The sequence below is a fragment of the Brassica rapa genome, chromosome A02 (genome assembly GCF_000309985.2).
Source record: "Brassica rapa cultivar Chiifu-401-42 chromosome A02, CAAS_Brap_v3.01, whole genome shotgun sequence".
Taxonomy (NCBI): domain Eukaryota; kingdom Viridiplantae; phylum Streptophyta; class Magnoliopsida; order Brassicales; family Brassicaceae; genus Brassica; species Brassica rapa.
Window position 1 is genome coordinate 24,533,236 of NC_024796.2, and position 107,047 is coordinate 24,640,282.

General features: G+C 33.4%; 9 protein-coding genes, 2 long non-coding RNA genes and 1 other non-coding gene across 21 annotated transcripts; 6 read left to right on the forward strand and 6 right to left on the reverse strand.

Annotated features, from left to right (window-relative positions):
• Positions 1-11,685: 11,685 nt before the first annotated feature.
• On the reverse strand, positions 11,686-22,268 carry LOC103854019 (protein indeterminate-domain 4, chloroplastic-like). 5 transcript variants are annotated; one of them, XM_009130923.3, is made up of 5 exons: positions 19,865-22,268; positions 19,604-19,662; positions 19,290-19,510; positions 18,579-18,975; positions 11,686-12,764 (listed from the first exon to the last, which is right to left on the reverse strand). In XM_009130923.3, the coding sequence occupies exons 3-5, from the start codon at positions 19,474-19,476 to the stop codon at positions 11,870-11,872; spliced, it is 1,479 nt and encodes a 492-aa protein (XP_009129171.2). In that variant the 5' UTR covers positions 19,477-19,510; positions 19,604-19,662; positions 19,865-22,268; the 3' UTR covers positions 11,686-11,869. The 5 variants fall into 5 exon arrangements, with proteins under 5 accessions (XP_009129171.2, XP_009129174.2, XP_009129169.2 ...); XM_009130926.3 differs by having other exon boundaries at positions 19,741-19,876; XM_009130921.3 differs by lacking the exon at positions 19,604-19,662 and having other exon boundaries at positions 19,663-22,268.
• Positions 12,772-18,551, forward strand: LOC117131679. The gene is made up of 2 exons (XR_004454851.1): positions 12,772-13,287; positions 18,110-18,551. It is a non-coding gene; the product is annotated as an uncharacterized LOC117131679 (long non-coding RNA).
• A 15,681-nt stretch (positions 22,269-37,949) lies between the features above and the next one.
• Positions 37,950-38,802, forward strand: LOC103854018 (defensin-like protein 1). The gene is made up of 2 exons (XM_009130920.3): positions 37,950-38,103; positions 38,400-38,802. Exons 1-2 carry the CDS (start codon positions 38,040-38,042, stop codon positions 38,567-38,569), a joined length of 234 nt encoding a protein of 77 aa, XP_009129168.1. The 5' UTR covers positions 37,950-38,039; the 3' UTR covers positions 38,570-38,802.
• A 5,223-nt stretch (positions 38,803-44,025) lies between these two features.
• LOC103854016 lies at positions 44,026-54,004 on the forward strand. Its single transcript, XR_630414.3, has 4 exons — positions 44,026-44,172; positions 44,408-52,374; positions 52,464-52,543; positions 52,657-54,004. It is a non-coding gene; the product is annotated as an uncharacterized LOC103854016 (long non-coding RNA).
• Positions 54,005-55,937: 1,933 nt separating this feature from the next.
• On the reverse strand, positions 55,938-58,635 carry LOC103854015 (zinc finger CCCH domain-containing protein 17). Its single transcript, XM_009130919.3, has 3 exons — positions 58,212-58,635; positions 57,922-58,032; positions 55,938-57,856 (listed from the first exon to the last, which is right to left on the reverse strand). Exons 1-3 carry the CDS (start codon positions 58,341-58,343, stop codon positions 56,228-56,230), a joined length of 1,872 nt encoding a protein of 623 aa, XP_009129167.1. The 5' UTR covers positions 58,344-58,635; the 3' UTR covers positions 55,938-56,227.
• Positions 58,636-59,082: 447 nt separating this feature from the next.
• Positions 59,083-68,589, reverse strand: LOC103854014 (remorin 1.4). 3 transcript variants are annotated; one of them, XM_033283780.1, is made up of 8 exons: positions 68,578-68,589; positions 61,136-61,370; positions 60,780-60,888; positions 60,513-60,572; positions 60,111-60,446; positions 59,619-60,030; positions 59,478-59,559; positions 59,083-59,404 (listed from the first exon to the last, which is right to left on the reverse strand). In XM_033283780.1, the coding sequence occupies exons 2-8, from the start codon at positions 61,163-61,165 to the stop codon at positions 59,198-59,200; spliced, it is 1,236 nt and encodes a 411-aa protein (XP_033139671.1). In that variant the 5' UTR covers positions 61,166-61,370; positions 68,578-68,589; the 3' UTR covers positions 59,083-59,197. The 3 variants fall into 3 exon arrangements, with proteins under 3 accessions (XP_033139671.1, XP_009129165.1, XP_033139672.1); XM_009130917.2 differs by having other exon boundaries at positions 60,111-60,572; XM_033283781.1 differs by lacking the exons at positions 60,780-60,888; positions 68,578-68,589 and having other exon boundaries at positions 61,136-61,345.
• On the forward strand, positions 66,655-68,994 carry LOC103854013 (tobamovirus multiplication protein 3). The gene is made up of 11 exons (XM_009130916.3): positions 66,655-67,002; positions 67,077-67,167; positions 67,244-67,296; positions 67,362-67,454; positions 67,538-67,609; positions 67,712-67,784; positions 67,876-67,921; positions 68,173-68,236; positions 68,314-68,367; positions 68,495-68,572; positions 68,705-68,994. Exons 1-11 carry the CDS (start codon positions 66,808-66,810, stop codon positions 68,795-68,797), a joined length of 912 nt encoding a protein of 303 aa, XP_009129164.1. The 5' UTR covers positions 66,655-66,807; the 3' UTR covers positions 68,798-68,994.
• A 2,073-nt stretch (positions 68,995-71,067) lies between these two features.
• Positions 71,068-78,022, reverse strand: LOC103854012 (phytosulfokine receptor 1). Its single transcript, XM_009130915.3, has one exon. It carries the CDS (start codon positions 74,119-74,121, stop codon positions 71,290-71,292), a length of 2,832 nt encoding a protein of 943 aa, XP_009129163.1. The 5' UTR covers positions 74,122-78,022; the 3' UTR covers positions 71,068-71,289.
• Positions 78,023-78,253: 231 nt separating this feature from the next.
• Positions 78,254-79,666, reverse strand: LOC103854011 (F-box protein PP2-B1). Its single transcript, XM_009130914.3, has 3 exons — positions 79,254-79,666; positions 79,068-79,186; positions 78,254-78,995 (listed from the first exon to the last, which is right to left on the reverse strand). The coding sequence occupies exons 1-3, from the start codon at positions 79,587-79,589 to the stop codon at positions 78,446-78,448; spliced, it is 1,005 nt and encodes a 334-aa protein (XP_009129162.1). The 5' UTR covers positions 79,590-79,666; the 3' UTR covers positions 78,254-78,445.
• An 8,434-nt stretch (positions 79,667-88,100) lies between these two features.
• Positions 88,101-88,207, forward strand: LOC117132220. Its single transcript, XR_004455780.1, has one exon. It is a non-coding gene; the product is annotated as a small nucleolar RNA R71 (small nucleolar RNA).
• A 3,258-nt stretch (positions 88,208-91,465) lies between these two features.
• Positions 91,466-96,774, reverse strand: LOC103854010 (F-box protein At2g02240-like). Its single transcript, XM_009130911.3, has 3 exons — positions 94,124-96,774; positions 93,515-93,633; positions 91,466-93,426 (listed from the first exon to the last, which is right to left on the reverse strand). The coding sequence occupies exons 1-3, from the start codon at positions 94,427-94,429 to the stop codon at positions 93,015-93,017; spliced, it is 837 nt and encodes a 278-aa protein (XP_009129159.1). The 5' UTR covers positions 94,430-96,774; the 3' UTR covers positions 91,466-93,014.
• A 4,414-nt stretch (positions 96,775-101,188) lies between these two features.
• Positions 101,189-105,534, forward strand: LOC103854009 (ATP-dependent DNA helicase DDX11). 4 transcript variants are annotated; one of them, XM_009130910.3, is made up of 11 exons: positions 101,194-101,435; positions 101,567-101,734; positions 101,819-102,382; positions 102,450-102,541; positions 102,819-103,175; positions 103,266-103,562; positions 103,632-103,859; positions 103,928-104,149; positions 104,236-104,773; positions 104,855-105,147; positions 105,306-105,534. In XM_009130910.3, exons 2-10 carry the CDS (start codon positions 101,581-101,583, stop codon positions 105,064-105,066), a joined length of 2,664 nt encoding a protein of 887 aa, XP_009129158.1. In that variant the 5' UTR covers positions 101,194-101,435; positions 101,567-101,580; the 3' UTR covers positions 105,067-105,147; positions 105,306-105,534. The 4 variants fall into 4 exon arrangements, with proteins under 4 accessions (XP_018511671.1, XP_009129157.1, XP_009129158.1 ...); XM_033285127.1 differs by having other exon boundaries at positions 101,291-101,435; positions 101,570-101,734; XM_009130909.3 differs by having other exon boundaries at positions 101,192-101,734.
• Positions 105,535-107,047: the final 1,513 nt, after the last annotated feature.

The window sequence follows — 107,047 nt, forward strand, 5'->3', positions numbered from 1 at the left end:
AGTAATTATTCTTCTCTTTCAAATTCTGATTTGAAAACTAATGTGTTGTCTTCTGATAAAAGCAAGGCTGTGAAAACCACAAGCAAGGCTCTTTCTACCAGGTGCTTCAAATGTCATAGGATCGGTCATTATGCCAACAAGTGCCAAAAACAGAAACCGTTGGTGACTTTGGAGAAAGTTGAAACCGAGCCAGAAAAGGAAGACCCTTTGCCAATTTTCAATGACTATGCACATGAACCAAAAGAAGGGTCAGGTGGAGAGCAAAACTGTGGCCATCAAGAAGAACCATCTTCCATTCACAAGCCGGACCAAACTCAAGGTGAGCAATGTTCAGATTATGATTCCTTTGCTTATAACCCTTTTCCTTTTAATATTACAGATTTGAGGACAAATCTTTTTGAAGAGAGAGGGAATGATGTGTCCTGGATCGTAGACCCGGGCCAGGATGATGCACAACTCGAGCCAACCAAGGTTTCCCCATCGGATGAAGCAACCATGGTCGAGCCAGAAGCTAACTTTGGACGAGCTGGACGAAGTGACACTTATTTGGGCGAGCTGGTCGAGCTGAATCGAAGTGACACTTACATATCTGAGCTGGATGAGCTGAGTGAGCTAAGTGACACTAGCTTGGAGCTGAATGAGCTAAGTGACACTGAAGAAGGAGCTTGTTTAGTTTTTGGGCGAAATGAGCCTTTTTCAGCCCAAGGAAAAATTCATAACAAATTCAATTTGGGTCGGTTTTACACCAAATTCGACCAGGCCTTTGCTGATGGTCTTATGCCCATTTGCATCAAGAAATATCAACAAAAGGAGTCAAAGTCGTGGTCATATCAAGGGGCATTCAACAACACACTTATTTCTAGTCAAAAGTCTTAGTCTATGTTTTTGAGTTTATTTCGTTTCTTCTCTGAGTGAGAGAGAGAGTTCTTTAGCTAGTTCATCGGTTTGAACTGGCTTGTTGATTTGGTGGTCAGCCAATCATCTTTGTGTGTCGTTTGGTGGTTAGCCAACACACTACATTCGTTCTTAGATGGTTAGCCTTAGATCGTGGGTATATCAAGAGCCATTCCGCATCTCTTGACGATCCTTTCAATCCATCTCAGTTCCAGAAGTGCCGTTTGCCTTCTCGGATCATATCCAACACCCAGCTAAAGTGATCCTTCCTTATTTTGGTTCTATCAAGTGGTATCAGAGCCACTTTGGCTGGTTTGTTTTCTTTCATCTTTCATCTTCTCATCTCTCCACGTTTTTCTTTTCTTATTTCTTGGATCCGGGCTGTTCCTTTACTCCCTTGTGATCGCCTATTATATAAAAAAAAAAACGATAAAAAGAAAAAAAAAGTTTTGGCTTGAATCACCTTCTGAAGAGAAATCCAGGGGGAGTGGTGGAAGAGAAACCCTGCTGGCTGAAGAGAAACCTAGCCTTAGGACAGTTAAGGCGGATCCATTTCAAAAATCTCTTCATCTTTCTTTCTCTTTTCTTTTTCCCACAAAAGTTTGTTTTGGGTTTTGATTGCTGAATTTTGACTGTCTATCATCCTTTGAACCAGTGGAAAGAAATCTGAGTGCTCACCTAAAAATCGTGAGCTAAACACTTTGAGAGTGTGAGGATTTTTATTTGCTAACTCTTTTGTTAAGTGTTTTCAGGATGTTTGGACTTCTCAAGAATTCAAAACCACAACAAGACGTTTACTTTCCTTTTAAAACCGTGTTAGAAAAAGAGAAAATGATTTTTGGAAATAAGAAACAGTTTGCTTCTAATGGGTTTGATTTTGTGCAGAAGCAAAGAAATGAAAGGAAGAGACAAAACAGGTTCGATGATGATGAGAAGTGGGTCAGAAGTGGTGATCGTCTCTTCACCAAAGCCAAGAGAAGCAACTGTGATGTGCCTGATCAGAACGAGCTTCAGACTTATGCCAGCTTGGAAAAGATGTTGCATAAGGCGATTCATGTTGTCCGGCAACTCAAAAAGAAGGGAAACAACAACACTTCTTCTGCACCAAAACAACAAAGTAATTATTCTTCTCTTTCAAATTCTGATTTGAAAACTAATGTGTTGTCTTCTGATAAAAGCAAGGCTGTGAAAACCACAAGCAAGGCTCTTTCTACCAGGTGCTTCAAATGTCATAGGATCGGTCATTATGCCAACAAGTGCCAAAAACAGAAACCGTTGGTGACTTTGGAGAAAGTTGAAACCGAGCCAGAAAAGGAAGACCCTTTGCCAATTTTCAATGACTATGCACATGAACCAAAAGAAGGGTCAGGTGGAGAGCAAAACTGTGGCCATCAAGAAGAACCATCTTCCATTCACAAGCCGGACCAAACTCAAGGTGAGCAATGTTCAGATTATGATTCCTTTGCTTATAACCCTTTTCCTTTTAATATTACAGATTTGAGGACAAATCTTTTTGAAGAGAGAGGGAATGATGTGCCCTAGATCGTAGACCCGGGCCAGGATGATGCACAACTCGAGCCAACCAAGGTTTCCCCATCGGATGAAGCAACCATGGTCGAGCCAGAAGCTAACTTTGGACGAGCTGGACGAAGTGACACTTATTTGGGCGAGCTGGTCGAGCTGAATCGAAGTGACACTTACATATCTGAGCTGGATGAGCTGAGTGAGCTAAGTGACACTAGCTTGGAGCTGAATGAGCTAAGTGACACTGAAGAAGGAGCTTGTTTAGTTTTTGGGCGAAATGAGCCTTTTTCAGCCCAAGGAAAAATTCATAACAAATTCAATTTGGATCGGTTTTACACCAAATTCGACCAGGCCTTTGCTGATGGTCTTATGCCCATTTGCATCAAGAAATATCAACAAAAGGAGTCAAAGTCGTGGTCATATCAAGGGGCATTCAACAACACACTTATTTCTAGTCAAAAGTCTTAGTCTATGTTTTTGAGTTTATTTCGTTTCTTCTCTGAGTGAGAGAGAGAGTTCTTTAGCTAGTTCATCGGTTTGAACTGGCTTGTTGATTTGGTGGTCAGCCAATCATCTTTGTGTGTCGTTTGGTGGTTAGCCAACACACTACATTCGTTCTTAGGTGGTTAGCCTTAGATCGTGGGTATATCAAGAGCCATTCCGCATCTCTTGACGATCCTTTCAATCCATCTCAATTCCAGAAGTGCCGTTTGCCTTCTCGGATCATATCCAACACCCAGCTAAAGTGATCCTTCCTTATTTTGGTTCTATCACATGGTCTAAGAGGTTAGACGTGGTTTCTATGGAAGAAGATTGTCTCCACGATAGAGATATGAGCGATAAAAAGTATGACTCCAGGTTTTGGACATAATTGAATAGAAGAGAGAAAATGAATTTCAGTATAATTTCTCCTTAGATTAAATGTTGTTATAAGCTTTTCTAACTACAAATACTTATTTAATAAATAAGATTATCCTGTAATTTGGTTTTCAACAACATAAGATGTTAATGCACTGTTATAAATGTATTGAAGTTAAATTAAATATATACATAAATTAAGTTTAAAAAAAATTATCATTCAGTTTATCCAACTGTAGAAAAAACTTTCAGAATTTTTAATTTTGCTTATATATTAAATCATTTATGACTCTATCTATAACTTTTCTCATCTGGTCAGCAAAGATACCCCTGTTGTTCCTTCTTAGATCTCGGCATTGTATGTGGAGTTAAATCTTGTGAGGTGTAAACTCGTTTCCACGAATTGATTAATGAAAATTTGATGTTTGAGCAAAAACAAATTAAATAAAAAAGTTCATGCCAACGGTGTGATAGATTGTAACCTGAAATACCAATTGAAGCAATAAAGTATCAGAGAGTTCCTGCATATCATCCATGATTGTCCTGGCCGTGTAAGTCCAGTCCAGCGTGTCTTGAGGATAAAGCATACGGCCAGCAGCACGAAGTTATTCCCATGTCATTGTTTGTATTCCGTCATCCATGTCATTGATAAATGAATTAACATTGGTTTTAGTTCAAATTCATTTTTTGCTTCCCTCTGCATCTCATTTTTTAACTCTTCATTTAATTTATTAGCTATAAGACTTTCCTGTACCAGCTGGTATATTTTTATATAAACTTTCAAAACCTTTGGATTGTTAAGAAATATGGATACCTCCTGACCAGTCTTGTCCAAAGAAGATTAATGAGGCTAATATAGCAATATAAAGGGCTTTCGTTCCGAGCCACTACCTAGGCTTTAACTAATTTCATGGGACTATTAGACCAATCGAATGCTTGTCAAGTCTATCGAGGCTAATCAGAGGGTTTATTCGTGGTAACTTTTTTTATCGAAAAATTTAAGATCTTGTGACCCTTTCTGAACTAAAGAGGTGGCTACTAGAAAGCATACATGATTCCACCCTAAAAATGGAATCACCATCCGCTTTCCATAAGTTCATCCATAGGCTGTGGGAATGGATTCATGTACCATAGTTTGATTGATTATCCAAAATGTTCCTCCAATATTCTTACCCTTATTTTGTAGAGATGTTAAAAGTGATGTCACTCGATTCAAGTAACTGATTGATCAAATATAATAAATATGCATATATTATGCATGTATTAGCTGGTGTATGTATGGCCCAATTTAAGATTTCCCATAATGAAGTGGACCAAACATAATCAGAAGAGATCTGAAGAACTTTGTAGTATTCATAAACTTTCTCCCGACAATCTCTCCATGGGCCAAATTTTTTTTTCCTTCTAACTTTCACATGAACGAAATCTGTGCCATCACATGCTTTCCGTTTTAATTTTTTCTTATCCATTTCAATTTAATATAAATCCACTCCTATATTTTTTTCTTATATTTCAACATGAATTTCATGCGTCGTCTCTTTTTCTTCCAAATTTTGTAATAGTACATATATTATATTGAATTAAATAAAAATTTTAAAAGGTACATGAACCCTCAAATTTGTGTATATATACCGTCAAAAAAGTTAGTCAATCATTAATTTATCAAAACGAAAACCACTAGACCAAACTAATTTTTTCAATTAATTGTGTAAATATTAACTTATATATACATTTAAGTTTACAGATCCTTGTCTTATAAATTTAAATTAATTATTAATAATTTAAATATTTAATTTATAATATGACTGAATATTGAAATATATTGTATAATTTAGAAATTTGTGTTGTGTTATATATATAAACTTACATTTAAAAATAAAATAATTTTTCAAAAAAAAAGATATTTCAATTTTATTAATATTAATAAAGTAATAATTTAAATTAATAATTTTTTTTTAAAAAAAATTACCTTTATTTTTAAATTTAACTTTATACACATAAAACAAATTCTAAACTTTACAATATATTTCAACTTTTGGTAATATTATAAAGTAGATATTTAAACTAATAATAATTCATTTAAATTTATCAAGCAAGGATTTTTAAAGTTAAATTTTGAAATATAAATAATTATAGATTTATTTGATAAGAATAAAACACTAAAATTTGTTAACATTTCTTTGATAAAACTAAAAATTATATATAACTTTATGTTTACACGATTAATACAAAAAGTTGTTTTGGTTCAGCGGTTAAGATGCTCTTCCAATCGAGTTTGAGCCTCTCAAATAACCAGTTTTTAATTTTACATATTATATATATATATATATATATATATATATATATATATATATATATATATATATAATACAGTTGACTTTGTGATGAACTTATAAGAAGAGAACATAAAAATGAGAAAATAAATTCTAATATGAGAGGACAAAATGGGCATTACGGACATTACGGTATGACAAATTTTAAAGTTATGCTAAATCCAATATTTTACCATTTAAATTTGAAATTAGACTTTAATATTTTAGATAAAATATCTTGAATCAAATCACATGATTTCGGATTATATACTCATACCTAGTAATGATGTGTAGTCAACAAATAAAAACATCAGTAAGACAAAGCAGTTCCCTTATATAATATTTGTTGGATTTTGAATTTTTCTATAAAAGTTCACTCGCAATCAATAACTAAATATGGATGAATAGGTAGGACGACCGTATTGAAAAAATATATTAAGTAGAGTTTTTAATGTGACATGAATATGGACCACTTTCTTTTCCGCCAGGCGTGAACGTCTGACAAATGAATTATATTAATTATAATTTACTATATTTATTAGATATTTTGTATGAAACAATATATTCATGCATTTTCATTATTCTTTCGTCTCTTTCGATTCGTCGTTTTAGAAATTATTCTTTCATTATTAGAACTAATTTTACTCGCTGCGAAAAAAAACATATATAGAGAGTTTGAGAGTTAGCACCAAAAAACACATGCACGAGGAGTGGTAGAGTTGGCTCCAGAGGATGAGAAAAAAAAGGAAGAAGAAGAAGAGGAAGAGGAGAAAGAAAAGGAGGAGATATGATTTATAGAAGACTTAGAGAAATTGTTACCAAAATTGATGAAAAAAAAAGAAGAAGGAGGAACATTTTTATTTTATGTTTTCTAGATATAATAAAATACACTAAAATATTTTATTTCAATGTGAATTGCTCATTTTTTTTTAGAAAATCATGAGGAAAAAGGAGGGGATATGATTGGTAGAAGAGTTGGTGGAGTTATCACCAGAATTGTTAAAAGAGAAAGAAAATGAAGTAACATTTCTATTCTATATTTCCAAATAGAATAGAATACAACAAAATAGTATAATTTAACCTAAAATGTTCATCTTATCCAAAACTGAAAAATAAGAATCAGGAACAGAAAAAAATATACGATTTGCGGAAGAGTTGGTGGAATTGTAATAAAAACGATGGAAATGAAGTAAAAACCACTACGTAAGCTGAAAAAAAAGAAACAGTAAGAGAAGGTGAAGAGACGATACGAATGGTGATGGTAGTTGAAGAGAAAACAAATGAGTGATCGGAGGTAGAGTCATATATGTTTGATCACCTTGTTGATTACTTTAAAATTTATGCAATGATATTTTGATCAGATTTTCAATTATATATATCATATTCTATATTTGTCCAAAAAAAAAAATCATATTCTATCATTTCACTTGCTATGGTTACGTAGCTAATTATAATTTCTTCTAGGTTATACGACCAAATTTCCTTTTAAATATCTCAGCCAGCTTATGGGTTTTGTAATAATCAACCAAAATAGATGGATAAACCAGTTCAAAAATATCAATCTATTTTATACGCATAAAATTTATTAGTTATTATATAGTACTAGAGCCGGTGTCCGCGCTCCGCGCGGATTACATATTTAATTAAAGTATATTAATATTTGTGTTAATAGATTTCTACGCGTTTTCCTGGGATTAAAACAATGGTGAAGAGGTGCCGCATGTTTGTATAGAAAACGATCATTATCTAAGAATCTTCATCACAAAAATGTTTTTTTTTTTGCCAAAGTATTTAATTATTCCTATATGTGTCTTCTAGGGGTGAATGACGAATCTGTTGATACAGTTGGGAGCATGATTTTTTTATTAAGAACTAATTGTGGTTTCTTTCATAATTTGTATTTTTAAATAAAAAACATATTTTACTAATAATGTTTATATTTGTTTTATTAGAGTTTTGTAACTATAAAATGAATAAAAATATCTTTATTTAGTACTTATATAAAATTATATAGAGATAGATTATTAATTTATGATTATGATGAGACTATATATTAATTTGGAACAAATATTAAGCAACTCAATTAGATTCTTGCAAACCGGGCGAAAAGGAGTGGCCGGTCATGTCGTCTGTATTTTTACCTTTTCCCAAATTTTTAAAACGTTTCGTAGCAATAAACAAAAATCAAAACGTAGCATTTCATTTACATATTTGGAATCTTATCAAATAAGATGTAACTTTTCTTTTTTTTGTGCACTTCAAATTTAATAAGATGTAAATAGTCAAAAAAAATATATATATATATATATATATATATATAACATAATTTGTATTTTATATTTGTTTTATTAAAGTTTTGGATTAAAGTATTAAATTAATATATCAATACTAATAATGTTTTTGATTCAAAAATGTACTTGTAAATTCAAAATACCTCCCATAAGCGGAGGATCTTTGGCGGTTGGTTTGACCATGGTATTGAGGAACAATCAATCCTTAAACAAAGGAAAGAATATTTAAATGTTAGGCAAAGTGAAATGGTTTGATAATAAAACATAGTGAAAAAGGTCTCAATGGATAAAATTGAACCATGGATTAATTACAAACTAAAATCTTATAAAGCCAAAAAAAAACTAAATATTTTATATGACCGATAGATGTGAACTACAATTGTAGTAGCTTAGCAGGCAGGAACTATTATATTAAATCAATTTTTTTTGGCGGAGACCAATAGCTAAAGACGGAAGATTGTCGGTCTATGTTTAATCTTAACCAACTAAAATCTTATACGTTTGTTCGCACAGATTATCAATATGAATCTATTATTAAAACAATTGAAAATAAACAGTGGAAGGTGAGCCAAACCCCACGTCCCCAACCGCATACGGACTTAACTATCCAACTCTTAAACATATCACTTATGCCAAGAAATTGACAAAATTGTGATTTTCAAATATTGACTTACACAAAATCTTGAACGGTTGGCGGTGGTGTATTTTTCAGAGTGAGAGGGGATGAATATATGGTCTTCAGATTAGAGTTCTTGATCCTAATGGTAGAATATATGTTATTTAATTTTCAATGAATACAGTAGGCATTTTTGGCATGAAATATAACGATTTCCTAAATTAAATTGTTCACCAGCTATAAGAATATTAAGTATGGGGCAAGTTAAAGTTGTAAAAATCGATTTTGATTTAGGATGGCAAAGATGTGGTAGCTAGAAGACTAATAATCAACAATCAATGCATGCATTGTTTTATTATGATGTAACTGGAGTTGAACCGGGTTAAACCGTGACTCTTTGCATATTTTAATGGTTGGTTTTTTTTTAAAGTCCAGTCCAGAATGACATGGCATAATGGTTGGTTCTGATTATTTTATTCATGTGGCAAGGCTTAGGAAGCTAGGATTTAGCTCCTTTTATATAGTAGGATGTATACTCACCTACGACGTAAGGTTTAATAATAACTAGATTTTGAACCGCGCTTTTAAAATGCGAGATTATTTCTGTATTTTTAAGTTTTATATATATGTTTAGATTTATGTATCTGATTTTCAAGTTGTTTTTTAAAAAAAAAAATTTAGGTTTCGCGAGGATTTTTGACCAATGTTTTGCCTACTTTCTTTTCAATTATTTAAATTCTAAATATTTTTTATTAAAGGAGTTTCTTATTGTGCATATATATGTTTATTTCATCTAAAATTTATGAATATTAATATTATTTTAAGGTACCAAATATTATAAGTATTTGGATTATGAAAATAACTTTTAATAAAAATACATATATATATATACACGATCTTGCTATGTTATGTTTAAATCCTTGTTATAACATATTAAAAAGGGTCCACTAATTAAATATAAATTGTGCTGGATTATGTTGAGATATTTTGATATGTTTTAAGAAAATGTGAGTATTAGAAGTAAATGTGAATTTTTTTTATTATAATTAGATAATTTGAATTTTAAAAATATGTTAGTCAATGTAAAACTAAGCATGCAACACGGGTTTTGATTAAAGTGGTTTGAGCAAATAACTATATCTTGTAATGAACACGTTAGTCTGGTTTAACTAAAGAAGTAAATATAATTTTTGCTAACAAAATCGGAAATTAGAGCTAAATATGATCACAACGCATCTTAACAAAATCACAATGTATAGCATATTTGAATAACATGCTAAAACTGAACGTAAATAATTGGAGTAAATAATTGGAAAATCTTTTTTGTTCAGTTAGTTTTAAATGATTAAGTTATATAGTAAAATAATTAAATTGTTATTCATAAAAGAGAATGGCATTGCATGTAAATATCAAAGAAAATCAATGGTAAAATCTTATTTGTACTTCAGTTTTAATAGAATAGATATGGCGATATCAGATGCTTCTGTTTGGAGTTTGAACTATGCTTATTAGAATATTTACGATACGATAGACCTGTTATTACCTTCAGATATGCTCGTGTAGATGCATGTGAAACCGGGGATGTGTAACCTAGTTTCTGCATTAAATTCTGACAAAAAAATACAATAAATTAAAAAAGTAGAATATATAATCAAAATTATTTTCAGCGATTTTATATATCAGCGTGGCAACTTTGACAGTACAAAAAGTATACTGTAAGCATCTTATAATCTGGAATATTTCTGTATTTTATTTTAAAAGTTATATTTTCGTCTATATATATAATCAATTTTTTTAATGAACTTATGAATGATACAGAAACAACAAAAAAGTTTATTTAAATATATGCTTATGAATGATACAAAATTAATTTATTATATTGCTTGTTTTCCCTAATCAATTTCTAGCTTTTTAATTTAGCAAACATTGTTAGTAACGTTTGGTTGATTAATAATTTAAATTTTCAAAAAATAAAAGATATTAGATTTCTGGCTGCAATATCTTTTGTTGATGATTGTACCAACTTTTAACCATTTAACTGTAAAATCTAGATATTGGATAGCACATAATTTACTGAGAGATGATGAGAAAACGAAGGTCTTGAAACTTAGTATAACATAACTTCAAGTCTTTGCTTGGAAAATAAAAATAACTTAGAAGATATGCTATCTTATATGGCAACTGATAACATGACACATGGCGGTAAAGAGAAACCTGACACGTCGTAATATGAGATGCGATAACTATTGCCCAAGATGTGGTGAACCTGAAGAATCTGTTATTCATGCCATCTTTGAATATCCACCAGCCCTTCAAATTTAGTTTCTTTCAGAGACACCATCAAGCTCTAACATCTTCTCGCTTCTAAGTATCTATGCCAACATGGATTATCTTTTTCGGAGAAAGAATAACATTATTGAACCAAAATTATACAGAGATCCTTATCCCTGGATAATCTGGTATATTTGGAAGGCTCAAAATGATAAACTTTTCACGGAGATAGGCATGGATCCTTTGGAGCTAGTTTATTATGCGGAGAGTGAGTGTCAAGCCTTGTTCGATGCAAACGAGATGGTAGCATCAATTCCACAAGGAAATAGTAGCGAGGAACCCCAAGTCTATGCTTGGGTAATGTCTCCATGGTGGACGGGTCATGGACTCCGACAGCTTCGTTCAGCGGCTGTGGATGAGTTTGGAAGGATAACTTGGGGAAGATTCAACTTATGGAGACGCGAATCTATAGATGGCGAGACACTGCCTTGCATTTGGAAGTGGAAGCACTGCGATGGGAGATAGAGAGTATGCTTCAGCATTCGACATGCTAGAATTTCGAGATAGACTGCAAGGATTTAATTGCGATGATAAAGGAGCCTAAAGATTGACCAAGTTTTGTAATAGAATTGGAGATGATACAAACTCTGCTGATATGCTTTTCGGAATTGAAGATTTCTCATTTCCCAAAGACGCAAAATGGAATCCCAGATTCTTTAGCTAAGACTGCGAGGTCTTTTCATAGAGAATTGTGTTACATTGGTTATTCTATTCCGGTTACCCAGATCATCTCAAGTTTGGGTAATAAAATAGCCATTCGTTAAAAAAAACTGCATTATATACTCTTTATACATTTCTTTTAATCTGCCTTCTACATTTGTTTTTGCTAGGAATGTGAATATCACTACTGAGTTATATATAAGTGAATATCAGCAACCGAATATTAACTATACATAACAAAGAAGGTACTTCATATTCGGTTCTAAACAACAAAGTAGCAACCTTACATTGTTTTTATTATATAACAGCATAACAAAAGGCAGACTTCAATCAAAATCAAACCTAAAGAGTTCAGTAAAGATCTATAGTAATGGATGATTTTATCAAGGTCTTCCAAATGTATGGTTTTGCTCCGGAACGTCGCCATGACCACCACCACGATTTACATTTCTCACCAATCCTCCAACTCCAAGAAAATCCAACGTTAACTTGTCCGAGCCGCTCATATTTTCAATGTTTCCAAAATGAACGTCGAAGATATTGCCACCGGATCCGCCAGCACCACCGCCATTTACGGCCACTAGTGAGCTCACTAGACCTTGAAGGCTACCGTTATTATTGTTCCCCATAATCTGCCCTCCCCCAAAGTCATTACCAACCACACTTGACGAATTAGACGAAGAAGCTAAGCCTCTGAAGAACGCAGAAGGGTCGTTGCTTGTAACGGAGCCCATTTGAGTAGCTTTCTGAAGCAGCGCCGTGGCTGACACATTAGAAGAACGTGTATGAACGTCGGTGCTGTATAGAGAAGGAAGACTCGTCTCTGAGTTCTTGGTGTTTTCGTGAAAGAATCCGAGGTTGAAGAAGCTGTTGTTGGTGTTACTCTTTAGGTTAGTGTTGTTGACTGGATCAAACTGGATCATACCATGTTCGTTCATGAAACTCTGATCGTTGTTGTTCGGTACAGTCAGCATCCGTTGGCTCGATGAGATTTGGATTAAGAAGTTAGGGTCTGACGTTTGCTGCACGTAGTCTCTGCTATTTTCAGAAGATGCAATGTTTAGATTGTAACCTGGAATAGTTGAAAATCCGGAGTTATGATGGTCGTTCAAATTGCGGTGGGCGAGAGCGTTGCCACCGTCGAGTCTCCTGTAAAATCCACCGGAGACAGCCCCGCTACTAGCACTTGCCATAGACGTGAAGCTCACGGTAGAGTTTCTAGCAGTCTCTTGTATCAATGCATCACAGAAAGCCCTGTGTGTAATATAACTATCGCGTCTGCAAAACAAAAGTCCCAACTATAAAAAGCATAAATAAAAATAATCAGGAGAACGGCGGATGTAAAACTATTGGATTCTATGTGTACATGTTTTGCATATATTGACGTGAATCAATCATTAATGAATGCTAGTTATAATGGATGCCATTTACAGGAGAGAATGATATGTAGAAGAATATAGAGGTCGAGTCAAATGCTAATTTAGTGAAACACCTTCTTCATTTAATGCAGAACCCATGAATGTTAAGTCGGTCACACTTTACAACGAAGTATTTAAGTCAAACCATGAAAATAAGGAAAGAAACCCTAGAACAGCGTTAAAGTGTTCAAAAAAGCACTGTAGAAATAAGTAACGCACTCTTATATATATGCATCTATGTATGTATATATGTCTAGAGAGAGAAAGAGATGAAACGGGTCCACAAAATAAGAGGAGTTTCATAAAAAAGGGGAACCTGCAAAGTCAAGAAGAAGAAGAAAACAAAAGTGGAAAATCCAACTCATACATGTGACCAAATTTATGTTAATCTTTTACCAACCGCTTGTGTTACACAACGATCACAGTGTGTTACACACGAGTTCGAGAGAAAGAATAAGATAGACGTTTCAGGCTTATAAACTTTTCTGAAAATACTTTTGTATTATTGAGATTCGGTAATTAAGTTTACAACAGATGATTGATCTTTATATAGAGATCGAATCAATACAAGTATAAGAGACACAACTCTTTATACTAAAGGACACAACTTGAAGAGTTACAACTCTTTGTGTAATAACATAAATAACTAACTTATGTAAATGTATCAAGGAGAGATTAGATTATATAGTTTAACACTCCTCCTTAATCATATCTCGACTTGACTCCAAGCTGCTTCCTTAGATCTTCAAATCTTGAACCACCCAATGCCTTTGTGAGAATGTCTGCGAGTTGATCATCCCCTTTGCAATACTTCAGTTCAATGATTCCCTTTTGCTCAGCTTCCCTCACGAAATGGTACTTGATCTCTATGTGCTTCGTCCTTCTGTGTTGCACCGGATTCTTCCCAATTGCTATTGCTGATTTGTTGTCACATAAGATCGGAATGCCTCCTTCAAACTTCTGACCAAAGTCTTCAAATAGTCTTTGTAACCACACTGCTTGATTTGCTGCTGCACACACGGCTATGTACTCCGCTTCAGCTGTTGATTGCGCCACTGTTTGTTGCTTGCTTGACTGCCAACAAACATGGCTGATCCAAGAGTAAACACATAACCTGAAGTGCTTTTCTTGTCTTCCTTAGAACCACCCCAATCGCTGTCTGTGTAGCCTAGAAGTCTTGGTTCTTTCACGCTTGTGAAGTACACTCCAAAGTTTGATGTTCCTTTGACATATCTTAACACCCTCTTGGCTTCTTGGTAGTGCTTCATGCGAGGTGATGACATGTATCTTGAGAGATATGCGCTTGCATACATCACATCAGGTCTTGATGCACACAAGTACAAAAGCCCTCCAATGATGCTTCTATACTTAGTCGGATCTCCATACTCCTTGTCATCCTCAACTCCTTTTCCTTGTGGTGTAAGTGGGTTGCTTACACTCTTGCTGTCTCGCATCCCAAACTTGTCTACAAGTTTGTTTGCATACTTTTCTTGTGAAAGAAATATGCCTCCATTGTCTTGAATTACTTCCATTCCAAGAAAGTAGTTCAACAATCCAAGATCCACCATCTCGAATTCTTTCTTCATGTTCTCCTTGAATGTGTTGATGCTCTGAATGTTGCTTCCTGTGATGATTATATCATCCACATATAGACTCACGATCAACACATCTCCTCCTTGCTTCTTGATGTATAAGGCCGCATCATTCATACTCCTCTCAAAACCGTTTTGAAGAAAGTATGAATCTATCCTTCCATACCATGCCCTTGGGGCTTGCTTTAAACCATATAAAGCTTTGTGTAGCCTTAACACTTTGTGTTCCTTCCCGTGTGTCACATACCCAGGCGGTTGTGTGACATACACTTCTTCCTTGAGGTCGCCATTGAGAAAGGCTGACTTCACATCCATCTGATACAATTGCCACTTCATCTGAGCCGCATAGGCAAGTATGGCTCGTATTGTATCATGCCTTGAGACAGGAGCAAACGTCTCAAGGTAGTCAACACCATACTCTTGAGAGAACCCTCTTGCAACTAGCCGCGCCTTGTGCTTGATGTGATTGCCGTTTGCATCGGTCTTGATCTTGTAGATCCACTTCACACTTATCACATTCTTCTTCTTTGGCTTGTCCACTAGTTCCCACGTCTTGTTCTTCTCAATCATGGCTATCTCCTCATTCATTGCTTCTCTCCATTCCTTGGTACCACACGCTTCATCATAAGTGTATGGTTCTTCATTTGCATGAAGACAAGCTTCTATAGCTTGAGCCGCTTCATCAAGCTCTACTCTCGGTGCCCTTTCCATGATATCAACCATGGACTTGAACTTCCTTGGTGCCTCAGAAGTTTCTTCATCTCCACTACTAGTATCATGATCATCATTTTGAAAAAGAACAGGACTGAAAGTACCTCCAAATTGTTCCTCAGGACTGGATGCACCTTCGGTTTGTTCCTCAGGACTGGATGCACCTTCGGTTTGTTCTTCAGGCGAGTGAGAGTCTTCCATAGACAACTCCAATGTCTTCCTCACTTCTTCTTGCCTTTTCCAATCCCACTTCTTTCCTTCTTCAAACTCGACATCTCTTGATACTTCAATCTTCTCATTCTCCAAAATGAGAACTCTATAGCCTTTGGATTGGTTGCTATATCCAACAAAGACTCCACGTTTGCCTTGACGTCTAGCTTCCTCCTCTTTTGATCTGGGATATGTATGTAGCATATGCTACCAAACATTCTCATGTGTGACACATCTGGCTTGTGTCCACACCACTTCTCTATAGGAGTGACATCTTCTTCTATTGCCTTTGATGGCAGACGGTTTTGAAGATATGAGGCAGTGTATACCGCTTCTGCCCATAACTTGAGCGGTAAGTCTTGTTCTGCCAACATAGATCTAGCCATCTCCACCAAGGTCCTATTCATGCGCTCCGCTGCACCATTTTGTTGTGGTGAATAAGGCAAGGTGACTTGCTTATTGATTCCTTCTTCTTCACAGAACCGGTTGAATTCTCGTGAAGTGAACTCACCACCTCCATCTGATCTCAGTGTCTTGATGGTACAATCCGACTGCTTCTCCACCATTGCTTTGAACTTCTTGAACAGTGAGAATGTCTCTGACTTTTGCTTCATGAAGTATACCCAACACATGTGAGTATGATCATCCAAGAATAGCAAAAAGTATCGGCTTCCATCAACAGACTGGTGCTGCATCGGCCCACATACATCCGTATGTACAATCTCAAGCTTCTCCTTGTCTTAGTTTGAGATTCCTTTGGGAAGCTTTTGCGTGATTGCTTTCCAAGTCTACACGCCTCACATGCTTCCTTCTTGACTTTAAACTTTGGTAATCCCTTTACCAAGTCTTTGTCTTGCATTTGTTGCAACCTTTTGTCGCCTACATGACCAAGTCTCTTGTGCCATGTCTCCATCTTTCCTTGCTCACTAGCGCTCAAGGCCTCTTCTACCTGAGCCGAACTCATCCTGATTCGATAGCTTTTGTGAGTCATTGGGATATCCATTATCCTCCTTCCTTTTGCATCATCTATGATGCATCTCTTCTCTTGGAAACTCACCCGGTATCCGCTTGAAACAATTTGTGGAACACTCAACAAATTTTTTGCCAAACCCGGAACCAAGAATACATTTCTGATGGTCTTCTTGCCACCTTTAGTCATGACGGTAATGTCTCCTTTACCGGCTGTCATGACTGTGCTTCCATTTCCAATCTTTATTGGAACCTTGATACTCCTATCAAGCTTTGAGAAGTAACTCTCCTCCTTTGTCATATGATTAGTTGCTCCACTGTCTACTAACCAGACATCTTCCATCACTGTTGTTGCTGCTTCGCTCGCACTGAACAACATGTGATCTTCATTTGAATCTTCTTCGAGACTCACATGTGCCTTCTCTTTCTTCTTTGAGTAGCACTGATTTGCAAAGTGGCCTAACTTGCCACAATTGTAACACTCCTTGTTACTTCTGTGATCCTTCTTTGGATCTTCCTTCTTCTGTTTCCTCCAACACTCGCTCTCATTGTGGTTGTTTCTCTTGCAGAAACCGCACCACTTCTTGCCTCCTTGGCGCTTTGAGTTGTCTTGTGTAACACCAGAATTTTTGTGTTTAACACGAGCATCGAATGCTCCTTCACTGGTGCTTTCTTCTCTTGCAGCCAGCCTTGCTTCATGAGCCTTCAAGATCCCGATCAACTCTGTCATCTTTGTTGAAGTCAAATCGCTTGTTTGCTCCAACACACTGACTATGCTATCGAACTTGGCTGGGAGAGAGATGAGTATCTTCTGTATGAGTTGAACATCTGACTTCTGTTCACCATGATAAGTTAATTGATTTGCCAATTCAACTATCTTATCTGTGAAGACCTTAATGTCTTCATTCTCATACATCTTCAGATTCTCATACTCCCTTCGCAATGTTTGAAGTTTAATCAAACGAACTTGAGGAGAGCCTTCATACTCCTCCTTCAATGCATCCCACGCCTCTTTGGATGTTGATGCTGCTGCAATCCGTGAGAATATATGATCCGATACAGCAGTTTGCAAGATTTGCAAAGCCAATGTATCGTTCATCATCGCTTCTTCTCTAAGCGATCTTGCCCTTGCTGTTTCAGGGGTTTCATCCACTTGTGCTGGTGGGGCTGCTACGCCTTCTTCAACCACAGACCATAACTTCCTGGTCTTGAGAATGGTTGTCATCTTGATGCTCCAGAAGTCGTACTTCTCTCCATCAAATATGGGGATTACTTGATTCTTCATCGTTTCGAATGATTCCGAAATCGTATGACAAAATCCTCTAGCCTCCTTTTCTCCACGCCAAGTGTTTCTCTTACTAGTGCTTTTTCCTTTGTCCTCTCAAACGTAAAGCTCTGATACCATGTTAATCTTTTACCAACCGCTTGTGTTACACAACGATCACAGTGTGTTACACACGAGTTCGAGAGAAAGAATAAGATAGACGTTTCAGGCTTATAAACTTTTCTGAAAATACTTTTGTATTATTGAGATTCGGTAATTAAGTTTACAACAGATGATTGATCTTTATATAGAGATCGAATCAATACAAGTATAAGAGACACAACTCTTTATACTAAAGGACACAACTTGAAGAGTTACAACTCTTTGTGTAATAACATAAATAACTAACTTATGTAAATGTATCAAGGAGAGATTAGATTATATAGTTTAACAATTTAGCATCTTTTTTTTTCAGTTTCTCTTCACTGTCTTTCTCTATACACCACTCATCGACACCCAAACAAATACAGTGATAGATCCTGTGTACATTTGCTCCAAAAAAAAAAGAAGATCATATTTTCTGTACATAGTGCTCATATACATTTTATGGGTGGTGTACTCTAGGTTGAGATTCCGTGGCCATACATATATAAGAGTTTCAGTTACAAATCATACTATATATTTGATATTTTCAAGTAAATTAGTAAATAAGCTACGTTTAACATGCAGTTTGGAGGTAAGCATTTACTTAAGAAATTTCAATGCAATACAAAAGAAATGATGGTCCATTGTTATACTTTACCTAGATAAGATCAGCCTCTATATACTATTCACATGTATAGTATACACATGTATATTATACGTTTCATCACTTACCTAGCGCAGATACCAACAAATTACTTAAAAGAAATGGATAGGGATTAGTTACCTAGAGAAGATGGTACCACAGTCACATCGATACTCTTTAGTACCACAAGTCTTAGAGTGAGCTTTCCAATCCGATTGAACAGCGTAACGCTTTGAACATTTCTCGCATTTCCACTTCTTTTCTCCGTGTTTACGGTAATAGTGCTTCTTAATTCCGGTGAGGTCTCCGAGAGCACGTGAGTGGTCATGGTGGACGCACGTGGGTTCCGGACAAAGATACACTTTCCTCTTCACGTCTTTGGTTGACTTCTGTTTGAGCTTCCATGGGAGATTATGTCCTCTTCGGTGAAGCTGTAGATTCTGTTCTCTTTGAAACCCTTTCTTGCATACATCGCATATGAACCTGTTCGTAGCCATTAGAGTCTTTGGAGATAACGCTACCACTTCCGCATCAGGATCTGTTTGATCAATCAAATTTAGCCACCAGTAGGATCCTGAATGTTTATCTATGAGGACTAATTAAGAAAAATGATATAAACATTATTTAGAAAGAAAACCAAATATCACATCTATATAATATATTAATGACCGGTCGAAAATAATGAAATCTTGATACGAGTTTACCAAAAAAAAAAAAAAAAACTAGGGTTCATGTTTATTTGTTTTTTTTCAACTTTTAAGCTTTATCCTAAAAGGGTTTTTTCTTCTTTCCTCAAACCTTCTAGTGATAATATAGAAATTAATATCTAATATATGTGTAAGAGGTACTTACTTGGGTTTCCGGGCTGGTTTCTTCGTTTCTTGGGTGGTTGAGCTGAGGAGTTAGGTTCTTGTATCATTGATATAAAAGTATCTTTCCGGTCAAATTCGTTATCTCCGACGCCGGAACCAGTGAGGAAGAACGGCTCAGCTGAGGATGATGATGGAGCAACACTTGCGTTATATGATGATGACGACATCTTAGATCTTCTTCTTTGCGTGTAAGATTATAAACTGCAAGAGAACAATCCACATTAAAAAGTTAAAAAGGATTGAGAAACTCATTAAAAGACATGAAAGAACAAAGAAAACAAATTAAGGCTTTACTTTTTGTAAGCTTTTGAAAGAATTAAGAAGAAAGGTTTCTAAGTTGTTATTTTTGGTACCTGAGATCAAGAGAAAACAACCAAGAATAAGAAGAAAAAAATAGTCAAAAAGCTATAAATCGGAGGTTAAGAAAGAACCAAGAAGAGGATGATGTATGATGATGATAAAGAAGATGATGAAGAAGACACACTTTTGAACAAAAAAAAAAGAAGAAGAAGAAGACACTATTATGTATGTGTGTGTTATAATACAAAGACAAACCTCAAAGCCCTCGCTTTCTCTCTCCTGTTTTGTGTTCTTCTTCTTCTTCTTCTTTTTAATAAGGCATATATGACCTTGAGGTCCATCTCTGTCATACTCTATTTCAAAATAAATAAAAACTTGTTTAAAACTTATTTTTTTACAATTAAGAAGAAGGATGGTCTGTTTGACCAAGAAAAAAAAAGAAAAAAGAAGGATGTTCTTGCACAGAAAAAAAAGAAAGAAGAAGGCTGGTTTCGGTTTGGGTGTCACTGTTAACACGATGAAATGTGTCCACATGCGGGGTGTGATGTGGGGACTACATTTTTCTAGTTCGTATCTTTCTCGTGGGCTTTAAGACAAAACCCTCGCTTTCCCTTCATTAAACTGATTAGGTTTTGTTGTAATAACTCTTTTGCTTATCTAAAAATGTTAATAATTATTAAACATATTATATTTGTATGTACATTTCTACACCCCATCATATAGATTGTTGAAAAGAACGTTAGATTCTTGTACGAAAATCAATGTATTACTTTGTCTTTGTTAAATAGCGATTAAATAAAATGACAACATTTACAACCTTAAAAAAAAAATCCAATTTTGAAAGCCAGAAAACCTAACAATTGTCTTAACAATTTAACTTAATCTTGAACTAGTAATCTCATCCCCACCCGAACTTAAACATCCCAAAGTCGGCATCTTCCTGTAATTGTATCTGCCGTTGTGTCGTCGAGATGACACATAGAGACACCCGACTCCGGAAGCACCTGTCAAATTTGAGCTTGATTTTTTGAATACTTGAAGGGTTCTAAGCTAGTTGCGTTTATTATTTAAAATATTTGTCAAAAAGGATATAATATTATACATCTTCCACACCAGTGGCGGATCTAGATAGATCATTTGACGGAGGTATAAATTTTAATTAAAATATATAATAATTAAAATAATTATAAGCTGTAAATATAAAACTATTAATTTTATTCGACTCATAATATTATATTTATAAAATATACATATTTTATTATTTTTACTAATATTATTAATTGTAATATTACATTCTTATTAAACTTAATTTTTAAAATCTATAGGAAAATATTATATATAATATTATGTCAATTCATACTATATAACTTTTTGTTATCATATCATAAGTAAATAAATCCTAAAATGTTAAATAAAGGTGAAGAGATTGTTTACTATTTAATATTAGTTGATGTTTTATTTACTAGCAATTGAGAATATGGATTTTTAAAGATAATAGATATAAACTTTGTTTGGAAAAGAAAAACAATCTGAAGATAAAACTATAATGGAAAGAAGTAAAGAGAGATGGCTATAAAAAAAATAAGTATGTCAATTAAGAAAACATGTAGAAAAAGATGAAAATGAACATATCAATTGTCACACAGACATTAAATCTATACTAATAAAAAGACCTTCGAGGATCCACATAGCGTACACATCAACAAAAAATCATTCAACCGAAAGAAGCTACGAGACTTTTTTTTTGGTAAATGTCCTTAATGTAATATTACCATTTTATATAAATGGTTAAATAAATATATTCGAAAATATACAATATAAAAAATATACAATATTACATTTTTTACATTTATTTTTACGAAAAGGTTAAATAAATAAACTTGAAAATTAAAATAAGAAAATAACAATATAAGAAATGATAATATTGAGTTAAATAATTAAACATATATCTGAAAAATGTATTGCAAAATAAGTGATAAGTAAATATACAATATAAAAAAAAAGAAATATTACATAAGCATCAATTATATTAAAATAAATAAATAGAGAAAAATCATTCTCTGGAAAAAAGCCACGTGGCATTTTGTTTTGGTAACTGTCATTAATGTAATATTACCATTTCATATAAATGGTTAAATAAATATATTCGAAAATGTACAGTATAAGAAAATATACAATATAAAATATACAATATAACATTTTTTACATTTAGTTTTACAAAAAGGCTAAATAAATAAACTTGAAAATTAAAATAAGAAAACTAGATTTGGATCCGCACAACCGTGCGGGTATTAATTTTTATGTTTATATATATTTTACATAAGTAGAATATATTCTTAAAGTTATATATTTAAATGGTTATATATAATTATTTTAAATATAACAATTTGATAGTTTTCATGTTGTAAGTTAATTGATTATATAAAAGTTTAAGATAAGTTAGTTTTATAAGTGAATTATCTAATTTACTAATGTTAACCTATTCTACCAACATATTATATTTCTAGCCTAAATTTTAAATGTTTTTGAATGTAAAATATATTAATTTATCAGTTTAAAATAATTTTATCGCATTTAGTTAAATACAATGTTTTATTTTAAAATGATAGATATTATAAAATAGTAAAATTTGATATAATTTTTTTTCATTTTATAAAATACAATTGAATATATATATATATATATATATATATATATTAATGTATAATAACATTAATTTCATTACTAATTACAAAATTAATGAAAATATTTATATACAATTTTTGATAATTAAGATGTTGTTATAATGTTTTTCAACACATTTGTTAAGAAAATTATATATATATATATATATATATATGTATATATATATATTTACATTTTAAATTAAAATATATGAAATTATATTATGATTTAAGTAGTTAAAAGATTATATATTAGCATTAAGGAAATACATTTAATAAAAAATTTAAATGATGATCCAAATAAAAATATCACACATGAATCAAGGTGAGTTTGTTAACCAATCTGGATATTTAGGAATCGATGTTATATTAGGAATGATATATTATTAATCCATATTATTAGTAATAAATGAATGATAATTGATTTCTAGTGAGAATTCATTTTAAAATAAATCACACATGAATCAAGGTTGTGGCTTCTGTTTTAATATATAAGATACATGAATTATCTAATTTACTAATGTTAACCCGTTCTACCAACATATTATATTTCTAGCATAAATTTTTAATGTTTGTGAAAGTAAAATATATTAATTTATATGTTTAAAATAATTTTATCATATTTAGTTAAATGCAATGTTTTATTCTAAAATGATAGATATAACTATAAAATAGTAAAATTTGATATAATTTTTTTTCATTTTATAAAAGATAACTGACTATATATATATATATATATATATATATATATATAATGTATAACAACATTAATTTCATTACTAATTACAAAATTAGTGAAAATATTTATATACAATTTTGATAATTAAGATATTGTTATAATGTTTTTCAACACATTTGTTAAGAAAATTAAATATATATATATATATATATATATCTATATTTTAAAAAAAATTAGATATCAAATTATATTATGATTTAAGTAGTTAAAAGATTATATATTAGCATTCAGGAAATACACTTAACAAAAAAATTAAATGATGATCCAAATAAAAATATCACACATAAATCAATGTGAGTTTATTAACCAATCCGAGTTTTTAGGAGTCGATGTTATATTAGGAATGATATATTATTAATTATTAATCAATATTATTAGTAATAAATGAATGATAACTGATTTCTATTGAAGATCCATTTTTAGAAAAATCACACATGAATCAAGGTTATGACTTCTGTTTTAATATATAAGATATACAAAATAAGAAATGATAATATTGAGCTAAATTATTAAATATCTATCTGAAAAATGTATTGCAAAATAAGTGATAAGTAAATATACAATATAAAAAAATAAAAAATTACATAAGCATCAATTATATTAGAATAAATAAATATAAAATAAAATAATTAATAAATAACAAATATAAGAAATAGAAAAACTACATTAACATCTGTCTATAAAATGTATAATAAAAATACTAAATAAATATACAATATAAAAATTAAAATATTCCATTAAACATCTATAGTAGTATTACAATTTGATAGAAAAAAATAGAATAAATAAATATACAGTATAAAAAACTAAGTATAAAATATACAAAATAGAAAACTAATTAAAAATTTATAGAAAAAATGTATAGTTTTTCATTTTAATTATTTCCAAATATTTCTATAAGTAGATATACAACATATGAAAAACAAGCATGTGATATAAGATTAAAAGATGAAAAAATAAAATTAAACATCTCTCTGAAAATGTATAATAAAATAAATAATAAGCAAATATACAAAATAATAAATAGAAATATTATATTAAACATTTATCGTTATATTGGAATAAGTAAATATACAATATAAGAAAAACTAAACAATAAGTAAATATATAATATAACAAATATAAATATTTATTAAACATCTAATGTAATATTAACATTTGATAAAAAGCAAAAAAATAGAATAACTAAATATACAATATAAAAAAAATAAACAGTAAGTAAATATACAATATCAGAAATGAAAAAACTAAATAAAACATATATCTGAAAAATGTATAGTAAAATTAATAATAAGTAAATATAGAATATAACCAATATTTACATTAAACATCTATCATAATATTATAATAAAAATAAATAATAAGTAAATATACAAGATAAGAAATATAAAAAATACATTAAATATCTATATGAAAATGTATAGTAAAATAAATAATAAGTAAATATTCAACATAACAAATCAAAATAATACGTTAAACATCTATTGTAATATTACCACTTGATACGGGCAAAATAATTAGAATAATTAAATATACAATATTAGAAAAATAATAATAAGTAACTATATAATATAAAAATGGAACAACTAATATACAATATATGAAAAATAAAAATAAAAATAAATAGACAATAAGAAATAAAAATATTATATTAAACATCTATCATAATTCGGATTTGATAGAAGTAAGGGAGTTTGATTGATAAGGAGATATAGATTTAGAGTCCGAGAAGAAAGTAGAAATAACAAATTCAAAAGCCATGGAAGCTAAGCTAACAAAATTGAAGAATATATGTTTCATTCCTTATCTTTAATCAGATCAAAGAGGCGTGGAACATCATCATATGCCTTCACTTTCTCCTGCACACAAAAAAATCTCTTTCTCTTACAAAGAATTGTAGGAAGAATATACATTTTTAATTTTTAGTATAAGTAATTAGGCGGAACAATATGATGCTTTAGTATATAATCAAAAAAAATATCTTATAAAATCAGTTTGAAAATTTAATAAGATATAATAAATAAAAAGTACATTTTGTAAATAATACAATATTAAATAACTTGAATTTGGTAAAAAATAATTTCCAAATATAGTTTATTTAAAAATTTACATGGTCTAATCAAAAATACAAAACTAGAGAAAAACTAAAAAATATTTGTAAGAGCTAAAAATAGAAAATTCATCTACAATATTATTTTTGACATTTCATTAATATATTTTTCCACAATCTAAAACATAATATATAATTACTATAATCTTTTGCAGCACTAAATATTAATATAATAATTTATAAAACAGTTATATATAAAAAGCTATATTCAAATATATACTAAAATTTAAATTATTTTTAGCTTTTTTTGAAATTTTTCACCGACCGTAGGGCGGCTTTAACCCTAGTTTATACTAATAAAATGGACATTTTGAGGCTCTATAGAGTGTCCACATTAGAAAAAAAAATCTTCTGTAATATGACACGTGGCATTATTACTACAAAAATAAAAAATAATATAAAGTAAATATACTTGTAAGGAAAAATAAATAACAAGTAAATACACAATATAAGAAATATAAATATTACATTAAACAATAATTAATAAATATACAATATAAAGAAAAATAAATAATAAGTAAATATACAATATAAGAAATATAAATATTACATTAAACATCTATCATAATATTATCATTTGATATAAAAAAATAGAATAAGTAAATATACAATTAAGAAATAAAAAAAATTAAATTACATATATCTGAAAAATGTATAGTAAAATAAATAATAACTAAATACAAAGTATAAGAAATAAAAATATTACATTAAACATCTATCATAAAATTATTATTTGATAACCACTGATGACGGATTCTCTGACGTAGCCACTGATGAATCCCAACAAACACCACCTTGATGACATCAAACATGATCCACTACTTAGGTTAATCAAACTCGTGTTTTACCAGGCGATGCCGAATGCTCCTCAGTGTTTGGACATCCCAAGGAAGTCCACCGCTTCCTCAAACTGCTTAACCGGAACAACCTTGGTTAATATATCAGCAGGATTCTTAGAAGTACATATCTTCTTCACACTTACATCACCTTGAGCGATAATATCCCTGATAAAGTGCATCTTTCTGCTGATGTGCTTAGTCCTCTCATGATACACATTGTTCTTGGCTATACACAATGCACTTTGAGAGTCATACGATATCTCCATCGTGTCTTGCTTGAATCCAAGCTCCTCCGCTAAGCCCCTTAACCACATTCCTTCTTTGACCGCTTCAACCAGCACCATATACTCTGCTTTTCAGTCGTTGACAGAGCCACTACACTTTGTAGACTTGATCTCCAGCTGATTGTATTACCACAAGCCATGAAAACATAACCTGAGATCAACCTTCTCTTGTCCAGATCTGAAGCAAAATCAGATTCACAGAAACCTTCAACCTTAAATACCTCATTCTTCCTGAAGCACAGTTTCAGATCTTGTGTTCCCATCAGGTACTTTAATACCCACTTAACCACAGTCCAATGAACCATCCCATGCTTACTCATAAACCTGCTAACCAACCCTAATGCATATCCCAGATCACACCTCGTGCCTATCATAACATACATTATGCTTCCGATAGCATTAGCATATGGAATATCCTTCATACTTGTCTCTGCTTCATCATCGTCTAAGGCAGACAATTTGAAATGTGCACCAACCGGTGTTGACACACTCTTTGACTCCTCCATGTTGAATACCTTGAGAACCTTCCTGATATAACCAGATTGAGATAGTATCAGAATCTCCTTCACACGATCTATCTCAATATCCATTCCCAAAATTCGTCTTGCTGGACCCAAGTCCTCATCTCAAATCTACTGCTGAGTAGCTGCTTCACCTTCATGATTTGCGCTGCATCCTTTGATGCAACCAACATATCATCCACATATAACAGTAGATAGATGTGCGTACCATTGGTTAACTTCTTGATGTAGACATAGTGATCATATTCACAAATCCATGACTAACCACAAACTGATCAAGACACTTATTCCATTGTCTTGGTGCCTGCTTTAGTCCATAAAGAGCCTTCTAAAGTAGACAAACGTGATCATCTTTCCCTTTAACCTGAAATCCCTCTGGTTGCTCCATGTAAATCTCTTCTTCGAGTGTACCATGAAGAAACACAGTCTTTACATCAAGTTACTCAAGCTCCAAATTCTGATTCACTAGAATTGACAACATGAACCTTATGGACACATGTTTCACAATGGGTGAAAACACATCTTGATAGTCAATACTCTCCCTCTGAGAGTATCCCTTAGCAACTAATCGAGCCTTAAATCTAGGCTTCTCAACACCAGGTATACCAGACTTTAATTTAAAAACCCACTTGCAGCCTATCACCTTGCGCTTACTAGGCCTTTTCACAAGCTTCCAGGTTTGGTTCTTATCCAGTGAAGTCATCTCTTCACTACATGCTTCATCCTACTACGTTATCTCTTTGTTGTTCATCGCTCCATGATAGTCTTAAGGTTCCTCGGCACATACGTCATCATCTACATATAGTAAAAACGCTGTTATATCCTCCGAGTCAGGGTACCGTGCAGGTGTCATTATTTTTCTCCGAACTCTATCCCTTACTAGCTGATATCCTTCAAGACTTTCACCTTGTTCATCATATGCGTCAACAGGTACTTCAGCTGTTTCGTCAACAGCTCCACCTGAAGGTTCAACTTCTGGTCCTGACGCAGATCCTGCTGTTTCTCCCAGCATAGTCTGATTTCTTAGCGTCGCTGTGACATCTGCTTTAACCTCATAGACACTCAAATCCTTGTAGACTTTATCTTCTGCAAATAACACATTCCTACTTATAACACACTTCGTCTCTTCAAGAAGCCAAACTTTGTATCCTTTCACACCTGATGGATAGCTGACGAAGATTCCTTTTTTAGCTCTGGCCTTGAGCTTTCCTTGATCTGCATGGATGTAAACCACAAATCCAAATTTTCTTAGGTGCAGATAATCGGGCTTCTTGCCCAACCAAAGTTCCTCCGGAATGTTTCCATCTATTGCAGAAGATGGACTCATGTTTGTCACATACGCTGACGTAGACACCGCTTCAGCCCAGAATTGTTCCTCTAGACCCAACTCAACCAGAAGGCACTTCACCTTCTCCATCAGAGTCTTGTTCATAAGTTCAGCTACACCGTTTTGTTGTGGTGTATATGCACAAGTCTTATGTCTCTGAATTCCATGGTGCTTACAGAAGCTGTCAAATTTTGTGTTAAAGAATTCAAGTCCATTGTATGTTCTAAGACAACACACCTTCTTCTTGACTTGATTCTCCACCAACTTCTTCCATTCACAGAATTTACAAAAGGCTTCTCCTTTAGTAGCTAGGAAGTATACCCAGACCTTCCTTGTGTAATCATCGATAATAGATATGAAATATTGCTTCCCTGACAGACTTGGCGTCACATTTGGAGATCCCCATAAATCAGCATGTACATATCTGAGAGCTTCACATGTATCATGTCTTCTGATGTTGAAGCTCAACCTCTTCTGCTTCCTCATCACACAGCTCCCACAGAACTCTAAAACTCCAATCTTTATCTTATCGATCACCCCTCTCCGGGCAAGAATTTGTAGATTATTCATACTCATGTGCCCAAAACGTCTATGCCACAAGACTATCTCATCCATAGATGGTTTCTTCCTGACGCTGCTGTTTACTTCACCTGACCCAATCTCACCATCTAACAAGTACAATGACCCAGACAAGGTTCCCTGAAGAGCTAGTTTACCATGCTTGTAAAACCTAGTCTTCCCATGTCCAGCACTATGCACAAAGCATAACACATCCAAGGTTCCAGTAGATATCAAGGTTCTTCTTAGTTCCGGAATATACCTGACATTCGTGAGCATCTTGACATAACCACCATAAGCTTTGATGTTGATTGTACCAATCCCTTGCACTCCAATCATGCAATCATTACCAAGAAGAACATGTCCTGAAGCCAACTCTTCAAACGTGTGAAACCAATCTCTCCTACACGTCATTTGGTAGGAGCATCCAGAATCAATCACCCACTTATCATGATGACATGTATCTTCTACCGACAATGCATCATCCGCTGATTCACGATATATCACAATGGTTGCTTCAGCTTCTTCTTCTCCTCCGTCATACTTCTTCTTGTAGGCGTAGCACTCCCTCTTGGTGTTTCCCTGCTTCTTGCAGAACCATCAAGTTATCCTAGACCCTGAGATCGATCTAGACTGCCTTTTTCTTTCCTCACAGGATCCCTCTTCTCAGTCCTTCCTCTAGCATAATATCCTTCACCACTATCATGTGAAGCCGTAGAGGACTTCAGATCTTGATCTTTAGACATTTCTGCACCTGTCACCTCTTCCAACGATAATGTATCCTTACCGTACTCAATCATTTCCTTGAGAGAGTTGAACCGTGAAGGAAGTGAATTCAGGAGCAGAATCGCTTGTACCTCCTCTGACACAGTTACATTCACGCTTGACATGTTAGAGACAATCTTTAAGAAGTCATCGATATTCTCATCCATATTTCGTGTATCGACCATCTTGAAGGTGTAGAATTTGTGCTGCAAGTGAATTCAATTCGGTAGAGTTTTCGAAAGATATAACCTCTTCAGTGTAGACCATGTAGAAGCAGCTGACGTACACAACTCGATCTTCCTTAGCACATGATCTCCAACACTGAGAATGATCAGATTCATCGCCTTCTCTGATCTTTCAAGTCTTTCGGCTTCCTCTTTCACCAACCTCTCCCTGAATACATCTTCGTCTTCATCCTTCCTCATCACTGACGCAGAAGGTGACGTAGACTCTTCTAACACATCCTTTAAACCAAGAACAGACAGATGCGCAAGCATCCTCTTCTTCCACAATGAGAAGTCACCCTTCCCATCAAAACATTTCACCTCAATTCTTGATTTCACCATTGACAACGACACCAACCAAGGCTCTTATACCACTTTGTTGAAACCACAACGACAAAGCTGTTTGACTCAAGAACCATAATTAAACACACAAACTCGCTGATACACTCTCTGACGAACTCGACGACGTAAGTAAGAAAGTTGAGTTTGTAGAATAATAGAGATAGGAAGAAGAATGCGAAAAAGATAGAAGATGGACACAAGAAATTGTTTACCCAGTGGTTCACATAGAATGGTTTACGTCCACCGGGACCTGGCAAGAGGCAATTCACTATAATCTCAAGTACAAAGAATATAAAACCTCTCTTTCTCTCACAACCAAAGCTCACAAACCAAGCTAGGTCTTTTCTTGGACAAAAGGGAAGAGTACACACGAGCTCCTCTTATATAGTAGGAGTCTATTAGGTTAACCTAGTCGGATTAGGGCATTCGCCCCTTTCCATAAACCTATTTGGAAATATTCCAAAATACTTGCAACTTCTATAACTCCATAAAAGTAATATTTCTAGGATCCTGCCGACTTCCATATCTCCATAAAAGTGACATTTCCTTTTCCTAACATGACGTCCTTGTCTTACTTTAAATTACTCAATCCTGTTTGATTTCTATCACCAAATCCTGACTCAGTTCATGACGGATTCTCTGACGTGGCCATTGATGAATTCCAACAGATTCTTTTTATTTCTTCTTCTTCAGGATTGGGATTATTTAAAATGGTTGAAACAATTAACATCCATCTCATACCCGACATTAATCCTTATCTTTTGTAAGTTGACCTAATATTAAGCTAAATTCTGTGAACGAAAGTGGTAAAGGATGTATGTATAAGTGGGTTCATTTTCGTTGTATTTTTTAATGGACTTTTTATTTCCTAAATAAAATGATCCCAAAAAACTTGCCTAAAAGAAGAAGGAATAAACAACGTCTTGGTTTTATTATAAAAACAGTTTAACTTTTTCAATGAATGCATTTTGAGCCCATTTTAAAGTCCATATTTTTTACTCAGGCTATTCTTCCGAATTCAAGTAATAAATTAAAAAACAGAATCCTTTTCTCCCTGAAAAATAAATTTCTTAAAAATATATTTACTTTTACCACCAACTATAATTGACCTAAATAATAATTACGGCCCAATATAAGTAGACATGTTAATTAGGACTGAAACTCGTAGTCCGAACTCGCACAAGCCCTATAAATTACCAGGCTTAATTATATAACCAGAAAAATTAGGCATTTTAAACTTAGTCTATTTGGGATTTAACTGTTTTGGAATTAAGTCTGTTTGGGTTATGATTAGTCCGAAAACCCAAAACTTATATTTTTATTTATTTAATTAGCCATGGTAACGTCTTAAAAAATATAGAATAAGTGTTAATATCTTAAAAATATAGAAGCCCGATAACTATATTAACATCAAAATCTAGTTTTAGCATTGGTGCTCATGTCTTACACAAGCACGTGTCACCTACCAAGACATGTTGAAGCGCTGATTTGTACGCATACTTAGTTGGAAGGATTTACGTTTTGTGATCCATATATTTTTAAATTTTTATTTTGTATTGATATGTGTGTCAACGTTAAATGTTTTTTTTATATGTAGTTTTTGATGATGATGTGAATGTGGAAGTTATTGAAGAACATCCTAATCTTGATGCTATAATTTCTAGTGCCCAGAGTTGAAAGGATTTTGTTATATTTGGTTTTTAGGGTAAGATATTTATTTTAGCTTTGATTTTATTAAACATATATGAATGATTATTTAAATTTAGAATTAATTAATTTTAGTTTATGTATTCAATTTTTGTTTATTGTTTAATAAGTCCAAAAAGCTCAATCGTCCTTTTAGGATCATATCGGGCTTTGAAATATAGGTCCAACTTTTTGCGGGTCGGACCAAGCTTAGATAGAAATGGACTTTGCTGGTTTTTTGCCAGCCAGGCCAGTCCGATTGACACCCAGAAAGATAAGTCGATAACACAAAGACATCATCCACCTGTTTAAATTTTTAGTGATGTTTTATCATAGTCCACACATTCATAGCGATAACACAAAATCTATGGTTTTTAGCGATTGACACCCAGAAAGATAAGTCGATAACACAAAGACATCATCCACCTGTTTAACTTGTTGACAACTCGAGCAGCCAGGCAAGGTCTGAATCTATAACCATAGATTGATCGGGAAGCTGAAGATTAATGCTATTGTATATGTCAAACAAAACCAGTAAGTATCTTCAGGTTTATATTCGAATTTCCTAAATCAAGTGAAAATGATATAACTAAACCGGTAACCACTTTGTTTGGTTAGGATAGTTTGGTTCTGATATGTTACTATTGGAATATAAACGTATTATTGTTTGGTTTTGGGTTAAGAAGTTTGATTCGGGTCAGTTTAGATATCAGTGTCTATATTCATTTTTCTCTCACTAATAATAGTAACTTTGGCAATGTTGGTGGTACATAATGGTGACGAAATCGAAGGTCTATGAGATACAAGATTTCGAAGAGGAAATATGTTCTTGATGTGGCGGTCCTACAGTATGGAGTTCATGTAGATGACGACAGAGACTAGCCTGAGAAAACAATGGGAGAGATTATCGCTTCTCTTCACGTGGGATAACATTTTTTAAGTCAGCTTAGCCATTAAACAAAACCACCGATAGCTGATACATAACTTTCCTTCTTTTCCTAATCTTTTTTTTATCTATGTAGCGGTCATTTTTTTTTAAATCTCTTGTTCCTTATCTTCGGAAAGTAAATTCTCTTTAAAGTTTCTTCATCTTTCTCTCGTATTTTGTCTGTACTAATCACGGATCCTCTTCTCTTTGAATTTTTTCGTCATAATCTTTACAAGAGAATTGCATTTCTATTTGATGACGATTAGAATGTGGAAGTTACTGAAGAACATCCTGATCTTGATGCTACCGTAATTCTAGTATCTTCTAGAGTTGAAAGGGTTTTGTTTTATTTGGTTTTTAGTTAAGATATTTATTTTGGTTTTGATTTTATTAAACATATATGAATGATTATTTAAATTTGGAATTAAATTAATTTTAGTTTATGTATTAAATTATAATTTTTTTTTAAAAGTCCAAAAAGATCAATAGTCCTTTCGGACCAGACATGGCATTGAAATATAGGCCCAAAATTTTTACGGGCCAAACCAGCCTTAGATAGCAATGAACTTTGCGAGTTTTTTGTCGGTCCTGGTCAGTCCGATTGACACCCCTAAATATAAGTCGGTAACACAAAGACATCGTCCACGCGTTTAGCTTTACAGTGATGTTTAACTATAGTCCACACATTCAACAATGATAAGTCCATTTTGTTGACAACTCGAGCAGGCGGACAAGGTCTGAATCTATAACCATAGATTGATCGGGAAGCTGAAGATTGATGCCATTATACTGGTCAAACAAAACCAGTTAGTATCTTCAGGTTTAAATTATATATTCCTAAATCAAAGTTAAAATGAGATAACTAAACTGGTAACCACTTGGTTTGGTTATGATAGTTTGGTTTTGATATGTTACAATTGGAATGTAAACGTATTATTGTTTGGTTTTCGGTTAGGAAGTTTGATTCTGTTCAGTTTAGATGTCAGTGTATATATTCATCTTGCTCTCACTAATAATAGTAACTTTGGCAAATGTTGGTGGTACAGAATGGTGAAAAAATCGAAGGCTGATAAGATACAATATTCCAAAGAGGAAACATGTTCTTAATAAAGCGGTTATACAGTATGGAGTTCATGTAGATGACGACAAAGATTAGCCTCAGAAAACCATGGGAGAGATTTTTTTTTTGGTAGGATGCAAGGGACGAATGTCCCCTACTTTTTATTAAGAAAACTTCAAAACTACTACAGGCAAAACTGCCGAGTTCTAGCTATCCCATGAAAATCCTCCGACAGCATAGAGGTAACATGCTCCGGATTCAACTCAAAGTAATGTAAACCAAAAGATAAAGAAAACGCATAGTTAGCCAATCCATCAGCTAGATGATTAGCCTCCCTATACACATGAGATATTTTGACTATCCAGTCTCTTGATATGAAGCCATAGCACAAGCGTACTGGGAACGACAAGGGATGAGCATCGTGTATCCCTGTCTTAAGAAAACCCACCACACTCTCAGAATCCACCTCCACTTCGAGCCTTCGAATACCATTGTCCCATGCTATGCACAGTCCATACACTACAAAAAAAGGATCATATTACATCACTTAAATAGAATCACAAAAATAAATGATACTATTTAGAATTACTTATTAGGAAATGATACAAACGATGCGGTTATTAACTTGTTTGGCATCGATTGAATGAAATTGATGCAAATCTTTATTAGTTTACATCACTTTTTGAAAAATGATAGAAAATATGAGTTTACATCACTTATTAAATGATTCAAAAGTAAAATCATTTTAATAAATGTTGCAAATTTGACATCAATGATAAAAATGATACTAACATAATTTTCATTAGTTACTAATATGTACGTAGATCATTTCTGCTTATAAACGATTTTTTATGCTTTGATAAACTATTTCGAATTGATTTAATAAGTAAGCTACATTAATTGATATTTTTAATATTAAAAATATAACATATATATTAACTAAATAAAGAATCTGAAAATCTATATTAAAAAAAAACATTTTTATACTCACTAGAATACATATTTAATTAAAAGAAAGAAATTATTCTATTTTTTTACAACTAATATTTTAAATTTTCGACCTAATTAATAAATGTTAATAGTTAATCTTATATATGTACTGCGTTAAATTGTTTTGTAAAGAAAATTGTAAACCATTAAAAATCTATATGTTTGTTACCAAAAATATAGCAATATCTCCTATTTTATCTCACCACTAGTTCACGTTTCCTTCTAATAAGAAATCAACTGAATAAAAGCAACGATCCTTTACATCTTTTTTGCAAAGTCTTTTCTTCCACACACAATTCTTTAACACAGTTTAAGAGAGGTTGAATCTGCAGATCTGAAATAATATTCTTGGAACCTTCGTGAAGTCTATTATTGTTTACCTCAGGAACCATTGGTTAAGGTTAGTCAATAGTGACAATCTGATGCAAACTTTTCTTTATATTGTTTTTGTCTATGAATCGGTATTTTCTTATATGAGTGATGATGATTATGGTTTTATTTGTAGAAGAAACTATTAGCTTAAAACCCTACAACCAACAGCAAAAGATACAGAGAATTGGAAGAAGAAGAAACTTGATCGAAGAACTCTTACGGCGAACTATGTTTATCTGTTTTTTTAATTGTGTTCTTTTGTTTTCTTGTTTTTGTAATTTTCTTATTTTTAATTGTAACATCAATGAAAAGAATATTTTACATCAATTATTTTTAATTGTAACATTAATATCAGTTATTGTAATTGATATATATTTTACATCATTTATAATAGTTGATGTAAATATTTAGCATTTTTACATCAATTATTAACAAAACGATGTGAATTATTTGCATCACCACTTTCAGAGTCATTTATATAAATGATGCAAAATTATTTTACATCATTTATAACTAATGCAAAAATACAAAATAAATGATGCTAAACAACAATTTTTTTGTAGTGATAATAAACACCCCACAACTCCGCTAAAGGGGCCGAACAAATGCCATTGTTAATAGCAAAGCCCCCTTTCCACCTTCCATATTCATCTCTCATCACCCCACCTGCTGCCGCCAGTCCAGGGTTTCCTTTAGAAGCTCCGTCAGTGTTCAATTTGCACCATCCAGACATTGGTCGTGACCATGCAATCTGTCTCTTCACTCGTGCCCCAATCACCGGGTGCTGCCTCAGTTTGTTATTCGCATGTATCACCTCCTGAGTCTTATCCTTAACAAATTGCACTCTGTCTCTACACTTCCCTGTTTGACCGAACACATACCCACATCTCCACTTCCAGCACCACCACACAGTCAAGGCGAAAAGCATAGGCCATTTTTCTCCATTAGCCGTTGAATCTTGCGCTAAATTTTCATATAACCATGGGAGAGATTATTACTTCTCTTCTCATGGGATAACATTTTTCAAGTCAATTTAGCCAATAAAAAAAATATTTTTATTAGATGGAAAAATGTGCAACATTTATTTACAGTCTTAGTTTAAAAGATAAATCTATAGTTATTTTGTCCAAAACCTATTTATAGTTATATATCTTTTACATATGTAAATTGAAACCTATGACCTAAAATTGTGGAAGCTGGGACTTTAAGCGTCAAAATACGTTAAATATTTAAGAGCATCAAAATTGTTAAAAGTTACAATTCAGTGGTTGTATTTCTAATTTGTTAGGTCAAAGGTGCATGGTTCAAAACCTGGGAGGAGAAAATATTTATTTTTCTTTAGGATGTACTTTTTATTGGGATCGACATGTTTCCAACCGACTTCATTTTACTCTTTAGAACAGGTTTGAAAATAGTTTTACTTTATGAATATAACAATGTATTTATTTTTTGTTTATTACACTATTTTCTACTACAAAATAGAATAGGATTAGAGCAAAACTTATTATATTATAGAGATATCCTATTTTAAAAGAAAAATAGAATTTATATTGAAATTGCTCTCAAATTTTCCAAAAAGAAAAGACTATCTTCTCAGATTGATATACACCTTTTACGCGAGAGAAGAGATATGAATCTGAGTAGAATTTGTATTAAATTTTCACAAAAAAAATTGTAACCAATTTTATTTTGTCAACACTTTAAAATTGACAATGGAACCCGGTAAAAGCTTATTAGTTATGTGAAATCAAAAGAGTAAATGAAAATCTTGGGGCTTAAACCTTTTTTAAATTTTAAATTTCTTAAGGTTTGAATTTTTATTTTAAGTATTATGCGATTTTCCCTGAAAATCTTGTACATGATAAAGAGAAAATAAATCAGGTTTTTGTCTGCCACTTCCCCATAAGAAAAAAATAAAAGTAAGTGCACTACTTTCTTCTAGTTTAACCAAATGCATTTCTATTATTTCATAGATTTTTTTTTTTGAATTCTTAATCCTGTTTATCGTTCATATAACTAGTTTTATTTACAAATTCACACAAATAGTAACAAGGATAAACATTTAATATAATACTAAATAATTGGGTTTTAGCTAAACAGAGTGTGTAAAATACCAAAATTTACGTTTACACCACCTGTAATTTTTTTTTATTTTGGTACGAAAATAGATACATTGTTTTACTAATTCACTTAATGGTTTTACAATTAACGGACTCTTGGTTTATTTACGTTTTTCATGTGGCGACTCTCATATTTGTGGACCATACATTATCTGAATAGCTCAATTTTTTACTTAATTAATTCTGAAATAAATACTTGTTTTATTGATTTCGAAAATGACTTCTCCAAACGTTTAGATATCTCTGCGTGTCTTGTCAATTCCAATAAGGAGCAATTTTTTATTTATTACAGTGTCGGCAAAGCAAATAAATCGACAAAATTACAAAACGAAGAAAATGTGAATAAAGCAGGAAAAGAGAAAGGAAAAAAACGTCAAATCGTCGTCACACCACTGTGGCAGAAATCAATAGGAATATCGAAATTTAATAATGTCCTTCAAAAAGATACTTTAAAAAAATTATTCAAAAAAAATCTCTTAGATATTAAAAAGTTCAACAATGAGATATAATAATCAATAATTTTGATGGTTCTATAGCATTATATATCTATATTTTCCTTGAAAATAGAAAACTTTATTATAAAGAAGATTTTATTTTAAAGTAATTAAGCCTCTGTCATAGAGGATTTCCATGTTTAGGAACAGATATAGAAAATGTTTTTCATCTCGAAATATAGAGACATAAATAATGTTTTCTATATTTTTTTTTCAAATATAAACATTATTTGAACATATCTACTTTTATAATAGAAGTTTTCTATTTAAAAAAACGTAGATATAGGTTAGAAATATTGTTATACTGCTTTGTCCTTTATATAGTGCCATCTCCTTCATTAGCTGCCTACACACTTAACATTTGTTGCCTTCCAATCTACCTCTGAAATTTTCTTTCTCACTCTCAAAATGAAGCTTTCGATGCGTTTGATCTCAGCTGTTCTCCTCTTGTTCATGATATTCGTTGCTACAGGTTCATTACTTTCATAATTTAATATCTAACTATAAACATATGTATGAAAATATACAACCATTTACAATATATCAATAACATAACATACTTTTGTATATATTTGGATCTATATAATATATATATATATATATATATATATTTCATGTTTCAAGCGAATGTTCTTGTGAATGCTCATAGAAAAAGTTGGTTTGTGTCGCTTATCCTTCCTACATGATTTCAATTATTAAAAACTATTTAGCAAAATTAAATACTTATGGTCTAAACAAAGTGTTTGTATTGGTGTTGATTTTGTCTAGGGATGGGTCCAGTATCAGTGGAGGCACGCACATGTGAGTCACAGAGCCATAGGTTCAAGGGTCCATGCGTGAGCGAAAATAACTGCGCAAACGTGTGCCACAACGAAGGTTTTGGCGGAGGCAAATGCCGTGGACTTCGTCGTCGGTGCTTCTGCACCAGACATTGCTGATTCATTGAACCTCATAAATCATCAAAATCATCGATCCATTGTCTTGTGTTTGCTTCTTTCTTATCTAAATCTTCAGTAAAGTACCATGTCGTACGGTACGCGTGTGTTTGTCTTTAGTTTGTTCTCGAATAAGTCGTTTGTGTCTTTACAGTTGTAAGGTAATGTTATATTCTAAATGATGGTAACTGGGGATTTGATAATATAAACATGACTAAAATTAAAATGTGGTACTATATAACTGCAATTTATGTGTGTTTGTGGGATAAATGATAGTTTCCATTGAATAAGTGGTGTGAAAATCATATTTGATTAAGGAAAAATATTTTGGGAATTCACTAGATAAATATTAAAAATCTCGGTTTCTATTTTTCTGAACCTGAAAAATCATAGATCAAACCAGAAAAAGTATATTAAACACAAAAAGTTAAATATCCCAGTCAACGTTAACTTTATTGTATGCATGTACTCAATCCATGTCTATGTATAGTCATAGTCTATGCTCTTTAGAAAGGAAGAAATTTGAGATCACACTCTTCAATTTCCACTAGCCAGTGCATGTTATTGTGAAGGAGATTCAACTTCTTTTAAGAGCAAAGTTCTTGGAACTCGATAAGAAAACTTATAAAATGCTGACTATCTACCTCAAGCAACTATAATTATGAAAACTATCTCTCAAATTAGTTTTGACGCCGGGGGAAGTTCCCTAGTGGATAAATTGAAGGTTTGTGGTTGGATTCTATTGTTGGTTTCTTAAGGATCGTCTTGAGGAAGCTGTAGGAGCAGAGATAGTAAGGTTTGAGGGTGGCCCAAACATCGGCAGCTTGGATATAGACGAGCCAAACGCCGTCATCCTCACCACTAAAACAATATAAACTATAACTTCAGGAGATCAGAAAGGTTTTCTGACTTTTACTTATATTTATACATCATTGGTTTTTGGTTTCAATTAAAATGTTTACTCGAATGGAGGAAGTCTCTTTTGCAGGTAGTTTGTATTACTGTTTTGGACTCTAAGACTTATTACAGTTATTAGTTTTAGCTGAAGAAGATGAGCATAGCTGTTCTTAACCTCATGGTTATAGTGTAAAACTAACTTCAAACTGAAATTCGTATATCCATTGCAATTCGCTTCACCTATCTTACGAAATTAGTTGACATTACCACTCCACCTATTGCAGTTTTCGCAGAGCTCTTTAGGTTCCAAACTTCGGACATCTGACGTCATTGGCAAATACTAATACTCAGTTTCCAGGTGAGTCTTTCCAGGTGAGTCTGTAATCTTTCATTTAATCATCATCACCAGTATTCTGCAATAAAACTAAGTGATGTCTAACTTTCTCTTCGCAGACATCAGCCTCATCAAGACAACCTTCAACGACGATGCCCAGACAACTCCCTTATAGCCATTTATTCTCCTTCGAGGAAGGTTCACAATCTTTTGCTACTGTGGCATAATCCAGGTGCTTTAAATTATATGATTATATTGTCAATGCAACTGTTTGATTCTATGTATTCTTTCAATTTGGAATGACATACCGTCTTACTATGTGTTAGATTTGAAAGTCTGGTTGTTAGGTAATGTATACTTTTTCCAGTGTTATCTGCGTGCTCAGGAATATTTTCTACAGGGCCGTGAGTGTATGGTTGGACGTAACGTATATATATGTCATCAGCTTGTCTTTGTTGATCATGGTTGTGGAAGTTCCGTTTATACTTTTTTTTGGTCAATTTTTTCATTAAAAACATTAAAACTTCCAAGATACAACATAGTTTTTCTTATGTAACCTAGCTTGTTTAGCAAGGGAGTCTACAACATTAAGATTATCTCTAGATATGTAACGAAAAGTGTAATCTCTATGTCTTGATATCTCAAAGATATCCTGTGGCACAAAGACAGCCTCTGTGATACGGACGTTTCTGTTGGTTTGTTCAGTTTTGAACTGATTTAACTCATCAAATAAACTCTTATAATTTCCCATGAAGGCAACTTTAGAGTAGTTTAGTCGGACCATTTGCTGTGTTGCCATCAGGAGGGCTATTGCTTCAGCCTCTAAAGTAGAATTCATAGGCGCTTCTGTTGAGGATCCATGCATGATTTGGTTGCCTTCTCTTCTGTGTAAGTACCAGCCAAACCCATCTCCTTTCTAGAAGACTTCCATTTAGCATCCACTAGGCAGTAGTATTCAGAATTAGGAGGAAGCTTATCTTTTATCGAAACCTTGCTCAGACTTTTATTTTGTCTGTTTTGTTCTTCATCCCCTGTATTTTTGTTTGCCCCCCTCCACTGATCTAGATCTCTTAAAGCTCTATTGATCATGTTAATGATATGATCCCTTTTGTTGTTGAAAATAATGTTGTTTCTCATTTTCCAGAGTCTCCACCCCACAAGGAAATTTAAAATCTCTGCTTGGTCTCTCTGCACCAATCTAATCATTTCATTGATGTTCTGTATAACTCAATTGCTACTCTGGTCCAAGACCGTAAAAGAAGTGGTGCTGAGCTCCCAAACCTCCCTGCCCACTCTGCATTGAAAAAACGTATGGTTTAGCGTTTCCATCTGTTCTTCACACACCAGACATGTATTGTCCATTTTTACTCCTCTCCTCCGAAGATTATCCAACAGAGCTATTCCCCCATGTGCAATTCTCCACCAGAAAGTCTTTATTTTTTGAGGAATATTAAGAGACCAGATCGATGAACAACACTTCCTGACTTCTTCAGATATAACAGCACTTGTTTCCTGGTTCCCTGCTTCCATTGTTGAGAAGTTTCTCTGAAGATAGTACCCAGTCTTAACACTATTCCCATGTTCTTGTGTAGTTCCATACTAGCACATCTGGTCTCCTTGAAATTGGTGGCCTAATATTTAGGATATATTTTGTATCCTCTTGTCTCACCAGATCATTGATTAACTGGACATTCCATTCTTTGGTACCTGGATGAAAGAGATCCTTAACTCTTATATGAGGATGAGTTTCAGTACCTCTTCCTTGGGCCGGAGATGGTGGTTGAGAATGTAGCCAATTGTCTTTCCGCACATTAATATGCTCTCCATCCCCCACAATCTATTTCATTCCTCTTTTAATCAGATCCTGCGTTTGCACTATACTTTTCCAAGCGTAGCTTGATGATGAATAACATTGTGAATGAAGTAGCCTTAAAAACCCTTGCTAAGAGAGATGTTGGGTTCTTTAGAATTCTCCATCCTGTTTTGCCAGCAAAGCCTTATTGAAATGCTCCATATCTCTTATACCTAACCCCCCCCCCCATCCCTTTTTGAGGCTGTAATTTTATTCCACCATATCCAATGGATTCTATGTCTATCATTCATCGATGACCACCAAAATTTTCTCACTGCCTTTGTAATCTCTTTAAATATAACCTTTGGTAACATAAAAGAAGACATAGTATATGTCGGTAGTGCAGAAATTACAGCTTTTAGCATGATTTCTTTTCCCGCTTGAGAAAGAAACCAATTATACCAACTGTCTATCTTATTCATGATTCTCTGCTTGATATATTCAAAAGCATCTTTTCTTTTGCGTCCTATTTTTTTCTGGCAAAACCCAAATATTTCCCAAAACCTCCTACTCTAGTTATTCTTGTTTTCTATTTCAAAGCATCTTGGAGTGGTAGAGGAATATCTTTTGAAAATGTGATTGCTGACTTCGTATAGTTCACTTCTTGTCCAGATGCATCTTGGTATGTTTTCAAGACTTCCATTAACTTGTTACACTCCTCCTCTGTTTCTCTACAAAATACCAAGGAATCATCAGCAAACAATAAGTGAGATATCGGGGGTCCTCCTCTAGATGTTCTATATCCGTGTATTTGATTTCTTTGGATGCATTACCTTATTACACTTGTCAAACCCTCTATACATATAATATACAGATATGGAGATATAGGATCACCCTGACTAATTCCTCTATGAGGGAAAATTGTTTTTGTAGGTTCACCATTTAGTAGCACTAAATAAGATACAGTTGATATGCATTTTTGAATCCATCCACACCACTTATCACTGAAGCCCATTCTCCTCATCACTATGTATAAAATCTGCCATTCCACCTTATCAAAAGTTTTGGCTATGTCCAACTTTAAAGCCATAAACTCTGTTTAGATTCTTAGTATGGAGAGAATGCATAAGCTCATGAGCTATAAGCACATTATCAGCGATAAGTCTATCAGGACTGGTTCTCTGAAATAACTCTGTCTAACCAGAGATTTAGTCTTTTAGCTAAAATTTTAGAAATTATTTTATAAGCCACATTTGAAAGACTAATAGGCCTGTAGTCTTTAATTGAGCTCGGAGAATCCGTTTTCGGGATTAAGCAGATGTGGGTGTGGTTTATGGCAGGGTCTAAATGGTTCCAGTGATGCCTAAAAAAGCCTGCGTTCATGCCTAAATTAATTGTAGTTTGTTGTATCGAGGTGTTTTAAAAGTTGCACAGTGACAAAGAATAAAAAGAGACTAATGCTTTTTGATAAAGAAAAAGTTATTTTAATCATTTTAATATTACATATATAAAGTTTGAAATAAATTTATTAGTTTCATATCAGTACCATATACTATGTAATAAACCACACCCTACGTGGAGCGAGATATTAACTAAATATTTGGTAATGGAAATAGTTTGGTAAAAAATACCTTTTCAAAAATAGTAACAAAATATATTTAACTATATTTTAATAATCTGATATAACTAAAATTGTACAAATATTTTTTTTAAATTCAATTTAAGTATCATGCATATTTCTTAAATTTCAAAATTAATATATTTATATATGTTATCTGGTATATAGTTTAATTTAGAAGATGTTAAAATAAAATATTTTATATGAATATCTATTAAATGAATTTTTTTATTCATATGGTTTTATGATCATTTGTATCTTACTATAGAATTTGTTTTTTAAATCATTGATCATTAAGTTTTCAATGTGGATTTTAAACTGTTTTAGTAATATATAGATGGTTTTTAAAATTAAAATATAACAATTACCAAAAATCTAAATTTTTATTATGTGGTTAATGTGATTTATTTATTTTAATTGTATAAATAAAAAATGATAGAGGATACACAAATTGTTATCAAATTTGTATTGTTATAAATCATTTGTTTCATATATATTTTAATCACATTGGATGACTCAGTAGCTTTTATTTAAGAAAGTAAGAAAAAATCTCTTTTGTAGATTACTAAATTAATTTTATGGTCAGTTATAAAAATATTTAGATTGACTAACATATTTCTTTAAAGATACTTTCTTTAAAAATTATTCTAGTAACAACACATGGTATATCTCATATATTGTAATGATTTTCTATTAATATATAAGAGATTACTACGTCAGTTTAGTCAAGTTTCCCTTAAAAGATTCTTTGCAAAACAAAACTAATCGGTCAACATTATCTTATTATATGTATATGATAAGTCGCGGTATATATATAAAATCCCTCTTCTTCCATCATAACCCTTAACTCTCTGTCTTTCTCTGGAATATATAGTAATATTTATTAGTCTCTTGAAAAATGAAATACGCTTTGTGTTTCGTCTCATCCCTTCTCGTGATTTCTTTCATACTTCTCCTTGCCACAGGTTCATTAGTAATTCAAAATTTATATGCATAATCTATACACATCCATTTCACAATAACATATAGTATCCGTACGGCTTTTGATATTTACAAATATTAAGTACTAGTACTTTATATATATATATATATGTCTGTGAGTGTGTGTGTGTGTGTAAACACATATCATATGTCACATTATTCTACATGTGAAGTTTCAGAACATACACAGACATATAACCAAATGTTTTTATTTTCTAGAGATGAATCTGGTGGAAGCAAGAGTTAATGGGGAAATAAGCAAAACTTACGTTATTTGTGGAAACGAAAGAGTATGCAACTGGACCTGCATCTTTAACGAGCATTTCACAAGAGGTCGATGCCGACACTTATATTGTTACTGCTTCCGCTAGCATTTTTAAGATGTGATCTTCATAATGTTAATTACCTTAAAAACATATTATATTCTATCTTATCCCTTCTATCCTTGTTAACTAATTATATATTCATCAGTTACAAAAAAAAAAAAAAACTAATTATATATTCAGTTAATAACATACTTTAAATATTTTATCTAAACTATTTCATAATTAAAAATAATTAATGTATTTTAATAAGATCTTAAATTTGACTCTACTTTTTTGTTTTTATATATTTTTCCATTGCGACATCGCAAACGGAAAATTTGGATACTGTAGCTAATTTTCGCCCAACAGAATTTTTTAATATGTGAATAAATAAGTCATTTTATAATATCTCATTGTATATTTACACAACAATGCAAAGAAGTAATAAGCTAATAGTTAAAAACATAATATAAAATTCAAAACTAAGCTTTCTTAGTAAATTACGTCTTAACTTAATTGTTCTGATCGTGTATGAATGAATACTTAGACGGTTGAATCATTTGCCACGTAGCAAATTATGGGGGATGATTGATTGAATAAAATGTTTCAATGAGATGAGGAAGAGAAGGTAATGTTGTATAGGCTAGATTAGGCACATAGACTGATGAAGTTCCAGAAATTTCTTGAGTAACGAGAAGAAGACCAAGTCGACGAAGAAATGATACGGGTGTCTACTTCTCGACAAATTACCTACAATCCTTATTAAAGTTCACTTTAAATTATCTGTAAGTTATCTAAAGAGTGCATTACCGTTTAGGACATTTTTTTACTTTTTTGACAGAATAAGGCACATGTTGCTGGATGAACACTTTTCTTCTAGAGAGAGACTTCGTTCGGACGGAATTACCCTTCGCTGAGTAATCTGAAGTATGAAGCAAGATTATGTGGATTTATGTCTAGTTGGTGGAGACCCCATTTAGTTACGTTTGCGTTTCATGGTAAGAGTTATCAAGATTGGTTTATAGGTAAGTGAGACACATTGCAACCATTGGATGTGATCTAATCCAACAGTAATGGATATCTAACAGGTTTGAGTTTCACAGCAATAGATTTTAAGCCATCAGATTGGAGAGGGGGAAAAACTAGATCGTAGGATTGGATTTTTTTTGAATTTTATGAAATTACTATTATCAACTCCCCTCTATTTCGTTATGTGATTTATTTTGACATATTAAAGTATATCAATAAATAAATTGAACATAATAAATTATAACTTTTTGTTGTCAACATTTTAAGATCTATTTTAGTATATTTTAGAAATTTGAATATGAAAAACATATCATGACAAATCTTTTTTTTGTAGATTAAATGTTTATGGACAAATAAAATGTGGACATATATATTGTGGATATTGAAAAAAAATGACCACAGACATAATAAATGTATAAAAACCAATTCAGTATAGAAAATGGTCTTTTAAGCTATTAGATGTGGCAACTTGAACTATATTGTAGGATTATAATTTTTTAATTTTCTTATATTACTATTATCAATTTTCCTATATTTCTTTATGTGATTATTTTAACATATTAAAGTATATAAATAAGTAGATTAAATATAATAAATTATAAATTTTTCTTCTACATTTTAAAATTCGTTTTAGTATATTTTAAAATTTTGAATATAAAAAATCATATCCACAAAAAAAATTGTCCATTAAATGTTTGTGAACAAATAAAATGTGGACATATATATTCTGGATAAAAAAAATCATAGAGTTGGACACATATATTGTCCATTTTGTTGAAACTAGATCGTAGGGTTGGATTTATTTGATTTTTTTGAAATTACTATTATAAATTTCCCTCTATTTCTTTATATGATTTATTTTGACATATTAAAGTATATCAATAAATAAATTAGACATAATAAATTATAACTTTTTGTTGTCAATATTTTAATATCCATTTTAGTATATTTTAGAAATTTGGATATGAAAAACATATCATGACAAAATATTTTTTGTTGATTAAGTGTTTATGGACAAAGAAAATGTGGATATATATATATATATATATATATATATATATATATATATATTGTGGATATAAAAATATATGGACATATATGTTGTAATGTTCAAAAAATGTGGACAAATAAAATGTGGACATATATGTTGTGGACATAAAACTCAGCAATGAAAGAAGAAGAAGATCCCAACCAAGATAAAAAGTTTTAGCATATCAGCACACACTTGAACACATCGATCACAAGCTTCAGCTAACAAACTCAAACTCCCAGGACGAACAATATCTTGGGGTTTCTTCACATCAAGTTTAGGAGAAGTAGGTGTAAGCTGTGGACATGGATACAATTAATGTATATAAGAAAATGTGGACAAGGACTAATGTTGATTTGAGAAACGTGGTTTCACATTACCAAGTAGATTGTAGTCTTTAGGTCCTTCACTTGCGTATGATCGAGCTCCTGCAAGACATTGAAACAACTAAACTGTGAATAGAGCCATTAATAACCAAACACAAAAGAGTATTGACACGACATACAAACAATCAATTAAAATGCTAAACATGTAATACTAGATCAAAAATGTCATTCTTGTTAACTAATGTATGTCTAATTATAAATCATTTTCCCAAAAAAAAAAAAGATCGCTGGCTTCAAAAAAGAGCTGGGAATAAATAAAAATCCCTCAGCTTTGAGCAGAGTTACACAAACATAATCCTTCAGCTTTAACTTCAATTAAAATTACAGAAAAAAAATTGATGCATCGAAGAACCAACCTTTTGGATATGATAGAGAACAGAGTCTGCGATGAACATCTTCAACAGCTTTTACTGGACAGAGAGTGGTTTGAGGAGCTTCAAATCGAAAGGTGACAGAGACGACGGCTTGATTCTGATAGTTATAAGCACTTTCGATCATAACTGCCAAAAATCTCCGGTAAAGAGTAGATGTTCAGACACTTGATGGGGAATCTATCAGTCGTAAATAATCTCGGCGGGAGTCGGAGGTCTGGTGGAATTGTTTGCGGTGGGTTTTGTTGCTCAGTAATCTTCGCTTTCTTCTTCAACTTCGATTTCGTCATGGCTCGTTACAGATGATGAAGAGGAGCGACGAAAAACAAAGGAAATAGAGTAGTTCACGAAAAGAGGAAAGTAGATCTGAGATTAGCAAGTGGGAGAGAGAATATAGGTCGTTTGCGAAATTCAAAAATTGATTTATGATATTGCAATTTAGAAATTATTATTTTATCAATAAAAGTTGAATGGGATTGACTCGTTAAAGGAGAACTAGAATTAGAGGAGAGTATAGTTGAAGGGCATGTAAAACATTGCACATAGATAAAGTGTGCCTCCAGCTAAAAGTGTCTTAATGTGTTATTGGAAAGACATAATATGTCTTAAAGAGTAAAAATTTCTTGTCTAAAACGCTTAACAAGATTTTTGTTTTGATTTGTCTATAATAACTATAATAATTTGGACAGAAGTTAGGTTCACCCTATAGGGTGAATCTTTAAATTCACCTCACTCTTTATAACTAATCAAATTTTGCACATAGATTATTAATTATAAAATATTAAATTAAATAAAAAATAGCTACAAAAAATAAAAACGCCAATTTTAACAACGCTAACGCTTCCACCTAAACCATAAATCTTAAATTCTAAACGCTGTACCCTAAATCCCAAATCCAAATCCAAACCCTCAAACCCAAACCTTATACCATAAACCCTAATCTTAGACCCTAAATCCAAACATGTACCCTAAACCCTAATCCTAGACCCTAAACCCAAATTATATACCTTAAACCCAAAAATAGGCTATAAACCTAAATCATATACCCTAAACCCAAATCTTAGACCCTAAACCGTAAACCTTAACTCAAACCCTATAGCATCTAAGTTTTGGATTTGGGTTTAGGGTTTACCGTTTGGGTTTCAGGTCTAGGATTTGGGTTTAGGGTATAAGTTTTGGGTTTAGGATTTACGGTTTGGGTTTAGGATTTACCGTTTGGACTTGTGGTTAAAGTTTTGGGTTTAGGGTATATAATTTGGGTTTAAGGTTTACGGTTTGGGTTTCGGGTCTAGGACTTAGGTTTAGGGTATAAAGTTTAGGTTTATAGTATAGTTTTTTTGTTTAGGGTATATAATTTGGATTTAGGGTCTATGATTAGGGTTTAGGGTATAGGGTTTGGGTTTATGAGTTTGGATTTGGATTTAGAATTTAGGATATAGGGTTTAGAATTTAAAATTTAGGATTTAGGGTTTCGTTGGAAGCGTTAGCGTCGTTAAAATTAGCGGTTTTATTTTTTGTAGTTATTTTTCATTTAATTTAATGTTTTTTAATTAATAGTCTATGTGAAAATTTGATTGTTCTTAAAGGAAGGGGTGAATATAAAGATTCACCTTAGGGAGTGAACCTAAGTTGTGTCCTAATAATTTTAGATCTCGACTCATAAAAAAAAAACAAATGCCCCAAAAAGGTGATCGAAACCAATATATCAAGTGATCCTACACATTCGCTTCAGCTTTTGAATTCCTAAACCATTGTACTTCATATATGTAGGACAAATTTCTTAAGTAGCATAAAAGAGTTTTTACCACAAAATATTACACAATAAGGAAAAAGATCGAAACAGCATTCACGAAAAAATAAAAAGGTTAAATTACTCTTAATAAACAATACATTTAATATAGAAAAATTTCCTAGAATAGGTTTTTTCGTTGATTTTCACAAAATAGTCCTTGAAAAACATAATCAAAATAAATTTTATTATAAGGTAAAAATATATTTTTACTTTACGGTTAACTAATCTAAATTGATGATTCTATATTTAGAATTAAGGGGCAGTGTTTTGGGATATGGTTTCAAATTTAAAAAAAAATATTTAAATTTTCAAAATAAAAAGACTATTTTGGTCATTCTCTTTTTTGAAAGCTATTTTTGTGAAAAAAACTTAGATATTGCTATTTGAGAGAATTGCCTTTTAATATAAATCAGTATTTTTAAACTTATCAAATTTCTATTTGAAAATATAAAAATATTAATATTCTAAGTTTTATATCCTAAACTCTAATCATAGTCTTTAAATTCTTACTTCTAATACATAAAGTACTATTCTCAAAATTTAAAGGAAAAATTAGAAAAATACTTTGCAAAGAGATTTTATTTTGAAAACTGCTATGTATTTTATTTCTTTTGAAGATTACACTTTCTCATAAGCTAAATGACTTTTTTTTTTTTTTTTTTTTGGTCAAAAAGCTAAATGACTTATTTATCCTAATTAAAATGTATATACAGCAAGAAAATAAATTTATTATTTTAAATATAACTATAATTTAAGTGACAAGTAATAAAAAATATATAAAATAATCATCGTTGAAAACATAATATTTTACGTGAAGAAATATCACAGTTGTATGAAACTTGTCAATTTTTGATCTAGTGTCTTTGTGTTTTATAATTTTTTGCATATTTTTCTAGAAGTTTCTGGGCATAGTCTTGACCAATCCAAATTAACAAGCACATCGACAATGTTTTGTCCCTAGTTCTATAATTATTCAGCGGAGAGAAAAAAATTTGAAGTTGCTGTTTCGGTGAGATGATGATTCTTAACATGTAAAGTTTTATATTATGTATCAAATTAATATTTGTTATATATATATATATATATATCTCTATTATTAAAAGAGAAGTACCCTTTAAAAAATACCTCTTAGTTTTTAAAGTTAATTACACTTCCATGCCACTAAGAATTAAATTAAATTTTTTATTTTAATGCTTGTCTTTTTGATTAATGTGTTTTCTTTATTCAAATATAAATTTAATGTCATTAAATGAATCTATATATTTTAATGTTTGTCTTTTTCGGTTAAATTAATGAGTTTTTTTTAATCAAATTTAAACTTAATGTCATTAAATAAACCTAAAAATACATCATATTAAACGTAGCTTATTACGGATGAGTACAACCCAATAATGAACTTGAATTTTATTTTTACGAAAACGTGAATCACTTGACATATATAATATTTAAAAATATTAACTACAATATAACAAATGCATATAACCTAACTATACTTTAGTTTGAAATGATCATGCTCAAATAATATATAGTCAACTTACATCATGCATCTATCGATGTACAATATTCAAACCACCTATAGTTTTCGTTTTCTTTATAAGATATATCAACCAACCAATCATCCTATTGATTTTCTAAGCTTTATAAAAAAACAAATCAATAAATACAAACTCAAAATCCAATATCTTTTATTAATCAAAACATAATATCTTCAATGTCGTATCTTTAATGTACCTATTAAATAAAGAAACTGTAACCATAATTACATTAACTATAGGAATAGATTTGATTCCAACCAATTGATCTATTACTTTGGTAATTGATTTGCTTGCAGAAGAGGAAACAATAAATTTAAAATTTGTAAGAATATAAAGATATAGGATTCCAACTAATTGCCTATATTTGCGTATGATTTTCGCATAATAAGCTTCAAATTGAACATTAAAAAAGATAGAGAGATTTTTTAATCTTTTACCGACACATAACTTAAACAAAACGAAGAGTTAAAGGTATTTTTTTGTTACACTTCCCGGAAAAAAACGGTTACAACATGGGCTTTCATAATACGGCATTTTAACATAATAATGTTATGGACATTTAATAATTATCTTAACAAAAAACAAAGACTATAAATAATTTATTATTAATAAAATTATGAAATTATTTACAATTTAATGACTAATTCATCGCCCTTTTTATATGTTAAATTTTTCATAAAAGTTTAAAAATCATTGTATTTACTTTAAACATTATAACTGATTTATAATTTTTTATGCCATACTAAGTCATAATATAATATTTCTTCATATTTTACATTAATGACCATTATTTTTATATATCGTCTACAATTCTCTAATTACGTCTATTTGTTCAATTTTTTATATGATATTGAATATTCGTCGTAAATAGATGGTTTAAGATGCCAAAAAAATATTTAGTTAGTGAATGTAATACATCAAATATTATAAATATATCATTTAGTTAAATAAATAACCAAAAATAGAAAATTCAGATCCGTGCTGGCACGTGGATCTGGGTCTAGTATACACTTATTGGACAAGTGTGATTTTCAAAAAACTAATTATTAAATAGTGTATTTTCCTAATTATCCCTTGATCCCTAGTCCCTACTGCTGGACAAAAAAAGTCTCTTAATATCTATTTCATAACTTTTTAATCTTATATATATCTATCCTTTAGTGATAATATTTTAAATTCTACTTTTGTGTTATTTTTGGGATATAAACATATTTAAATATTTATTAGTATTTTTTTCTCTGATATCTACTAATATAAAATAGAGCTTTATTTTCTTCTCCTTTTGCCACCTAATCAAATAGGCTCACCAGAACCTGACACCTTTCGCACCTATTAGCCGATGAGAACGATGAGCTTAATACACGTATGAAACCGACGACGGCTCTGCTTCTTCCGCAGTTAGTTGTTCGAGTTAATCCTAGCAATAATGAATGTTAATCAATCATTCCCCTCACTACCTTCTCTTCGGTTCAGCTTCTCCACCTTCTCAAATAATCAGAGTTGCTCTATATATATATGGTGCTCATCCTCAAGATGGAACGCTACATTTTGGTTACTATTTCTACTGTCGGGATCAACCGAAGCTTGAGCTTTATATCATTGTGAATTCCCAGATCCACTTCTCCGATTCGAAGGCCATCGGTTGCAAACAAGTTGTCGTGACACGCCTGCTACGCTTTTGTAAGTGCTGGAACCTAAAAAGGAGGAGAGCTAATTGGAGTTGATATGGTGTTAGACTGTGAGTCGTGATGTCTTATCTCTGTTTTAGATGTATCGTAAATCTTTTTAAATATCCTAGCTGATTGACTGCGTTTCTTTTTATTTCAGTCGACTTTGATTCAGAGACTTTCAGCGTGTGATGAAAACCTGTCCATTCAGAATTTTATGGTAACAATACAATTGGACAGGTATACAATTTTATGGTAACAATACAATTCAGAATTTTGTGATGAGTTGTTCCTTTTTTTTTTGTAAATGTGATTTAAGACTGATAAATGAAAAACCGTATACACCTATGCAGGCCTCTGATATGATCATGAGTAGCTGATGACCTGAGAAGAAAGAAGTGAAGTAGGAGCTTGCACCAGCTTAAGGGAAATACTCCATTTCATTTAGAGTCTTTGAAGTTAGAGACTTCAGATGACAAATAAATAAGAAAGTCGAGAGTTAGAAGTTTCTGTATGCATTTTCTGATTTGTAAACTGGGTTGATTGAGCTGGGCTCTTCAATGGCGACGATCTGATGATCGTCGAGCTCCGATTATCTAGAGATAATCGGTAGCGAGTTGTAATCATTTCTGGAGATTCGATTACGTTATCGATAAAGTACTTCGTTGATCTTGAGTTCGAGTTTAGATCATAACAGGCTCAGACTGTCTGTGTTAGTGTGTTTGGTAATGTTGCAAACTTAGATGAGAAGCTACACTCTTGGACAACACGTAATAATATCTTAGCTGTTAATATCAGTTGTTGCTGTCTGTGTTATGGGACGATTCATTGGCCTTTTATGCATTAACCTACACATGGTAGCCCCTCTTACAATCAAAATGCTCAAGAGCATGATGATGGAGATGGGTTTATGAGTAACGCTACGACAAACCTTAGCATGTCAAGAGGTAGAAGGTCAATAAAATCACCTCAAAAATATCAAGATATGGAGACCACGGTACGAGGGAAGAGTAAACAGGGAAGAGTAAATGGGGTCGTCGAGGCCGTGGATATCGTCCAACTCCCTAGTATCTTTCCTTTCTTTCTATGATTTAATAAACATATGTACCATAAGTTTCTCTTGTTCTAAGCTATTGCTTGGCTGAATATGAGGTTTGTCTCATCATAATTTCTCAAATTTTATGGTTGTGATATTTGTTTCATATTAAGTGTCATTTTATCATTTTTGTGACATAAAAATTGTCATTCTATAATTTCAATGCAATTTATATTTACTTTTAACTCAATATTAATTGTAAAATGTATTGATTTTATAAATAAATGTATTTGTCTGAAATGATATTAGTTAAATAGATGATATTAATAAAAACTTAAATGTATTTCAATCAGTTTCTTGATATGTATGAAAAATGTCTAAGTGACATTCTTTGTGAAACAGAATAAGTATGTTTTTAATTTTGAATGCCTTTTTCAAAAAAAAAATATGGTAGTAAATGTATAGAAGCAGAAAGACATTGAAGTAATAAATATCTAAGTGTTTAGTTTTGGAATAGGTCCGACTCGTGTTTTTATTGAACTTTGTGCAAAGCTTTATTTTTATAAAGCAATACAAATAATTTGTATAAATAGGCCCTAATTTTTTAGTAAAAATTTTAAAGTTTTACTAAAAGTTTGCAAAAAAAAAAAACAAATTTGGACCATGTGCAAATGTACTTTGAACACATGTCTAGAGATTTATATATTATGCAAATTAATATTGAAATCAATTAATCAACTGCAAATATGTAAACTTTTTTAAAAAACCAACAAAATGTTGTAATATATATATTACTCATTTACTCTATTTTGTGCTAATTCCACATATTTTACTCTATTTATCCATGTCTTGTTTTCATGCAACACGTTGTAATAACAAACAGTTTATATTAAATAAAATTAGTTGGCGAAAATTTATACTAAAATAATATTTATTTTATTTGATGTGGGACTTGCTGTTGTTTCTTTCAAAAAAATTATATACATAGTAACAGTAAAAGAAGTTCTGAAGTTGTCTATGATTTTACTGTAGTTAGATATTTTAACTAGGACCAAGCAAAGAATCTAAATCGGTCCAGCCCTATAAACTATTGTGTAATTGAGCTTAGTTATATAAGCTTAATTAGGTGTTTTGGACATATATAAACTGTATATTTTAGTTTAGATAGCATTGGACGTGCACTCCTTTTTCTCATGTAGAACATGAAAAATGTGCATTACTATATGATCATTACAAGATTCACATTATAAATTTGACAAATGTGCATTCTTTTTCATGTAAAACATGTTTTTTCTCCAAAATATAAAGTGTAGAACGTTTATCTATGTTTAGTATAATTATGGTTCCTTTTGTAGTAAATTTTAATTTACATTTGATTATATAAATCTACAATTAAATTTAGTTTGCTTATAATAGGATTTAAAGCTTATGAAAAACAATCTTGCTAAACAAATTTTTTTTTATTGATTTTATATTTGAAAACGAAAAATTGAAACTAGTTTTTTTATGAAAATTTAGATGTCTTAAAGAATCTCCAAAAGAAATTCTATAACTTCAAATATAAAGTTTTTTGCTCTCTAAAAAAAAACTTCAAATTTCAAATTTCAAATTTAGAGTTTTATGAAGTTTCACTACTCAAAACTCTAAATTAGAAGTTTCATCTTTTTATTTGCATCTTGGTCCTTATATTTAATTATACATCACATTTATGATTAAGTATTTTCTCATTGATAGTTTTAATCTTTAAAATTGTTATATATTTTAAATATTTTAAATTTTATTTTTATAAATTAAAATTTTACACATTAAAGTTTATTTTAAATCAAAACAAGATTTATAATATTTAAAAGTAGAATTAGACAACAAGAATATTACAAAAGAAACTTAATAACAAAATTTTAAGAATATTATACATGAAGACATAATTATTACACAAATTTAAATATTACAACAACACTAATAGTCTAGTAAAACTTCTCTGGAACTTCTAAAATATTAACCAAACAAATTTTGTATAACCAAAAATGGAACATTAATAAAATAATTTTATTTAATAATTAATGTGGTATTTTTTGTAGTTTGATATTTAATTATGTATTTCTATTAATAATTTTATATTTTAATGCAAGATTTTATTAATTAATATTACTATAATATTTTTTATATATGTGATAGTTATCTACAAAATTTTTATGGATTTATATTAATTATGACAAATATAAAGAGCATAATGTAAATTACAAATAATTTTAAAATTAAATTTGAAGTATTGTTTTTGGAAAAGAACACTTTAAAATTTTAATAGAAAATAATTTTGGAAGTACAAACATAATATTATAATAAATTATTTCACAGAAGTATAAAAAGGAAAAACTCTAAAAACCTTTTAGGACTGGGTTGGGTTTTAGAATATAGATCTAATATATTTTAGATCGCTCGGGTTTAAATATTTACGGACTTCAAATTTTTGGCCAGGCCGGACCAGCTTAATAAACATGTCTAACTGTAGTAAAGAGAATCTTTACAAAATATATACTTACGTAGTAATTTAGATATTTTATCGTTTAGTTACTTATCATATTACTCAGTGAAAAGCTATTTAATATGAAACTATGAATAGCTTTTAAAATAAGAAACAAAAATTTAGAATTTGTGGGTTGTACTTGTACTATTGTTTCTTTTCTTTCTTCTACAGTTACACTTTAAGAAATCACAACGGAAAAACATGGCGAATTAAAACTCACTGTCAAGCCAAAGAAGATAAAAGCGACTTAGCATTATTTGCTCTCATGATTTGCATTTAGCAGAAGCCAGAAGGAGCGAAGCTTTTTTGTCACACACCATCAATGAAATCATTTCGTCATTTCCTCCTTCAAAAGCTTCTTTTTCTACGACAACATCCCAGCAGTCTTCTTCTCAATGTCTTCCTCACCATCCGCTTCACCTCCTTCTGTTGCTTCTTCTCCTTCCTCAGCCTCGTAAACAACTTCTTCGCCTTCTTCATAGGCGTATTCTCCATCTTCTTCGTAGTAGTACTCTCCGTTTAGCTCATCGCCTTCATAAGCTTGCTCCTCCTCTTCATACACTTGCTCCTCTTCTCCATTCACTTCTTCTCCTTCCTCCATAATCGTTCCTTCTTCTAGTCCAGCTTCGTGGGTTGGATTGGGTTCAGTCACAACCTCAGTTTTCTCTTCTGCTATGAGTTTGGTCTCATCTCCAGCTTCTTCTTTCGATACAGTTTCTTCAGGAGTCTGGTCCTTGTTCTTGATGCTACCACCAGATGCAGCCGCTCTTTTTCTCTTGAGAATCTCACTGAAAGGCAATGGAGCTGCAAATGAATCTCCTGATCGCTTACGAGGATGGTCATCCTCCTCCAAGCTTTTTCTCTTCCCAAGAGATGTCTCTGTCTTACTTTCCTCTTTCTTGCTGCCTTTAGAAACTGAAAAGCCCTCTTCCATCTCTCTTCTTCTCACCCAAGGAGCTCGGAGATCTCTTTCCTGATGACCACTGTGGTTTTCCTCTGACCTACCATTAATTCTATCTCGGAGTCTGCTTTGAGATAAGTCGCTTTTGTCCCTTCCTCTCTCAACCCTCCTACCAAAGTGAGCTTCGTCGTCAATGCTTCTCTCACGAAGCTTAATTCTACCCTGAAGACGGCTGCTGCTAATGGAGCTTTCCCTCGGTGTATTCCTACGAGAGTCTCTATTTCCTCTTTCCATTGAAGACTCAGGAGCAGTATAGTCATTACCTTTCCTCTTAGCCAAGCGATATCTCAGGTCTGATGCAAGTATGTTCTCTGATCCTTCCTTTTCCACGTAAGCCCTCCTTTCCGAACGATCTCCTCTCTCAGAAGAACGACGGTGGCCCCACGCGTGCCTGTCTTCCCTCCGCTCATATGAATCAAAACGCTGATCAGCAATTGCACTAAAATCAGGGTCATACTCATTCAAAGAGTTCCGTCCCTCCTGACTTCTCCTTCCATATCCATCGCCAACATGATAATACTCAGAATCCGTAGCCTCGTTATCGACAAAAACATCAAACCCAGGAGACGACTCCCTCAAGACGTCATCTGCGTCCTTACCATTGTGGAAACTGTTACTATCATCAGATCCATATTTGTGATGGCTTCCATCAGTTAAAGGAGGAACACCCACGACATGCTTCGAAGTATATCCCTCTACACCTCTACTATCCCTTATAGCAGGTGTGACTCTGGGTGCAACCGACATGTCAACAGCCTTTGGGAGACTAGCATGAGTCAGTTTCTTCTCCCCAGTAGAAAACTGAGGATCAGCAGCAGCAGCAGCAGGCTTAGCTTCTACAGGATGTTGCTTCTTATAACCAGCAGCATTCGGGGTGTGCATGAATGAACACATATCTCCTTTCGCACACATGCCCTTTTGAAAGAAAACACACGGAAACGGCTGTTTCACAGCACCGGGGTGAGCAGCAGCAGCAGCAGCATGTGAAGGCGGTACAGAACCAGCAGGAAGACCTCCAAGATTTCCCAAAGCCTGCAAGAAAACACAAACATAAGCATGTGATAAAACAAGCTCAAGCTCAAGAAAGCAAAACTCACAGGATGGCGAAAGCCACACTTGGGATTCAAGCAGTTGCCACTCATCCAATAATAGCAATCCCTTGGGTTGACACGCGCATACTCACTGTGGCGATACTCACACTCAGCTCCCTATTTAAAAGAAAAAGAAACCATTAGAGTCCTGTGACTAATCAGATCATCAGATCGTATGAATACTTTGAATCAACCAGTCCAGATCTAAAATTAGCAACGAATCAATCAGATCGAAACAAAAACGCAAAATCGAGATCTCAAATCTAAAACCCTAATTGAAGGGATCAAATCAATACCTTCTTGCAGGTCGAAGGAGACGCGAGAAAGTAAACGCAATCGGTGTTCTTCTTCAACGCGTCTTCTCCAGGTTCCGATTGCTTCTTCTTCTGCTGCTCGTGTTGTTGAGGTTGGGTCGCCGTCGCAGACATTATTCTGAAAATTCGTGAAAAATCCCTTTCTCGCGTAGATCCGGAGGTTTCAGATCGAAACCCTAGAAATCAAAACCCTAAGCGTGAGAATCGCCGATCAGATCAGAGAGTCGCGTGGAAGAAGAAACGGAGCCGCCACAGAGAGAAACTGCGACTGTGTTTTAAAAGCTAAGCCTAAAAGTTTTTTTTTTTTTTTTCTTTTGCGATGAGATATTAATAGATGAAAGTTCGGTTCGTATTGCTTTATCAATCAAGTTTGGACACGTGGTTGTGTATTATTGGAGGTACGTTAGCCGAATTATGTTTCCTTTACTTCTAGTGGAAACAGCGTGTTTGGAATGTTGCGTAGACGGGTGATATAAGATGTTTAAACCGACCTAAATCAGAACTGAGTTTGAACCAAACAAAGTTATAAACCGATTGGTAGATATCTTTTGGATTAACCGAGGATCGTCTTTTCATCTAACCAGACCACGCTGAACCAAACAAACCAATTTAAATAAGTTTTTATTTCAAATTAAATATATCTTTTACACCAAATAATTTTGTATTCCAAGTGAAATATATCTTTTGACACCAGATAAGTTTGTATTCCAAGTGAAATATACTTTTATATTTAAAAGAACAACATTTTGAAAATTACTTTCCTTACACCCAAACCAAACCAAAAAAAATCAAATTTTGCCGAACCAAATAGAAATTGAACCGAATAATTTGAGTAAATTTTGACCGTACAAAGCAAAAAGCAACTAAGATGAATAGATGGCAATAAAAAAAGGTACTTTTACAAAGATTTTATTGTACAAAAACTGAGAGAAAGACATCAATGGTTCTTGTTTGATTTTTTATGGTTACTAAGAACAAAAGCTAGAACAAGAGAATAACAATGAAGGTACTTTGCCTGTTCTTCGAATTTGTTCAGCTTGTTTCTCTGTTTTAGCTGCTTCACGATTCTTCTTTGCTTCAGCCGCTGCTCGTTTCTCCTCTGCTTTCCTCTCAATCTCAGCTAGTTTGTTCATCAAACGGTCTTGCGCTCGTCCCTTTATCCTCTCAACCTCCACCTGCAATACCAAGAGCCATCACTTACACAGACTTATAACCACAGGGATGTTTTTCAATTTTCAAGCAACTGACCTCCATTTTCCTCATCTCAGCTTCAGATTTCGCCTTTTGATGATTCTCCCACGCTTGTATCTTCATCTCCTCGCGTCTGAACCTGAAGATTACACTAGTCAAAACCTTTCCAAGAGCACACAAAACAAGTGTTCGAGTTACCTAGCCATGTGCTTAGCCTTCTCCGCCTCCTCCCACGCGGACGCACGAGCTTCAGAAACACTCTTAGAAGTTTGTGACGTGGAAGCATCTTCCTCTTTACTAGCCCAAGCAGCGATGTTCAACTTCCCAAGCTGTGTTCCCAACACCATTATCTCCCTCCTAGTTTTCATCTGCATCTCTTTCTCCGACAACTCCTCGTTACTCAACGCTCCTCTCCCTGGACTCGAAGGTGCAGAAGTTACAGGGCTTCGTATCGGCGTCGTCGCCCTGATCGGTGTCCCGTTTCTAGAAGGCTCTTGGCTCGCTATTGGAGTCATCTCGGTTCCCATGTCTCTCATCGAGACAGATCTCGCTGTCGAAGGCGGTTGAGCAAATGCAGTTGCCATCGACGAGTCATGTCGGCTGAGATTAACTGCAAAGCAAAGATAAAACAGAAACATAAAAAACAATTGAACTAACTCAAAAGAAGATGATTCGTTAGGACACACACACCTTCAGTTGCTGATGTTACAACAGGTTTGAGATACGAATCAACTTCCCAGCTAACAAACTTGTGTCCTCCTGTCTCCTTCTTCACTTGGCTTACATCTACTCGCTTTGTATCAGGCTCTTCATCAACGATCTTGATAGAAGACTGCCGACCGAAGCTAGGCCCTTTCTTTGAGGCATGAGCCTGAACCTGTCCTGTCTTTGGTCGGTTAGATGTCGGACTAGCGATCCACTTCTGTGCATCGTCCCATTTAGACGGAGCCGGTTTAGAGAATGATCTAACGGACATTCTTGGAGTGACCTTGTCCTTTTGAAACTCAAACACTGATGCAGTAGAAAGGCTCTTAATCTCATTCACATTGTCGTAATCATGAAGATCTCCAAGAACCGTAGCAGAAGTAGAATAATCAGTAATCTCAGTCACAACAACATCAACGTCTTTGCAATCATCAGATCCACTAGCAGCTGTATTGTTTAGAAGAACTGATCAGTTTTAAGTGTAATGGGACACAACGAGGAGATACCATTTGCAAGTTCTTGAAATAAATAAATATTTAAAGATTTTCCATTAAGCAAATGGGGACAAAGACGTTTTAAAAAGGGTATTAAGAAAATGATTAAGGGGCTCCACCATAAACCCTAGATTAACACAAAAAGGGGAAAAAGTGTTACCAAGGTCATGAATTTGATTTGACCCAGGTTCTTGTTTATTCTTTCTATCAACACCGAGAAGCATAGTTCTTAACTTCCCCGGAGAAAAGCCGCCGTCGCCGCTAGTAACCTATAACAAAACTCAATAGGAGAAGAAAGAGTTTAATAAAGAACTGGTAAAGTAGAGAAAGATTAATGAAGTGCGATTTTGAAAAGGACGTTTTTTTTTCAAGTCCCATATAATGGAAACGAAATCAAAAAGAGTAGCTGGCAAGTAGAAGAAAACGCCAAATCTTGCTTTTTGTTCTCCCTAATCTCACGCAAAACCCTATTTCAAGAATCGAGTAAAGCGTGAAGCTGAAGCATTTAAGGCTCACCTGGGTCTTTCCGATTCGCTCGTAATCCATCGAAAGGGTAGTAGACTCTACTCAAATCTTGAGAGAAAGAAACCTCTCAGTCACAAGAGAGTCCTTTGGTGATAATGATTGGGTATGAAGTGATGGAAAAGAAAATAATATTCTAAAAGATTTGGAAGAGTGCAGTGATGGAGCTTGGAAGCTTGTGAAAGTACAGAGACTCATACACTGTATATTGGTTCTTCTTCTTCTCTAACTGACATCGAAAGAAGGGACATTCACAGTTATTATAGAGAGCCTTTAGTTGAGCAAACTCTACTCTCTCCCAATAATAAATAAACTCTGTATTATTGGCATCATTAATAAATCTTGATCTCTAGTTAATGAATCCTACATCAAATTCAATTTAATTTTAAGAAAATAAAACTTCTGTTATATGGCGTATGTTTATTTTTAGTATGTAACTAGGTTAACATCCGCGCCTTGCGCGGAATGAACATTATATATATAAATTATTTTATGTATTAAATATTTTTACATATTATGAAATAATAAATATATATTGAATAATTAAAAGTCAGTAATTATTAAATATATAATTAAATTGGTGTGAACATATAAATCAATTTTATTAGTCCAATTTTTTTTTAATATTTGATAGGATATGTAATTAAATTTAAATGATACTAACATACATAGTATATTTTAGTATATTTTTAATATTAATGTCTATTAAATGATGATTTCTACTCATATAGTGTTTTTGATCATTTGTATCTTTTATAGCAAAAGATTTAAATTACTAACAACAAAATTTTCATTGTGAGATTAATAGTTTTAATAATTTATAATTTTAAAAAAATAAGTTGTCAATGTTCGTTCAAAACTTTTACCAAAAAATTGTTCAAAGTAAATTTTGAAACTAAAGATTTATGTATTTTATATGGTTTATAGTTTAATTTAAAACGATATATATATATATATATCAATATTAATAATTAATTAAATTATACTTTTTACTTATATAATTTTGTAATCATTTCAATGTGAAACTTTTAACAGTTTTAGTAATTTATAATCGTTTTTCAAAATTCAAAATATAACATATATAGAAAAATCTAAATTTTTTATTATATGGTTATTGTGGTTGTTTAATTTATTTAATAGTTTAAAATTAAACAAATATGATAGAATATACACTAATTTTTATCAAATCTTTATTATTCAAAATCATTAATTGTCATATATATACTTTAACCACATTAGGCAATTTCGTAATTTTATTTAAGGAAATAATGAAATACATTAATAATGAATTTATTGTTAGTTTAATAAAAAACTTATTATATAATTAGATGGACCAACATATTTCTCTAATGATTCTAAGAATCATCCTAGTGATGATATGTGGCTACAAAAAGAAGTTGTAATGCTTCTCAAATAATATATAGGGGATTTTTCCAAATGAAATTCGAAAATTAATTAGATTTATATAAATAATTTGTTAACTGAAAATAATTTAAGCCAATAAACGAACGGCAAAATAATACTTTATTGGCATTTGAGTTGTAAATTTTTTTAACAACAAACGCATATATTGTTATTACTAACAGTTTGAGGCTAACTCAATATAGAACAAAGTAATTTAGAGAAAATCATTATTAACCTAAGATTGTAAGTTAACTATGATTTTTATTTTATGACTAAACATTACATATTGATTAGGAAGTATTAACATAATTTGGCACAAACAAAACGCATGTTATGATTACAAAGAAGAGGGAATGGTGGCCTGGTCTCTCATAGGATGCTATCTTATAAAGTTATAAGGCCATGCCCCTATTTCGCGGTCAATGCTCAATGGGTTCCATTTTTGTGACTAACAGTTTTTGAAAGACTAAAACTCAGTATCATGAAGAACATATTAAATTGCAAAATAATCATTATTAACCCAATGTAAGTTAGATATGATTTTTTATCTTATCACTTAACATCCATGTATATTGATCATGGAACATTACAACATTCTTTGGTAGCCACATGTCATTATGAAGATGATTTTTAGAAAAATAAGTTGCTCCATATAAATATATACTATTTTTTATTAACATAATTGTCAAATTAATTAATAGTGTACAAAAATAATATTTTTCTTTTCTTAAATAAAATCTACAGAAATACCTGATATGATTAACATATATATAACAATTAATAATTATGAATAATACATATTTGATAACAATTTTGTATCATCTATCTTTTTGTTTAATTTTATATTATTAAAATAAATTAAACAATCACATTAAGCATATAATAACAAAAAAATAGATTTTTTCTTATATGTTATATTTTAAATTTTTTAAAACGGCTATAAATTACTAAAAATGGTACAAGTCTCAAATTAAAAAATTTGTGATCAATGGTTTAATTTTTTTTGTTCAATCAAGATACAGAAGATCATAAACCATAGGAGTGGGCGTTCGGATACCAATTCGGGTTTGGTATCAGGTATTTAGGATTTTTGGGTATTTCAGTATAAAAATATAGAACTCGTTCGGGTATTTTATGTTCGAGTTTGGATATTTAGGGTTGGGTTCGGATATTTAAATTTTGAAGAAAAATAAATAAATTAATCATTGTTTAACTTTTTTGTATTTAAAATATACTTTTAACTTAAGTGGTTTTCTAATTTTTAAAAGATTTAACTATTAATAGGTCTGGAGATAAAACTTTAAAATAGAAAGACACTCATTTAATTTTTGTTTGAAATTTTAAATGAATTTTTGTTAATGCATGAAACAAGAGCTTGATATGTATTTTAAGTCAGTAGCAAATAATTTTTTCCATAATTATATGTATATTATCTAATTTTGAGCAATGTGCATTATTAATATAAATATTGTGAATAAAAAGAGAGAAGTAAAATAGAAATATAGGGTATTTATGTTTGGTTATTTTTGGATATCCGTTTAGGTTCGAATATCCAATCTCTCCGAATTCAATAACCGTTCGGGTATTTTGCTACTTTGGTTCAAAATTTTGGATCAGATTCAGATACAGTCTCGATATCGGATAAAATGCCAAGCCCTAATAAATCGTATGAATATTTTTTTTGTCATCAACTCATACTGACTCTGTGAACCAAACCGGAAGATTTGCATCCATGTGAACGACGAAAGACGGTAATCGTATGAATATGAAGTCTCATTAATAGATATTCATATTATATATATATATTAATATCATTTGAAATAAATTATATACAATATAAAAATATATAAATATGTTAATTTCAAAATTTGCAGTGAAAAATTATTGAGATTTTAATATTTTAATTTTGAAATTTTTATTGAAAAATCTCACATTGATTTTTGTTGTGATTAATGGTTTAAATTTTTGTTACGGTAAATATACAAATGTTAAAATATCATATGAGTGAGAAGTGTCAATAATAATAATATTTATATTAAAATAAACTATATATCTATGTCAATATCACTAAAGTTTAATTTAAACCATATAAAGTAAATTAAGTTATTATTTTGATTTATTTACCAAAAATGTGATTGTAAATAACAACAAGTATTGTTTTTGATTTATGTGCTTACTCTAATGTATATACTTTTATGTATACAAATTATTCTTTAAATATGTGGTTTCTAATATCTTACTTGATCCTGACAATCCCAAAAACACACTTCTTCAAATTGAAGTGATTTTTAATATTTGAAGCATTATATATATATATATATATATATATATATTTAGATTAAATCATTTATTTTTGATTTTTATTCCTAAAAAGTTTTTAATGAAATACTATGATAATATTCCAATAATGAGTTTGTTCAAAGAATGAGAGATTTGATCATTCTTCTAATATTTGTTTCTTTCTAATATCCTATCTAGCTCTTATAATTGTAAAATTGAGAGATTTGAACAACATATTGTAAGTTTTCAGGTTTATCATTTAATAAATCAAACATTTATTAGTTTATACATAGTTTACGTATACTAGAATGGTAAATTATTATATATATATATTTTTTTGTATACACTTAAAGAAAAACTAAACATCAAAAGCGTAGGCTAATAAAATAAATAATTTTTTTTTGTTGTCGTTGAATTAGATGATTTTTAAACTGAACTGGTGAATATATACTAGATAAACATTTATATTTCGAGTTTGCACTTATATTTTATAACAACTTGATATATTAGATTTGAACACTAATCCGTTAATAGAGTTTGCCAGTAATTTTCTTCAAATTTTTTATTCTTAGATATGTATCTTGAGTGAAACTAATTTTTAAATATGCCCTTTTAAAAAAATATGATACTTATGTAATTCACCGAATTTATAAAATACGTTAAAAAAACTAGAACTCATATCAATGAAACAGAGACAGGAGCGAACACACTTTACAGAAGTAAAAAATGAAATCATTTATAGAGAGTTAATAATAAATAAATTGACAAGAGAAAACCTAATCCTCTTTTGTCATTCGTCATTATACAATCGATGTTTCCTATTTAGTTTTGGTGATTTGTGCCAGCCGCAAAAATTAATTTATTTTTGTGCATATGAAATCTTAAAAATAATTAAAATGAGTTGTAATACATTAATTTTTTAACAACGATGATAAATTTAAAAGACCAATATTTATATTCGTCATTTAAAAATAGATAAATATTGTAGTGTTGCAAAATGTTAAAATCATTTAACGAAGAACCATTGTTATAAAAATCATCTACTTTAGGAGTATTATCCCAAGTTGGCACAAAACAAAAAGCATGCTATGATTACAAAGAAAAAATAGTGGCCCGGCCTCCATAGGATGCTGTCTTGTAAGGCCCATAAGGGATAAGGCCATAACTATTAAAGGAAATGGTTTCTATTTGACTAATATATATTTATGTATTTATTTTATTCTTTTATCAATGAGTAAGAACAATTGTTGTATTTGCCACTGTGAAAAATGATGTTACACCAGTTCATTATTCAAATAAATTTTTGTAAGAACTCATTATTCAAAATTTGTATAGAACGTTTTATTATGTAAAACATTAAACGTAGATTTGTAATGCAATTTGTTTAAAGTATGCAGATTAGTTGACTGAGACGACCGAAAAAGAAAGAAATGATACTTTACTGTAAACAGCAAAAATCGGTTGATTACTGATTGATATGTATATTGGACCGGCGTAGACCAGATTATTTTTTCTGTGAACACCAAGGTAGACTAGTTAAAATGTAAATTACGACGACCGTCCGTCACAATCATATATATATATTTACTTGTTCACATGATTATGCAGATTTTTTTTTTTTTGGTAACAACACATGATTATGCAGATATAATATTTGAATTTTATCACATAATCCCATCATGTCTTGTTTTTGTTTGGATCAGCCAGCTTGGGTTTGCTCTTTTATCCACATGTGCCACGTGTAGCAGGGTGTCAGTCAACATTCGACAACAAATCCAACCCCCCGAAGAAAATTACCGGCTATCACCCGTGCTCACCCGTTAAATTAATCATTTCTATATTTCCTTTTTCGCTAATCTCTCTCACCTCCGACGTCGGCCGTTTCTTTTTTTAATTTTCGTTACCAATAAAAAAAAAGAAGAAATAAAAAGAGGTGATTCAAACGATTCCTCAGAAACAAGATCGATAAGGAATCTGAACAGATGAGAATCGGCGGCGCGGAGATTATGCAATACGCGTCGGAGATGATGATGACGTCATCTTCGTCAGCGGTGGAAGCGTTGAATCTCAAGGAAGCTTCGAGTTGGTGGTCCGACGTGAACGAGTCGCCGGTTTGGCAGGATCGTATCTTCCACGCGCTCGCTGTTCTCTACGGCGTCGTTTCCATCGTCGCTGTGGTACGTACGCAACGCATCTTAATCCTCGTTCTGGATTGATTATGTAACGATGAAATCAATGTTTGCTTGGGTAGATTCAACTGGTGAGAATCCAATTGAGAGTTCCGGAATACGGGTGGACGACGCAGAAGGTCTTTCACTTTCTCAATTTCGTTGTGAATGGAGGTTTGTGCTGCGATTTGATTGTGATCTAGATTATTCTCTCTTTTGTTTGATTTATGTTCGTCCTGTGTGTATGCAGTCAGGGCTGTGGTTTTCGTCTTCAGACGAGATGTGCAGTTCATGCATCCAGAGGTTCATCATCATTTGAGTGGCTTGTCTATGTCAAATATTTCTAAATTTGGTGATTATCTTTGTAGATTCTGCAACATATCTTGCTTGATATCCCAAGTCTAGCTTTCTTCACCACCTATGCTCTTCTTGTTCTCTTCTGGGCTGAAATATACTATCAGGTAGTTTTTGATTAGTATGTTGTTGTTTTCTTCTGGTTCTTTGGTTTTGATATTTACTCAAGACACTCTTTGATTTTGGACAGGCGCGTGCAGTGTCCACTGATGGACTGAGACCAGGCTTCTTCACAATTAATGCAGTTGTCTATGTAGTTCAGGTATATTTGTGAATGCAATTCAGACATTAGTTTTGTTTTTTTTTTTGTGTGGGGGTAATGGCGATTTTGTCCTTGGACTAACTCTGTATGTTATACTTCAAGATTGCTCTTTGGTTGGTTTTGTGGTGGAAGCCTGTTCGTATTATGGTGATCCTATCAAAGATGTTCTTTGCAGGTAATTATTAGCTTTGATTTTTTTTTCACACAAGCATGTTTACCCTAGATCTCTCTAGTTATAGACCTCCCTGGCGAATTTATGAATGCAGGTGCTTCATTATTCGCTGCCCTTGGATTTTTACTTTACGGTGGAAGGTAATTTATAAATTTGACATTATTGTAGCTTCTATTGTTACCAGTCGAACCATTTTTTTACTAGGATTTGTGTTGCCAAGAGTCACCATTGAGTAATGAGATCGCAAATTGTGGCCAACTTGCATTCTTGCTTTGATGCCTAGATAGTCTAGATTCCCGTTGGTGTTAGAGCCGAGGAGAATTGAAAAGGATTATAGCATTGCATTTAATTAAGCTCGATGTTTTCCCCTTGTATATCTATCTTATAACAGGCTTTTCCTGATGCTGCAACGGTTTCCAGTAGAATCTAAAGGGCGGCGCAAGAAGCTGCAAGAGGTGATACATAACTGTACAAACTCGTTACTTGTAGTTTCTGCTTCTTGACTGTTTATCCCCTTTCTTATGTATGGTAGGTTGGTTACGTGACAACCATATGCTTTACGTGTTTCCTCATCAGATGTATCATGGTAAGGACACACACAAGCACACCGCTATGTTGTTATCTATCAATCCTTACCTCTTTGGCTCTTCTATGTAGTAGCCAGTTTTAGAATTAACAACTAATTAAATTAGCCTTTTGTATATATGTTCTAGATGTGTTTTGCTGCGTTCGAGGAGGGGGCAAACCTTGATGTGTTGGATCATCCTATCCTTAACTTCATATATTATCTGGTAACCTCTCTCTCTCTTAGCTTAATCATATAATCTCAACATGACATTAACTTCATTATGAATTACAAAAAAACAGTTTTTTGGTTTGTTTGCGATGTTTTGTAACCTGATCCATGTTTTGCTTAAATACAGTTGGTAGAGATACTACCTTCCTCTCTAGTCCTCTTCATATTGAGAAAGCTACCACCAAAGCGAGGTATCACACAATACCATCAGATTCGCTGAAATGTAAAGAAACGACAACTACTGATCAGACGAAAGACAAGACCAAATATGTTTCTTTATCGGATGTGATCGGTCTTTTTGGTTGATGTGGCCCAAGGGTCTTGTTCCCTTTATATAGGTAATGTTGTAAAGAAATGTTTTTAAAAATCTTATAAAGTAATTATTAATATAAATCTCAAATTCGTTGTTTTACTTTATCATGTTTGTGTATAAGTAGTTGATTTTTTTTCTCTTAAAATGGTGATAATGTCTTGTTTAGGTCTTAAAAGCCTCTAAATTTTTCTATAATACTAAGTTCTTGAATATTCTTATTCCCATATGTAGTGTTTAGGTTTGTCCACACGTTATGTTTCATCATAGAAGCCAAGACCAACAAACAAAAAAACGTTTAAATTGATTGTGTTTGCTTGTAGAGTAATATAGGTAACGTATAGAGTTACATCAGTTACAAATTGAAATACTTATCGGAGGAAAGTTGAAGTACGACAAAACATGAATACTCCAAATGTTGCAATGCAATAGTAGTGGTAAATCAATAGCAAGCTAAGGCCACAAAATCAAATAAACACTCAATAGAGAAATTTCGAAAGTACGAAAGGGAAAAAAGATTTATATTATAGGACAATGATTATAAAAATCTCCAACTTTTAACTAGTAGAAAATTCTCAAATTCAATCCTTTTCTATGGTTTTGTTAAACTATTTTCTAATTTTGCTCAATTAACAAAAGTTTAGAATTTAAAACAACAGTCAACCAAAATTTGATATTTTAATTTGTCTTCTCAAAAATTTGTGTTTTACATAGCCAAATTTGAAAGTTTCTATATGACCATTTTCACTCATGAATTAGAGATTTATGGAAAAAATAATAATATCATTTTGTTTAACTGTCTGTTAATTATGTTTTACATTTCAGTTAAGATATCTAATAGTGTGCTTATTTTAGTCTAGTCAACAAAATTTTGGGATTTAGAAAATAGTCAACCAAAACTTGATATTTTTTAAATTGTGTTCACAAAAGTTTATGCTTTGAATAGTTGGAATTTAAAATTAGAGATTTTATTACCATTTTTCCGTTATATTATAGTTACGTTTTGGTAATGCAAAACAATTGTATATGAGATCTTAAGAGATCTTGGCTTGTTCAACCAAAAAAAAAAAGAGATCTTGGCAGTTTGCCACTAGTGATCCCCAATCATCCAAAACTGCAAAGCTTGTTTCTGAGTGGAAAGAACAATATAAAAACTCATGTTTGGCTTATAATCCATTATTTTTACTTTTCACATTTCTTGATAACATATTGATTGTTTTTCTTAGAGAAGTGCTCATAGTCTACTGACATAAGACAAGTCCACCAAGATCTCTTCAAGAAAATTAATGTAATAATGCGTCAGACTTTTGTAAACTAGAGTAAGAAAAAAATAGCTTTCATGAGGATTTTATGTCATTACAATGACTGTAACTGTGTAATTTTGAATTACGAAATTAGATTGTTCTAAACACAGTTATGATGATGGAGATCGTGATCGATGATATATCAATTATCCGATTATAAAGATTTCTCCCCTCATGAGTTGATAAAGTCCACTAGATATAAATATATTCCCTACGAGAAGAGTATCTCTATAATTATCAAATCAAATACTTTAAAATGAGAAGAAAAAGGAAGACAATTGAATTACTAATATACTGAGTGCTGCAACAATAGAAATGCATTTTGAGAAGAGATAGTAATGGATATATGATCATATAAGCATTAGGAGTTTTAGTGCTCCTTTCTTGTACTTCATTTGTCATATTTTTGGCAGGTTTCATGAACTGTTGGAAACGACATAAGTGGACACATTGACTATCAAAATATGTATTCAGTCTTTAAGAAATTATAAGAAAATTTGGAAAAGTTTTAGTTACTTATTCAAGTCGTGCTCTTTGGGGACATGGAAATCAATAGAAAGAAAACTGGAATCTGTTAAAATTCAAACTTTTCCAGTGAAGCATACGTTAGATTTTGACCATACAAAGTCAAAATCTTTGAACGTTTTTGGTTGAACAACATTTTCACACCCATAAATTAAGTAAATGAAATGGTTTCTTAATGAACATTTTGACTATAGTTGGCCAAAAGGTATTTTTTTATAGAATGCCAAAAGAAAAATAGCTAACACATTTAATATTTTTTATCAAGAAAAATCAACCAAATATCTCCAAAGGTATAACATAATCAACAAGAGATCCATAAGCAAAATCAGATTAACGGAAAAAACAAATGTATATTATGTTGTTTACTCAAACTGCATGAAGAACTTGTGATATCTGAAAAAACCAGACATTGTATGTTTCAGTCTTTTATCTTCAATATTAAATCTGAATCACAAATAAAGATTAAAATGAAACAAATTATTCTCTGGAAACTATTTACACTGTATCTCAAAAGTATAGAAATGACTCCCTACAAAATGTATCCCTGTCTCTCTGAAGATTAGAGTCCACCTTCTAGACATGATCAAGCCAAGAGACCAACTGTTCAGTCGTTGGTCTCTGTTTAGGGTTCCCACTCAAACACAAACACGCAATCTCAAGAACCCGAACCATCTCTTTCTCATTCTCTTTACCATGAATGAACGGATCAAAAACCTCACTAGCTCGACCCTCACTCTTCATCCTCACAACCCACGAGATCAAATCCCTCCCTCCCTTCGGTTTACACATATCCACCGGTCTTCTATCAGTCAAAAGCTCAAGAAGCACAACTCCAAAGCTATACACATCACCTTTATAAGTAGCAACCGAAGCTTGTCCATATTCAGGAGGAATATAACCCAAAGTCCCAACCAAATCAGTACTAACATGCGTCTCGTAAGGATTCATAAGCCTAGCTAATCCGAAATCCGCTAAATGAGAATCAAAGTTCTCATCTAGAAGAATGTTGCTGGACTTAATGTCACGGTGCAATATATGAGGCTCACAAGCTTGATGCAAGTAATACAACCCCTTTGCAGCGCCCTGAGCGATTCGAACCCGAGTTCTCCATCCCAACAAAGCTGGACCGTCGTTACGTTCGTGTAGCCAGTAGTCTAAGCTTCCGTTCTCCATGTAAGAATAGATCAAAAGCCGGTCGGTTTTGTAGAAACAGAACCCTTGGAGTAGAACAAGATTTGGATGTTGCGCTCTCGAGAGTGTTTCAACTTCTGCTTTGAACTCTCTTTCGATCTGACCGCAGTCTCCTGATAACCGCTTGATCGCCACTTTTCTCCCGTCTGGTAGCATTGCTTTGTAAACCATACCGAACCCGCCGCAGCCGATGATGTTGGATTGATCAAAGTTGTCTGTAGAGTCCAAAAGATCATCATAGGAGAGAGCATTATCATTATTGTTTTGAAACAGCACCACAATCTTAGAACCAGTCTCTTCGATTTCTTTCCGGTTCATGCTCTCTTCTTCTATCTCCGGATCAACTTCCCCTGACCGTCTACGCGCACGCAACACTATCAAAGCTAAAAGAGTGAGAAGGAAGACCGAACCGAACGCGATCCCAACAGCCATACCAATCTCACCTCCTCTGCTTCTTCTTCTTGAATGTTTGATATATGTTGTTGTTCCGGCAGAACTCGCATCTCCGGAACAGGGGAACCTATGTTCCCCGCAGAGGTTGTTAAACTCGAAACTCGAGTTTGGAAACGTCTGAAACTGACCACCAGAGGGTATCCTTCCCGTGAGATTGTTACTAGCAACACTAAACTTAGACAGAAACGTCAGGTTCTGAAGAGAACCAGGGATAGATCCCGAGAGACGGTTGTTAGAAAGATCAAGAAGCTCCAAGCTAGTCATATCAGAGAGAGAGCTAGGGATTGGCCCAGACAACTCATTCCACTTCAGATCAAACACGTGAAGCTTCTTTAAATCACCAAACTCCTCCCAGATAGGTCCAGAGAGGTTGTTATGACCAAGCTCAATAGTTGGCGGGAAACCAACGATCTGATTGTACTGCAAACCTCTTGCGCTCTCGTTCCTCTTCATGAAGAAAGGAAAGTCAGGAGACGGTTCGTCCAATGAGATGCTTCCACTTGTCAGACTCTGGAGTTGAGTAAGGCTCTTTGGGATCTCTCCTGTAAACGAGTTGTTGGATAGATCCAAGTAGAAAAGAGAATTGAAATCACCAATCCAGCTCGGTATAGCTCCGGTTAACCGGTTCCAAGAAAGATCCAGCAGCTGAAGATCCCTACTCGAGCTTAACCATCTCGGAACCGAACCGGTTAGTCTACAATTCGCAACTACGAGCACTTTCAGCTTCTCGAACCCAACAATACTCGCGTCGTCAGCAGGTAACGCCTCTCCGTTAAAGTTTAACGTGAGGACAAGCGCCGTTAAGTTCTTGCAGTTCTGAAGTATCCTAAGCGCGGACGTGATGTTAACCAAACTAGAGTTTGATAACGAGAAGTAAGATAGGCTCTGAAAGTTCTTGAAGCTCTCTGGGACTTCTCCACGGAAACCGTTACGCGCGAGGTTAACGTTCTTTAACCGTTTGCAAACCGGGAGATTCTCAGGTAACCGGCCGTTGAACCGGTTAGTACCTAAATCGAGAGAGTTTAACTCAACCATCGCCGTGCAGTTCAACAGTAACGGACCCGTTAACGAGTTGTTCCTTAAGTTAAGCAGATTTAACGTCCGTGAACTCGCTAACGATCTAGGTATCCCTCCGGTGAGTCTGTTCGTCTGAGCTGAGAGATACTTCAACCGAGTCAACTCGTGGAACACGTCAGGGATCTCGCCTGAAAACGAGTTCCACGAGACATCGAGACGAGCGAGGCTAGAGAGGTTACCGATGGAACGAGACAAGGACCCGTTGAAGTTATTTGAGGAAAGGTCGAGGCTTTGAAGGGAAGGGAGGTTTAGCGTTTGCGGGATCTCTCCGGAGAGATCGTTGAAGCTTAGATCGAGGGTTTGGAGAGTCGGCGAGGTGAGGATGGAGAGAGGGATCGAGTCTTTGATGAAGTTGCGTGAGAGGTTGAGGACTTTGATCTGGTCGAGGTTTCCTAGAGATTCCGACAGGGTCCCCGACAGCTTTTTGTTTCCGAGTTCTAGTTTAGTGACTCTTATGGTGTTGTCGTTGTTGTCGTTGTCGCAGGTGATTCCTGTCCAGTTGCAGCAATTGTCGTTGACGAGGAGCCAGTCTTGTGGTTTTGGTTCGATGTTGGTTATGAAGTCGCGCAAGGCGTTGAGGTCACGTGGGTGGCACGTGAGGGGGGTCTGGGAGTCCGAGGGGCGGAAGCATAGTAGTAGCTCTGTGAGGAAGGTGACGATCACCCACAAGCGATGAACACGCATTTTGATGAGAAGAGGAAGAAGCTTTTGAGATGCTTTGATGATGGAGAGAGAGAAGAAGAAGAAGAAGAAACAGAGGCTTTTTCTAGTTAAAAATCAAGAAAACCGGTGAGAAAGCTGAGAGGATACAGTTTATGGGTTTCTGATTCTGGTTCTGGCCATGACGATCAATGAAGATGAAGCAATAGAAGAGAGAGAAAAATAGGCAACTTTTGACTTCAACACGATACAGCAAGTGGTGGGGGCTTAAATGCAGGCTTCTAGAGAGAGAAAGAAAGAGTGGATGAGTTGGGTGTTTGGTTTTTTCCTCCGTCTGTGTTACTGCAACAGTAAAATTCAACCCCAAAAATTAAAAATATTTAAATAATAATAGGAAATTAATAAACAGTCATAAACGAAGAAGAAGACGGTGTTAGTAAAAAGATTCGTTTCATATGTATTGATGACGGTCAATCAACAGTATTTTTATAGAGGTTAATACTCATGGTTATGTATTTATTTATGTCCGTTTATGGAAATGTCATATTTTACTGTCAAGACCCAGTTGTAGAAATCTATTTTTCTTTGTATTTGTTCAGTCAAACATCATGGAGTTCGTTAATAGACATACATAATGAAGTCCGAATAAGTAGTTTTGACTTAAGAAAACCTTTTGTTTTTTTTCTTCTAAATTTTGGTTTGAATAGTAGGAGCTCTAACCTTCAGGGTAAACGGACGAAGTTTTGGAACGACTAATGAACGAAGAGTGCAAAATAACAAAAAGTCAACAAATTGTTAGTATTTTGTATAGTATTCCTTTAAGATCTTTGTTTGCTTTCATTTTCAAATGGTTTAATTTAGAAAAATCTAAAAGGTTAATTTATATATTTACATTCGTTCTTATCTTTTTAATTATAGGATAGTTAAAAATGACCGGAGAGGGAAGGAGTAACCGGTTAGGTCAGCTTGAGGAAATAAAGATGAGGACAAGAGATAGAGAGAAGTCAAAGCACGGACGCTAACACTTTGCTTGCATCTCTCTTCTCAACTACAATTTTGTTTTTCCAATTAATTTTTTGTTCTTTTACAAGTTGGTCCCAATGCATGAAAATAGTCCCTACCAAGATATTCTTAATTTCCGATAAAAGCTTCAGCATAAACTAGATATTTCTATGAAACATGATACTCCAAAGAGGAAAATTTTCAACCTAATTTTTGTTTGTTGGTTAAAGAGTCGACCTCCTCCACACTGATCATGCATAGATGCTCCATTTACATCTTCTAATCAGTATGTTATATTAATTTCCAGTAAGCCATTAATACTAGACAACCAATAAATGTAATTCTTTAACAAATCTTAATATACGTAAAATCACTTTATATTAAATATCTTTGATAATTACATAATTTTTCATTGCTAAAAAGATTATAATTTGTCAACTAATACTTTTTCTTCGATGCCGACAAATTTTTATACGTTACCGATTAATTTAGAATCTATCGGTTATTAATTTTTAAATTATATTTGATTCGAGTAATAGAATCGAAAATACATTTGGCAATTCATAGATTGGATTCTCTGATAACTATATGCGTTATGGTTCGGTTTCAAGAAATACAATAATGAATAGTTTTAATTTTTAAAATTAAATAAATTATATCATTTATAAACAAAAACTCTCCTATTTTGAAATAAATTCACTAAAAATAATCTTAATATATAATTGTATTTACATTTGAAGTGTTTGATAGTAGCATAAATCATAACTTGTATAATAATTTTTGTACATTAATTAAAAGATGGCTTACTGGAAATTAATAATTTAAGGTTTGTAAGACTTATAAAGAAAACATATCATTTTGTAAACAATAAAACCAAAAAGTCTTAACACTTTTCCGCCACGGTTTGTTTCTAAGAAAGCATAGGCTGTTGTTTAGACAACTTTCTTTACTATTTTACTTGATTTGTAAGTAATTGAAGACAATGTAGGTGAAGGGTGAAATGAACATAGACATGGAAGACTTTTAGCAACAAGAAATACTATATTGTTTAATAAACTAATTAGCCTACATTCAAAGTTGGTTTACCTCATAAGAAACTACTAATATATTATTTTGGTGTGTGCATGATCTTTTCCATAAAGAGATTAAGTATTGTTTTACGTAGAAAGTTAAGATACGATTCCAAGTTAACAATAAAATATATTGAAGTCGATATCTATAATGAAGGAGACAGTCAAAGCATGTGACATCAACTATTCAACTCTATAATTAATCTTCCATTCCATGTGGGTCGCAATGGCTTTTGATATAATCGTCTTCATTACAGACATTTTTATATTTTAAAGTCTTTTAAGAAATTCAAGTAAGCTTGTATTGTAAATTTCTACAATTGTGAGTTTGTTTGTATCTTTTTATATATGATTCAATGAAATTTAGTCAGCGAAAAATCGTTTTTGTTAGAGACGTCTTCCTTGTATTATAATGTTCATGTCTTTAATAAATCAAGTTTATTAGTTCAACAACACTTGCATTCTTTCACAGCCTGCAACTCGGCATTATTCTCATAGCGTATCTTACAAAGGCCTTTGAAGTTGCAAATTAGAGCCCATAGAATGTTGAGATCTTTATAGACCCACGTACTTTCTTTTATTATTTTTTTTTGCTACACTGTAAATTTTATAAAAATGAAGGAGATATTCTACAAAGATATTTTGCTCTGAGCCATCTTGACAAAAAAAAAGAAAAAAAAAAACAAGATGGATCATAAGAATATAGTAACATGAACAGTCTATCTCAACCAAAAAAACATGTGATTTACTAAAGATTTTATGCTTCCTCTTGGCAGAAATAATTTTGCGAACTTCTCTATCAAGACCAGAGAAACGAAGCTGATGAAGAGGGAATGGAGATTTGGTTGTGAACCAAATTGTTTCTTTGTTTCTAGATGTGAAATACGAAGGTCTGAGTAGCCACTTTACGCAGTAGCTTTAACTCTTTAGACCCTGCAGTTCTAGTCCAAGATAGAAGCTCCGACCAAGTTGTAAACATGGTAGGCGGAGAAGAGCACCTGATAAACATCTCCCTCCACACTTCAAGACTATACTCGCACGACAGCAGCAGATGATCCCTAAGAAGCCAGTCTCTCCCTCGTTGGCAACCTGTCCCGATTGGCAACCCACATCGTAAAGGCGTGTTTTTGGGCACTGACCCTTTAAACCAGACAACATCCACCCAATCCTTTACTTGTTCTCGAGGTCGCAAGACTTCCCATGTAGTGGAGGCTTTAAAAGTCCATACCGGAGAGTCACCTGCAACCCATTCATAATTATCATCAATATCAGTATGTAAAGAAAGGGAGATAGTGGTAAGGTGAGCGTGTAGCTCGGCTTCCTGTACTGATCGTGGGTGTGGGAGTAACCAGTTTGAATCCACTATGGCGTCAGCCACCACAGCGTTCCTCCTTATTCTTAGTGCTCTTGGTCCAAGCGGACCAATGTGGCTAATCAACTGATCCAGTGAAGTCTAAATGTCATACCATAAGCTCGCAGCTTGACCATTTCCCAAATTATATTTACAAAACTGAAGAGTTAATGGTCTAAATTTGAGAAATTTTTTCCAAGCCCAAAAGTTGTTTGAAGCAGATTTGATGGTCCAGAAGCAATTGTTATTAAGATGAATATGCCAGTACCAATCAGACGAAAGAGAAAGTGATTTTGATAATAGGATCCAGATAAATTTGTTACTTCCATATCACAAAAACTCCAAATTTCTTCATATGTTCATCATATATAACAGCCTAATTAAGCCCCACCTTTTGTTCACTTAGGCACAGTCTAGTTGTGACTGTTATTAAGCCGTCCATTTTGGCATCCAAGTTTCAAACCTTCTCAAACCCAACTTTTTTTAGCTGACATTATAGTCACATGTTTATACGAGATATCGAAGATTAAAGATTAAAGAAAGCATTTGTACATTTCATACATAAATGTGAAAATGTCTTAGATCTTACATGTCTTAATGGTCCCTCTTTATCTGATCCTCAAGATATACATCTTACTTCCTTAATCTCTAATATAAAGACATTGTCGTGGCTAAACCCTTTCCACAAAGGTTGGCCCCAAAAAAGAGAAAAAGACAGACCCAATTGGTTAGCTAGCTTCTGTCAAATTAAATTATTGCCATTCAATCATATGGTACACAAGAAACAAAATCATCATAACTTCTTTGCTTTTCATATCAAAAACTCAAACTGTTAAATAAACTCTAGTCATGAAGCTGTAGTAGTAGTACACAAGCTTTAAACTCTGTTCATACTTTAAAGAACACAGTTATTATCTGAATTTGATCATTTAGTTACTTCTTCTTCTTTCACAGGCCTTATCTCAATCCCCTGGAAAACCAGACCACTCTTCCACTGTCCCATCCGAGTCTCCATAATAGCTACCTCAACCTCATCGCCATCCTCACAACCTCCATCGTCAATGTAAAAACTCCCAAGCTTCACTTCACTCCACTTATCACCTCTCTCCTTGGGCTCCTCCACGTTCCCACCACTCTCCCTCTCCCCTTCAACTTCTTCCCTCGGAAACCTCATCCACGGACGCCTCGTCCTAAACGCTCTAGACACAGCTGCTAACGACACTCCCGAGTAACCATAACCGCTGCGAGGATCCGTATCGCTCGGTTCGAGAAACACAAACGTCTTCCTAACCTCCTTCCCCGCAAACCCAACTTCAGTTTCAATAGGCGTGTGGTCGAAACCGTAAGATCTACTACTCGCTCTCTTGAACACTAAGTAGACAGAGTAATGCGTCCCCTTAGACAGCATTTTAACACTTATCTTGCCGCGAATCTCGAACCAACACACGTTACAAAGCTCTGCTACTTTCTCAAACCTGATTCAACAACAAGTAAGCTCCAAAGTTGCACAAACTCAAAAAAAAACAGAGGATAAACAGAGACATTACTTAGATTCAGGAACTGTAACCCATTGCCAATACGCGGGAGAATCACTCCACGTGATCTTCAAATCCATCGCAGACAACATGTAACACTTCTTCCCAGTAGATTTCTCCAACCAAAAGCTCTGAATTGTTTCCCAAGTAACTAAAATTAGTAACTCTTAATGAAACCCTAATTTTAATTGAATTTACCTTTTTGCCCTCATCGATTAGGACGGGATCATCAGCGAGAGAGAGATAGATCTTCTTCTTCGACGAGCAATCCAACGACGGAGGAAGAGCAAGAGACGAGTACTCCGGCGGAAGAAACTTCTCCCAGACCAAATCGGACTCCGCCGCCGACTTAACTGTTCTCGAAACCGAAGCCACGACGCAAGCATCTCGTGGTGTGGTATGGAAAATCACCATCGAGATACAATCTTCCGGCAAAGTATCGAACCGCGACGTCGCCGCTCCGACAGAAACAACCGCGCCGTTCCGGCTAATTCCTCCGCCGCATTTCGAATCTCCGACTTGAATTTGCTCCATAGCTTTTCGAATCTGATGTTTGTTTTTAAGTGAGAGACTATGTTAAGATTTTAAGACAGGATGGTTCTGTTGTGTCGGATAAGTGTGTATTTATACCGTTATCGTGATTCGTGAAAGACTTACTTGTTAAGATTTAATTTGATGTTCCGAAAATACCCTTACAGGTGTAACGTCTCTGGAAGAATATCTATAAAGTTTTTTTTTTCGAAAATTAAAATAAAAGTTTTTGACTTTATCTAATCAGCCAAAGCAACTAGCTTTTTGTTTCGTGTTTACCTTACCTATGAAGTCTTTGTTTACGAGAGACTGTTTATTATACAAATAAATTATAATATTCAGAAAAGTCAATAATTCTCATGAATCTTTGTTAAAGGGTGGATCATGTTAGTCTTAATTTCTTAGTCTATCTCATTATTCTCAGCTAAGTAAAGGTACTGCGTTCAAAAGCTTTGTAGCTGATAGGGGAAACGAAAGTTTCTTTTTCGAATTTGTTCATGTGAGTATGGTGGACACTCAGTATCAAGAACCCAAACTCACAAGCATTACAGCCTAAACTTTGTAAGGTTTGAAAATATTACACTTTAAAAATTTATTTTGAAAGAATTCATTTTTTCATTTTAAATTGCACATGAAGTTAATTGGAGAAGATACATTAAAAACTCTATAAATTAATAATGTTCAGATTATAGTATTTTATTAACTTATCTAATCATTAATTTATAAGTAGTTTTTTTTTTAGATTTCGGTATTTTAGAATATATTCTTTTATAAAACAAAAATGGTTAATTTACTGTATATACATTAATTAATTAAATTTTAGAAACTCAACTTTCATATTTTTATTATATTATTTGGTATATATAAAATATGACAAATCTCCTAAGAAGATTCAAAAAGTTTTAATGACCCAAATAGCAAACAAGAAATAAAATGACCAAAATATATTTAAAAAAAATAAAAAACTAAAATACCTTTAATAAATAATTTGTTTTGATATAAAAAATAAAATTTTGGACTATTAAAGGGTATCTCTCTAAAATATATGTTTATAGAATTTAAATGTGGTTTTACATAAAATTATTGTAAATATTCTCAAAATATTAAGCATAAATATTTAGATTGGTCGAGTTAATAATATTGTCTAGACCATTCATTTTGAGTATAATTAATTACATTTATATTTGGTTCAATATATAATAAAACAGGTTAGTTAGGAACATTAATGCCTTCAGTTCATTTTGTAAAACAACGAAATATTTTTTTTTAATTAAGCATATTAAGAATGTTGGTTTATGTTAATTTTTGCTGATAATCTGATAAAAATATATTGATAGAAAACATAATTTTAGTTTTAGTATTTTTAATATCTAGGAAAAATGATTGTGGAATATACAAAGTACTGACATCACATGTCTAACCATGCAAACTAAAACTCTAATGATGTTATGTAGTTAAGAGCATCTCTACTGTAAAGTTTCTTTTTTTCCTCCATAATGGAGTGATGAATAAACAAAAAATAGATTACTCTATTTATGGAGTAAATTTCATTATGCAGTGAGATATGAATTTGAGTTGGAGCATTTTTTACTCCATATTCATTTTTATTCCATTTTAGAGGAAAAATGGAGTATGGATGAAGATGCACTAACATCAAAAATTTAATTTCATTCATCCAAAAATTGACGTGGATGTCAGAAACCATTTAAATATCTTGATTTTATCAACTAAAAAATAATATACCTTACAGTAATTTAACTAAATATGAAAGTTATATAAAATATTATTTAATTTTGTTTTTTTTTTAATTATTTTGATATGTTTTGTTATTAAGTCTGAATAAAAAATTGTAATTTGTTTGATTAATTGTATGATATATACTTATTTGATTATTTTTTATTATAAAATTATTTCATGTCAATTTACTGACTCTAACATTTTTTTTTTTGATATAAAATTAATTAACTTAATGATTTATTTTATTTATATTTTCATAAACAAAAATTGCATCCATTTAAAAATATATCAAATAAGTATATATCACACAATTAATCAAACGAATTACAGAAATGTTATAAAAAATTTCATAAAAAAAACAGATTAAAATAATTAAAAAACAAAATTACATAATATCTTACGTACTTTCATATTTAATATAAATAAAAATAATATAATTATATATTTTTCAAATACAGTAAAATAAAAATGTTAAAACACTACTTGTCAAAAAAAGTTATACATATTGATTTTTTAAATTAGAAATTGTTAAGAAAAATTACGCTTTTAAACGTGGATTAAAATCTCAATTAGTTAAATTAAGGTCGGATCTGTCATATTTTAATTATTAAACGAAATATTTAAGTGGTCTTAGATATCTACATCAATTTTTGGATCAACGAAATCAAACTCGTGATGTTAATTAAATAACATCATTAAGTTTATAGATGTCATCATGCATAACATATATTTAGCGTAGCTAGATACACATTAGTTTAGTTTATATGGTTAGCCATGTCATGGTCAATATTTCATGTAGTCAGTAATCATTTTTCTTAATATTTATTATGGTGTTTGAGATATGTGTCGAGGGGGAAATTATTTATTTTTGACTACTAAGCTTATTTGTGGATGTTCATTTATTATGAAATTAATATTTATATATATATATATATATCATATTAGTTTTTATAATTATTTATTTTATACATAGTTTTATTTGAAACCAGAATAAATAAAAAGAAGGTAAAATAAAAAAACTTAAGCGACAAAAAATCATCAAAAGGAATATTTATTATGTGGTTTGGTATTATGTTTCAAAGGAAAGTTTTTATTTTAATAATATCAAGCTTATATTTTTATTTCCTTTTTGTGAAACCAAATTATTTTTAAAATATATCCACGTTTTAAAATTGTATAAATATTGTCATATATATATATATATGATTTAGAAACCAATATAAAAAAGGAAATATAAAAATGAAAACTAATGAAAAAATATCAGAATAAAAAAATTCAAATAGCTTTAGAAATATTTATAGATATTTTCCTTTTTTTTTGTTATTTTCATAATGATAAAATACAACTTATTAATGAGAACTGAAAATAGAAAAATATGAAAATTTCCTAGGATTTTTTTTGTCATCAACAAATACAGACTCATACTGACCATGTAAACCAAACCGGGTGATTTCCATCCATGTGAACGACAAAAGAGGGTTGCTTCCTAACAGTGTGTGCTAGTCTATCCGTTTTTGAATTTTGCGTCCTTGGTACATAGATAATCTCTGATTGGATGAAGATCTCTTTCAAGATCTTGACATCTTCCAAATAATTTGCAAAAGCTGGCAATTCTTCCGGTTCCGAAACTATCTTCACCAATTGAAAACAATCTGTTGCAAACGTAACTTGAAATTGAAGTAATTTCCTCATGCATTCCATTACCTATAGTAGCGCTTCCATCTCTGCATGAAGAAGAGACTAACCCTAACATTCCTCTCCCCAACAATCCATCAAAACCTTCTAAAGTGCTAAACCAACTTATTCTGAAAAATTATCACTCTCTTTTCAGGAGCCATCTGTAAAACACCATATTCATGGAATTGACGGCAAGATCGTATCCACTATTTGTGATACTGTCCTCTGTTCATTCAATATTTGTGCTTCGGCCCACAATGTTGATTATGTTTCTACCAATTTAAGCGTATCCATTGGATCCATATCCAGATTACTGAAAACTTTATTATTCCTAGATTTTTGATGTTAGGAGTTTTCAAGGCTCCTAAGACAAATGTTGTAGTATAGATGATTGTCGAACCAGTTCTGAGGGATATCAAAGCACTGAGAATGCAAGTACTCACTTAATCTAAGTGCAACCAATGATTTAGATGGGTTTTAAGCTATGACTAAAACTAAAAAGCAAATAACAGAATGATACTTTCTTGACTAAGGGAAAAGAGAACTCATGGGCATAGGGATTAGACCTTGGGTGATCAAGTATCGAACTAAGGATGGCAAATGATCAATCAAACTATCAACCTTAAGCCTAGACACAATTCTAAGCAAGCTCTATGTCTAGATGAATGCTCATTTGCTAACATATCTCAAACATCAAATGTCTTTGGTTGAATAATATGAAAGCAATCATTACTAACAAGTCTATTAGCTATCTTAGCATCTTTAACAACAAATGTCTTTGGCAGAGTATACTAAAAGCCTAGGAGAGTTGTCTCAGGCATTTCATCAAACACCTTTTGGGTGGGAAATGTCTATTGATCACTTTTGAGTGGCCAACTCAGAAGATGCATTATGAATACTCTACTAGCAAGGAACAAGAATGATCTACACTAAAACATCCTAGAACTAACCTAATCACCCTTAATCTCCCTAACCCATGAATTCAAAAGGTGATTACTCACTAATCTCCATGATTCCTCTTAAACCCATATTGGATTTCAGATTAATCATGTAGAGAAACACAGGAAATAGATAAGAACACAGAATTCTCAATAATAAACTGATCAATTCATTCAAAGAGATCCCTTTCCAAAGGTTTTTGGTGGTTTTTCTAAGAACAAAGATAATGTGCCTCCTGGTGGCTTCCAGAGTAATAAAACATAGGTTTAGAAAATAAAAACGTGCATAATGAAATGACCAAAATGCCCTTGAGAAATCACAAGTTCGAGCAGAAACAAAACACGGAGCGACCTCAGCCCGTCGCTCCGACAAGTCGCTCCAGGCTTCGGGAGCGACCTCGCTGTGTCGCTGCGAGAGGTCGCTCCGGGCTCGTTCTCGCGTCTCCGGGTGATGAAAACGCGAGCGACTTCTCCCTGTCGCTCTGGTATGGTCGCTCTGAGCTTCGGGAGCGACTTCAGCACGTCGCTCTGGAAGGTCGCTCCGAGGTGTAAATGTGTGTCTCCAGACGTGAAAACGCGAGCGACCTTGTGCAGTCGCTCTGGATGAGTCGCTCCGGGATGTGGTGCACAGCGACCTCATGCCGTCGCTCCGAGAGGTCGCTCCGGCTGTGCTCGTCCAAAGATCACTCTTTTCACCTCTTTTGAGCTCCAAATAACCTCATGTGGTACTCCAGTACCTAATAGAGACTCATGTATGCAAAATGCAACCTAAACATGTCTGAATCCTAATCTATATGATGAAAATGCTCATGGATGAATGGATAAAACAATGCAAATATGCAAGATATCAACTCCCCCAAACTTGTTCTTTTACTTGTCCACAAGTGAACTTTCTAGAACTCATAGGAAGAGAGGTTGAAGGTGGGAGCACATAGCCAAAAGAAACACAACTAGCACACTCTCTTATTACACTCTAGCTTCTCTAGGCCTATCTTAACTCTTTTTGTTCTTACACTCATCATCAAGCATCCACACATTCAAATCAACCAACTCTCACATTCATTAAGCACAAAACATCAGGTGAATTCTTGCAAATGGTCAGTTGGTCCAAGTCATTTGGTTGGGTAAGGGAAGGCTTTTATTCAAGTGATTCAAGAGGTTCAAAACATATGATCTTTAAGGTGGTTTACTCTCAAAACAAGTAGCCTTGACATTGCACATAATATATCTAAGAAAGGGACCAACTAATGCTTACAATGCTCAATCTCCATTGTTCTACCCTTTTCCCAAACATATCATTACACAATCATTCCCAAATGTCAAACCCAACTCACATCTCTCACCAAAAGATCTTAAGAACTTTAACTCTTTCTTTTTGAAATCTACAAAGGATTTTTCTACAACCTCAAAACATTTCTTAGCTCCTAACAACTTTGCTAGCCCCCTTTTCTTTCTTTTCTTTTTTTTTTTTCGATTTCTTTTTTTTTTATATATTTTTTTTTTTTTAGGTTGGGGGCCAAGACTTTTCAAAACTAGAGCTAGAGGTTCTCTACTTATCCCAGAAAATCAATTCACTTAAGCACAAAGAGTCTATCCTTTTTATTTTTCATTTCTCCCAAATCATGATCACAACACTCACCCTCCCACCTATAGCTAGACAAAAGAGTGTCCAATCTAGCAAAAATGAAGATCAAGCATTGTCGTTCCCGATACTCTCAACATTATGCGCATGTAAGACTTTCCGAAGAAGGCCTCACTCATCAAACAATGAAAGCTTAAAAGGAAGGAAAGGTTTTGGGAGTGGTCTACCACTAGAGTTTGTCAAAAAGATTGGCATAAAAGATGTGACAACTCCAGTGTGTATAGCCATGACTCGGTACACAAGGGACCCTAAGCAAGAAGCATTAAGTTCATTCATTTCTAATAAGGTTGTAGTTGGCTTCAAAGACTGAGTTTCAGCAATCAACAAGTTTCATGAAGAGTTTTCAAGGCTCGAAACATACAAGTCTTTTTGAGAGGTGCAAAAGCTAGTCAAGTGCAACGTAGTGTTCTTTACAAGGCATTCAAATCATTGCTCCCAATGCAAGTGAATGCAACTTATATGCTCTAGACTCTCCTAAAAATGTAAATGATGCAAACTAAATGATTGATTTTTTTTTTTTTTTTATCTATGCAAATAGGTATGCCATGCATGACTCAATGAAACAACATCAAAGCAAACATGATCAAATACTTGGTACCTCCCCCAAACTTGAGTGACACAGTCTCTGTGTCGTCAAGTAGAGAGAGAGATACCGAAAAGAAGACTAATATGCAAAAATGAAATGGTATATACAAGGGAGTGTGGTGGGTTACCTTCTATAGGGAATGAGTAGAGGGAGATGCTCCCTCCTCGTCGTCCTCAGGTGGTAACTCTTCAAGGTGCTCATCAGCAGGGGTGTCAATCTCTTCAATGTAGAAGGCTTGCCCGAACACAGTTGGTTTTCTCATTTTCCTCTTGATGTCAAAGTGGAGGATGTTCTCTTTACCCAAATGGAGATCAATCGTGCCCTCCTTCACATTAACAATAGCTCCTGCTGTAGCTAAGAATGGCCTTCCTAGAATCAATGGATCTTGAGCCTCCTCACCCATCTCAAGCACCACAAAATCTGTAGGTATCTCATACCTTCCAATCTTCACAGGGAGGTCCTCTAAGATGCCCACAGGATACTTCACTGAACGATCAGCTAACACCAGAGAGAGTCTACACTTCTTGTACTGAGTGAATCCAAGCTTCTTTGCAACAGACAAAGGCATCAAGCTGACACTAGCTCCCAAATCGCAGAGACTTTTCTCAAATACCATAGGTCCAAGAGCACAAGGTAGTGTGAAGCTTCCTGGATCCTCTAATTTCTCTGGAACATCAAGCCTCTGGATGATGGCATTGCACTCATGGGTAAGAGTCATCATGCTTTCCATCTCCTTCTTCTTTGCAGCTACAACATCTTTCAGGAAATTGTTGTATTGAGGAATCAACATGAAAGCATCGATGATGGGCATTGCAACCTGAGCTTCACTCATTTGCTTCTCAAACAGAGCTTTGTATTTCTCTAGCAGCTGCTTCTTGAATCTACCAGGGAATGGAAGTTTGGGTTCATAGGGAGGAGGAACAAAAGAACTTTCACTTGCTGGAGTAACAACTTCACCATCCTTTACTGTCTTCTTCTCCTCTCCAACCTTTCCTTTACCTTTGGCTTCCACTATCTTCTCCAAGATCTCGTCATTGATCTTCTCATCAACAATCACCACTTCATCATCTATGTTGATGGCAACCCCCTCACCTAATTTCTCAGCATCCTTGGTGAGGGTTCTAGGAGGTAACTGCTTACCACTCCTAAGGGTGATAGCTTTGGCCTCCTTGGGATTTTGGTCAGACTTTCCAGGTAGAGATCCTTGCTGGCGATTCTGGTGAGTGTTCATGGAAGCAAATTGATTCTCTAAATTCCTGACTGTGGAAGCAAGGTGTGAGAATTTGTTGTTGAGCTCATTGTAGCTCCCATCAATCTTGGAATGAAGGTTCTTCAACTCATAGCCAACTTGCTTCTCACTTCTAGTCTGAGACTCTAAGATTTGCTTCAGTAAGGTATCAGTGCTGCTCTCTTGAGGAGCAGAGGAACCAGACGAGGGGTTTTGCTGAGGCTGATAGCTGCCTTGCTGGTTGTTTCTTGGCGGATAGCCACTCTGTTGGTTGTTTGGGTAGGATTTCTGTTGGTAGTTGTTGTACTGAAAGTTGGGCTCCTTTTTGTACCAGCTACCATTGTTGTTGATGAAACACAACTCCTCTTGACCTTCCAACCCCTCAACTTCATGGACAACAGCTGGTGTCTCTTGGCTTGGGTTGCCGACAAAGTGCAGCTGCTCTTGGGTAGCTTTATCAGCAAGGAGGATGTCTATCTTATCCTGTAGAGCTTTCAACTCCTTCCTCGTTTGCTTATCCTCAGTTCTACTGCTTCTGTCGTGGTCTCCACTGTAGACTGCATCACTCTTAACCATGTTGTCAACCAGCTCCTCTGCATCCTCCTCAGTTCTCCCCAAGAAGAACCCATTGCTAGCTGTATCCAGTCTGGCTCTGTACTTAGGAAGAGCACCACGGTAGAATGTGCTCAGCAAGCTCTCCTTAGAAAAACCATGGTGTGGGCATTGAGCTTGGAAGCCCTTGAATCTCTCCCAGGCTTCACTGAAGCCTTCCAAGTTCTTCTGTTGAAAGCTGGAAATCTCGTTTCTCAGCTTAGCAGTTCTTGAAGTAGAGAAGAACTTCTCCAGGAATGCTTTCTTGCAGTCATCCCAAGTAGTGATGGAGTCACTGGGTAGAGACTTCTCCCACTGACGTGCCTTATCCCCCAAAGAGAAAGGGAATAGCTTGAGCTTTAAGGCATCTTCGGACACACCATTGGTTTTTGACAACCCACAGTAGCTGTCGAACCTGTCCAAGTGATCAAATGGATCCTCTAGAGCCAAGCCATGATACTTGTTGTTCTCGATCACGTTGAGGAGTCCTGACTTGATCTCAAAGTTGTTGGCTGCCACAGCGGGTGCTCGGATTCCCAATCTATGACCATGAATGTTGGACGGTCGTAAGTGCCAATGGGTCGAGCTGCTCGCTGTTGGTTAGGTGGGCCATTGTTGTTAGCGCCATTGACGCCTGCATCTTCTTGATGAACGTCTCCCATGTCAGTGTTCAGTCTCTGCAATTGAGCCTGATGTTCTTCTTCTCTTCTCTTTCTAGTACACTCTCTCTCTAAAGCCCTGATGTCTGCTGCTCTTGGAACTAGGTTTGATGGACCCTGCTCCTCAAGTTCATACACCTGTAGATTAAAGGGAGGTGAAGAAGAGTCAGTAACAAAAGAAAATAAAAATGACTTAGTCTCAAGCAAGTGACTAAATCTCAATGTTCAAATCTACTCAGAATTTGGCAACGGCGCCAATTTGATGTTAGGAGTTTTCAAGGCTCCTAAGACAAATGTTGTAGTATAGATGATTGTCGAACCAGTTCTGAGGGATATCAAAGCACTGAGAATGCAAGTACTCACTTAATCTAAGTGCAACCAATGATTTAGATGGGTTTTAAGCTATGACTAAAACTAAAAAGCAAATAACAGAATGATACTTTCTTGACTAAGGGAAAAGAGAACTCATGGGCATAGGGATTAGACCTTGGGTGATCAAGTATCGAACTAAGGATGGCAAATGATCAATCAAACTATCAACCTTAAGCCTAGACACAATTCTAAGCAAGCTCTATGTCTAGATGAATGCTCATTTGCTAACATATCTCAAACATCAAATGTCTTTGGTTGAATAATATGAAAGCAATCATTACTAACAAGTCTATTAGCTATCTTAGCATCTTTAACAACAAATGTCTTTGGCAAAGTATACTAAAAGCCTAGGAGAGTTGTCTCAGGCATTTCATCAAACACCTTTTGGGTGGGAAATGTCTATTGATCACTTTTGAGTGGCCAACTCAGAAGATGCATTATGAATACTCTACTAGCAAGGAACAAGAATGATCTACACTAAAACATCCTAGAACTAACCTAATCACCCTTAATCTCCCTAACCCATGAATTCAAAAGGTGATTACTCACTAATCTCCATGATTCCTCTTAAACCCATATTGGATTTCAGATTAATCATGTAGAGAAACACAGGAAATAGATAAGAACACAGAATTCTCAATAATAAACTGATCAATTCATTCAAAGAGATCCCTTTCCAAAGGTTTTTGGTGGTTTTTCTAAGAACAAAGATAATGTGCCTCCTGGTGGCTTCAGAGTAATAAAACATAGGTTTAGAAAATAAAAACGTGCATAATGAAATGACCAAAATGCCCTTGAGAAATCACAAGTTCGAGCAGAAACAAAACACGGAGCGACCTCAGCCCGTCGCTCCGACAAGTCGCTCCAGGCTTCGGGAGCGACCTCGCTGTGTCGCTGCGAGAGGTCGCTCCGGGCTCGTTCTCGCGTCTCCGGGTGATGAAAACGCGAGCGACTTCTCCCTGTCGCTCTGGTATGGTCGCTCTGAGCTTCGGGAGCGACTTCAGCACGTCGCTCTGGAAGGTCGCTCCGAGGTGTAAATGTGTGTCTCCAGACGTGAAAACGCGAGCGACCTTGTGCAGTCGCTCTGGATGAGTCGCTCCGGGATGTGGTGCACAGCGACCTCATGCCGTCGCTCCGAGAGGTCGCTCCGGCTGTGCTCGTCCAAAGATCACTCTTTTCACCTCTTTTGAGCTCCAAATAACCTCATGTGGTACTCCAGTACCTAATAGAGACTCATGTATGCAAAATGCAACCTAAACATGTCTGAATCCTAATCTATATGATGAAAATGCTCATGGATGAATGGATAAAACAATGCAAATATGCAAGATATCAATTTTCAGATGTACCATAGTATGTATGCAAACTGATGATCATCCATCTGCGGGAAAACTTTCCAAAATAGATGATCCATGTTTGTGAAAAGAGAACTTGTTAGAAAAATAGATGGATTTGATGGTATCTTCGAGAGAACCCAAACCTGGAGTGCTGGAGGACATTAAAAAAATACATGGTTTATCGATTCTTCGTGGGCTCCACATCTTACACAACAAATATCTCCTTGAATCCCCCTCGCTTATAAATTCTTCTTCACTGCTATACACCCTGTCACTAATTGCCATAGAAAATGTTTTGAACTTTGGTGGGCACCGTATTTTCCAGCAGAAAGCCTTCAAAACATCAACTGTGGGGGCCAATCAGTAGTGGTGGTCTTTCCCTATCTGGATAGATCCACTCTACATGATATCATGATTTAACCGTATATTTTCCATTTTTTTGTGAAGTGTCATCCATCTCTATCTACCCTTTGAGTCCTACTCAGTGGTATGCTTTCTATAAGTTTTGCATCCTGTGGATCCACCAAAGCCCGAATTGCCTGTGAATTGTAAGTTCACGAGGTAGAGTCAATGAGAGACTCCACTATAAGGTTCGGGTATAAATTGTGTTGATTTTTATTAGCTCTTCTCGGGTGAGTGGTTGGGAGCCATGGATTATTCCATACAGATATAGAAGAACATGATCCCACCCTTTTGATTAGTCTTTTGCTTACCAGAGATCTAGCAGAGACAATACTCCGTCAGCCATATGACGGAGAAAATGAAAGAATCGGTTTCAAAGGTGAAGCATTCCTATAATACCGACCTTTGAAAACTCTAGAGAATAAAGTGTTTGGCCTCTCTATCAGACGCCATAACTGTTTACCAAGCATCGATGTGTTGAAATCAATGATGTCTTTAAACCCCAAACCTCCTTCATCCTTATCTACACATACTTTGTCCCATGATTTTCAGTGCATGCATCTTGTGCTTCCTTATGGACTCTACCAGAATTGTGATACCGCGCTCGTCAGTTTCTTCACAGTTGTCTTAGGTAAACGATATAAGGACATCGTATTATTTGGTAATACCGTAATCACTGATTTAATGATCACTTCCTTTCTTTTTTTTTGTGAAAAACTTGAAAGTCTACTCATTGACTCCATTATTTAAACGATCATGTACAAAGCTAAAAACTTGGATCTTTGAACCCCCTAGATTTTCTGGTAAACCAAGGTAGGATCCAATTCCTCCCAGATTCTGAATGCCCAAAATATCTCTTAATTCTTGTCTGATGGATTCTTCGATCTTATGCCCAAATTGAATTGAAGACTTATCAAAATTTATTAGCTGCCCTGAAACTGTCTCATATTCCTTTAAAATTCTAAGAATGGTTTGGCACTCTTCTTTTTGAACTTTACAAAAGAAAAGACTGTCATCCGCAAAAAGCAAATGAGATATCGATGGACAAGCTCTAGCTACCTTCATTCCCGTTAGTTGTTGCCTTCTCTCCGCCTTTTTTATATTTGCAATTAAAGCCTCAGTGCAGAGAATAAATAAATAAATAAGGCCATTAAAGATATTCTTGACGTAAACCCCTATGTGGAACAATAATGTCACGTGGTTGACTATTTATGAGAACCCAATATTGAGGTCACGTGGTTGACCATTTATGAAAGTCAAAACCAAATTTCTGTAATAAGACCTCTATCATACATTTTGTCCATATCCATTTTAATTGTCATATGCTTTCCTTGACATGTTTTATTGGTCTGCAATCTGTGGAACATTTCCTAGGCGATAAGAATATTATCAGAAATCAACCTTCCTACCACGAATACTGATTGAGTTTCAGATATGAGCAATGAAAGATAGATTTTCAATCGCTGACACAAAACCTTCGAAATAATTTTATATCCTACTTTGCATAGAATAATTGGCCTCAATTCCGTCATCCTTATAAGTCTTCCATAGGATAACCATTCTTAAGTTTTTGTCACAAAAATAACACTCAATGAAGAAAATGACCAAAATAAGTTTTATTAAAGGGTAAAAATGTATTGTTACCTTAAAGTTAACTAATCTAGATTTAGGGTTTAGAGTCAAGGGTGGAGTTTTGGAGATAAGGTTTCAAATTTAAAATAAAAAAAAAATATTAAAATTTCAAAATAAAAAGAGACTATTTTGATCATTTTTTAAAGACTATTTTTGTGACAAAAACTTAAAAAATGTTATTTGAGAGAATTTCCCTAGAAATATTTATAATGGTAATGATATAATAATTTTAAATTATTAAAGATTTCAACGTAATTGACCATCGTAAGATTAACGTGAGTAAAACACGTAAGAAACTTACTCTTCAAATAATATCATAAAGATACAAAAATTTAAAAGTATTATTAGAGAAGATTTTACTAAAACATGAAACAACCATTAAGCTGCTATACAAAAACATTTAGATGATTAGAAGAAAACACGATTTCTTTATTGAAGTTTGTTCATGTGAGAATGGTAAGATCAAACCATTCAAACATTACAATCCAAAAAGCTGAAGATTCAGAAAACTGAAGATTCAAAAAACTTTACAATACACCAAAGGTTTTCACTTGTTAGACATGAAATACAACGGAAAATCGTTGAACTAGAAACCGTTTTCCATCACAAGAAACATGATATAACAATTTACCGGGTTTTCGCAGGGCGAAATTCAAATCCTTGAATGATCAAACCACTTTTCCAATCAGGAGTGTTGGTCTTACCAACACTTAGCGAGATATCATCACAACAAGAATCATTGTAGAACTGACCAAGTTCAGCTTCCATCCACCCATCGTCCCTCGCCTCTGGCCTCGTTACATCTCTCCTTTGATCACGACCACGAGGCCCAACAAAGTATATCAACTTTTGAGGAGACTCTTGTCCAACTAACCCAACTCCAGCATCTACCGGCAAATCTCCCAATCCAGGACATCCGTTCTTTGTCTTGAACACGATGTAAACGGAGTAACGAGTTCCGGGAGATAGGTAACGAGTGTGCATCCCTCCACGAATCTCAAACCAACATACATCGACTAGCTCAGCTATTTTTTCAAACCTGCATTGCAATCATATTTTTAATTTTCCCATCTTCACAACATCATCAACAGAAGAATGAGAGATTACAATGGAATAAGAATAAATACCTAGATTCAGGAACTGATATCCATTGCCAATGTTCGGGACTACTTCCCCATGTGATTGACACTTCCTTTGGAGATATCATAATACATCTTTTCCCACTCGCTTTGTCTAACCAGAAGCTCTATCATTTACGAGGAAAAAAAATAAAAAATTGAAACATTCAGAAACCACATCAAATTAATTAATCCGGAGGTTTAATTCTCTAACATTACGGATGAAGCACATAGCAAACATGATTTTTTTTTTTAAGTATGATCTAACGAATAAAGCAACATATGTAATCTCAAGTCTACGAACAACAACGTATAATATTAGTTTGTATAATATTAGTTTCATCTCAGAATGACTCCTGTATTATCTCTAGTTATTGCTTATGGTGTATTTTAGTCGAGTTAAGGACACTTTGTTGTTTAATGCAACTTTAGACGTTAAGAAACAATTATTTCTATATACATATTAATCCTTAGTATTCTCTGGAATCGGATTGAAACACAGATGCTTGTTCCAATATATAGAGTTAAAACTCTATGAAGATTCTACGCACTTATATCAATTTTTGAGCCCTAGGCAGATCACTATTCTCAGATCTTAAAATGAATATATTTGTATACCTTTTTGCCATCTTCGATGAGAAGAGGCTCATCGCAGAGAGCGAAATAGAGCTCCTTCTTGGACGAGAAAACTCGCGAGTATTGTGGAATCAGAGATGTATATTCCGATGGAAGAAACTTCTCCCATAGGCTATCGGACTTAGCCGCGGATTCTAACGTTTTCGAAACAGAAGCGGCGTTGCACGCGTCTCGTGGACTCGTGAAGGAGATAATGCTGGAGATGCAATCCACCGGCAATGTATCGAACGGTGACGGCCCGGAGATGATGCTTTCTCTGCCATGACTTTGCCCCATCGTTGCCTCCATCACCTGGAATCTTAAAATTTGTTCTAAAGTCGCTTCTGTGATCAAACGGTGAAAGAAGAATGATTTGTAATGAAAAAAAGAAGACCCGTGGTAGTCGTGTATTTTACGAAATTACCCTTCTTGCCGTGTGCGTCGTTCTCTCCTTCAGGTTACGCGTTATCGTTTGGTTTGCTGATTTATTGAAGGTTATGTGATGTATGTAAAAGATAAGCAGTTGGCAACACAGTAATTGGCTTTGAGTATCGACGTAAAAAAAAAAATTGGCCGAGTATTTTATTCAAAGAAATATTTATGGATTAGTTAATACTTCATAAATTTTATAACGAAGCTATTTTTATTTTAAAAATACTTTACAATATATCGATCATATATTTATATATATATATATATCTAAATTATACTGTAATAATAGGATTTATTCTATTATTATTTTAATTAACAAACCTTTTAGCAAATTTTCTATAGTTAGTATATATATTTTCTTTTTAAATGGAAGGCCGTAGAAAGTGGAGATTTTTTGAAATGTTTCAATCTAATCCCTTTCTACAAAAGTTGATGGATCAACTCATTTATCTCTTTTATAAGTTAACTCGAAATCACTCTCTTGAAAAATAATTTTTTTTTTTTTTAAACAGTCTCTTATTGAATTGGTTCGTGTGAGAACGACTAAACATAATAAAAAAACACACTGTTACATTATGTTTTGTTAAATAGTTAACACCGAACTCACCAGCCAAAACCGGATCCGAGATTTTATACAGGCCAGAATTCAGTGCCTTGAATGATGTATACTTGATGTCAGTAATATGAAACCTTACCTCCACCCATCGCGAGCATCCATGAACCCTCCATCGTTCAAGAATTCTCCAAACTTTACCTCCACCCACCCGTCTTCCCTCTTCTCTAGTTTCGTTAGTTCCTGCCTTTTCGACTTCTTTCTTTCACGAGTTTCATGTACAATCCCTCCAAGGCTCCAACTCCAAAGCTTTTCTGGACATCATGAATCGATCGTTTGTCTTATAGTGTAGACTACGTAAGCTGAGTACTGAGTATCAGGAGAGAGGAATTTAGCTTTCATCACACTTCTTGAATGGACAGCCAGTGACAAGTTCTGAGACTTCTTCAAACCTTCATAACACGCCAAGGGCCTTGCAGTGGATGCCACTCGTCTCTGTCTCAATGAGTTGGCGTGAACTGCGCCAATGCCCTTTCCATTTAAAAAAGTTCAATACTCGCATCAAACGTACGATATAGGTAGGTCATGTGTGTATATTCAGGAGGTTTAACACAACCTTACTTTGCCAATAAGGTTAGGCTGGCGGTTAATGACCACCAACTCTTATGTTTGACCATCAAAATGTATGGCCTCAGCGGGTCGGCCCGCGAAACGGGGTTCTTTTATTGCATGCACAAACCTACGGACTTGCAAACGCTATAAACACATGTTCAACACTAGTTTGAGCAAAACTTATTTGTTACAACTATTATTTATGACTTACTAGAGCCGGTGTCCGCGCTTCGCGCGGATTCCATGTATAATTAATGTAATGTTTTATTTAAATTTGAAGTTAAAGTTTCTGAAAGTGTGAGTTAAGTTTTGTTTTTTTTTTTGATGTGAAGACGTAGGAACAAAATAGTTTGACAGTAGAAATAAATAATTGTCCAAAGGGAATAGAATCTGGTAGATAACGAAAAAGAATTAAAATAAGATCAGACATAGACGTCTGCGAGGTATATTGTGAATAGTCTTGTAGAGCGGCCACTTTCTTTCGCCATGATTAGGGTATAGAGCTAACGATCTGAGGTAAGAGAGATAAGAATATGATCTGAGGTAAGAGAGATAAGGGTATAAATATGGATCTAGATATAAGGCGGAGGGGAGATGTAGAAGGTCGGTAAGGATCTTGAATGGAGGCTTTAAGGGAGAACATTAAAGTTCCAGCCCTTTCATCGGAGGCGTTTTGCGGGAAGTTTTGGGGGAGACAAAGAAAATCGCCATGCGGAAAAAGAAATGGGGGAGACGGCAATTAGGGTTACTGAGAGGATGAGAAAGCCTTAGCTTTAGTTTTACCAAAACGGCGATTAGGATTAATGGGCTGGGCTGCGAGAAAGTTATTTACCTGGCCCACCGGCAAGTGTTGTGCACATCTATACTATTATTTGCGAAGTAAATTTTTGGAATCGAGGTCTCACGTTAAAAGTTAGAGTGGTTAATATCATTTATACCCTTAATGAATAAAATGGATAAATAAATTAAAAAATAAAAACGAAATTTTAATTGATTTGATTAGATTATTGATTAATAAGTTGACAAAAAAAAGATTATTGATTAATAATAATATTAGTAAGAATTATCCAAAATCTGAAAATATAATTTAAGAAAGTGATAATTTATGTATATATTATATTGTTATCTGAAAAAATCTTTTAGTAAAAAAGTAAAAACATAAATTATATAACTAAATATTAATCAAATAAAATTATTAATTATATAATTAAAAATAGAATATTGAATTATCCAAAATCTAAAAATATAATCAAAAAAAGATAATTTCTATAAATATATATATTGTATTGTTATCTGAAAAAGTATTTTAGTAAAACGTTAAAAACATAAATTATATAATTAAATATTAATCAAATAAAGTAAATTTTTTGAATCGAGCTCTCACGTTCAAAGTTAGAGTGGTTAATATTGTTTATACCTTTAATGAATAAAATATATAAATAAATTAAAAATAATAAAAACAAAATTTTAATTGATTTGATTAGATAATTGATTAATATTAATAATAATAAGAATTATCCAAAATCTGATTTTCAAGGGAGATAATTTATGTATATATTGTATTGTTATCTGAAAAAGTCTTTTAGTAAGAAGTTAAAAACATAAATTATACAACTAAATATTAATTAAATAAAAGTTTTTAATTATATAATTAAAAATATAATATTGAGTTATTTTAAAATTTATTTTAGTAATGAATATAGTGTACAAAGAACTTTTCAAAAATTTATGAAAATATTTAAGTCCGCGTCGCGGGCAAAACATCTAATTTATTAAATTAAACATTTATCTAATTATTCTGTACTGTTTTACTGTTGTCGTCGTTTAGCTACAAATCGAATAAATATTTAGTAATTAAATTCTTCACTACAGAACACATGCGTGTAATCCAAGACCTTGAATCTAACCATGCTATATTGCTTCAATCGTATGCTTCTGGGCCCCACATAAGCCGCTGTGTACAAAGCCCAAACGTTTTATTGCAAACGAAGCCCGAACGTTTTATTGCAATTTCAATTGGAAGCCCAATCCCAGTGACATGGCAATATGATAGGTTGGGATTATTTTGCACATGTGGCATCTCTCTTTAGCCTTTAAATTAGCTTCTTTTATATAGTAGGATAATCAATTTTGATTGAATTTACAAGTAGTCATTGTTACATGAACAAGAGACGAGCATCAGTCATATACATTATTAATTAGTTTCAGTGTTCTAAAATATATAATATAGTTGGTACGGCCGAATTATACGGTATACTCAGTAGTGCACTGTACTGTTTTTACTATACGGTAGAATAACACTGTGATGGTTTAGATGAGCAAAAATACAACGTTTATACAATGTTATACGCTGTTTATACGGCGTTTATACAGGCGTGTGCTATATTTTTAAAGAAATTTTAGTAAACAATTATAATGTACTCGTTTGATTATTTTGATTTCATTTGACTTCATTCGTATCATTTTTTGTTTTCTTTTCAGTATTCGATAAATAATTATAATGTATAATCTATTTAATTATGTTTGCTATATATTTATTATTTACATATAATGTATATAGTTATTTTATTTATTACTATAGTATTTATTTAGAATATATCAACCCATATATACATCCAGGCGCTATACAATAATCAACCGTCCGACTAGCGTATAACGTATTTTATAACACTGCTTAGTTTGAATCAAGTTACAAGTAGTCATTATTCATAAGCCATAACATAAGCCTATCCCGCCCGTACTTTGTTTGTTTTTCAAGTTTGACTCAAGTTATAAGTAGTCAATACTTCACGTGTGCAACTCAAGTAACATTCATTATAAAACCAAAATATAAATTTAACCAGACACCAAATTCAATAGGCAATCGCAAATGTTTTGAAAAAACAACACCAAATCAAAACAATGAATCTCCAAAATGTAAATTAAAACCAAAACACCAAATAAAAATACCAAATCAAGAAGGTATAGCCTATGTGTGTTTAAGAAACCTGTTGCATCAGAATAAAGTCATGTATGGTATAGCCATTATTTTTTTTATTTTTAACCAATATATAGCCATTAATTAATGTCTTAATTTGTGTAATAGCTAATTTTAAGAAAAAAATTAAGAATATAGTATTGATGTTGACATAATTAGATCTCCAAACATTTTTTTTCTTTTTTTTCTTTTCCTTCTGATTTTCTCCTTTTCCAAAACCTGTTGACGGTGATACTCTGTCACTTAAATGAAAAAGGTGTTGTTAGAGTGGTGGTGATATGGCATCCACAATAATACTGATGGTATTATATAAATATAATAAAAGAAAATACCCAAAGATAACACTAAAAACGTTTTGGTCATAAATATAGACTCTAAGAATCAAAATGATCAAAATGTTTCATTAAAGAGGTAAATATACATTTATATTCCTAGGGTTAACTAATCTAAACCTTAGAGTTTAGAGTTAAGGGGTGTGAATTTGGGATTGAGGTTTAAAATTTTATAAAATAAAAAATAAGTATTAAAAATTTGAAAATAAAAATTTTAAAAATAGTTTCAAAAAGTATTTTCGAATTACAAAAAGAAAATTTGAAAAAAAAATAAAATTTCTTTTTCGAAAAAACAAATTTAAAAAAAAAAATTATAAAAAAGTTCGAATTTGAAAACATATAATCTAAAACTATAAAAAAATTTAATTTTTTTTTTAGTTTTTTTAGTTTTTTTTTTAATTTTTTTTAAATTTTTTATTATTTTTATATATCTAGGATATTAGGTTTTTTTACCTATTAAATGAAATATTTTGGTCACTTTCCTCCTTGTGGTCTACTTTTGTGACCAAAACTTGAAAATGGTCTATTTATGAGAATTGTCCTAGAATAAAACATGGTAAATGGTATAATTCATATTAATGAAATTATAAAATAGTTTGATGAACATCCAAAACTTCAATAAACTAAATTTAAAATACTAATCACTAAATCTAAAAGGAAATATAAACTTTAACTCAAATATCAAAATATGCAAATAGTATTTAATATAAAATATTATTAAAATAGAATAGTAACAAACAAATGATAATAATACATATAGTTTAAAATTTTGAAATGTTTATGATTGCAGAAAATGAGGTAATGCTTACCCCAATGTCAATCCAAACTTTTCATAAACTAGACCCAAAACACTAATCACTAAACCCTAAAAGGAAATATAAACCCTAACCTAAATATCAAGCACATAGTACATAATATGAAGCATTATCAAAATACATTATCAAAATAGAAATATAACAAACAAAATAACATAGTACATACTGGTCGAATTTTAAAATGTCTGATTGCAGGTAAGGAGGTAATGGTTACCCCAACATTAACCCACACCTTCCATAAAGTAAACCCAAAACACTAATCACAAAACTCAAAATAGAAATATATATCCTAACTTAAATATCAAAATATTCACATACTTCATAATATGAATCGTTATTAAAATTGAATAGTAATAACGAAATAACATAATATATTTTGTTCAAATAGCATAGTACAGCTGAGAACTCACAGTATATAGGAGTGGTGGTGGTTACGACGAAAGAGGTGCTGACTGATATCAAGGAGATGATGTTTGTTTTGAAGAATGTGATGGCAAAAATATGAAAACGAAGATTATAGATTTGGTTAATAAGTAAAAGAAATGATGAAAATAGTTACAGTGATAGACAGAGACTCAAATAATTGAAATTGTTTTTTTACAGAAAGTGATAGTGGATTCAGGATTGGAAGAAATAGTAATGGTGGTAGGTAGATGAAGAAGAAGAAATGTATACATGTTATAAAATAATTTATAATTTTATAGTATAGAGAAATTTAATTAAGAGCGAAATTTTATACCCGCAGAAAGGAGATACTACTGATATAAGATAATAACGAGAGAGAATATATTATAAGGGGAAGAAGAGATGGTGTATTACAATTGATCGAAACGATCGTTTATATAGAAGTGAAAAAGAGAAAGTTACTGTGCGTGCATAGTGACGGTGGGCTCCACATAGTAAATAACAATGCGAAAATGTCAAGTTTTGGTACGTATTATTTTGACGTGTTTTTCTTCACGTTTACAACAATACACTTATTAACAACAACTAGAGATAATATATTATATATTATAGTAAATAGTGGAAGGTATTTTTTTAGTTAAATACCTAATTATGCTTTATTTCATGGTTACCCAACTCAAATTTTTTTAATTAATTTATTTTTGTTTGGAATAACAAAACACTGGACAAAGCCATGTCTAGGAACTAGGAAGCAAGAGATAGTTAGTGATGACAATTGATCCTTTCCATCCCGCCCCGCTTCACAGCGGGTTTGGTTTCAAGTGGGTCTGGGTGGGTCTATCCTGTGCGGACCACAGTCTCCAAAAAAAGCTGGCCAAACCCGCTCCGCAAAATATATGGCCCTCGATTTCTCTGTCCAAACCCGTCCTGAATAGACCTTCTACGGGTTTAGTCCGCGGGCAGGGTTACAAATTGCCATCTCTAGCGGCAATAAACGTGGTTATTTTATATTATTTGAAACAAAATTATTAAATTTCAACAGTAAATCATGCATATTATCAAAATAATTTTAGATAAGCTTCTCTTAATCGGCAGACATAATAGAAGAAGAAACCAAATTAAGGGTTTTCGTAACGCGAATCACACTAAGTCTCGTCTCTTGAAACCCCCCAGTGTCGCTCCATATCTGGTATCGTCGTCTCTTAGAATCAGCGATTGATACTGCGTTTAGGATTAGACTTGGGTCCTTTTTTGCACTGATTGCTTTCGTCGGCATTGTTTAGTGTCAATCGATTTGGTTCTGGTTTATGCTTTGTGTAGTAGGCCAATGCAATATGAAGGAGATGATTGATAAAACACAGTTGGCGGAGGAGAAACAAGAGTTCCCGGCGTTCCCGTACGAGCCCTACTCGATCCAAATCGATTTCATGAACGCTCTCTATCGCTTTCTCGACAAGGGAGGCGTCTCCATGCTCGAAAGCCCCACTGGTATATATACTCTAATTTCTTTAAAAAAGAAAAAGCGATTTATCTGGGAAAAATCAAATAATCTTAGGGGTTTGTGATTGTCAGGGACTGGAAAATCTCTAAGCATTATCTGCAGTGCTCTACAGTGGCTGCTCGACCGTAATGAGAAAGTAAACAACAACTCAGGATCATCCGATAAGGTTGTTGTTGTTGGTGAAGAAGAAGATGAATCCGAGCCCGATTGGATCCGAAATTTCACTGTCAGTAGCCATTATGATGCCAATACCAATAGGAAATCTCCCTTTAGGGTCAAGAAGGAGAAGAGAGATTTTGATGCGAGAAAGGAAGAAGAGGTTTCCATAAGGAAGCAAGAGGCTGGTGATGAGGCAAATGAGCAAGAGTTTTGTTTGGAAGAATACGAAAGCGAAGAGGATTCATCATCATCTTCTTCAAAGAGAAAACCTGTGGGAGGAGGTTTCTACACCTCTTCAGAGGATGAGGAAGATGGCTCAGATGAAGAAGAAGGAGGAGGAGGACTCAAGGTTTTCTATTGCAGCCGGACTCATTCTCAGCTTTCTCAGTTTGTGAAGGAGCTGAGGAAGACTGTATTCGCCCAAAGAGTCAGAGTTGTATGTCTAGGCTCCCGAAAGAACATGTGCATCAATGAAGGTCTACCCACCATTTTTTTATTCCCATTGTGTTTGTGTGTGTGTGTGTCTGATACTCACAGTTGCAGATGTTCTTAAGCTTGGGAACGTGGGCAGAATCAACGAGAGGTGCTTGGATTTGCAAAAGAAGAAGACATCTCTCGCCTCTAAAAAAAAGAAGGTACACATTATCATCAAGTCTCTTTCTTGTTACACCATGATTAACCCGGGTTCTTAGGGTGGGGTTCTTAGTTTCGGCTAAGAACCGTTTCTTAACTTTTAACTAAGAAAAGCTAAGAACCGTCTCTTAAATAAGAGATATAAAAGGCGGTTCTTAGTCGAAAAGTGTAAAAAAAAAACAAAAAAAATACCAAGTCATGAGTTAAGAACTCCAAATTAAGAACCCAGGTTAATCATGCTCTTAGCTTCTAAGTTCTAATGAAGCTTGAACATTTCAGAATTTAGGTACAAACGTTAAGGGAGGACGAACCAAAGCATTATCGTGCAGATGCCCAATGCTTAGGAAACAGTCGCTACAGAGAGAGTTCAAGGCTGAGATTCTCCAACAAGAAGCCATGGACATTGAGGATCTTGTCCAGCTCGGACGAAAGATGAGAACGTGTCCATACTATGGCTCTAGAAGAGTGGCCCCTGCAGCTGATCTTATTATTCTTCCCTACCAGTCTCTCCTGTCGAAGTCTTCACGAGAATCTCTTGGCCTGAACTTGAAAAACAGTGTTGTCATTATAGACGAGGCTCACAATTTGGCTGACACTCTTCTCAGTATGCATGATGCAAAAATAACAATGTCACAGGTAATATTTATTGATACTTCAATACACATCATTTAGTTGATATCTGACACAGTGTGGAATCAATGTCTTTAATCGATTTGTGTTCCCCAGTTGGAAGATGTACACAGCAGCATAGAGAGTTATCTAGGAAGATTCCAGAATCTCTTGGGAGCTGGGAACCGTAGATATATCCAAACTCTGTTGATTCTCATCCGAGCTCTCCTCAAACCTCTTGCCACCAGTGACGGGAACCTCAACAGTGGAAATAGTGGTCCTGATCCCTCTAAAAGCAAGCCTTGTGGTGGTTGCTCGATGGCGATAAATGACTTTTTATTCTCTCTGAATATAGACAATATAAACTTGGTCAAGTTACTCGCCTATATAAAGCAAAGCAATATCATTCATAAGGTAACGTGATCTCTTTTCTTCTGTACATTTCCCTTTTCTCATCTTTGATAGTCAATTGTTTGTTCGCAGGTGAGTGGATATGGAGAGAGAGTTGCTATGTTGCAGAAAGACCCAACGGCCCATGAGGAAATGAGCAAGCTATCAAGTTTTAGAGCTTTTTCTGATATATTGGTGGCACTCACTCATAACAATGGTGATGGGCGGATCATAGTCTCAAAGATGAATTCGTCCACCTCTTGCCAACAAGGAGGGTACATTAAATACGTCATGCTCACTGGAGCGAAGTTATTTTCAGAGGTTAGCCCCTTTCATAAATCTCTTCCCTTTCTTTCATCAATGTAAAAGTTAATAAAACCAATTTGTAGGTGGTGGATGAAGCTCACGCTGTTGTATTGGCCGGTGGGACTCTTCAACCTATAGAAGAGACAAGGGAACGACTCTTTCCGTGGCTACCATCAAATCAGCTGCAGTTCTTCTCATGTAGTCACATTGTTCCCTCTGAGAGTATAATGCCAATCGCAGTTTCACATGGTCCGTCTGGTCAGTCTTTTGACTTTAGCCACAGTTCAAGAAGCTCAACAGAAATGGTGATTGATCCTAATAGACTCGTTTTCTAACTAGATTGAGAAAGAGTATTGAGTGTAACTTGTGCTTTGACCTTTTGGGATGGCAGATACAGGAGTTGGGACTATTGATGAGTAACCTGGTGGCATTGGTTCCCGAAGGAGTTATCGTCTTCTTCTCCTCCTTTGAGTATGAAACACAGGTGCACACAGCGTGGACCAACTCGGGGATACTCAGAAGAATAATGAAGAAGAAGCGTGTGTTTAGAGAACCCAGAAGAAACACTGAAGTCGAAGCTGTTCTCAGAGATTACAAGGAAGCGATAGAGAGCCAAAGAGGGGCAATAATGCTAGCTGTGGTTGGTGGGAAGGTGTCAGAAGGAATCAACTTCAGCGATGGCATGTGTCGGTGTGTTGTGATGGTTGGTCTGCCTTATCCCAGCCCATCTGACATTGAGCTGTTAGAGAGAATAAAGCATATAGAAGGTCTTGGAGATACGGAATCGTCGAAACCTTGTCTGACTTTGGTTGACGACTCATACTACAGTGGAGATGTTCGAGAAGGGTTTGGGGTATTAAGGAGCTGCAGACGGAGAGGGAAAGAGTACTATGAGAATCTGTGTATGAAAGCAGTTAACCAATCAATCGGTGAGTTAATATCTTCATTCATGATTGGACTGAGAATTAAAATGTTAAAGTTTTCTTTGCCTGTTTGCTTTTTTTTTTCAGGTAGGGCAATAAGGCACGCAAAGGACTATTCAGCCATTTTACTGGTAGATGCTCGATACGCGAATGATCCTGCCAAAAGAACATCTCATCCATCCAGCAAGCTCCCAAAGTGGATCAAAGATCATCTTATTTATTCCACCAAAGGCTATGGAGACGTTCACAGACTGTTGCACCAATTCTTTAAACATAAAAATGTCCAAAAATCATCCTGAAAAATAACATTGAAGCATCTATGAGCGAACATGTTGGAGGAGATCTCATGTTGGGTTCCAGTGGCAAACAAGAAGAAAGAGGTATTGCAGTATATAGATAAAGGCTTTCTATTTGCCATATAGGTTCCTATTGTATCCATTCCATTTTGTTTTTTTGTTGATCATGTGTTGATGACGTCTTTAGTGCTTCCATTTATTCTTTGATAAAAAAGGAAAATCTTCTGTTTGTTGTTGTACAGTTTTAACACGCACAACATGAGTAGGGTTCGTGAAGACATATGTTCTCGGTTTTCAAAAGTGAACAGCAAGCAGCAGAGAGAAGAGTTTGGTGAGGCAGTCTCATTGTTTAAAAATAAAACTGGTCTCTGGTATATTGTCAAGTGATGCTTTCAAAACAGATTTAAAAAGAAAAACACGACCCCCCTCTAGTATTTCGTGAGATTGTCACCATCTCCTTTAGAATTAAAACCAGCAAAGAAAGGTAAGGACAAGAAACTTAGCTGCCAGTAAGATACTTGTGCTCGAGATTAAGAGAGTAGACAAGGAACATCACACGAGAAATGGCTAGATATTCGGGAGGAGAAACCCAATATTTAACTTTTGTATCAAAAAAAATTAAAAATCTTTAATATAAAAGGTTACAAAATACCTCTGTTCGGAAAAGGCGTTACGCGTGCGGCACACCCGGGCCTAGCGATTTATTAGAAAAGCGGAAAAAACTCGGGGAGTACGCGGAGAGGAATTTTTTGTACGTTTATACGTATAATACCTTATTTCTACGTATAATACCTTATTTCTACGTATAATACAAAATATTTATGTATAATATGTATAAAATATCTTTGGTATTAAAATTATAAATTTCTAAATACATACCAAATTAGATCACAAATTTAATTATATCTACTACAATTCAAATCTAGTAATATATAACATAAAAATAACTCAGACTTCTTGTAAAAGAAATGTTTGTAATGGCAAAATTCTAAGCAATCATTTTTTTAAGAAAAAAAAAATCATTTGCAATTTCGTTTTTAAACAGAAAAATATATACAAATGGGTACTTAAATATATAACCCATCGAAAGCCCAACAGGCAAACACCCATTCACAAAACTGTTAAAAAGATCACCAGATATTAAATGAAAGACTCAAGTAACTTCTAAACCTCCCACATCGGTACATGGAGGAAGTAATAAACGTTCACGGACACTATAAATAAGCATGATCTCCCACACAGTTAAAATCATTCAATCTTAAGTTAAGAGTGGGCCCACTTTGGTTGGGCCTAACTTCTTATAATATTTAAATTAATCGGTTCTTAATCCGATTAATAGCGCTTAACATGATTAAGCGGCCGATAAATAATTTGCCGATTTTTTATAGTGAACTGGCTTAAATCGAAACGCTTGACCTCCGAGTAGCGTTTTGACGGCCGCGTTTGCGGCAACTCGGCCGCGTTTTCGAACAGAGCAAAATACTCTTATGCAAGTGACTCAATATAAAAAGGTGTAACTGAATTATTCACATAATAATTTTGATGAATATTTGTTTACAAGATTGATACAATATATATTAACACTTAAATCATGTATTCAAATTATTTTATCTAAATAATTTTAAATAAATAATACTAGAGCAACAGTGTTAAAAACAAATATCAAATCTCCTATATATTGATTGAAAAGCATTTTGAGGGAGTAGTCACTACAATGGCCCATGATTTCATTTCATAATTATTATAGTTTGAGACGTAACCAAACATGATTATAATAATTTTGAAATGTATGAATAAGTATTCGTAGTAATCCTTTGGAAAAAAAATATGAAATGCCCATGCCTACATATAGTTTATGTTAACTACATTGACATTTTAACCATTATATAATCATAATTATATATTTAATTTGAATGTATATTACCTTTTACTTATAATTTATATAACTTATAACTTAATGAAAATTTCATAATAAGAAGAAATA

Coding starts and splice junctions, on each gene's coding strand:
- LOC103854019 (XM_009130923.3), bottom strand. CDS start 19,476: ATGTCGTCATCATCATATAACGCAAGTGTTGCTCCATCATCATCCTCA. Junction 18,976..19,289: donor AAACCAGCCCGGAAACCCAA/GTAAGTACCTCT, acceptor TTGATCAAACAG/ATCCTGATGCGGAAGTGGTA. Junction 12,765..18,578: donor TGTGGTACCATCTTCTCTAG/GTAACTAATCCC, acceptor TTTGTTTTGCAG/ACGCGATAGTTATATTACAC.
- LOC103854018 (XM_009130920.3), top strand. CDS start 38,040: ATGAAGCTTTCGATGCGTTTGATCTCAGCTGTTCTCCTCTTGTTCATG. Junction 38,104..38,399: donor CATGATATTCGTTGCTACAG/GTTCATTACTTT, acceptor GATTTTGTCTAG/GGATGGGTCCAGTATCAGTG.
- LOC103854015 (XM_009130919.3), bottom strand. CDS start 58,343: ATGTCTGCGACGGCGACCCAACCTCAACAACACGAGCAGCAGAAGAAG. Junction 58,033..58,211: donor CTCCTTCGACCTGCAAGAAG/GTATTGATTTGA, acceptor TCTTTTAAATAG/GGAGCTGAGTGTGAGTATCG. Junction 57,857..57,921: donor AGTGTGGCTTTCGCCATCCT/GTGAGTTTTGCT, acceptor GTTTTCTTGCAG/GCTTTGGGAAATCTTGGAGG.
- LOC103854014 (XM_009130917.2), bottom strand. CDS start 61,165: ATGGATTACGAGCGAATCGGAAAGACCCAG. Junction 60,573..60,779: donor AAATCAAATTCATGACCTTG/GTAACACTTTTT, acceptor TAAACAATACAG/CTGCTAGTGGATCTGATGAT. Junction 60,031..60,110: donor TGTAACATCAGCAACTGAAG/GTGTGTGTGTCC, acceptor TTTGCTTTGCAG/TTAATCTCAGCCGACATGAC.
- LOC103854013 (XM_009130916.3), top strand. CDS start 66,808: ATGAGAATCGGCGGCGCGGAGATTATGCAATACGCGTCGGAGATGATG. Junction 67,455..67,537: donor GGGCTGAAATATACTATCAG/GTAGTTTTTGAT, acceptor GATTTTGGACAG/GCGCGTGCAGTGTCCACTGA. Junction 67,785..67,875: donor ATCAAAGATGTTCTTTGCAG/GTAATTATTAGC, acceptor TTATGAATGCAG/GTGCTTCATTATTCGCTGCC.
- LOC103854012 (XM_009130915.3), bottom strand. CDS start 74,121: ATGCGTGTTCATCGCTTGTGGGTGATCGTCACCTTCCTCACAGAGCTA.
- LOC103854011 (XM_009130914.3), bottom strand. CDS start 79,589: ATGGAGCAAATTCAAGTCGGAGATTCGAAATGCGGCGGAGGAATTAGC. Junction 79,187..79,253: donor TAATCGATGAGGGCAAAAAG/GTAAATTCAATT, acceptor GAAACAATTCAG/AGCTTTTGGTTGGAGAAATC. Junction 78,996..79,067: donor GTTACAGTTCCTGAATCTAA/GTAATGTCTCTG, acceptor TTGTTGAATCAG/GTTTGAGAAAGTAGCAGAGC.
- LOC103854010 (XM_009130911.3), bottom strand. CDS start 94,429: ATGGAGGCAACGATGGGGCAAAGTCATGGCAGAGAAAGCATCATCTCC. Junction 93,634..94,123: donor TCATCGAAGATGGCAAAAAG/GTATACAAATAT, acceptor CGTAAATGATAG/AGCTTCTGGTTAGACAAAGC. Junction 93,427..93,514: donor ATATCAGTTCCTGAATCTAG/GTATTTATTCTT, acceptor ATTGCAATGCAG/GTTTGAAAAAATAGCTGAGC.
- LOC103854009 (XM_018656155.2), top strand. CDS start 101,554: ATGCTTTGTGTAGTAGGCCAATGCAATATGAAGGAGATGATTGATAAA. Junction 102,542..102,818: donor TCGCCTCTAAAAAAAAGAAG/GTACACATTATC, acceptor TGAACATTTCAG/AATTTAGGTACAAACGTTAA. Junction 104,774..104,854: donor AGCAGTTAACCAATCAATCG/GTGAGTTAATAT, acceptor TTTTTTTTTCAG/GTAGGGCAATAAGGCACGCA.